Below are 121,896 nucleotides of genomic sequence, written 5' to 3'. Positions count from 1 at the left end.
AAGACCAATTCATTACATATTTTCAATATGCATTATTTGCCAAGTTGGTTACATTGATATTGTTAAACTGATTTTATCCAAAAGTTATGAAATTAATCATCAAAATATTTACATGCCCTTGACCTGATGATTTAATAATTATGCATATACCAGTGGTGAGATGTCTGCCAATACAACCCTATCCTTTTGTTCATGAAATAGGTAAATGAAAATAAATACACCTTAATGGGTGTTATCTGAAATTGTTAAGTTGCCACACATGTATTTTCACTTTATCGTGTTTATAAGCATGTTCATCATGTGATAAGAATGAATGTTTGTTAGTATCGATTAACATCACTTACAACAATATTCAACTAATCAGTTGATCAGATGATCAAACCTAATGTGGGAGGAAGCCTGAAGTGATGCATGTGGCAATCATCTACCATTTTTGTGACACCAATGAGCACAGGTATGGCTCCAAGTCCCCCAGTGTAGTTTGATATGGTTACCTCACCTACCCTTTCTTAAGGTGCTGTCTCTCTTCATGACAAAACAAAGAGCACACATGAAAGTATATACCAAACACTGCTGGCTAACAGTAGTTCCCAACATGCATGTGAGTGGACAAAATGCCTACCTACCCAAACCATATTTTGAAGTTAAGCGTAAACAATACCACAACATTATTCTTATCATGCCTGTTAGACCTAGAACATTATTTGTGATCCAGGAAATATTTTTGTTCAACTTGAAACATGCATATGCATAAGTATCATGACATGCTGTGCTTTCCAACTTTAGTCTTGCCTCCTGCAAAACATCTGACATGACTTACCATTTTTATGATCTAATTCAATATAGCCATATCTTGCTACCATGGTTACCAGAAATAAAAAGCAACCACACAAGGCACTAATCACAATGAACATGACAGGAAACGACAGAGACCATGGAGTAGTCTCCCTTTAACTGGATGTTGTCGGCAGTTGTAGTACATAGGGAACACACACAAATAGAGATAGAGGTTCCTGTCGTCAGGTGAGGAATGTAGAAGTCCCTGATACACAATGTTTTCCACCATCCCCCTTTACATATCTTGTAATGTCATAAAATAAATGTGTATGGGTGCCACAACAGGTTTGGTTAAAAATGTTGATGAGATTTAAAACCTGGAAAATGCAATGGCTAACCATGGCATATGTTTTTACTAAATGCCAACTCTTTTTCACAATCACAAAGGTGGTATTTTGACAGGCTGGCTTGAATATTGAATTCATTTTGTTAACTATTCTGTTCATTTGCAAATGATGTTGTATATTTGATGATGATACATTTGGAAGTAACACAATAAATTCATTTATTTTCAGTTATAATCTTAAAACAATCATAATCAAGTTTATTCTGTAATTTCTATCCTTGTAATCAATTTTCATTTACTCAAGTCGTTCTTCAAACTACCTATCTTCATATTTTCATGACTCCTAGTCAACTCTAGCAATGTCTGGAAACAACACACAGTGCCTTTTATCTGAAATCTGTGATTTACTTACATCCAAAGAGGACTGCATTTCCTCACGTGACAGGGATTTAGGTCAAACCATGAAGACAAGGTGTAATGTTGCTCTACTGGGGTTTAAGATTTGTTTTGTTTGTTGTTTAACTCAGCAATATTCCAGCTATATGACGGCGGCCTGTATAAAATCGAGTCTGGACCACACAATCCAGTGACTGACATCATGAGCATTGATCCATGCCATTGGGATACAATGACATGCATCAACCAAGTCAGCGAGCCTGACCACCTGGTAACATAATTACCCTTTGTTATTCTTAGTCTTATAGAATATATAGATTGTGCAGAATATGGCTCACATTTCATAGGAATACATCAAGCTATGATACATGGAGGAGTGTCATCTACAAACAACAGGGTCCTGTTTTATCATGCAATCGAACGACTCTGTCATGGTCTATACTAAAGTATGGTGGTGATGACAGTCATAGCACTGAGGTATCCGTGTGACAGAGGGCTTGGGATACAAGAAGCAGGAATGGGAAACAAACTACTGGTTCTTTTGCCCACGGACAAATGTATGCAGGGATGATGGCCTGTGGCCTTCAGTGGTGAAAGAACAAGCCTTCAAGCTACCAACATGCACTCGACACTGAACAGAGGTCCCTCCCAAGTCAACCTGCAGGTTGTGCAGGTATATTAGTCGGTTCAATTCCTGTAACTATGGTAACTTGCATGATAAACACTGCAACATAATACAGGGGAACCTAATGGCTGCAGGACCCTGAATGTGGGACACTCATAGCTGAGAAGATACCATTACATTGTCTACACGGATAAACTCTAAAATTGCACTTTCCCAGCTTCTCTTTATATCTTCCAACTACGTAGAAGTCATTAATAAAATATTTAAGCTTTAGCCCCTGTTAACAATTTGTAGTTAAAAATAAAAAAAGACTGTTTGTCCATAGTGTTTCTGTACACATGTATAGTCCATGTGCAACAAGTCTATCAGCATGTTAAACCATATGATTTTGATGCAAACCTTTGTGTATTATGTTTGCAGAATCCTGTACATAATATGTGTCAGCAACAAACACAGGGCCTTACACAATTTGGAAAGCTATTCACCGACTATGCCTAAATATCATATTCATAAATGTATGGTAGCCAAAAAATATATATTCATGCTAGATATAACCAGCGTTAACTCAACTCACAGTCTTCGGACATGTATGATATATACAAACACTACTCTTTATTGGGATACTTTCATTTTGAAAAACAGACATTTGATTAGAATAAAATACACATGAAAACATGTTGAGATGCTGATTCTTAAAATGCCCCCGAAAACAACCCAAGTTCATTATCCCCACTGAACATGACTTATCCCTTACTTCATTGTTTTACATCACATGTAAGTGGGAGCTGGTGGGAATTTGTTTCAGATTTTGCTTGTGACAGTGTCACAAATACAATGTAACTGCATAGAACCAGCCACAAACTCCTTTACTGGGATGAAACATTTTTTTTCTCAAAGATTAAACTAGTAACAGGGCTTGTTCTTTCTACATTCCAATAAACCTCTTAACTATTATTTTCTAATCCTGCACAAATCGAGGATTGTGTGGTTCCACTGTAAACACAATCACCATGGTAATCATGGTCATGTTTGTTCTCGCCATTACAAGAACTCAACACTTACATATGTCCTTGTCGGTTTGTAATTCTCAGATGATTACAGCCATTTCATCAGGCAACTATTCCATGGTATAAGGTAAACTACTACCTAACCAAATCCTACATGACCGATAGTCGGTAATAGTTAAAATATTTGAGGGATAAGTTGCATTGATATTTGATATTTCAGTCTGGATCCATATGTAACTTCATGATACATAGTTGCTGATAATGGAAAATGTATGAGACGATACCAAGAAGTACCACACCCACCAGTCACTTCTACTCCTGGTGAGGGTGCATCACTCTTTGAGCGGGGGCTTGTACTTGTGCCTGTTGAGGTGGAACAACATGGTTCTGAAGGGGGAAGGGCTGAATTTGTGGCTGTTGGGGCACCGCAAGGCGGACTTGGTTAGGGTGTGGCTGGAAGCGATGTACCACCTGTGCACGTGCCCTGTTCACATGGTTCTCCCAAACCTCTGGCACATTTGGAGAAGTTGTTGTCTCCCCTTCTGGCTTGTATATTAACTCATGACAGAGAGGGCAGTTATCTTGCACATAAAGCCATTTTCTTAAACACACACCATGGAAAAAATGTTGACAGCGCGTAACACGAGCGCTGGTCAAATCTTGATAACATATAGCGCACACATCATTGACACTTTCTAACTGTTCCTGTGTCGCCACCGGCAAAGAGTTGATTTTATTTACAGCAGTCCTCCTCTTTATAAACACCTTCCATCCCTCCTTTGCCTGCACCCAGATGTTGAAGTAAGCATGGATACACATCATCACGGCTCTTATTGCACCACCGGATTCAAACACCATAATCCATGCACCATTGCAAAATAAGAAAATTCCAAACAGGAACTCTATCGTATTTCCTGTCGACTGAACATAATACACATAGTCGTCCAACTTCTCCCAGAAGGAATCACGATATGCATCAATCATAAATAATAAATAAACAAGCAATGATATAAAAACTTTGATTATCACTTCTATACTAAATGCAGTAACAGCTAGTAGCCATGTGCTTGCATTATGATGGGTCCACAGGAATGTCAACAGCCACACAGGAAATACTATAAGAAACACACACATTCCTAATGCACGTAGATGACGTGCCACATTTGTACTCCGGGATGCACTCAGAGACATTAGTAAAGGATTCACCATATTGTGAACAAAATGTAAAATTGCTGTTGATAAAAGGCAGAAATTTCTATACAGTCGGAGTAATCTTTTCTCAGGATCTAAACTCGTCAGTCCTGTCTGAAGGGCTAATATAAAAAACAAAATGGCTGCCACTGTGCCCATGTTGCGATCCTCTTCAGTTTCCGATCCTACACATGCAGCCATAATCATCCCTATGTAATGAGTCATCAGAGACACAACACTAGTCAGTCCCAGAAGCGCTACGCTTGTCTCACAACTCCGCACAAGCAATTGCTGCCACAGACTTGATGAGAGATCCCATTGGAAATATGACAGTACCCCAGTTTCTATGTAACTGTCATAGATACTACTGACTACATGAATCATTATTTGATGAACAAGTCTGACAATGAAAAACACTCGAAGCACATCAGGAACATGAATCCTTTGCCAATGATGTTCTAAAAATGCCTGAATACCTGCAGCCTGAACTGCCACTGTTGCTATATAGTATGCACGTTTCAATGTGACAACTATAAAATACAGTGAGTTATAAAGATCGGACACCAGCTGCAATACTGGTATGGAGAGCGCAAGGAATGGTGTCCATAAAAATAGATGGGAATCACAATAGAAGGCTCTTAGACACAGTGGAGCAACGAGTGATAGGTATATACTCAGCCGTAACAGAAACTGCATACTGTTGTTATTTTCGATCTGCCTGTAAGAGTAGCGGCTTGTTCGTAACACAATGAAGAGATGTGACAAGCTGATCTGAAACATGAAGTTGGCGATCAAGCTGTAGGGGTCGTCAGTCAGGAGATGGATCATACTGCGAGGGCCGGTGTAAGCGTACTTCTCTATCTCAGTAGTGTAGACGTCCAGGACATATGCCATGTTAAGCCAGTGGGACAGGAGGAGTGCCCCGAAGGAGATGAGGTAGCTGTACACCTCCAGCAGCTGCTTCAAGTCCAGGCAGAACATCAGGCATGAAGAGAAGAAACCTTTAGAAAGAGGAATAAACATCAATAAAGCCTTGCATCTAGTCATGACAAATGGCATTTGTATGATGTCATCTACATCTCGTTGGACTTTCTTCTATATCTTTACCAAATTTGAAAAATATCTTCAATATTTTTTGGATAACAATCAATCAATATCCTAGAAAGCAATATGATCTGAAACCCTGACAAGGATATAGTCTTTCAAGTAAGGGGCAAAGTCTATTGCTTATAGTTATAATTACATGCAGTGATTTTGCAATAGACAAGCGTCATTAAGATATTTTCATGATTTCAACAACTCTTGATTGGACATTCTTCTATATTTAATAACAAAATTTGAGAAAAATGTTCAGGACATTTTGGATGAAAATTAGTCCATGGCCAGGAAAATGAACCAATGCTTAGACCCTGAATTGTTGATGGCAAAAACAACATTGCACACCATCAAGGTATGTTGTCACACAGTCAGACACACGTCCTAACCATCATCTGTCATGTCTTAGTTCGATATTATGCCAAGCATGATGTACTACTAGAGATTAATTTGGTCTTGGAATTTAACTATGGATGCCATGAACATATCTAGTATCACGCTTGCATGTACTGTAGCAGCTAAAGTCTACTTTTTGTGTTTTATAGTTAGTCAATTTGTTGTCATGGTTATTCTCAAGTGTTTGTAAACAATAGTTGAGAAGGTTGAAGTTGCCATGGTTTTGAGTTTTAACATTGAATAAATGGATTGGTACTAAGCAGTCTCATTAAAATCAGATATGTTAGTGTGACTCTGCTACGATATCCCTCTGCTTGGAGATCTGACAACCCCTCTGTAATGTTCATGTCAGGTTGACCCTGAGCTAACTTTGACTGACCAATCCAGGGTTTTAAGTGATCAATGGTGATGCAGAAAAGTGTGTCCTGTACAAACAAATGTATAGAATAGACGCGGACAAATTTATATTTCGTCCTGAGGGATGCACAATAATATTCATTGTACATAACTTTTGACAAGAAATATAAAGTTCCTGAAATTATGGTAATCAAAGTAATTATTAAATTTTACAGTACAGTACACTACATCATTTCATTACTTTACAGGACCCTTGAAATTTGTCTTGGGGGTCCTCTGGACCTCTAGTCTTTTAGTTCAAGGTAAAACCCTGCCAATCTAAGGATTCTGTCTACCAGCTATTCAGCTTTTTAATTCATTTCTAATTCATTCAGATTCATTTCTTTACCAACTCAATTCGAAATTTTAAGAAAAGAAAACACAAGTAATCTTTCAATGGTTCCCCTTGTTGAAGTCTAAAACTGTTGCTATCTCCATGATTTCTGTTAATCCTACAAAAATGAAATTGCATACACTGAGTGTTTGAAATGACCTTTGATATTGACATTGTGAATAATTAATGTTTGTAACCAGGATTTTTATGACCGACATTCTGTTTTGGTACAATAAACCAACTGCTGCCCTTGGTCCTACTCCTCACAATAAAAGCCTGTGTGGGATTAATCCCGTGAGGAGACAACTGAAGGCATCTTTTATGTTGTTACTAGTTCTTGGCATAAGTAATGGACACAATAACCAGTTGCATGAGCAGACAGAAAAAAGCCCAGTAATGTGCTTTGAAAATCTGAGGTGGAAGCAGGAAGACTGGGGACTGGCTGGCCTGTTTGTTTAAACTGTGCAGCCTGTCAAACACCCGTAGTGAATTCCTTTTAGGGGGACCATTTCGCCTGTCATTTTCTAATCATCTGTTCACCCTCTGGATGCCGAGTTTTTTTTCTGACGCACCTTTTCCGAAGATTGGAAAAGTGAAGGTTGTGCGAGAATTGCACTCATGCGGCACTGGATCTACCTCTGGCTATAAAATTACGCAGAGGTGGAGAATATTAAATTTCCTATTTGATGGTGTAAACGTAACTGCAAATATTAAACCAGATTTAAAACAAGTATTTGTCACAGAAGTGACGAAATGTCCCCCGCCTGTATATACACCAAAATACCAAATATGAAGACAATCCAGCGATTAGTTCTTGAGATATCGCGGCAACACCGTTTTCCAACTCCAAAAGCAGATTTGCCTGCTGTGACCTTGAAAATAGGGTCAAGGTCACCAAAACCGACTGGTGTCTGCGGTGTCTGTATATACACCATAGTTCCAAATATTAAGACAATCCTGCGATTAGTTCTTGAGATATCGCGGCAACACCGTTTTCCAACTCCAAAAGCAGATTTACCTGCTGTGACCTTGAAAATGGGGTCAAGGTCACCAAAACCGACTGGTGTCTGCGGAGTCTGTATATACACCATAGTTCCAAATATGAAAACAATCCAGTGATTAGTTCTTGAGATATCGCGGCAACACCGTTTTCCAACTCCAAAAGCAGATTTGCCTGCTGTGACCTTGAAAATGGTGTCAAGGTCACCAAAACCGACTGGTGTCTGCAGTGTCTGTATATACACCATAGTTCCAAACATGAAGACAATCCTGCGATTAGTTCTTGAGATATCGCGGCAACACCGTTTTCCAACTCCAAAAGCAGATTTACCTGCTGTGACCTTGAAAATGAGCTCAAGGTCACCAAAACCGACTGGTGTCTGCGGAGTCCGTATATACACCCTAGTACCAAATAGGAAGACAATCCAGAGATTAGTTCTTTAGATATCGCGGCAACACCGTTTTCCAACTCCAAAAGCAGATATGCCTGCTGTGACCTTGAAAATGGGGTCAAGGTCACCAAAACCGACTGGTGTCTGCGGAGTCTGTATATGCACCATAGTTCCAAATATGAAGACAATCCAGTGTTTAGTTCTTGAGATATCGTGGCAACAAACAGGTGGGACGTACGGACGGACGGACGTACGGACGGTCGTGAATACTATATCCCCCGCTTCGCGCTTTCGCGCGGCGGGGGATAAAAAGACACTTCTAAGTGTTGTCCGAGAATATATTTTGCGTTGAAAAACAGTAAATTTCTCCGCTTTTTATCGTACACCAATAAAAGTACTGCGCGACTATTTTTTTATTTAGATGCTTTACGGAAACTGTGAGCAAACAAAATACTGCCTCATATCTTAACGACATAACTACATATCAAATGGAGGTATATGCGTATGTATAACGACATACATTCAATGCCAATAATAGCATGCCGTAAATGACAAAAACTGATTTTTCTCTATGACATCAAAAGGCGACAGAGAGGTTACACACGTACAAAGAAAAGGGGGCATAACTCGGCTATGCTTAGCACTAGTTTATTGTAACTCAGGTCACCTGGTGTGAATTAGCTGTGGGTAAGGACAATATATTTTCGTGGTGTTTTCTTCATGAGAAACCAAACTATTCCAACACAAATATCCATATAGAAACTGTATAAGTTTAGTTATAAAAACAACAACATAAGAAACGATGAAATCATACTTCATAAAAAAAGGTAAGAGAGGAGTGGATGGCCCTATCTAACCTATAACTTAGTCCTTAGATTCCAACATTCTCCTGATTGTGTAAGTGTAATTTGACTAACAATCTCATTTAAATCAGATCTTAGTTCTCGCTACCGCAAAACAAAGATCTGAGGACATCCCATTACGGGTCACGTCAGACAGACCTTGCGCAAACTTTGACCGACCAATGGAATGACCAATCAGAAGGCAGCTTTCTCGTGATTTACGGCACTAATTTCAAATTGGCGACTACGCTTCGAAACATATCTTGACAAATTCTTGATTACAAATTTGAAACCTAAAGAAAAGAACATTCTGGAATGGCTAATATATGGTCTAGATTGTATGGATTCAGTCGTTAAAACTGTAACTATGCCCCGAATGAATACCCCGTGTTATTAAAGTTTTCGAGGTTGTATGATTAGAAATCACATTCCGACTGTCACTTTCATGATCTGGTAAGCGATGCTCTGATTGGTCAGATGAAAGGTCGTTCTGACATGACCCCTAATGGGATGTCTTCAGATCTTTGTTTATCGGTAGCGAGGATTAAGGTCTGATTTTAATGAGATTGTTTGACTAATGTTGCACCATTATTAATGGAGCACCAGACTTTTCATCAAATGTAATGAAATACCCCAAAAATAACACCATTCCTTTTGACGTCATGGCTGGTTTTATGTCTTTGATAACGTTGGAGAAAGACGACACTGGTATTTTGATTATTATATATCTCCCCTAATTTTCGTTCATGGTATGGAAAATCTTGATGTGTAAAACGGAATTTTACGCTTTTTCGACACAACATAAAATTCACTAAATAATGTCTTCAATATGTAAACAATTAGATAGTTTATTGTGTATCTTAATTGGACAAGACACGCACCTGTTTGGCATCAGTTTACGTAATGACATACCCAAATGAATATTTCAAACAACACTATTTCGACACTATAAACCTATCAATTGTTTTGTTAACAATGTTCAAACAAACAGGAGATTATCAAAGGTTCGTTCATACATTTTGTTGCCTATATTTACGTATGATACCATTTTGAACATTGACAAATATCCAAAGTGAAAATAATTGTGTGAAAAAATGTATAAAAGATATGTAAAATCTACATCATGACTGAAACTGTAAACAGCATGATACAATGATCATGTGCACTCTCATTCAAGGACCTTCACCTCAAAGAAATTACCAAATATGTACAACAATGTTGACGTATGACATCACTACTGGTGACCGACTTTTACAAAATGGTGTGTTCACTGTCATCAGTACGCCGGATTTTAAGAGGGGACTTTCGTTGATTCAGGGATCGTATATACAAAAATGTGACATGTAGTAAACAGAAACATTCTGACAATCTATGTACTGTTATTTGTTATAATTTTCATTGAAACCAACGGAAATAGTCAGAATCCGATAAATATTGTTGTGCGTGATTTTGCGTCAGTCATGGCGTCACACAGGACACTAACTTTGACAATTTCTGTTGAAAATATCAAATCATGGCAATGCAACTATTTTAAATTCCCTAATTCTTCCTTCAATTCTCTTCCCATGCATATTCTGAAAATGTTGAGCCAATATCTTGAACGAATAGACAAATGGAAAGCTCAAAATAGGTGAAAATGCTACACTGTAAAATCTGAATTTTGCTTTGTTTACATTTCAAATAAGTGCAGTTTTTTTAGCACAGTATTCGTTTTCACACCTAACTTATTTTTCTTGATTTCATCTAGCCACTTTGTATTGGTGACAAAGACCATTGGTCATTTGATTCTAAAATGTATGAGGAATTCAAGGATGTATCTAGATCTGTGGCAGCTAAGTTTGAAATATACGTGATGTTACAGGCGTCTAATAACCGGTGTACCTGAAACATGATTTAGTAAACACTATCCAATATGGCAGAAAGTTCACTTCGGCATTCGTGTATTTTCCAAAACATTCGAAACTATTCTAGGGTCACCGAAGACGTTTTGGAATGATCATTGGTGATTTGATAAAAGACAGATACCCGTGATCACTAATATGCTATTTTTTTAAATTCATTTCTCCATGGGAATATACGACGTTCAGGTTTCAAAACATGATGTAAATAACGCTGTGAGTGGTGATTTAGTAATGTGTAAAAAATGGCGACATTTACGATGTACCTAATTTTCAGAGGTCATTTTCAGTACTTTTGCGTGGCCTAAAATGCCAGTGGATAATATCACATAACAGGGAATTTCCCACCTTATTCAAAACTGTGAAGTGTATTTGTGTGGGTGATGTATTTTGAATTTGATTCGACTTCAAAGTGAGGGTTGTAGAGGAAGGATATATATATGTCCCTGTGGCATCCAGGTGGTTAATGCTATTTTTCAGGGGTTTTTTTTTCAAATTTAATTTTAGTCAAGCCTTTGCAATTAAGTATACCCTAACGTATTAATTTCGGCAAAGTTGCAATGTTTGAGTTTACTTGCGCTTCAGAAATGGGCTTTTCACATTATCATTTGTGAAACATTGCTACAGTAGACCTATAAGAATATTGTAACATACTTTCTCAATAACATTCAAACAAAATCATAAATATTGAAGACTTCATATTGCATCATAAATTCCATATAGCATTGGTTCCAAGTAGATTGCTTAGGCTAGGCCTACTTTCCTTTCTAATATTACTTTTAACATGAATATTTAAAAACAAGGCTTACATAAAGTGTTGAATGACTACTGACATACTGAAATCAGAAAGTGATGATTTACGCATTTGAGGCAAAATACATACATGTGACCATTCCGAATAACCACATCATATAGCTTCTCCATGCCATTTCTGGATCGTAAGTGATGAACAGGTTCAGGAAGTTCCCCAGAAAAATACTGTCCATGACGAACAGGGAAGGGACGCGTAGAGCCACATCTAGTACCCTTTCTACTCGGGATCGCCATGTCATTTTTCATCTAAGGGGAGGTATTTGCCCCTCTCTTTTCTCTTTTCAAGACTTAAATATCTCTAGTTGCTCAGAAACTGGGGAAAAGTTTCCTCGCAACTTGGAAAGTACGCAGCCACAGCTCGCAGCGGTTATTTCACTTCCGGTACACAGATAAGTTTATCCTTACAACTATTTCTATCATGACATACCACTGCCGGCACCTGTTGGATAACTATTTTAAAAGACGAGGTAGCCTAATACTCTTTTCTGATAAACCGAATAGAAAATACAGTAGACGGATCACTTATTTTTTATAAAGTTGTTTTTAAAGGTTTCTTGGACGTTTTTACATGGCACTATGAGCAATGGCTTACGTAATGCCAGGTACGAAAATTCCTGAAAACAAATAAATCTGAAAAAGATACAGACGTTTCGAAACAAATAGACAAACATCCTTGCCTCTTTTTATAATGGATTATATACGAATGCAGATAAATTAAAGGTACATTTTTTTAAGAGGTCCAATTATGCTATACATTTTCAATCTGGGCCAAGCGGGTTTACTGCCCGTCCTGAGCGGTATTCCCAACATCTTTTACACACTAAACCAACAAAGTGCATGGTCCAGTACGTGCACCATTAATCAAGTATCATCAGTGTAGACGTTTTGCCAAGTATACGTTTTGTCAAACAAACAAGTTGTTTCATGCCTGAGTGACTTCAACGCTGTCAAATGGTCCGACACCGCTTCTCTCTTTAAGAATGTATGTTGTTTTCTGACAAGCGCTTATATCTAGACCGTGAACCAGCAAGAACTGAGTACAACGAAATGTTTTCTTGAATTGACACCAAGCGATAAAAACAGCCCGTAAAAGCATTTTAAAATATTTTTCATTCGAATATTCTTTATTAACTTAAATTATCAAACGAAACAGAGAAAATATTTGACTGTCGGTATATAACTTTGAACGTTGCAATACAAATATACTTTATTTGTTATTCCCGCCAAACGCGAACATGGCCGACTCCGACCATTTCCCCGGGGCAAGGGAGTTAACTGACTATAAAAGTCCAGTTTCCACCCTTGCCGAACTAGGCTGGTATTATGGAGTTGCATTTTGGCTGGACTAACGAGTCTATGCATAGTCAAATCAAAATCGCGCAATGAAATCGAAATCCGGTTCGTAAACTGTCATGCAGATTGTGGTCGATTGCAGGATTTGCAAAGCATGTGCACCGCCAACTCGTTGTCAACAGATATTTTCAAAATCTCTTCATGTTTTTATTCAAGATGCTCCTGTAATTTGATGCACTTCGCGATATAAGACCTGTTTTATCACAATGTAGATCTTGATTATCGACCAGATCTTCTTGACTGGGCGCCGCCATTTTGTTTGAAGCAAATGCATGTGAATACGAGAGGTGGAATCTGATTGGTCCATAGGAGAGGCTTAGAAGGGACATAACTCGTAATAGCCATGGTGGAGCTACGATCGAGCCCAGTAATTCCAGCATAGTTCGGCAATGGTGGAAACTGGACTTTTAAAGTCAGTTAACTCTCTTGCCTCGGGAAGATGACTCCGACTGACTAAACGTCCATTTTACGTGGTTGACAGAAGCATTTTAAGATATGACTTGGCGCAAATAATAACCAGATACTGTAATTGTTCCATGTGAGATTTAGAAACTTAATTTGTCATTTTGTTGTTTATGTTGACAAGAGTAAGACCATCCAATACTGACAGAGGGGTTCGTTTGTGAAGCACCATGACACTATGGTTTATTGGGTTCCTTTTAGATTTTAAACATTTTACAATTGTCTGATTTTGTTTTAAGCTCACCAAGGCAAGACTACTAATATAGCACATAGACAGGGGTTGCGTCATACCTGGAGTCCAGCTAGAGTCATGTGTCTACACGACATATACCCTTGTCAAGCAGGGCTGGCAACGGTATAAGGATCTATACCGAAACGTCACCTTTACAGCAAATAAAGAAGTTATTATCCATAAATTGTGTGTACTTTGTCATCCGTCAACGGGTGCAGGATAAAACGGCACCTCAGCAAAACGTCACCGATTTCTCTAGCGAAAACGGCAACGCATTTTGCAAAAACGGCTACTATGTGTCGGGCGAAAACGGCACCTCTATTTTTAATAATGGAGGAACGATTTTTGTAGTAATATATATGGTTTATTTACATGGTATTTGATGTATTTACATGTTATTGGATGTATGTGATGTATTTACACGGACAGGTAAGAAGTCCTCGGCAATCTGAAAATATGAATAAAAGTTAAAATACAATATTCGTTCTGTTACAAAATTGCGGTTATTCTGAGAATTTATACAATAGCATTATGTAGTTTATTTTATTATAAGTAGTACCTCGAAGGCTCTTTGGGGCGCAACAGTTCCCGGGTTCAGTTCGCCATGCGAATGAGGGTTGATACTGGTGATACTGGCGCCCGATTTGTAGATGTTTTCAACTGCTTGTTCCTTGCCCGGTGACGTTTTGCTGAGGTGACGTTTTCGCTATAACCCTCGTCAACTTCTAAGTAAAGCCTATCAAACAATTCAAGGCCAAGTTCCACCAAAATCGTCTGCATGGATTCTGGTTTCAACAGCCAGTTGTATCGAGTCTATTAAACCTGTCTAAGGATGTCCTAGATGTAGTTTAATGTTTGTAAAATACGATCATAATGTATTTTACTAACATCAAACTGAGTAGGTTTATAGGCAGTTATAACTGATACTAAAATATAATTATTAAATTAGCATAAACGGACAAATTACGTCCTCCATGACGGTCATATATATTTATTAAAAATATTAACAGAATCTACACATTGAAACAAACTATGGCCTGGCCTTTCAATATCTCCTATTAAGTTTTCATACTTGGATACTCAATATTGTCTTGTTATTGCATTCGATTCAACAGAAGACTTGTCATAAATAATGTATTTGAGGATAGTTGTCCTTGACAGTATGTGATGGTACACGGACTTCCGGTCATTCTGACAGTGGAAGCGACTCTTCCGAGGAAACATCATACACATAAGATGGTGACGTCAGAAAGCAAGTGCACCTGTGACAACTGTTGTGAGAAAGTGGATTGATAACAGAAGAACTTGCTTTATCCAATGTAAGTTCAACGGAACACCTTTGTGTAGTAGTTTGTCCATATGTCTACCGTCACTCAGAGCCGAACTTTTCCACTAGATCTAGTCACATGCCCCTGAAGCAGGATATTGATGTTGGTGATATTAATGAAAACAGGACACCCATATGTATTGATATATAATTATATAGGTCCCGTATTTCCGTATTATCATTATCCTGCTTCAGGGGCGTGTGATCAAAGTCTAGTTTTCACAAGGCTAGTGGACACTTGTATGCCAACAAACCGATTAGTAAGTGGTCACCTATAAAATGAAATGATCTTGCTACATTTACAGGTCTTGACTTAATCTACTTCTTCAAATGCACTGAAGCAGACTCCATACTATTTTAAGCTCCTCAAATACTGATTAAGAGTAAAGATTGGTGAAGAAAGCAGGAGACTAAAACTTGATACAGATTTGATAGTTGTTGGAATGGTCAGCATCTTTTTGTGGCCTACCTTTAGAATACAGTACCACAAACTTTTCAAACACGTGACAATACCCTATGACGTAATTTGTAGTATTTTGTTGCCAGTCACACCGGCGTAATAATGCCCTGTGACGTCAGGGGTCATCGAGTGTGCATAAGCTCCTCTCAGTGATCTATCATCTCTACACGAAATGTCATTGAATACGCCAAGTGCTGTGGAGAGTTTTGAATATTTGTTTACTGAATATAGCCTGCGGCGGCGCATTTTATAGCAAGCACTAGTTTACGAAAGCACTTTTATTTTTTATATATTTTTTAGTTCGTTTTTCTCGTAACTCAAGTGGCTAAAAGGGTTATAAATGGGAACTTATATACATGTATTATTTTTTCGGTGCATTTATTTTCATTATTATGCACAAGAATGTAGTTTATTAGGGATATTATATTGGTGCTGAACACATCCAAATATCGCCAGTGTTAGGGTAGGCTATCCCGAACTCTCTATCCTTAGCCCTTGGATCCCCTTTACGATCAATCATCCCTTCACGATCATTGGGGTTTGGTAAATCTACCGCTTTAGTTTCTCCTAATATTCTTCACACAAAAACATCGAGTAAAAAGAATGAAATGGTTTTGTGTCGAATACTTTGGCTACTGGAAACTGTCCTGGAACATTCACACAAGCCACTTTCACCGGCTACATTTTTTCAGTACTGATTCAAAAGCGAACTCACTTTTGTGTCGTCACTAGCCATGCACATGCCTCCCTCGTTCCTTACTATTATCCACATCATCCTTACAGTGTTCCCTACCAAACTTTTCTGTCACAAAATCCACCCGAAGAATGATCAAATAACACGTCATTCATGCGTACTTGCGAGTTCGACGTCTGACGCCTGACGCCTTGAGCCGTTTCAGTTCGCGCCATATCGGATCATTCCTCGCCACTCGGTATCTTGTAGAATACGGAATGGGACGAGTGTGCCAAATGGCATCGGGATCATTCGTAAGTGTCGATAGACTAAAGTCACGAGACACCATGCCTACCCGTAACCTTCGTAAGGGTCTGTCACCTATTCGACCCTTTTCGTTCAGTTCCTTAATGTCGTAGGCATGACTAGGTAAATTTGCACTTTGTTTCACAGTGTGTAAGTAGCTCATTCGGTTGGCTGTCGGGCTAACAATCCGAAGGTCGCGAGTTCGCGTCCGATGGATTCTCACAAAAACTGGTTGCTTGTCTTTGAGACATGTGACCTACGGCAGAGACCGTCCTCACGAGAAGTTGTGGTACTGTATTCTAAAGGTGCAAAGGGCAAGTGGTGTCACAATGACTATGTTGAACCTGTGTGTAAAGTGCGTAAGATAGATCACACATTTGATTATTATTCTATCCCTTACATGGTTTCCATATGCATATCTGTGCTAATGGTGAAATATTTCTTCAATACACTTTTTACTTTGAAGTAAACCCTAATTTGCTGTTGGCTCTATTTTTAAAAGCCCAAACACAACCTCATTAAATTATTTTTGTAAGAACCTCACAGTTTTCTGTGTGCAAACATTACTCAAAGATCTTCAGAACAATACCTCATTCTCTACTAAGAGCAAGGAAAAATAGTCAGAATATAAGCAAAAAACTGGACCATCGTTGGTACTTTCATTGATTCTCTTGTATTCATTGATTCATTTTGTGATAGAACCTAGCAGACTGCCATGTTGGTACTTACCTACTTAATAACTGATGTATTTAGGCATTTCGAAAGGACAGCGTGATATTTGTGATGTGTTTCCTCATATTAAATACTTGCATAAAAATCAAAAGAATGATTGCGCAGAACTGAGTCACCTAGATTTACCCTAGCCTATCTGTGATTGTGTGAGCTGGTCAGAACCAGTCACAAGGTTATGGTCCATGATAAGGACGATTACAAGTAGCTTGCCAGGATAAACATGTCATGTCTACGTAATTACTGAGTTAGTAAATGTTTAATTGCTAAGATTGGAGATGAAACTATATAGTTCTAAGTTAAGGTAGAAATGTTTACTTATTATATACCGGGTTAAAGCTACATCATGATTACTTTAGGTTCAGTACCATCATTCATATGTTTCACTAGGCTACTCTCATGGTAAGTATGTGTGACATGGGTTAGTGACAAACTCACCTGTGGGTGACCACTGACCCAGTATTTCCAATTTTAGGGGGTAAACAGGTAATGGTAAAGGTAATGGGCCTCCCCCACCCCATATGATCATCCATTACTGAAATGTTTTCCTGAACTGAATGTCTCAGAATGATGTTTCTTAAAATTGCTCACAGAATTCTGATCCACAGACATATTGAACATGTTGTTATTGCTGTATATTCAGCCATTTAAAATAATAAATTATGCCAATCAATAATGAATTATTGTTTACTCTCGCTAGTCCTTTCTTATATCTAATATTATATTCCAGAAAAAGCTTGGGTAAGCTACTGTGTCTCGTGGTTTTTAGTTTAGTTATATTCCAGTTGTTATATCATTTACCGGTATGTAAATAGAAGATTTCTAAAACATGTACCGGTAATTGAAGTATGGTATACTGAACATGTACTGTTAATGTAAGAGAGATATATCTATATAAATAGTTATAATGTCTTTGCTATGAAAAGCACTGATTGGATTAGCCTGGACACAAGTTTCAGAGATTAACATTGTCATTTTCTTTCCAATAATATTATGTCTTGTTTCATTTTCAGAATAAAGAAAATGGCCTCATACACGTGACAGTAGTGGTATAGCGCTGGTACAGACCGGTGACAATGGTGCAGTTGTTCAACATGTTCAAGATATCCCGTGAGGCACTGGAGTCTGGTGTGGGGGTCATACTTCGGGTCCCCGCCCTCTTTGTTATGGAGGTGTGGTACCGCACTGACCCTCTCAAGACGGTCCAGGTGCAGACCAAGGATGTCGAGATCATCATCAAAGTTGTCTATTACATGGGTAGGGGAAAATGGCGTTGCTTCTTATTTTGCTACACCACCACCACATTCCTTGTAGACCAGTGAATTCTGAATGGGCTGTCCTTCTGAGACAAAGACCATATATTCCAGACTGACGTTTCTGTGTTTTTGATTGTTCTATCTTGTTTACAGTAGGGGATATAACCATATTTGTGGAAAGTATTTGGATAACTTTGTTTATTATATTTTTGACAAAACCAGAGTGGACAGTCAACTTGAAAACAAGATGACATAAACATGATTTTATGTGATTTCATAAAGCTTTGAGGACAAAAAATAATAAAAGATACAAGCTCAGATCATGTTGAGTGTGACTTTAATTTTGAGTTTAACTTGAAGAAAAAATGGTACTAAATTATTTTTTATTTTTTTCACATTTGTGAATGTTAGGACCTCCTAAAATATGAAATATAACTTAAGGATATCACTATCATAATTAATATCATAGAAATGTACTTGGGAGCACCTCCATGCCTTGGTCAAGTGGATGGAGCATGTGTAGAGAGAGCGGAAGATTGGTGGTTTGATCAAAGATGTTAAAAGATGGTACTTGTTAATATGATTTCATTATTGTCTTAAATGACATCATTTTTAAAAACATCAGAATGTGTTAGAAATAAAAATCTTTTGCAAAAAAATAACTTTCAAAGAGACATTTTGATATTTGTCATGTCTGTGCAAAAGCAAGAGATGCCGAAGTAATTTTCAGTGAAATGATTCTTTTACTTGTTATTATAATATTTTATATAAGTTATTAAAGCACTGCATTAGAAATTGGTAGTTGTCCTGTAGTCCTTGCCAAACTGCCCAATAGTTAAGGCATCATAAGGACTAGTAGAAATTTGCCATTTTTAAGGGTTTTGCTATGTGTTATCGTTATCGGGACTGGTGGACTAAAACAGTTAGTTTCTATTGATGAAATTAGCTTATGTTCTGTAAATAGTTTTGAATATTTCAACCAAATATTGATGGATGGGAAGTAAATTAGTCGGTAGACGTGTCAGAGGTTTCCTCAGAACACCATGATGGGAACACACTACTGGATGCAGTGGAAGTCTGTTCACACAAAAAACCATAGTGATTACTGTTGGATAGTTTTAGCTCGCCTGACTGAAAGTCAAGTGACCATGTCGTGGCCTTCTGGTCCATCACCCATCGTACATTGTAAACATGTTCTTCCCAGAAAACACTGAACTAATAAGCTGAAACTTCACGTACTTGTTCCCTCCACATCACCCATCGTACATTGTAAACATGTTCTTCTCAGAAAACACTGAACTAATAAGCTGAAACTTCACATACTTGTTCCCTCCACATCAGCCATTTTGAAAAAAACCTATTATGGCCATTACTTAGCCTTTCGTCTTCCAAATATACTGAAATGTGGTACATGTGTTGTTAGTAGTGGGCCGTAACTTACATGTTCTGTTGTTTTGCAATGTTTTAGATTTTGACCTTGATTTGACCTTTGCACTTCGACCTTACTGAAAGCTGAAACTTCTTATGACCGTTACCCGGCCCAGAAAAGTAGTGAAATTTGGTATATGTGTTGATAGTATTGGGACTCAACACATTTGTTCCGTTCTTTTTGTGATATTTTAATCTTTGTTGCTGTGTTAGTCAGGAATGGTTTTATTCAGATTAGCAGGGTTTGTTGGTGTAGATGTATAGATATGGTTTGATATTTGTCAATGAGTAATACCTGGTATTTCCATGGCTATTTGTTAATAAATGGTTCCAGTTTTTGTATGTGTTATTGTCTGTTTCAGCTCTCCTGTTTGCTGTTGCTATCGGCACCCTCCCACTGAAGAAGCTGGTGACCTTCTATGTGTACCTGGTGAGCGGACTGATGCTACTTGGGTCGTTCTTCCTGTCACAGAGCTTCGTCCAGGTAGAGGTGCTGGAGAACAAGGAGCAGACGTGGGCGGACCTGTTTGATGACAAGGAGCACACGGAGAGGTTGATCCTGCACCTCATTGCCCAGGCCTTCATGGCTGCTCTCATCGCATACCTAGTGGAGCTGAAGGATTGGACACGTTTCCTCATGCTCGTCTTCACGCTGCCTGTCCTGGCTCGCTCCCTAGGCTTCCCACTCAACGATTTACACATTGTTCATAACTTTGCATCCATTTTCTCCACCCTCATTGTGCTGTTCTATGTGTTTAACAACCTTGGGAATATCATTGATAACTGTAAGGAAGGAATCAACAATGTTGTTCTTGCCTTCCGTGCGTTTGGTGTCTTCCCGGTTTTCATCACATTTTGGCATTCTGTACTGCTTCCCATACAACTGTTGATATTCTGGCTGATCATGTTCATCACACAACTATATGTTTATTTATATTCAGAAAACCATCCTATAATGCAGGAAGGTTGGATTGTGATTATCTTGGCAAGTATTGGTGAGTGTTGTGCAACACCGATTAGCCTGTTTGCATTATGTGTAACAATAACCTACGCATCATACAGTATTCTGACTTTGACTAAGCTTTACCTCCAAGGATTTGAGGCATGGTCACAAGATGTGGACGCAATGCGAGGATGGACAGAGGGCTTCACAATGTTATTAATAGCCATTCAGACTGACCTACTTGACCTGCGACCTCTTCAAAGAGCATTTCTGATGAGCATCCTTTTGTTCATTGTAGCATCTTCCCTAATCCAGTCCATGTATGAAATCGCTGATCCAGTTTTGTTGGCACTGAGTGCGTCCCACAACAAGAGTGTGTTCAAACATGCCCGAGCTGTGGCTCTCTGTACGTTCCTGTGGATGTTCCCACTGTACATGACCTACTCCATCTGTCAGTACTTCGACCTGGACTTCTGGCTCATGGTCATCGTGTCCAGCTGCATGCTGACCTCCGTGCAAGTCATCGGCTCGCTTGCAGTGTACTCACTATTCATGTATGACTCTTTCAGAAATGAACCTTGGGAAATGCTGGACGATGTCATATACTGTGCGCGGGCCATCACACGTGTGCTGGAATTCTTTGTAGCTGTGTTTGTTGTGTGTTATGGACTGAAGGAGTCGTTGTTTGGAGAATGGAGCTGGATAAACTCCTCCATCTTGATTGTCCACTGTTACTTCAATGTGTGGCAGAGACTACAGAGTGGCTGGAAGAGCTTCCTGCTGCGGAGAGAGGCTAGTAAGAAGGTCGAGAGCCTCCCATCAGCCTCTGAGGACCAGCTGTCCTGCTTGGATGATGTGTGTGCTATCTGCTATAATGAGATGAAGAGTGCACGGGTGACCCCCTGTGGCCACTTCTTCCATGGTGTGTGTTTACGCAAGTGGTTGTATGTCAAGGACAGCTGCCCGATGTGTCACCGGGATATTCACCAGGAGGTGGCGGCAGGTTCCGACTCCGCCAGGGAGGACTTTGTGATGAATCCAACTCTTGCATCCCAGGATGATGACGACAGTTCTGAGACAGCATCTTCGCAGACAACAGAGTCCAGTGATAGTGCAGCCATTGCTGACGAGAGAAATGTGGATCTTGACAACGACCCACATGACCTTCTGGAAGATGCGGGACATGTGTCCAAGTTTGACCTGATTGAGGGAGTGGCAGAGGCTGCGAGTCCCACAAACAATGACAATGATGATGTGGAGATTGATGCGTGGGTAAGGGAACAGGGCTTGGCTGACAGCGGGGGAGGGGCCGATGTCAGGAGAAGGTATGGGCTCATTCATCACCAGATCTGACTCACACCTGGATGTCTGTGGGTGTATAGGGGGTACATGGAAGCTTTATCTTGCCAATGAAATGGTGTAACTTTGAGATCCTGGCAGATCCTTATAGGAGCCATAGTATCATATCAGTATGTTGATATGTTTGTGTTGGTCCTCAGGACCTCTGGTTAACAAGATTTCATAGTGCTGTGTACATGGTCTGTGATTGAAGTCAGTTATTTTCCTTCATGATAAAAGCAATAGTTTTCTCTTCTAGATACTATTTTGTTATTACACCATAGGTGTGGCTGGTCATTAGCTGGCTAACTAACAGTAAATTACATTTAAATACATTAGTATTCCCTTATTTTCTAGTGATTGTTGGCAATGGTTAGTGCCTTTTACTATGAATACAGACATAACAAAATGCATTTGATGCATGGCATCGTTGTCCACAATCCATAAACTGTCCAATGTCGTGTATTTTGTGTGGTGTAGTTGTAAATGTATAACATTTGGAGAAAAGGTGAATTATGTAGCAATATTGCAGTGGTGAAAATGCCCTCAGTAGTCACCCCAGGTCCTGAACTATTACCATTGAAGCAAGAGGACATTTGTGTCAATATTCACTGTTGTCTTGTTTTTGTAAGAATGACCAGTTGGCTCCTTGATTGCATTACTGGCCATCTGAATATAGTGGAGTCATAAGAATGACCAGTGTTTTCTCCTTTGTCAACAGGAGCCAAGAAAAAGATTTGGTGTGCCCAACTAATTGTATTCCAGAGGATATATGCCTCACTCATGTCTATGCCTGAGAGTGGCAGAGCTAAGGTGTAAATATTGAAATGTGTTATTTATTTGTTAAATATTGTGTTGGAGGTGAACCAAGGTCGGTCGATATTAGTGTTGCTGTACACCAATCATTTTATACTTAGGAACTTTACATCCTTGAACTAGTCCAAGAGTTGAAACAGGTGTTCTTATTTATTTCTTCTGTTAATTGTGTATTTTGGCCCTAGGTCCTGTCTCATGTTAGACATGGTCACTCTTGGCTGGCTCACAATAATTATAACATTAACATAATACATGACAATGGTGTCAATAGATTGACTGTATTTGCAACTCATTTTGTTTAAAATCAGTTGATATTTTGTAGATGTTGTCTCTGCTTGTACATGTATTAGCATGGTTAATGATAATTACTTGTGCTAATGTTGGCATGTGTGATGCTACTTCGCATGGCCACCGAGTACTTCATGGTAGGGTAGTCAGGTTCAGTCCAGCAAGACGTACTTCATGGTAGGGTAGTCAGGTTCAGTCCAGCAAGACGTACTTCATGGTAGGGTAGTCAGGTTCAGTCCAGCAAGAAGTACTTCATGGTAGGGTAGTCAGGTTCAGTCGTGCAAGAAGTACTTCATGGTAGGGTAGTCAGGTTCAGTCCAGCAAGACGTACTTCATGGTAGGGTAGTCAGGTTCAGTCCAGCAAGACGTACTTCATGGTAGGGTAGTCAGGTTCAGTCCAGCAAGACATACTTCATGTTCATGGTAGGGTAGTCAGGTTCAGTCCAGCAAGACGTACTTCATGGTAGGGTAGTCAGGTTCAGTCCAGCAAGAAGTACTTCATGGTAGGGAAGTCAGGTTCAGTCCAGCAAGACGTACTTCATGGTAGGGTAGGCAGGTTCAGTCCAGCAAGACGTACTTCATGTTCATGGTAGGGTAGTCAGGTTCAGTCCAGCAAGACGTAATTCATGGTAGGGTAGTCAGGTTCAGTCCAGCAAGACGTACTTCATGGTAGGGTAGGCAGGTTCAGTCCAGCAAGACGTACTTCATGTTCATGGTAGGGTAGTCAGGTTCAGTCCAGCAAGACGTACTTCATGGTAGGGTAGTCAGGTTCAGTCCAGCAAGACGTACTTCATGGTAGGGTAGTCAGGTTCAGTCCAGCAAGACGTACTTCATGGTAGGGTAGTCAGGTTCAGTCCAGCAAGACGTACTTCATGGTAGGGTAGGCAGGTTCAGTCCAGCAAGAAGTACTTCATGTTCATGGTAGGGTAGTCAGGTTCAGTCCAGCAAGACGTACTTCATGTTCATGGTAGGGTAGTCAGGTTCAGTCCAGCAAGACGTACTTCATGGTAGGGTAGGCAGGTTCAGTCCAGCAAGAAGTACTTCATGTTCATGGTAGGGTAGTCAGGTTCAGTCCAGCAAGACGTACTTCATGTTCATGGTAGGGTAGTCAGGTTCAGTCCAGCAAGACGTACTTCATGGTAGGGTAGTCAGGTTCAGTCCAGCAAGACGTACTTCATGGTAGGGTAGTCAGGTTCAGTCCAGCAAGACATACTTCATGGTAGGGTAGTCAGGTTCAGTCCAGCAAGACATACTTCATGGTAGGGTAGTCAGGTTCAGTCCAGCAAGAAGTACTTCATGGTAGGGTAGTCAGGTTCAGTCCAGCAAGACGTACTTCATGGTAGGGTAGTCAGGTTCAGTCCAGCAAGACGTACTTCATGGTAGGGTAGGCAGGTTCAGTCCAGCAAGACGTACTTCATGTTCATGGTAGGGTAGTCAGGTTCAGTCCAGCAAGACGTACTTCATGGTAGGGTAGTCAGGTTCAGTCCAGCAAGACGTACTTCATGGTAGGGTAGGCAGGTTCAGTCCAGCAAGATGTACTTCATGGTAGGGTAGTCAGGTTCAGTCCAGCAATACATTTTGGGGAGCACCAGGTGTCCACCACAGAAGACAGACTTGCAACTCACTCACACTCTTGTGAAGGTCATCTATCCTTTTCAAGTGGTATTTATTCACAGCTCTGATCATAGTCCCCCTCGCTGTTGGGGTAAGATGACACATAATTAGCCAAGTCACAGAGCCTGGATGGGGTTCTGGGGATTGAATACAGGGTCGGTTGATGGGGTGACCTTCATTTTGTTGAGTGACCTTCATGTTGCTTTTGCATTGGTGAGAGTTGAAGATGAAGCAATTGTTTCTGATACATCATTAACTTCGCCATGGTAACCTTGTGTTGCCGGGTGTATCATGTGGAGATGATAATATCTGATAAATCTTGTTAATATTAATGTCTTGCATATCTTACCCGATATTGAACAAAAACAGTTACTGGAGGTACACTGGGAATGTCTTAATATCTGTCATGCTAATAATGACGTACTGTGTACAATAAACCTGTTTCACAGCATTGTTGAGTTGTGTATTTAACATATATAGGCCGCATTCAAACATTTTGATTTTCTAAAGATCATTTGAAATGCATCCATTATTTCTGCCAAAGTCCATGATTGTTGGTTTTACTGAAGTGGTAAACATTATGGGCTTGCCTGACTTTGGGCCTTCCTTCCACACTACATGTTGACTAACCATGAAATATATATAAGATATCACAGACCGCCTCCCTGGTCTAGTGGTAGAGTGTCCGGGGAGAGCGAAAGGTCCAGGGTTTGATCTCCCGTCATACCAAAAGACGATAAAAGATGGTACTTGACGCTCGGCATTAAGGGTCTAAAACAAGGACTGGTTGGCTTGGAGTCAGTATACTGTGTCTGAGTGGGGTATTCATGTAAAACTGCAGCATGGTATCTCAGTAAGCTAGCACTACAAATCGGCATCAGTCCTGAGTACAATCAGCCACGCATGCACGCACACATGCATGCATGTCGCAATAATCTTGGACGCGACGTTAAACCCAATTTCACCTCACCTCACCTATTATATATCATAAGAATACAGTAAATATTGGTTTTAAACACAACTCACTCAAAGTTTCGTCATTCATCTTAAAAACAATTGGACATGCAGTGATATCTCAATCAAGCCAATGATACACATGTACTGATAGCAAGGCCCTCGCAGTAGCTGGCTAAGACAACAGATGGGGTAACCGGATCACTTTAATAGGTTATTAAATATTAAGTTGGCCCAAAATTCAATAATGGAAGGAAAGATAAATGCCTTCCTGTCAAGTCTGGTAACACATTTCATGGCTAAATGTTGTGCAACAACACTGTAGCTCACCTGAGATAAGGACCTGGACCTGGAAGTGTAGCAGGTTTCATTTGTTACATATATTGTTCGAAGAAAGTATGTAAGCCACTTACTAATTAAGCTTTAGTTACAGTGGAGTTGAAGTGCTTCCACTGATGAGGTTAGTTGAGGTTAAGCTACTAAGTGTAAAGTTTAAACAATTAAGCTCAGAAGTTCGTAAAATTGTAATATGATAATCAAAGATGTTGTGAACCATTCAGTCACACCTTTTCCACTGCAGCACAGAAACGTTAGTGTCAAACTGTCGGTGATCCACAACACACATTTCATCAAGTCTTTGATGTGCATGTATAAGGTGTAGGAACATGAGTTGTTACCCTTGTCAGCTGTTGGTCATCACACACAGCCCTAACTCAACTTTCTCTGCACTTAGTTGGCTTCTCTCCTGTTACTCATATTGGCTTTCTCATTACATTTTTATCTTTGTAAATTAATACTGCTTTGTGTCAATCAACATGTATATGTACTCTGCAAAAACAGAAACGCAAAAGTAGTAAAATCGTTCATTTCTGACGAGTGTTGCCCACATTCAAAATTAATATTGAAAATGAATTTGTCATTCTTGCATGCATGGATTGGGAATAATTTGTGTAGAAAGAATGAGGTACTGCAGAAATTTGATGAAAGATGGAGAAATCTTTGGTTTAGTGACAGTCGCGGTTCATGCTTCCCCGTGCGGATGGTAGACATGTAATAGGCGTCGCAGGGGAATGTTATACACGAAACTGCATACAGGAAGTGGACAGATTTGGTGTTGTAGTGTGATATGGGCAGCCACATCCTACACGTCCTTCCCATAATGCAGCAAGCCAACATCACTTTCTAACAAGACAATGCCCGACCTCACAAGGCAAGACTTACAACAGCCTTTTTCAGGAATCACAACATCCAGATCCTGCCATGTCCCTCGAGGTCTCCAGATTTAAACCCAATAAAACATTTATGGGATGCTCTGGATCAACAACTGCGAGCACGTCAGCACCAACCACAGAACCTTCGACAGTTGGCACAACCACTGCAGGCAGAGTGGGTGAACATTCCCCAGGTCACGATTCGGGATCTTATGCTTCCATGGGATGACGACGCAAGTCAGTTTTGGACTCTAATGGTGGCCATACAAGATATTGAGAACAGATGACCTTCGACTTAATCTATAGTTCCATGTGTGCAATATGGAACCTGGGTCAATGATAATGATGTGTGACATTTTTGAACAATCACTTTTGCGTTTCCTATTTAGCAGAGTATTATATTAACTCATTACACTTACTCACACCTGGTGAAGGGGCAAGACGATGCCATGAAACATCGTTACAAACAGTAGTGAAGTTATCCACAAAAGTTTCCTATCTCCACACACTTAAACTTTCATCATGAAAACCTAAAAGACTCGTTCAATTTTCGGATGGATCTATCAGTATTTATCAATAAAAAAATAACCGTTCTCATAGCAGTCGGCTCCTATGAAAGCATTGGCAAAATGGGAACCTATTCTGGATTCCAAGATTTATCACAAAACCCTTGGGTTTACTTTAAGATTTTGGCTTGCCTTGGTAAAATCAGTGAGGTATCCGTAAATATTTTTACAGTCAACGCCAGAGAATAATCAGTCGCGATTATGCGATTCCATTTGGTGTAAAGGGCACATAGCGGTGAGAGTAACACAATGGATCACTGAACATCAGTCATGACACCAGGTGTTAAGCTCAACCCGGTTTTGAATCAAGTGTGGCTTGTACGTAATTCAACGATCACATATTACTGGAAAAGAAACGCATAGCAGATATGTTTTTCAATCATAACATCATGGATGGGGAAAGGTAATATGAATGTATTGATATTTAGCAATTGTTTCCTTTTGCTCATTGTGGGTTCGGGGCGGTCGGGTAGCCTTCTGGTTAAAGTGTTCGCTCGCCACGCCGAAGACCCGTGTTCGATTCCCCACATTCGCACAATGTGTGAAGCCAATTTCTGGTGTCCCCCCGCCATGATATTGCTGGAATATTGCCAAAAGCGGCGTAAAAGCATACTCACTCTCTCATTGTGGGTTCAATGTGTTTGCATCTCCAAAACGCAACCAAATCAAGGTTTATGTCACATGACACAGTACGGTTTTATTGCGTCTAAAAATGTCTCACAGAAACAGGGAGAATTGCAACGTTTTCAACAACATGGAACAACTATTGTCAGATCAGCCACATTCTTATTGACCACGTGTCACCTCGCCCCCTCAGGACGGGTCCACCCGTTTAAGCCACTTAAATTATGTAACAGGTTTACAAACGCATCATCTATCACATCACAGTATCTGGGATCCGTCGAATCTCCGATGAAACCGCCAGGAGCCTATTACGTGGGGTTGGTATTCATCCCCGGAGACCATTGATAGGCGCCCATATTTATCCGTCATTATCAACAATTAATTCCGTCGAAGGGTGGTGCGTCAACCATCGTCAATGGCCTACAGAGATTCGAACTGTCAGTTTGGCTATTGGACATTTGCGGGACGACGTGTTCGGCAACGTCATCCCAAACCTCAGACCTGTCAGCTTTGTCTGGTCCTGCGAGAGGAGTATCAGAGTATCCCAAGATCTTCCATCCGCAATCTGATTCATTCTAAGGGAAGGCGATGCCAAGCAACAATTAGCTCTAACGGTAGTCATTATCATTACTGACTTCGTGTGACCTTGATATTGTTATTCAAGTTTATGTTGGTGTCTCCCCATTATCATTAAGTGCTTTCGAATCTCATGCTCATATTTACATTCATAAACACTAGATGGAACTCACCTATGCGCTTTAGCGGTATATATATTTTGACAATATGCGTATGAATACTACACCTTGGATTCAATGTTTCAACTATTCTCATTCACGCAACTATTGTTCATCGTCGGTAACACGTCCGTTTAAAACGAAACCACAGGTCAAGTGTTTTCCCGTTAAAGGCGCACTTGTAGCCGCTTTTCCATGATTTGTCCCATTCCTTCTTAACAATCTTAAAGGCGACGTCTTCGTATGGCGGCCCTGCGCTGAATCGGATTACAACCAAGTCTTTGCTCTCTGCACATGGGATAATACTATATTTAGGCGTCGCCGACCGATCAATCAGATCCGGGTAGAAGATGGTAAACTTGTATCCCATGACAGTTTTCGGCGGAGGATTGTCCAGGTCGTAATGGGTACGGTTATACCTGTTCCAAACAAACCCTGTGTGAACGCGGTTAAAATATCTTGGCTTCCTTGGCTTGTATTTAGATCCCCAAGGATACGCTTCTTTAAGAAGTGCATATTCGTTCTCAAAACCGATGTCATCCTCGTGCTCCACGTGCTCCACATGCTCCACGTGCAGGGGTTGGTTGTACATTTCCCGCACGTGCTGACGGTCTTTTCGTAGTTTTTCCAGATCGTCTACTGGTTCGGTAACTGTAATGTCCTTATCAATTTCAAATTCTTTTAAATATTTTGGTGAGTATTGCTCTTCGAAAAGGTCAATACTCCGTCGTATGTAATGACGAGTTATTGATTTTAAATCTTCTTTCTCTTGACCGACAGCAGCCGCGCATGTTTCATCACTTGACACATCGGACACCCCCTGCCTGTCTTCATCACGTGATTGCGTAACAGCTTTTTTGTTGTGGCCATTAACACATGTCAGTTCGGAAGACATTTGCTCAAACGTTTCTTTCGCCGACTGTTTTTGGAGTTCTTGAAGTCTGGCATGCGAAAAATAAAATCGTAGTTTGTGGAGCAAACATTCCCAGTAGCTGACATCCACGTCTCTCTTCAGAGCTAGCTTCTGTTCAATTTGTTTTCTGAGAATGGCAAGCTGGCAGCTTGTTTTCCCTCTCAATACGACGTCCACATCTGGTGACACAGCTTGGTTTATGCCCCTTCTTCTCTGCCCATCGCCATCCATGTTGTTCTCCTCCAGATACTGATCGACAACGTTCATGATATCGTCCCAGTAGGCACAGTGCGCACCCTCCATTTGTTTATACACTTTAATGTCCTCAGCTATGACGCCAAGGTCACGGATACCGAGTCGCGCGATGACGTTTAAGGGATAATTACTTGGATGGTCGGCGTGCCCCTTCTCTTTGTACTGGACCAGCAAATCTATTGGCTGTGGCCTTCCTTGACTCAGACGTATCTTAGTTCGTTCTCGTGCTTGACGTAACATAAATGCATTTTCTTCTTTCTCCCAGTTTTCAAATTCTCCAGCGAGTGTAACGCTTCGTGTAGTTTCGTTTTCTCTCATGCGCACTTCATGAAGTCGCTCACGTTCTAAACGCCTTTTCTTTAACTTTTCAAGCTCAATCCTGTGTTCTTCCAATAAATTCATTTTCTTTTCCCGACCGTCTCGTCCATGTCTTCGTTTCCTATCTCGCTGCTCCTTTTTAGTCCACACAAATTCCTTAACAGCGTTCACGTCGGGAACCAGGCTGTACAGGTGTTGGTGCGCCGTACTGCGGTTTTCCTTATTGACTGGAGTAGAAGGTACATTCTTCAGTGGTACCTGTTGACGGACTGGCGATGGTGTCTGAAACGGACTGCAGCAAATTTTCTTGCTTGGAGTTAACATTTTGCTTGTAAGAAGACTAACCAACCATTGTACGTATATCTTCCAATTCCAATTAAGTCACAACCTGCACATCACAATTAACCGCATTGGAAACAATCAGCGGTCCTTTCCCCTTGCTATCGACAACTGTGCTCCACGAGAACACCGCTCCTCATTTATATCACCGATCTGAAATGTTCGCCTGACTATGTCGATGTACTGTGAACGACATTAAACGTTTACCCAACGTGTGAATGTTTATTATCTATGGAAATCCCCTTATTCTATAAATAGCACTGGGGGCGAAGGGAGGTAACTCATGCCAAGTTACGAGGTCATTGTCAAATGTTGTCTTCTGATCCCAGTAACATGTTAAACCACGATGTAAACAATCAATTACTATGATGTTTGTACAGAAAAGATCCAGAAATAACAGTTATATTGATTGGCAAGGGACATTTACTTTATTTTCGGAGAGCGTCCTTGACGATGTTTGTTGTCACTGTCATCATGTTCATTGTTTCCAAGGTAAACAACGGGATGCATTGAGTTGAGAGGCGGCGACCGAGTGTATACAGAGCAAAATGGCGACAAGGAAAGTGTTTGATGGTGTGCTCCAAAGCCTGCCGGCCCAGGAGTCGAAAACAATACGAATTTTTTTCAGCTCGACGTTTACAGGTGAGGAAGCGAGCATAGTTGGATTAAACTGTTTGACAGACCTGCTGATATTGTCTAGTCTGTAGTCATCGACATCGTATTGGTTAGCTGTTGCATCCTTGGATACGGATCATTTGTTTATCATCGTTAGCGTGATGTATACAAAGTGATATATTTGTAATTACACTTGCATATACCAGACCTAAGATGTTAATCATCTAGATCTAGATATTTTTAAAATATAATTGCATACTTTGAAATTAGTTATCATGGATTTTTTATGTCATTTATGATAGACATTAAACAAAACAAAGATGCAGACTTAATGGGCCCCCTTGAAGACACAAACTGAATAATGTTTGATAAATACATTTACTATGTACTTGTCAGAAGGCTTGTTTTACAAGGACAGATCCTTGAATTTCACTGGGGCAGGGAAGATTTATTATTTTGGGCGGAGAATGTGTATGCAGATTTGTCATAATAACAAGGAAGAACTGTTTTATGGTACTATAAACAAAACTGTCCTTTTTTATGGAAAAATCATAAATACTAATGACAGATTAAGTTCATTAATCCACAATGGACATTTTAGATGAATAACTATCATTTTGAAACCAAATAAGCTTGTTAAATACCTGTAACATTGTTCTGTGTTATTTTTACACATCCACTGACCTCAACATAATATTTCTACTTGGAAACTAACAATGACATATTAACATTTATAAACATATATCAATACTTGTGCTTATATGGGGCAGTCAGGTAGCCTTGTGGTTAAAGTGTTTGATTGTCACGCTGAAGACCCGGGTTCGATTCCTGACATGGGTACAATGTGTGAAGCCCATTTCTGGTATCCCCTGCCGTGATATTGTTGGAATATTGCTAAAAGCGGCGTAAAACCATACTCACTCACTCTCTTGTGCTTATAAAAAATATGAAACAAACAGACTGTTATTAATTTGAAAACAGAACAAACATTAAATGTTCTGATAAACAATAAAAATATAGCATAAAATTCAACTCCGACGCTCACTTGAAAGTCAGTACAACAGTGTCGAGCAATTTTCAAAAGAAATTCATGGCAATATTTTAATTTTATGCCAAAATAGCTTTTCATCCCCAACTTATTGAGAAAACAGCACAAAAGAAATAGCTATATGTAAAAAATGAAATTCATCACTTCGAAGACCCAGTAATTCATACCAGCCTCCCCTAACTGATTTTACATTTTACAATTGTAGCAGGGCAGTGCATAGATAACACACATGTCGTAGTGTAACACTAGGATTTATTTCAACTGAAGTCAGAACAAATGCCCCCAAACATATACTTCAAAATAAATATACATGTTTATAGGTATTTAAGAATACATCATATGCAATCATCTATATATTCATTCACAACCTCACATGGGCGACATCTCAGTAATAAACAGAACTCATGTATTTTACAATTTATACGTTCAAGGGGTGAGTGAGTTGGGTTTAATGCCGCTTATGGCAGTATTTCAGTTATATCATGGCGTGTCAGCTCACTGTGAGAGGAAAGCCTGAAGTGATGCAGGTCTCCGACATTTACCACTTTGGTGAAACCCACGAGAATGGGTATGGTGCTGAGAAACCTAGAACCGGGATTCGAACCCACGATCATAGCATTCTGGCGTGCCCAAGAGATCCAACGCTCCACAGTGAATTGCAGCGCCTTAGACTTAGACTGGGCCACCCGTGCCTCCTTTACATTCAAGGATGTTGCAAGTTAAGATAACTAATATAGGTATCCATACACATGCATAATGGTATGAGGGGCAGTGGGGTAGCCTAGTGGTTAAAGCATTCGCCTGTCACGCTGAAGACCCGGATTAGATTCCCAACATGGGTAAAATGTGTGAAGCCCATTTCTAGTGTCCCCCGTGGTTATATTGCTGGAATATTGCTAAAAGCGGCGTAAAATCATACTCACTCACTCACTCTTAATGGAATGATATACATAATTACATTCATACACTTGGTAGTGTAGTGAACAAGCATTATGTATAATATATACCTATGGGTGCTTCACGTTACACTGAAACAAACATTCTCAGGCTATAGATGGAGTGAAGATATATAGTGCTGGAATTACTACATGCCTTAAACTATTTCCAAAATTACTGACCTAGTTAAAGCATTTGTAGTGACTTCATATGAATATTGATATAACTGAAGTACACAAAGAGATGCAAATAAATAATAAGGCATATGAAATACAATATCAACCTGCATGGATGATCACAGTGATCAAACTTACACACCACACACTTGAAGGTTGTTGTCAGTGTAGGTGTCATGGCTGGTGTGCTGGTGTAATGAGTGCTTGGTCAGTATTTTGAACACGGCCAATCAGGCGTAAGCTGACTTGAACAAACAAACAACACACTGCAGTGAGCCACACTGCCGACCTTACCCCTCAGTTTATAACCGTTGAAACTAAGCAGCTGTACAAGTTAATTACATTTAAAGCAACTTGGTAAAAGGTCACCACATCATTGAAACACTATATATATATGTGCAAAACTGCATGAAGAACACTTACATACAACACTGCCACATAACTTGGAACTGGATACCTGGGTTCTTAGTTATACCTGTAATCCATATCAATCCTATTAAAGATAACTCATTACTGAATAGAAATATGTAAACTACAACAACTGTTGAGTCAAGTATGGCCTGGCTGGAATTGTGTCATTGATTCCTGATATTTATGATTGGTCCCCCATATTTCTGATCCAGGTATTAAAACAGTACAGACTTCACTTTACAATCAAATATGGAACTGACACTGTCGGGGGAAATAGGTGGTTCAGTGGTCTGCAGCTGGTCCTACAGCTCTGCCAGGATCCACTTGTCATGGGTTTGAATCCCAGATATGCTACTTGATGCCAATATGTTGCATATGGTTGGGAGTTTGACTAAACTTGGAAACTGTGGACTTTCCCCTTCAGCCGATACACTGTGACTGCTATACTGGGGCATCAAACCGCACCAACTCGCAGTGATGATGATGACATTGTGTGTTGTAGATATGACGGTGGAGAGGAACATGTTGATGAAGGAGTCGGTGCCCCGTCTCAGGGACTACTGTCTGGCCAGAGGCTTGGACTTCCAGGTAGCACACAATGCGTGAGGGGTGAGGGGTGAGAGAGTGAGGGGTAAGGGAGTGAGGGGTGAGACAGTGAGGGGTGAGGGGTGAGGGGTGAGGGGTAAAAGAGTGAGGAGTGAGAGAGTGATGGACTGAGGGGTGAGGGGTGAGAGAGTGATGGATTGAGGGGTGAGGGAGAGATGGACTGAGGGGTGAGGGTTGAGAGAGTGATGGACTGAGGGGTGAGGGGTGAGAGAGTGATGGACTGAGGGGTGAGGGGTGAGAGAGTGATGGATTGAGGGGTGAGGAAGAGATGGACTGAGGGGTGAGGGTTGAGAGAGTGGTGGACTGAGGGGTGAGGGGTGAGAGAGTGATGGACTGAGGGGTGAGGGTTGAGAGAGTGATGGACTGAGGGGTGAGGGAGTGATTGACTGAGGGGTGAGGGGTGAGAGAGTGATCGGGTGAGGGAGTGATGGACTGAGGGGTGAGGGAGTGATGGACTGAGGGGTGAGGGTTGAGAGAGTGATGGACTGAGGGGTGAGGGGTGAGAGAGTGATGGACTGAGGTGTGAGGTGTGAGGGAGTGATGGACTGAGGGGTGAGGGGTGAGAGAGTGATGGACTGAGGTGTGAGGTGTGAGGGAGTGATGGACTGAGGGGTGAGGGGTGAGAGAGTGATGGCCTGAGGGGTGAAGGAGTGATGGACTGAGGGGTGAGGGAGTGATGGACTGAGGGGTGAGGGGTGAGAGAATGATGGACTGAGGGGTGAGAGAGTGATGGACTGAGGGGTGAGGGTTGAGAGAGTGATGGATTGAGGGGTGATGGAGTGAGGGGTGAGAGAGTGATGGACTGAGAGGTGAGGGGTGAGAGAGTGATGGATTGAGGGGTGATGGAGTGAGGGGTGAGAGAGTGATGGACTGAGGGGTGAGGGGTGAGAGAGTGATGCACTGAGGGGTGAGGGGTGAGAGAGTGATGGACTGAGGGGTGAGGGAGTTATGGACTGAGGGGTGAGAGAGTGATGGCCTGAGGGGTGATGGGTGAGAGAGTGATCGGGTGAGGGAGTGATGGACTGAGGGGTGAGGGGTGAGAGAGTGGAGGGGTGAGGGGTGAGAGAGTGATGGACTGAGGGGTGAGAGAGTGATGGCCTGAGGGGTGAGGGGTGAGAGAGTGATGGACTGAGGGGTGAGGGGTGAGAGAGTGATGGATTGAGGGGTGAGAGAGTGAGGGATTGATGGACTGAGGGGTGAGAGAGTGATGGCCTGAGGGGTGAGGGGTGAGAGAGTGATGGACTGAGGGGTGAGGGTTGAGAGAGTGATGGACTGAGGGGTGATGGAGTGAGAGAGTGATGGACTGAGGGGTGATGGGTGAGAGAGTGATGGACTGAGGGGTGAGGGAGTTATGGACTGAGGGGTGAGAGAGTGATGGCCTGAGGGGTGATGGGTGAGAGAGTGATCGGGTGAGGGAGTGATGGACTGAGGGGTGAGGGGTGAGAGAGTGATGGATTGAGGGGTGAGAGAGTGAGTGATTGATGGACTGAGGGGTGAGAGAGTGATGGCCTGAGGGGTGAGGGGTGAGAGAGTGATGGACTGAGGGGTGAGGGGTGAGAGAGTGATGGATTGAGGGGTGAGAGAGTGAGGGATTGATGGACTGAGGGGTGAGAGAGTGATGGCCTGAGGGGTGAGAGAGTGATGGACTGAGGGGTGAGAGAGTGATGGACTGAGGGGTGAGGGGTGAGAGAGTGATGGATTGAGGGGTGAGAGAGTGAGTGATTGATGGACTGAGGGGTGAGACAGTGAGGGATTGATGGACTGAGGGGTGAGAGAGTAAGGGATGTGAAGGAGGGATGATGTGATCTTTAACCCAGGAATATGTCAGTGGGATCACAGGGCCCTGTAGACTGGTGAAACTGGAAGGATCAATCGCATTAAAATCGCATTAAAATCACATTTCATCAAAATTATCCTCTTTCTCTGGTTTCTGTGGGATAAAATTTAAATGGTGGAGGCGTTGCACAGTATGTGGGAAGCACTGCCATAAAATCGCAACCTTATTTTAGACATGTTTGTTTATTCAGTTATCAAAATTTTAATCGAGAACTGTGTCAACAAATTTTTCAAGCATAGTCTGAAGTGGAAGTCAACCGGTTGAAACGAGTGCTGTAAAGCTCGAGAAAGCTGCTTTCTAATTGGCTGATGTCGACTTCTGGTTAGTCGTTTCAGTAGTCGGTCAAAGTTTGTGAAAGGTCGTTCTGACGTGACCCACAATGGGATAACCTCAGATCTTTGCAGTGAGAACTTAGATCTGATTTTAATGAGATTGGGACTGAATGATTGCCATGGAGATTTGGAGAACACACTCTGGTGTAAAGTGGAGACACAGAGGACATGGACTGAGTGTAAAGTGGAGACACAGAGGACATGGACTGAGTGTAAAGTGGAGACACAGAGGACATAGACTGAGTGTAAAGTGGAGACACAGAGGACATGGACTGAGTGTAAAGTGGAGACACAGAGGACATGGACTGAGTGTAAAGTGGAGACACAGAGGACATAGACTGAGTGTAAAGTGGAGACACAGAGGACATGGACTGAGTGTAAAGTGGAGACACAGAGGACATAGACTGAGTGTAAAGTGGAGACACAGAGGACATAGACTGAGTGTAAAGTGGAGACACAGAGGACATAGACTGAGTGTAAAGTGGAGACACAGAGGACATGGACTGAGTGTAAAGTGGAGACACAGAGGACATGGACTGAGTGTAAAGTGGAGACACAGAGGACATAGACTGAGTGTAAAGTGGAGACACAGAGGATATGGACTGAGTGTAAAGTGGAGACACAGAGGACATGGACTGAGTGTAAAGTGGAGACACAGAGGACATAGACTGAGTGTAAAGTGGAGACACAGAGGACATGGACTGTGAAAAGTGGAGATGGTGTGATGGACACAGGAGAGTCGTCTGACCTGGAGAACTCTGTTGCAGGTGGTGGACATGCGCTGGGGAGTACGAGAGGAAACATCGGTGGACCAGATGTCAACAGAGCTGTGCCTGAGGGAGATCAAGAACTGCCAGCAGATCTCCATGGGCCCAAATTTTGTGGTAATTAATAGCCTGCATTCAAACTGTATATTTACTTGTTGTAAATAAATATTGTATGATGTTGTGTTGCAGGTGTTCCTTGAGGTATGATGTTGTGTTACAGGTGTTCCTTAATGTATGATGTTGTGTTGCAGGTGTTCCTTGAGGTATGTTGTTGTGTTACAGGTGTTCCTTAATGTATGATGTTGTGTTGCAGGTGTTCCTTGCGGTATGTTGTTGTGTTACAGGTGTTCCTTAATGTATGTTGTTGTGTTGCCGGTGTTCCTTAAAGGGGAAGTGTACACGCAAAAATCACTTTCTTTCTTATGTTAAAGAAAACAGAATTTTAGAATTAGTTAGTATCTGTGTTTGAAAATATACACTAATTTTTTTCACAGTGAAAGTAGGAAGCTCACAATAGTGTGAAAATGATATGCCGTTATGAGGCCTTCGTTTTTCGAGCTAAACAGGCCTTAGTTATCCCCCTTAGATTATGACGTAATTGGTGCCAATTCAACTGGGTCCCTGTCTATTCTCAACGCAAAAGATATCAAGTACCAGTTTGCGGTTAAACAACATGGCCTACGACACACTCCGGCGCAGTGGTGACTCAGCATAACACTATGCTGGCTGGCATCTGAGACACTAGAATCACACACCTAGACCTACACCACGTGAAGCGGCTCTAACAAAGCATGATGACGTCATAATGTTTATCAATTGGCACCAATGACGTCATATTGCAAGGGGCATAAGCCATGGTGTTTATGTTGTGGAAATAGAACACTTGGTAAATGTGAAAAATATAAATCGTTTTAATGCGAAAAATATGTTAATTAATTGTGATATTTTTATATTTTTGTCTATGACACTTCTAGGTTAACACTTTTAATGTGGAAAAAGTACAAGAAAAATAGGTTCATTTCCGTGTGAACTTGCCCTTTAATGTATGATGTTGTGTTGCAGGTGTTCCTTAATGTATGTTGTTGTGTTACAGGCGTTCCTTAATGTATGATGTTGTGTTACAGGTGTTCCTTAATGTATGTTGTTGTGTTGCCGGTGTTCCTTAATGTATGATGTTGTGTTGCAGGTGTTCCTTAATGTATGATGTTGTGTTACAGGTGTTCCTTAATGTATGATGTTGTGTTACAGGTGTTCCTTAATGTATGATGTTGTGTTGCAGGTGTTCCTTGAGGTATGTTGTTGTGTTGCCGGTGTTCCTTAATGTATGATATTGTGTTGCAGGTGTTCCTTAATGTATGATATTGTGTTACAGGTCTTCCTGTATGTATGATGTTGTGTTGCCGGTGTTCCTTAATGTATGATATTGTGTTGCAGGTGTTCCTTAATGTATGATATTGTGTTACAGGTCTTCCTGTATGTATGATGTTGTGTTGCCGGTGTTCCTTAATGTATGATATTGTGTTGCAGGTGTTCCTTAATGTATGATATTGTGTTACAGGTCTTCCTGTATGTATGATGTTGTGTTACAGGTGTTCCTTGAGGTTTGATGTTGTGTTGCAGGTGTTCCTCGGTGATCGATATGGCAGTTGCCCTTTACCAGCCACTGTGCCTGTCACCGATTTCAAAGTTTTTCATCGTGTTGCCATGGCAATGGGTAAGGACATTTACCTCCTCGATAAATGGTATCTCCTTGACAACAATGCTGAACCGCCAGTCTACCAGATACAGCCAATCACAAACCTTCTACCTCATTACAATGACCCAGATCCAGCCAATCAGCATCTTCAAGAACAAGTAAGTCTTGACAAGATTTCCTTCCAAAATAAGTAGCTGTGATAAGCCACACTGATTTACTTTTTTATGTACTTTTGGTAATAAAAGCATGATCATTTAACCTCCACTGATTATGTTCTGACTTATAGGTCCTTATAATCTTGTGTGATGTTTGACATTCCATATCTACTTATTGTCTTTTAAGCCAGTGTCTGAAATGTGCTAGTATCTTGGAATTTGGTGCAGACACATTTTGGAAAATAGAGAGCTCCAGGCTTGTTAACATAGCCTTCTCATGTTGTACATTTGATAACAGGTGCATAAAAACTTGGCTCCTTTCAGGACCAGAAGAGATGGAGAGAAGTTGAAAGGACACTTCAGTCACTTTATCATGAACTGGCACAGGAAGCTCACCTGACCGGACACCTTGACCAGCCAGCATATGACAGATACTTTATGTCAGGTACTGTAGAGATATATACTTATGTCAGGTACTGTATGGATAGATACTTATGTCAGGTACTGTATGGATAGATACTTCTGTCAGGTACTGTATGGATAGATACTTATGTCAGGGAATGTATAGATAGATATTATGTCAGGTACTGTATAGACAGATACTTATGTCAGGTTCTGTATGGATAGATACTTATGTCAGGTACTGTATGGATAGAAAATTCTGTCAGGTACTGTATAGATATATACTTATGTCAGGTACTCTATGGATAGATACTTATGTCAGGTACTGTATGGACAGATACTTATGTCAGGTACTGTAGAGATATATACTTTTGTCAGATACTGTATGGACTGATACTTATGTCAGGTACTGTATGGATAGATACTTATGTCAGGTACTCTATGGGTAGATACTTATGTCAGGTACTGTATGGACAGATACTTATGTCAGGTACTGTATGGATAGATACTTATGTCAGGTACTGTATGGACAGATACTTATGTCAGGTACTGTATGGATAGATACTTATGTCAGGTACTGTATGGATAGATACTTTATGTCAGGTACTGTATGGATAGATACTTATGTCAGGTACTGTATGGATAGATACTTATGTCAGGTACTGTATAGATATATACTTATGTCAGGTACTGTATAGATAGATACTTATGTCAGGTACTGTATGGATAGATACTTATGTCAGGTACTGTATGGATAGATACTTATGTCAGGTACTGTATGGATAGATACTTATATCAGGTACTGTATAGATAGATACTTATGTCAGGTACTGTATAGAAATATACTTCTGTCAGGTACTGTAAAGATATATACTTTTGTCAGGTACTGTATGGATATATACTTATGTCAGGTACTGTATGGATCGATACTTATGTCAGGTATTACAGTGACTGAGAAATGGATCTTTGTTGTGTTATTACAGTGACTGAGATATGTGACCATGGTTGTGTTATTACAGTGACTGAGATATGTGACCATGTTGTGTTATTACAGTGACTGAGATATGTGACCATGTTGTGTTATTACAGTGACTGAGATATGTGACCATGTTGTGTTATTACAGTGACTGAGATATGTGACCATGGTTGTGTTATTACAGTGACTGAGATATGTGACCATGTTGTGTTATTACAGTGACTGAGATATGTGACCATGGTTGTGTTATTACAGTGACTGAGATATGTGACCATGTTGTGTTATTACAGTGACTGAGATATGTGACCATGTTGTGTTATTACAGTGACTGAGATATGTGACCATGGTTGTGTTATTACAGTGACTGAGATATGTGACCATGTTGTGTTATTACAGTGACTGAGATATGTGACCATGTTGTGTTATTACAGTGACTGAGATATGTGACCATGTTGTGTTATTACAGTGACTGAGATATGTGACCATGTTGTGTTATTACAGTGACTGAGATATGTGACCATGGTTGTGTTATTACAGTGACTGAGATATGTGACCATGTTGTGTTATTACAGTGACTGAGATATGTGACCATGTTGTGTTATTACAGTGACTGAGATATGTGACCATGGTTGTGTTATTACAGTGACTGAGAATGAGATATGTGACCTATGTTGTGTTATTACAGTGACTGAGAGTGAGATATGTGACCTATGTTGTGTTATTACAGTGACTGAGAGTGAGATATGTGACCTATGTTGTGTTATTACAGTGACTGAGATATGTGACCTATGTTGTGTTATTACAGTGACTGAGAGTGAGATATGTGACCTATGTTGTGTTATTACAGTGACTGAGAGTGAGATATGTGACCTATGTTGTGTTATTACAGTGACAGAGTGAGATATGTGACCTGTTGTGTTATTACAGTGACTGAGAATGAGATATGTGACCTATGTTGTGTTATTACAGTGACTGAGAGTGAGATATGTGACCTGTTGTGTGTTTTTACAGTGACTGAGATATGTGACCTATGTTGTGTTATTACAGTGACTGAGAATGAGATATGTGACCTATGTTGTGTTATTACAGTGACTGAGAGTGAGATATGTGACCTATGTTGTGTTATTACAGTGACTGAGAGTGAGATATGTGACCTGTGTTATTACAGTGACTGAGAGTGAGATATGTGACCTGTTGTGTTATTACAGTGACTGAGATCTGTGACCTATGTTGTGTTATTACAGTGACTGAGATATGTGACCTGTTGTGTTATTACAGTGACTGAGATATGTGCCCTATGTTGTGTTATTACAGTGACTGAGAGTGAGATATGTGACGGAGTTCTGGATGCAGCCAAGACGGACAACAAAGTTGTTGTGTTCCACCGTGTCCTCCACAACATCAACGTGCAGCACCCTCTAGCCTGTAGGTCTTCATGCCTCAAGTAGTTGCATTTAGGGCTGGGACAGGTAACTCGGGTACTCGAATCACATGGGTACTGAGTAGGTACCCACAGGAATACCCGAACCCCGTGGTTAGTCACGTGATATATTGTTTAATGGCAAAAAATTGCTATAACTCCATGGTTACACTACAAGTGACTAATGTTTGTATTTCTTTCTGACTGTGCATGGGTTACTTCAGTCTCTCATGTGTTTGCATACAGATAAAACTTCAGTCAACTTCAGTGTGTACATGACCAGATCATTTTTTAGTGAACCTAAATACATTTTTCCAGGGCTATGGTCAAACTATTCCCAATCAGACATATTGTACCCATCTCTTGAGACCTACAGCGGGTAGGGTCGGGTAATAGGGTTGTGGGTACCTGTGTAGTAAATTTGGACTTGTCCCTTGTTACATTGTAGATTGTTGTAGTATTTGGTAATTTCCCGTCTTCCGAGGCAGGGGAGTTAACTGACTATAAAAGTCTAGTTTCCACCCTTTCCGAACAACCTGGAAATTTGTGGCTCGATCATATTGCCACCAGTGGTTATTACGGGTTATGTCACTTCTATGTCATTCCCATTAACCAATCAGATTCCACTCTTGTTGTTGGCTTCAAACAAAAATGCAGTGCTCAGTCAAGACGATCTGATCGATAATTAAAATCTATATGGTGATAAAACTGGTCTTACTTCACAAAGTGCCTCAAATCCTGTGAGCACCTTTATAAAAAGCCGGAAATCTGTTGATACCGAATGGGCAGGACACATGCTTTGCAAATCATAAAATTGACCGAAATCTGCATGTTAGTTTAAAAACTGGATGTTGATTTCGTTACATGATTTTGATTGGACTTTGCATAGATACAGCCATATATTACAGCCATTTGTACAGCCATGATATAAGCCCATAGGTACTGTGTGGACTTTTACAGTCAGTTACCTCCCTTGCCTTAGGAAGATGGTAATGTCCATACAAAGTGTTATTACCTTGTTTATGGAAACAGTATATCCCTATATCAAGTTGTGGCAGTTTTATTTCTTCTTTATGTAATGGCCAGTGTGTCTTGTAGATAGGAATAGTATGACAGCAGGGACACAGAAATTCATCACACCATGATCATGGCAGTGACAAAATATTCAGCATGTTTCTTTCACAGGGAGGTTCACTGACGTAGATAATGAGGGCAAAGTTGACATGAAGGTGAAGGATCGGCGTGAGAAGTTGACCCTAAAGAAGATACCTGATGCCTTGGCCTCAAGTCAGATCCACCAGTATAATATCGAGTGGACTGACAAGTGTGTCGACCCCCAGGACCCCAGACATCTGGCCTACCTACAGACTCTCTGTGCCACCTTCCAGAGCAGTATGGAGGAGATGATTGATGCCAGCCTTGACCTACAGCCATCACATGCCGATGACGGCCTCTACTCTGAGGTTCTCCATCATCTTCATTTCAGTGTCAAGAAGAGTGAAATATTCTTTGGTAGAGAAGAGGAGCTAAAAGACATTCAGGACAAACTGGACAAGGTTGTAAACATATTCAAGGACACGGATGAAGATGAGCCTTCATCTGTTGATGGGTATGAGGAGGAGGAGGAGGCTGAGGAGGAGGAGGAGGCTGAGGAGGCTGAGGAGGAGGAGGCTGAGGAGGAGGAGGTGGAAGATGGTAATATTAAACAGTCACAGGAAATGAAGGATTTTCTTGGTTCCATGGGAGTTAAATACCACTTGGGTGATACCTTTGATGACTATGATTCTGACCCTTCAAAGAACCCTCAGCTTGAACAAATTCAGCTTCCTGTTATGAGGTCATTCAAGAGACCAGTGATAATCCATGGGAAATCAGGAAGTGGAAAGACGGCGCTCATGGCACAAATTGCTAAAAGTTCTAGTTCCTGGATTCCTAAATCAGTTTTGATTGTACGGTACCTTGGAACATCTCCTATGTCAAGCTCAATACGAGAGGTTCTTGTCAGCATCTGTAGGCAAATCTGGAACATCTACAATGTCCCCAAAGGCTCTGGTATAGATCTAAACACAGACTTCCAGTATCTCCTCTCCTACTTCAATGCTCTTCTGTGGAAGATCAACTCTTCCAACAAACCACTTGTCATCATCTTTGACTCTGTGGATCAGCTACTGCCCTCGGATCATGCTCACACCTTCAACTGGCTGCCCACAAAGACCCCACCAGATGTCCACATCTTGGTGTCCATGATGCCATGTGTCAACAACTGCCTTGAGAACATCCAGCAGCACCTTCCATTTACAGAACAGTATGTTCAGCTCTCAGTCTTCTCAGAAGAAGCTGGGGGAAAGATGGTGTCGGGCCTGTGTAGCAGAAAAGGCCGTTGCTTGACAAGACTTCAGAAAAACTTCCTAATGGAACACTTTGCCAAATGTCCCCAGCCCCTGTTCCTGAAGTTGATTGTTGATGAAGCTCTCACCTGGAAATCCTTCACTCCCTTATCGGACATTCAGGTTGGAAACACAGTGAGGGCAGCCATCAATAAACTGTTTGACAAGATGGAGCGATCACATGGCTTTGTAATTGCCAGCAAAGCGTTCGGTGAGTTGTAAACTATTAGACATTTTCAAGTATCCTGCATGTATATAGTGCATTTACAACAAGATCATATATACTGATGTATAAGTTTATGTTATGGGTTTATATTTTCTTCTCTTTTGAATGATGGTACTTCATCAATGATGATAAGATCCAACAATGATAAAATTTTGAATTTGATCGATAATAACATATTTTATTGTACCCTAATTTCGGCAATGTCAAAATTGTATGTGCTGAAGTGTGACCCTGCATTCTCCCAAGGGTACCTGTGTGCTGCCCGTCAAGGGCTGGGAGACACGGAGATGGAGGACTTGCTGTCTCTGGATGATGATGTTCTGCAGGATACATATCTCTATCACCTCCCTCCCGACCCAAACATAATACGTCTGCCACCGTTGCTATGGAAACGGATTCGCAGTGACATTTCTGAGTACTTGACAGAGCGTCAGTCTGGCAACAAGGTGGTAGTGAACTGGTACCATCGCCAGTTCTCAGAAGTTGCAGCTCAGAGATATTTACCTGCATCTTTACAGCAGACGTTCCATGCTGCACTGGCAGAGTATTTCTTAGGGAAATGGAGTGATTTGGAGAAGCCTTTAGAACTTTATAAAAACAAGAAAGGCTGGTACCCTCATTCCATGCGACAAGTTCCAGCCCAGCCCCTAGAGTATGAAAACATCTACAATGTGAGGAAACTGCAGGAGCTGCCCTACCACCTGGTCAAGTGTGGCGACCTTGCCACATTCCACAGCACTGTTGCCTGTAACTTCAGCTGGCTTTATGGCATGTGTCAGGCCATGTCACTCACTGATGTCCTCAATGACATGAAGCAGGCCATGGCAAGTCTGGACTCCACGGGAGACATTGACAATGTTGCCCTTTACGATGACATCAAGTTTGTCAATGATGTCCTCATCCTTGGCAGTGACTTTATCCGGAGAAGTGCATCTAACTTGGCAACACAGGTCTGTGTATATATGCATAGCTGATCATTGCATTGGCTTTTAAATCTGTATCACCTTCTTGTACTTCTTTTGATCTTGTCAGACTGTATGATAAACTAACGACCACAAGTTGTTTATTTCTTATATGAGATATCAGCATTATGTACTGCCTCTTTAAGGATGTTGATAAAATGTACAATGTAACCAAATTTTACCCAAAAGGAGTGTAGTGTGTGTAGTGAGTGTAGTTCATGTATTGAGTGTAGTGCATGTATTGAGTGTAGTGTATGTATTGAGTGTAGTGTAAGTATTGAGGGTGGTGTATGTATTGAGTGTAGTGTATTGAGGACCAGTACATGTATTGAGTGTAGTGTATGTATTGAGTATAGTGTATGTATTGAGTGTAGTGTATTGAGGACCAGTACATGTATTGAGTGTAGTGTATGTATTGAGTATAGTGTATGTATTGAGTGTAGTGTATTGAGGACCAGTACATGTATTGAGTGTAGTGTATGTATTGAGGGTGGTGTATGTATTGAGTGTAGTGTATTGAGGACCAGTACATGTATTGAGTGTAGTGTATGTATTGAGGGTGGTGTATGTATTGAGTGTAGTGTATTGAGGACCAGTACATGTATTGAGTGTAGTGTATGTATTGAGTATAGTGTATGTATTGAGTGTAGTGTATGTATTGAGGACCAGTACATGTATTGAGTGTAGTGTATGTATTGAGTGTAGTGTATTGAGGACCAGTACATGTATTGAGTGTAGTGTATGTATTGAGGGTGGTGTATGTATTGAGTGTAGTGTATTGAGGACCAGTAAATGTATTGAGTGTAGTGTATGTATTGAGTATAGTGTATGTATTGAGTGTAGTGTATGTATTGAGGACCAGTACATGTATTGAGTGTAGTGTATGTATTGAGGGTGGTGTATGTATTGAGTGTAGTGTATGTATTGAGGACCAGTACTATATTGAGTGTAGTGTATGTATTGAGGGTGGTGTATGTATTGAGTGTAGTGTATTGAGGACCAGTACATGTATTGAGTGTAGTGTATGTATTGAGTATAGTGTATGTATTGAGTGTAGTGTATGTATTGAGGACCAGTACATGTATTGAGTGTAGTGTATGTATTGAGGGTGGTGTATGTATTGAGTGTAGTGTATTGAGGACCAGTACATGTATTGAGTGTAGTGTATGTATTGAGTATAGTGTATGTATTGAGTATAGTGTATGTATTGAGGACCAGTACATGTATTGAGTGTAGTGTATGTATTGAGTGTAGTGTATTGAGGACCAGTACATGTATTGAGTGTAGTGTATGTATTGAGGGTGGTGTATGTATTGAGTGTAGTGTATTGAGGACCAGTACATGTATTGAGTGTAGTGTATGTATTGAGTATAGTGTATGTATTGAGTGTAGTGTATGTATTGAGGACCAGTACATGTATTGAGTGTAGTGTATGTATTTAGGACCAGTACATGTATTGAGTGTATTGTATGTATTGAGGGTGGTGTATGTATTGAGTGTAGTGTATTGAGGACCAGTACATGTATTGAGAGTAGTGTATGAGGTCATGCTGTATTCTTCATGTTGCCTTCTCAGATTGTGTCCCAGCTGGGCCCCCAGTACCGCGGGTCCCCACACATCACAGGCTTAGTCCAGGCAGCCCACTCCTGGCTGAGCACAGGGAACCACCCTCACCTCCTACCCCAGGGGAAGACCATGCCGAGCCCCGGGGGCTGCCTCCTCAGCTCCATCAATGTGGACATCAACATCCTTGGTAAGACAACATCTCGGGGAACCTGTAGAATGTTTTGTTCATTTTTGACACACTTGCATACCTGTGTATTAATCATCTGAGTTGTGAATGTTTTTTTTATGCCCCCGACATAAAGGGAGGGGGTATATAGTTATACCAAGCAATTCCATCCATCCTTCTGGTGGTCCTTCTTTCCATCCTTCTGTCCTTTCAAGGAAAACTTTCTGTGTGACCTATAACATGAACACGACTGCATGAATTCTTTTCAGATTTAGGGACAGTTTCTATATCAATAGGAGAGATGCCATGAAAAGTTTGATTTCGATATGTGGATTTTCTTGGAAAATGTTGCTTTTTTCATGTCGAGTGTACTGTATCCAGCAAAGCTTGCTGATCATGCATGTGCATCTTTTAATCATGCCTATGTTATATTGTTGTGCTTTTTAAGAGAAACCGGCTCAAAAGTTAAGGCATCACTCTATCTCCAATATTAAAATTTTTCTTCAGCTGTCAAATCTTATTATAATAAGATCTTTGTTGTACCACTAAACAAAGATCTGAGGACATCCCATAACGGGTCATGTCAGAACAACCTTTCATTCGACCAATTAGATCGTCGCTTACCAGATCAGGAAAGTGACTGTCGGATTGTGTTTCCTAATCATGCAAAATTGAAAAATTTAACATAGGTTATTCCGAACGACAGTTACATGGTTTATGACTGAATCCATACAATATTTGCCATCTGTTAGCCATTCCAGAATGTTCTTTGGTTCAGTTTTAATTTTTTAATCAAGAATGCTGACTTTCTTGTCAGTCACTCCATTTGTTGGTCACAGTTTGTGAAAGGTCGGTCTGATGTGATCCATACTGGGTATCCTCAGATCCTCAGATCTTTGTTTAGCAGAAGTGCTAACTTAGACCTGATTTAATTGAGACTGTAGTGAGCCCTGCTCACCTTTTGTCTTCTTTATACATTGTTATTGATTTACATTGATCTTTGACACACGATTATGAATATTGTGACTTCTGTTGCATATCAAAAGTAATATGTCATATTGAACCAAAGGTGTGTCAAATACTAGCATTTAACTCCACATATAATTCCCCACAAACGTGTTCCAGGAGAGTTATGTCCCCAGTACCATGCTTAAATTAGTGATAAAGTCTCCTACAGAGAGAGTTGTGTGGTTACAATGATTGACCTGGCTGACTGTGTGTCATTGTACCTTCATGGCATGGAGTGTTGCTCATGCTGTCAACCATTGATTACTGGTCCACACTCAAATCCATACAGTGTCCATGCTGTACCTGCCTGGCTGTGAAACGGCTTCCTGCAACAGAAAACATTTAGTCATGCCCCAAGTCAAGTCATCAAAAAGACCCCACAAGTTGCCAGTATTGTATTCCTGGGTTTCAAAGTTTGTTTGGGGCCATATATGTGATGTTGCAATCTGCTGTGCAGAGTTCCCTAACTTAACAGTATCAGAATCCAGTAGTAATTGGTTCACTGGTTTGGTGTCTGTCGGATTGCAGCTGTCTGAACTAGGGCTTCAACGAGTACTCGAGTACTCGGGGCCGGGTCGGTTTTAGTGGGACTCGAGTCCGTTATGAAGGACTCGAGTACTCGATAAGGGGAGATAACTCTGTTTTAATATTGTTTGAATAATGTATTCTTTGTAGAAAGTAGATGTACATTAGAACAACTGAGAATGTCGCATAAAATAGACGTAATTATTGTTTTTCCTTCCCGACTTTAAGAAATTGAATGTATCAAGGTGATTATTGCTTCTTTGCTCCGACTCAAATGTCAAGTGTATTCCCTTACACAGATTAACAACTGATTAGCTGGTATATATGTGCTATTTCAGTGCTTACAAATCAATCGACAGGTCGACAGTTTGGTACAGTTTGAAAACGTGACCAACTCATGAATGAATTTTTTACTACATTTCCATATTTCCTTAGTCTTGCAGCCTAGCAGCTGTGTATACGTGTATGTCACGTGATGCACGTTATCGATTTTCTTCCTGCGAATTATTGTTCGTGCTTGTTGGCAGGTGTCGAATGAAACGCTGATCGTCAGAAAAAAACTTGGTCTGTGTTCAATATGTATTGTAGTATTTGTCAGAGACCATATACCGATACGGTCTCTGTATTTGTAGACATGACGTAATGTTTTTGAAGGTCGTGATTAAGATTAGTGCAGTTACAAGCAAACATTAACACTGATCACTTCCATACACTTTGACAGATAAACAAGTTCCGTGGACGCTTTCCATTTACATTTCAGTGCAGTTCAATTATACTTATAACATGTTTTAATACTTTTAGATGGCAATTTTGATCTAATGAACCAATATTCTTAAAGGACGTCCTATTTTCGGGTACTCTGAACTCAGGAAACAATCAGTGTAGTGTGGCCGTGTTCATGTTACATTACAAACGAATAATGATGACTTGGTTACTGAATTACCACCTGTCAGTTAAACTACGTGACTGCCCAATCAACATGTCTAAACTTATGCAGAATCTAGAACAGAAAAAAATAGTAACTAGTAATTAGTAAGGAAAAGAATATATGGATGTGAACTTCTTTGTTATGAGGAACAAAACGTTTCGGAGTATATGCTTACTCCTTCATCAGGTGAATGAATGCCATGAGGCAGAGACCATATATATATGTATATGCAAGGACAACAAAATTAATAAGATAACAAAAAGCGGAAAACACAAAAGGTTGAAACTACCAAGGGAAGTCTACAGATGATTGGCACTGATAGGTGATAAACAATAGCCAACACTTTACAGTAATTTTTTACAGCGCTGAAGGTATGGAAGCCAGTACTTAAGTTATCATAGATAAGAAATAGGTAATGGAACGTTGTGTTCCTCATAATAAAGAATTTGACATCCATATATTCTCTTCCTTATGTGTATCACTTCTAAATGCCATTCAAAGACCTGGTAATTAGTAATTTTTATCCAGAAATGTAACATGTCATGTAATTAGAAGTATTCAGACAAAAAGAAATATGAAGATGACCTTTTCTCCCGTGATTGTTGGGGCTTGGTTAAGTCAACTCTTGTGAGGGTTGTTTGTTCTGCAAATGGTCTCCAACTGCTCGCTTACGGTTTCTTGATGGGTGTTTGGCAGGCAACGACCGTATGTTTGGGAGCTGCATGGTCCTGCAGGAATCCAAGCATAAACTGTATGTGACAGACCAGCAACCAAGTGATGGCAACGACTGTCTGAGAGTGTATGACCTGGATGACAATATGTCCTGCATGGTTGTGGAAGACCTCAACAGGAAGGTCAGATCTGTTCAGTTCAAGGCTGCAGAAAAGTGAGTTTTTTAGGGGAGAAATGAACCGGGTCAACATTCTTGTATTCATTATTTGCTTCTTACAACTTGGCAAACTGACCATCAAAATAAGAAAACAGAAAATATCATCCTGTCTTCAAACGTTCTTTCACAAATGGATGTCAGTTCTACAGAACCAGACAATTTTACTGTTGAAGTTAAACAAAGACTTTCATGTATGAATGAAGACACCATCCAATATAGTGGTTTGAACAAAATACGGGAACCATATTGAATCCTTTTACTGTTTATCTGCAGGTTGCTTCTGGTTGAATCCTTCCACAACAGCAGCAAATATAGTTACACCAGCTACTTTGACGTGTGTGATGGTTCCCTTGCTGCCCCCTACCACCTGGGAGGCAAACCTGGCAATGCTTGTGTGTCCAGCTCGGGAAGATTAGTTGCCTGGTCTGACGGTATGTCACCAAGTGGATGGTCACATTATTATTAGTTAACTTGTCCCATGGTATGTCACCAAGTAGATGGTCACAATATAATAATTTGCCTGGTCCCATGGTACGTCACCAAGTAGATGGTCACAATATAATAAGTTGCCTGATCCCATGGTATGTCACCAAGTAGATGGTCACAATATAATAATTTGCCTGGTCCCATGGTATGTCACCAAGTAGATGGTCACAATATAATAATTTGCCTGATCCCATGGTATGTCTCCAAGTAGATGGTCACATTATAATTAGTTAACTTGTCCCATGGTACGTCACCAAGTAGATGGTCACAATATAATTAGTTGCCTGGTCCCATGGTATGTCACCAAGTAGATGGTCACAATATAATTAGTTGCTTGGTTTAATACTTGTATTTTTATCAAGCTATAAACACTGGATTACCTTAACATTACTGTTCTAAATTTCAGATGAAAAAAAACTAATCAAGATTGGAATGTTCAAAAAAAAAGGACGAGGCATTGATATCAAACATGAGCTTGAAAGCACACCGAGCTACGTTCAGTTTTCTCATGATGAAAAACACCTAGTTACCCTATCTGCAAAAACTGCCCATATCTATGACTGTCAGTCTGGGGAGATGACTGCAGATGTTGGGCCAACTGAAGATCCATTTAGTTTCCAAACTGGAGATGTTGATTATGGTCGTATGACCTTTGTCACCAAAGACGACCAATTTATTCACCGAGGCTTCGGGTACAAGGAAGGTCATCATCTGTTTGTGAACAAAATCCCTTCCGGGGAACTCCTGTTCAAGTTGGAAGGATATAAGGAATATAGCTTGGAACTGTGTGTCCTTGATTCAAGGGAAGAGTTCCTCCTAGGGGGGTCCTCATCCACAGGAATCACCAACGGAGATACCGATAAACAAGCCAAATTGTTTAACCTCAGGACTGGAGAGTTGACATCCCAACTCAATTGTACAAATGGACCATATATTGATTTGAAAATGTTTGGAGACGAAGAGTTATGGGCCCTAATAGCTAGCTATGGCAGTGCAGTAATCAAGTTGGTCTTGTTAGGAAAGCGAAAAGCACCCCTATCCGAGCCAGTTCTTATGCGGTCAATCACGGACCACAGTCAGGCTATTCTGCAATACCTTGTTTCATCGGATGAGACACTGATGTTTTCAGCATCTGCTGATAACACTATCAAGCTTTGGGACCTACCTCGTCTTTTGAAAGTGTCAAGAGAGCAACTTTCTCATAAAGAGGCCACAAAAACAGATGAGGAAAAGAAAATGTCTTTAGATATTCAAGATGTTGGACAGAGCTCAACATTGAAATTCTCAAAGTGAGGTTTGACAGATCACTGTGAGGGAGATGGGTGTATTCCTGCTGAAGTTCGCAGACAGATAATGTTGAACAACCTTTCTCTATGTAGACACTGTTATCAATGTAATTATCATGCAGGAGATTTAACCATCATCAGATACAATGTCACATGGGGGAGATGGGTGGCCCAGGCGTCTAAGGCGCCGCAATTCGCTGTGCAGAATTGCATCCCTTGGGTATGCCAGAAAACTATGATTATGGGATCATGGAATCTGCTGTAGCATGATCTGTAAACTCACAGAAGCAGGCAGAGCTCACTTTTTCCCTGTAGTTGTGATGTTACTGTGCTAAGGCCACACTTTTGTCTACTAGAGATTTTATAGAAAAATACCTGTCAGCAGGTGTGAAAGTAAAAGGGGAAAACAAGGAAATTCAATTTGATTTTGTTTTGTTTTCTGCTCCACTACAGGTTGGCGGGTATACAAATAGACTGTGGGAGGAGAGACTGCTACACCGCTGTTGCTTTAAGGAATGCAAACCTGACAAATCAAACGAGAACAGTTTTGTGCATCTAGGAATCCTATAAATGTTTAGTAACAACCAGTAACCTTAGTTTGACTCCCATGTTTAAAATGTCCACTTCCGTGGGTCCTTGTTTAGTGGGTGCAATATGCTCTCAGCTTATCGGCAGGATAGAAAAAAGGGAACAAATTGTGAAGAAAACATTCCATTTCAAGAAAGTGTACAGTCGATCGATCCGTAAAGTCAGTTAAAAACATGTGTGTCCTAACATCAGAGGTTCCAGAGAAGGTCACTGAAATCAGAACAGTATGTGGGAATAGTCAGAGATATGCACAAACAAAACAAGATCAATTTCTTTCTTCACAAGTTCCAGCTCTATGTATATTGCCTGCTCTCTGAATCCCGTCTCACTGTGTTACCAGGGATGACAAGCAACTGTTCATGTGTACAAAGCACGGATGTCTCCTGAAGCGAGACATGGAGACAGGCAGTACCGACGTGGTGCTGGAGGCGGAGTCGATGAGGACACCTCGGAGACTGATGTGCCTGACCAGTAGTGGACGACACCTCGCTGTTCCCAGGAAGAAGAAAGTCCTAGTCCTGGATGTCCAGACATGTAAGACAAACTGCAACAAAACATATATTCAGCAAAGTGTATATAAGTAAGTCAGGGTTGGATGCAGCTTTCAGCAGTTGTATCAGTAGGTGGCAGTGTGATGTAGGTGGCAGTGTGATGTAGGTGGCAGGGTGATGTAGGTGGCAGTGTGATGTAGGTGGCAGTGTGATGTAGGTGGCAGATGGGGAACCCACAAGCAGAGAAGGAAAGTAGTCCCAGTAGAACTCGGATCTAAACCCATGGCTGTATTTGTTCAATTCATGTACATTTCATGTATTTGGTAGCTAATAAGAATGTCAATGTGTACGCGGACCAAGTTCTGAAAATATTGAAATACACACATAACCTTAATGCATGAACAAAGACAAAGAGGTTCAGTAAGTCACGTAATGCATCATTTTTCCAGTGGAGTTGGTGTATGACCTGCAGCATGTGAGTCACGAGGTGGACTGTCTGGCAGAGGGGGGCAACATCCTCATTGCTGGAACATCAGGCATGGAGGCCACAGGCAGGATCTGGAATCTGGACAATGGTAACTTTCTCATATGAATAGTCAGTGAGTAGATTGTACATCAAGTCCCCTGCATCATATGAATAGTCAGTGAGTAGATTGTACATCAAGTACCCTGCATCATATGAATAGTGAGTGAGTAGATTGTACATCAAGTCCCCTGCATCATATGAATAGTGAGTGAGTAGATTGTACATCAAGTCCCCTGCATCAATGAATAGTGAGTGGATAGATTGTACATCAAGTACCCTGCATCAATGAATAGTGAGTGAGTAGATTGTACATCAAGTCCCCTGCATCAATGAATAGTGAGTGGATAGATTGTACATCAAGTACCCTGCATCATATGAATAGTGAGTGAGTAGATTGTACATCAAGTCCCCTGCATCAATGAATAGTGAGTGGATAGATTGTACATCAAGTACCCTGCATCATATGAATAGTGAGTGAGTAGATTGTACATCAAGTCCCCTGCATCATATGAATAGTGAGTGAGTAGATTGTACATCAAGTCCCCTGCATCATATGAATAGTGAGTGAGTAGATTGTACATCAAGTCCCCTGCATCAATGAATAGTGAGTGGATAGATTGTACATCAAGTCCCCTGCATCAATGAATAGTGAGTGGATAGATTGTACATCAAGTACCCTGCATCATATGAATAGTGAGTGAGTAGATTGTACATCAAGTCCCCTGCATCAATGAATAGTGAGTGAGTAGATTGTACATCAAGTACCCTGCATCATATGAATAGTGAGTGAGTAGATTGTACATCAAGTCCCCTGCATCAATGAATAGTGAATGGATAGATTGTACATCAAGTACCCTGCATCATATGAATAGTGAGTGAGTAGATTGTACATCAAGTACCCTGCATCATATGAATAGTGAGTGAGTAGATTGTACATCAAGTCCCCTGCATCATATGAATAGTGAGTGAGTAGATTGTACATCATGTCCCCTGCATCAATGAATAGTGAGTGGATAGATTGTACATCAAGTCCCCTGCATCATATGAATAGTGAGTGAGTAGATTGTACATCAAGTCCCCTGCATCAATGAATAGTGAGTGGATAGATTGTACATCAAGTCCCCTGCATCTTATGAATAGTGAGTGAGTAGATTGTACATCAAGTCCCCTGCATCATTTGAATAGTCAGTGAGTATAGCCTGTTAATATAACATTAACAATCTGTAACCTGCTTTTATGACTGACATTCTGTTTGGTTACCACACACCACCTGCTGACCTTGGTCCTATTCCCCACAATGGATGCCTGTTTGAGAAGACAACTGAAGGCATCATCAAGGTTGTTACTGAAAAGGCAGAAGTTGACATAAGTTGTGGACATGGTAGTCAAACGGATAAACAACAGAAAAAGGCAGTAATACGATTAAAAAATCTGAGGCGGAAGCAGGCACACTGGGCGCCAAATTGCACAGCACATCAAGAACCAGGAACCCATTTTAACCTGAGCTAAGGGAATCCACCAGTGGCAGATTTTTGCCATATATTATTGTCTGTTTTACACTATTTCTGATTGCTAAATGCATTTTGGGTCAAGCATTCGTGATTGGGTTGCTATGTTCAGTTTACTTGCCCTTGAAGGTTAATGTTAAAGGCAATCAAAGAGACAGTTCTTCCATGATATTTGATATGATGTAATATTTGACTGTTGTGTGTTCAGGTGAAGTCATACGGGATGTGACCTATCTGTACTCCTTCTATGAGACCGCCATGAATAGCACAGGAACAAGGGTAAGTCACTTGGTAGTCAAACCATCTTCTGGCAGCACTGTTGCAGACACTGTGTTGGAGATGGTGAGGCCTAGGGCAGTGATGACCTGAAATACTTGGTAGTCTCACCATCTTCTGGCAGCACTGTTGCAGACACTGTGTTGGGGATGGTGAGGCCTAGGGCAGTGATGACCTGAAATACTTGGTAGTCAAACAACTTCTGGCAGCACTGTTGCAGACACTGTGGTGTTGGTGTGGAGATGGTGAGGCCTAGGGCAGTGATGACCTGAAATACTTGGTAGTCACACCATCTTCTGGCAGCACTGTTGCAGACACTGTGTTGGTGTGGAGATGGTGAGGCCTAGGGCAGTGATGACCTGAAATACTTGGTAGTCACACCATCTTCTGGCAGCACTGTTGCAGACACTGTGTTGGTGTGGAGATGGTGAGGCCTAGGGCAGTGATGACCTGAAATACTTGGTAGTCACGCCATCTTCTTGCAGCACTGTTGCAGACACTGTGTTGGTGTGGAGATGGTGAGGCCTAGGGCAGTGATGACCTGAAATACTTGGTAGTCACGCCATCTTCTGGCAGCACTGTTGCAGACACTGTGTTGGGGATGGTGAGGCCTAGGGCAGTGATGACCTGAAATACTTGGTAGTCTCACCATCTTCTGGCAGCACTGTTGCAGACACTGTGTTGGGGATGGTGAGGCCTAGGGCAGTGATGACCTGAAATACTTGGTAGTCATGCCATCTTCTGGCAGCACTGTTGCAGACACTGTGGTGTTGGTGTTGAGATGGTGAGGCCTAGGGCAGTGATGACCTGAAATACTTGGTAGTCACGCCATCTTCTGGCAGCACTGTTGCAGACACTGTGGTGTTGGTGTGGAGATGGTGAGGCCTAGCGCAGTGATGACCTGAAATACTTGGTAGTCACCCCATCTTCTTGCAGCACTGTTGCAGACACTGTGTTGGTGTGGAGATGGTGAGGCCTAGGGCAGTGATGACCTGAAATACTTGGTAGTCTCACCATCTTCTGGCAGCACTGTTGCAGACACTGTGTTGGGGATGGTGAGGCCTAGGGCAGTGATGACCTGAAATACTTGGTAGTCACGCTATCTTCTGGCAGCACTTTTGCAGACACTGTGTTGGTGTGGAGATGGTGAGGCCTAGGGCAGTGATGACCTGAAATACTTGGTTGTCACACCATCTTCTGGCAGCACTTTTGCAGACACTGTGTTGGTGTGGAGATGGTGAGGCCTAGGGCAGTGATGACCTGAAATACTTGGTTGTCACGCCATCTTCTGGCAGCACTGTTGCAGACACTGTGGTGTTGGTGTGGAGATGGTGAGGCCTAGGGCAGTGATGACCTGAAATACTTGGTAGTCACGCCATCTTCTGGCAGCACTGTTGCGGACACTGTGGTGTTGGTGTGGAGATGGTGAGGCCTAGGGCAGTGATGACCTGAAATACTTGGTAGTCTCACCATCTTCTGGCAGCACTGTTGCAGACACTGTGGTGTTGGTGTGGAGATGGTGAGGCCTAGGGCAGTGATGACCTGAAATACTTGGTAGTCTCACCATCTTCTGGTAGCACTGTTGCAGACATTGTGTTGGAGATGGTGAGGCCTAGGGCAGTGATGACATGAAATACTTGGTAGTCACACCATCTTCTGGCAGCACTGTTGCAGACACTGTGTGGGAGATGGTGAGGCCTAGGGCAGTATCCTGATATTATACGTATCACAAGACTGGGTCATGATACGATATGTATTGCAATTCCCATAATTACGTCAAATCACATGGAAGCATGGAAACAACACTGGATGGTCATTGAACAAGTAGTAAGTAATGTATTTCAGCAAGTGTATCGTCTTGTATCGATACAGAATAAAACATTTCTTGTATCCTATCGTCACATGAAAACTCACAATGCACCTGTTCACCGATGTATCGTTTCACCTTTACTTGGTAGCCACCTCACCTTATATCAGTGTGAATGAGCCATGAAGACCGAGTTGAAAGGTACTTCAGCTATGTCATGGCGTGTCAGCTTAATGTGTGAGGAAAACCTGAAGTGATGCAGGTCGTAAACGTTTACAGCTTGAAACCCTAAGTACAGCCTTGGTGCCGACACTTCGATCAGCACACATCTGACATTCAAACCCATCATTAGCAAATCTTGGCAAAAGGACACAAATCTGCACAGAAAATGACATCCTTTAAAACACTGGGCTACCTCTGTGTGTTTTTAGATGATATGTGTGTTGGTGGGGAGTGTTCAGGTTGCATAGATAGTGGTGTACCAAAACACTTGGGTATAAGTTTTGTACAAACAAACATTCTTCTCCTGTTCTATAGAATCGCTACTATCACAGACACTTTCAGTTACCTATAAATGTCTTTGCCTTCTTTTCCAGTTCATCATGACCATGTTCGACTACCCAATCATCTTTAATGTCAATCTAGAGGAAAATGAAACTGACTCTATGGTAGGGCAGCCGGACACCATGATGAGCGCGTGCTGCGGAGCGGGCTTCACGCCAGATGACTGCCTTGCTGTAGCGTGTTCTGGTGATGGCTCTATACGGGTCATGGATGCTGAAACGAATCGCTACATGTACAGGATGAGTCAGAGATCGTCCATCACCAATATGACCTTCTCCCCAGACAGCAAGAATCTTCTCACGTCTGGCTACCGCTCCATCTATGTCTGGATGTTGTCTGATGGCAGTTTGGGATGCAAGCTGACCAGACATCAGTCCTTCATCGTGTGTATGGAGTTTTCACATGGTGGTCAGTTTCTGGTTACCACCAGTCAAGACAAGACCATTGTGGTGTGGGACTTTGAGAAGAAAGTATCAATCAGCTCCTACCATGCCCATTGCCAGGTCAATGCTATGGCAGTTTTTTCAGACTTGTCAGCCATTGCCTATGCTCCTGAGAATGTGGCAAGTGTGGCAGTGTTGAAGCCCAATAAGAGGCTGACTCAGATGCTGGAGGGAACCTATGTCCACACTGTCCCAGAGTCTGTGAAGAAAGCACAAGCCCTGGCGCTTGCTTTCTCAAGTCAAGGAGTCATGAAGGAAACTTCAGCAGCATGTGCCATACTCTAACATACACAGACCAAAGAGTCCACCTCACAACCGTGTACCATACTCTAACATACACAGACCAGGGAGTCCACCTCACAACCCTGTACAATACTCTAACATACACAGACCAGGGAGTCCACCTCACAACCATGTACCATACTCTAACATACACAGACCAGGGAGTCCACCTCACAACCATGTACCATACTCTAACATACACAGACCAGGGAGTCCACCTCACAACCGTGTACCATACTCTTACATACACAGACCAGGGAGTCCACCTCACAACCGTGTACCATGTTCTAACATACACAGACCAGGAAGTCAACCTCACAACCCTGTACCATACTCTAACATACACAGACCAGGGAGTCCACCTCACAACCATGTACCATACTCTAACATACACAGACCAGGGAGTCCACCTCACAACCGTGTACCATACTCTAACATACACAGACCAGGGAGTCCACCTCACAACCATGTACCATGTTGTAACATACACAGACCAGGGAGTCCACCTCACAACCCTGTACCATACTCTAACATACACAGACCAAAGAGTCCACCTCACAACCGTGTACAATACTCTAACATACACAGACCAGGGAGTCCACCTCACAACCCTGTACCATACTCTAACATACACAGACCAGGTAGTCCACCTTACAACCATGTACCATACTCTAACATACACAGACCAAAGAATCCACCTCACAACCATGTACCATACTCTAACATACACAGACCAAAGAGTCCACCTCACAACCCTGTACCATACTCTAACATACACAGACCAAAGAATCCACCTCACAACCGTGTACCATACTCTAACATACACAGACCAGGTAGTCCACCTCACAACCCTGTACCATACTCTAACATACACAGACCAGGTAGTCCACCTCACAACTGTGTACCATACTCTAACATACACAGACCAAAGAGTCCACCTCACAACCATGTACCATACTCTAACATACACAGACCAAAGAGTCCACCTCACAACCGTGTACCATACTCTAACATACACAGACCAGGTAGTCCACCTCACAACCATGTACCATACTCTAACATACACAGACCAAAGAGTCGACCTCACAACCGTGTACCATACTCTAACATACACGACCAAAGAATCCACCTCACAACCGTGTACCATACTCTAACAAACACAGACCAGGGAGTCCACCTCACAACCATGTACCATACTCTAACATACACAGACCAGGGAGTCCACCTTACAACCCTGTGCCATGTTCTAACATACACACACCAGGAAGTCAACCTCACAACCCTATACAATACTCTAACATACACAGACCAGGGAGTCCACCTCACAACCATGTACCATACTCTAACATACACAGACCAAAGAATCCACCTCACAACCGTGTACCATGTTCTAACATACACAGACCAGGGAGTCCACCTCACAACCCTGTACCATACTCTAACATACACAGACCAAAGAATCCACCTCACAACCGTGTACCATGTTCTAACATACACAGACCAGGGAGTCCACCTCACAACCCTGTACCATACTCTAACATACACAGACCAAAGAATCCACCTCACAACCATGTACCATGTTCTAACATACACAGACCAGGGAGTCCACCTCACAACCCTGTACCATACTCTAACATACACAGACCAGGGAGTCCACCTCACAACCGTGTACCATACTCTAACATACACAGACCAAAGAGTCAACCTCACAACCATGTACCATGTTCTAACATACACAGACCAGGGAGTCCACCTCACAACCATGTACCATACTCTAACATACACAGACCAAAGAGTCAACCTCACAACCATGTACCATGTTCTAACATACACAGACCAGGGAGTCCACCTCACAACCATGTACCATACTCTAACATACACAGACCAGGGAGTCCACCTCACAACCATGTACCATACTCTAACATACACAGACCAGGAAGTCCACCTCACAACCCTGTACCATACTCTAACATACACAGACCAGGGAGTCCACCTCACAACTGTGTACCATACTCTAACATACACAGACCAGGGAGTCCACCTCACAACCATGTACCATACTCTAACATACACAGATCAAGGAGTCCACCTCACAACCGTGTACCATACTCTAACATACACAGACCAGGTAGTCCACCTCACAACCGTGTACCATACTCTAACAAAAACAGACCAGGTAGTCCACCTCACAACCCTGTACCATACTCTAACATACACAGACCAGGAAGTCCACCTCACAACCCTGTACCATACTCTAACATACACAGACCAGGAAGTCCACCTCACAACCCTGTACCATACGCTAACATACACAGACCAGGGAGTCCACCTTACAACCCTGTACCATACTCTAACATACACAGACCAGGAAGTCCACCTCACAACCCTGTACCATACTCTAACATACACAGACCAGGGAGTCCTTCTCACAACCGTGTACCATACTCTAACATACACAGACCAGCCCAGCTCCACACATCCATGTACAGGGCCTCACAGCCCAGTTCCACACAGCCATGTACAGGGCCTCACTCACAGCTTCACACAGCCATGTACAGGGCCTCACTCACAGCTCCACACAGCCATGTACAGGGCCTCACAGCCAAGCTCCACACAGCCATGTACAGGGCCTCACTCACAGCTCCACACAGCCATGTACAGCTAGGGCCTCACAGCCCAGTTCCACACAGCCATGCACAGGGCCTCACAGCCCAGCACCACACAGCCATGTACAGGGCCTCACAGCCCAGCTCCACACAGCCATGTACAGGGCCTCAAAGCCCAATTCCACACAGCTGTGTACAGGGCCTCACAGCCCAGCTCCACACAGCCATGTACAGGGCTTCACAGCCCAGTTCCACACAGCCATGTACAGGGCTTCACAGCCCAGTTCCACACAGCCATGTACAGGGCCTCACTCCCAGTTCCACACAGCCATGTACAGGGCCTCACAGCCCAGCTCCACACAGCCATGTCCAGGGCCTCACAGCCCAGTTCCAAACAGCCATGTACAGGGCTTCACAGCCCAGTTCCACACAGCCATGTATAGGGCCTCACTCCCAGTTCCACACAGCCATGTATAGGGCCTCACTCCCAGTTCCACACAGCCATGTACAAGGCTTCACAGCCCAGTTCCACACAGCCATGTACAGGGCTTCACAGCCCAGCTCCACACAGCCATGTACAGGGCCTCACTCCCAGCTCCACACAGCCATGTACAGGGCCTCACTCCCAGTTCCACACGGCCATGTACAGGGCCTCACAGCCCAGTTCCACACAGCCATGAACAGGGCCTCACAGCCAAGCTCCACACAGCCATGTACAGGGCTTCACAGCCCAGTTCCACACAGCCATGTACAGGGCCTCACAGCCCAGCTCCACACAGCCATGTACAGGGCCTCACAGCCAAGCTCCACACAGCCATGTACAGGGCTTCACAGCCCAATTCCACACAGCCATGTACAGGGCTTCACAGCCCAATTCCACACAGCCATGTACAAGGCTTCACAGCCCAGCTCCACACATCCATGTACAGGGCTTCACAGCCCAGCTCCACACAGCCATGTACAGGGCCTCACTCCCAGCTCCACACAGCCATGTACAGGGCCTCACAGCCCAGCTCCACACAGCCATGTACAGGGCCTCACTCACAGCTCCACACAGCCATGTACAGGGCCTCACAGCCCAGCACCACACAGCCATGTACAGGGCTTCACAGCCCAGCTCCACACAGCCATGTACAGGGCCTCACTCCCAGCTCCACACAGCCATGTACAGGGCCTCACAGCCCAGCTCCACACAGCCATACATCACTAGAAGTGCCATCCTGTCACTACCTAATAGTCTGGCCTCCTCAGTTAGTAGGTTGTCCTCTGCATAGTTATGATTGTAGTCCTAACAGTTATTGGTTTCATTTTCATGTCTTTTGAACAGCAGAGAAATACAATTGTGATGTTTTACACTGAAATATTTTTACCTATACATACCATCATTGCAGCCAAATATATGCAATTAAGTTATGCTCATGTTTGTTATGACATTGTTATTTATGCAATATGACACGGGTAAAAAATTATAAGAATAACTATATACATGAACTGATAGTATATATATTTTATATTGTTATTCCCACATTTAGGCTTCTGTCGTGGCTCATTGTGAATGTTCCACTATGGCTCACATGGTACACATTTTCATGATGATATTGTTGTCCATTACATGGCCTGTGGATGTTTTCCTCTATCCTTTGGTAATATGTATCAAAAATGGACGACACCTTTCTTTTTCTCATTTATTAGTTTTATTTACACCATTTGTACATAATTCAGTAATGTATTTATAGTCAGTATACTTTCCATGTCCTTTATTACACCCACCAGTACAGGTGAGCCACACAGTATATGGAAAGTGTTGACTGAAACATAATGAATGTTTTCTTATTATTCTATTTCCTCAAAAGCCAAAGTAGGTCTCAATTTCTCTTTCATAACATTCCAATGTTTTAGAAACACGTAACTCATGAAAGTATTTAAATGAACCAAAGTGACGGACCATAGGCTCTCAAATGATTTTTATTTTTTTAAATAGAAATTGAAATGAATTTAATATATTTGAAATTGCAACACTGATGTGATGTAAAATGTATGATAAATGTTGGTCCCCCCGTATAAATGTACACACATTTCAAAGGGAAAGATATTTTTAGGTGTGTCTTTCCTTTTAAACTAAATACCCATGAAAATGGCATCAACCCACCCAGGTCTGTCTTGAGCAGAGCTCGTGTTTTGTACACTGATTTCTTTCTGCAAAGTCATACATTCCATATCATCATTAAAATTATCAATATATCAATGTGATCACAGTTATTTTTGTCTTTGAATACATTTTTGTATCTGTTATGTTCAGATTTGCAACAGACAAATAGTCCCCTTACTCAGCAGGAATAAAATAGCATTTCTTGGGAATATGTGTTTTGTTGTCCAGTATGGTTTGTTTCAGTACTTGGTTTAATATTCCCCTTACTGGTCACCCACACTTGGTGATGTGTTGGTAAATATTGCTGTCTGTCTCCATTCTCTCTCACATAATGCATGGTTAGAATCAACTCATGCTGATATCTGCTGAATGTTATGTTGACTATATAATGTTAGGTTGAATAACTATAGTGATCGGAACACCATGGCTTACTTGCAATCCTGCCACTGTCCTGGAGAATACTGTACTGGGTAGTACTGGAGAATCACTCAAACTTTGTGTGTCCAGTAGGAATACATTATGTCACTGAAATGAACATGATTGTGGTGTGGCCGGGTCTTTCCATGTATGTGCAGTGCCAATAGTAGACACTTGGCTGTTGTTACATGATAATGTTATTGTGGGATTTACTGAATGTTTTTTTTCACATGTATTTTCTTCACTAAACAGACTTTCTGTCTGTCTCTGCCATTGTACAACATTTCTGCATTCTATAGCCATTTAATGAACAACACATGTATGTGTATATAGCGTCCACAGTTGGGTCCGTATTTAAACTTAATTATTGCTTGTCAGATATCTGCCTGGTGTTATAAACATATCTAAATAAAATGCTAAAAAAGGCCGTAGCCACCACAAAAACACATTTATAGGAGATCTTCACCTGACTGGTCTGCTGCTTCAGCCTAACCAGTACTTACCAAACAACTACAAAATGTTTATCACTTAGTATTGTCCACTACGAAATGTGTATCACTTAGTATTGGCCACTACAAAATGTTTATCACTTAGTATTGGCCACTACAAAATGTTTATCACTTAGTATTGGCCAAACCTACCTGGATTCAAGTGAAAACTGCATGTCATGCTCTCCGAAGTTTGGGACAAGATAAGTAAACATGTTCATGAGAATTTATGCTTCATCATGGTAAGGGATCGGCCATGAGTGTGTTTTACAGTCAGTTCAGGCCGAGGAAAACCAACTCTTAAAGACCTCAAATATCTCTTGTTGACTGAGGAAATCTGCAGATCTAGGCTAATCACATCTATCTCAACTTTGTGGTGGAGATCGATTAACATAAGTGAAGATTCAAATCCGTGAACCTCCGTAATCCTCCCATTTACTGAAAAAGACACAACAGCTGATAATATACATATGACAAGGATTTGGCAGACAGTGTTTTAAGTTTAAAACACAACCATTTGGCCACTGGATGAATTTTACCACATCTGATAGGGCTCGTGTCAACTAATTTGAAGTTTTACGCAGAAAACATAATCTTGTGCAAATATTTGATTATTTTGTTTGTGTAACGTGGCACTGAGCAGTATTGTAGGTATATTAATTAGCTTGTCACAACTCCTCTCGTTGCTGAGGAAATAACTCTACTGAACTGTAGCGCAAGAGTGAACAACATACTTGTAAGAGATAACAGATGGACATTACATAAAATTACATATTGATAATTGTATTTAAGATTCCTTTATCAAATAAGGATCTGAGAATGTAGTTTACTCTGTGGCCTACATGTACTGAGAGACAGTGATGAGGATGACGAACTGCATCTCAACTGGTGATACAGCGAGTAGCCTGACATGAGGGCAAAGTCAATTTAGCAGATAATCATTCTACTCTTCAAAATGATGACCCCCCGGAAAGCGGAAGGTTCGGATTTTGATCCCTGGCTGCATCATGCCAAAAGACTTTAAAGGATGGTACTTGTTGTTACCCTTCCTGTCACTCGGCATTAAGGGGCTAAAACAAGGACTGGTTGGCTCAGAGTCATTATACTGTGTCTGAGTGGGGTCTTCATGTTGAACTGCAACATGGTATTTCAGTGGGCTAGCACTATAAACTCGACATCAGTCCGGACAAGCAGCCACGCACACGACCATACGTACATGGACATGCTATATAAGTACAACCATCTTGGACATGACGTTAAACCCCATTTCACTTCACCTCACCTGAGTCTTACTTAGAGTTGTGCAGACTGTATTGGACAATAGACTATACCAGCCAAGTGGTATAACAGTCAGGAGAGATGTATAGACGGGGGAAATAATTAATCACAAGAGTGGTATGGACAGTGGAGTTGTATAGTCACGATAGTGGTATCCTCAGGGGAGTGATATACATGAGCTTCATATTTTTCAAGGTAGTCCCTTACAGTCTATTACATTTGTTCAACCTCTATCCCGGGTCATATTTCCGTTTTGTTCCATGTTGAATCATCGTCTGTCAATCAGCCCTCCAAAAGCAGCCACCAATTCTTGGTCCTCGTTATATTTATTACCACCTAAGTGTTTATATTTTCAAATTTGAACACAGGTGGACGTTTACTAGGGGCCATATCTTGGGAGTAAGATGGAGTGGGCAGTAACTCGTATCCATACACATTCCCGTCCAGGCTCCAGTATTTACAGATTGTCGTCATATAGCTGGAATATTGCTGAGTGCGGCGTTAAACAACAAACAAACAACATTGCAACATATGTGAGATGGAGCACTGTTCTGATGGAGGAGACCCCCCAAATCGACGTTTGCCGCGACTGTTCTCTTGGATGGACTCGCGCAATCGTTTCAATAAGCTGGCATTATCTTCATCAGTCATAGTTGTTGCCCGTGCTGCATAATCGAAGTTGAAAGAAGGTGGACCTAACTTACGGAGTGGATCTGGAGGTTTCAAACTTCTTGACTGTGGGGGAGCCGAAGTGTTTTCAAGCCAATGATGTTTGTTCTGTCTCGGCATCCCAGTGATGGATCCAGCTCCCATCATCCGTCACCAACCAAAAATGATTTTTTTAAAGCTGGGTTGCGATTATATATCTTGTTAACAGGGCATTAGAGGTGGTTGCCCGCATAACTTTCATTTCATCCGATAACATTCGAGGAACCCATCGGGCACAAACCTTTGACATATGTACATGTAGGATTGTTTACGTTTCCCCAGCGTCTTTGTGTTCTTCTCTAACCCATGAAGTGTAATTCGCCTGCTGTTTAATTGTGGCATATGATGGTGCAGGCTCTCCATAGGTTGCATACAGCGGTCCTATATGGTATAAGAATGTTCATTACTGCTTTATACTCAGTTATGTCTGACCCGCGAAGATCCGGGTTAGAATAGCTCTTTAGCAACCCATGCTTGTATATTAGAGGCGATTATGATCGCCGTAAGAGGCTATTAACGGGATCGGGTGGTCAGGTCGCTGACTTGGTTGAGGCATGTCATTGTATCCCAATCGTGGATCGATACTCATGATATCAATTACTGGATTGTGCGACGTCAACAACAAACAAACTTTAACTTGTTAATTGATTGTGTATGATGCTCAGCAGTCCGCGTTGTACAGTTATGTCTATTTCAATTCTATTAATAGGTGCACCTTAGTGTCGCAGGCAATGGACTGAAGCCCCCCAAATCATGATGGCTCACCCACCACAGATCTATACCATATATATGTCACTAATGTTTCACGAAACCAAAACAACAACCAAGATATGCCAGGGTCAAAACCTGCTGATTTCCCCTCGTGAGGGGACAGAAATTTTCAAGGGAGCGATATAGTCATGTGATTCTTGTTTATGTTCATGACTAGCATCACATTCATTACAGCACAGGCCCGCCAATATCATAAGATAATACAATAACAGGACCAGATATTATTGCTGGATTCGTGCGATACAACATTAAGCTCTATTAACCCGGTGGCTTCGGAGATGTCAATATCACGGTTCATTTCTAATGGTATGTAAAGTTTGAAGGTCACACTAGGGTCGTACAATAAAAATGCGCACGATAAAGTATTTGTGATAATGATAAATGCAGAAACGATTGAAAAATCGGTTGAAATTACATTTAACTCCGTCATTTTTTGCAGTTTAAAATTAAATAATTAATTGACGCCTTAACACCTATTTAATTTCAGCTTTGTTCAGCAAGTGGCTTCGTTAGCAATTTTACAACTTTGGCGACACATAAAGGTCAGGGTCAGAAACAATATGCAAATAAATTTAACAAACTGCCTTTTTGCATGTTCAACCTGTAAATCGAACACCGCACATCAAATTACACGCTGATACACCCACAGCCGACTGATTCAAGGAAGACCGCAACACTTGCCATCAATTTGGGTGCCATGCTTGCAATGTTCAAACTCAGAATATCGTGCTGCAAACCATGGCTTGGATCATCCATCGATATTTGGGTCAAAAGTTGAGCGACGGGAATTTAACGCGTCACGTGAGTATCACGTGAACCGTCTGTGCACGCATCTCAGTTCGACAAAGAGTGGTATTTCACAACTTATATTAAACGACTTACAGTATAAACAATTAACAAATTGTAAATCACACTTTTGGAACCTTTATTCATAATTGTGACATTAAGTATACCATGAGGAAAGGATGGCGATGAAGTAGGGGACACATACAGTTCGGATTAAGGCCGCTTCGGGCATTACTTCCGTCCAGTCACAGCTGGCCCGAATGTCCCGAATAACGCGGGTTTCGTTTCCCACCTAATAAGTCTCACATCTCACATTAACACCGAATCCACAGCCTCTTGCGTGTGTGGTCACTGAGCCGCAACGACTGACAGGAGCAGGCTAAGCAGAAGACACACAATCGTACTCCTGTACGTTTTACTGATTTTTTCCCCCACATCGTCCTCACATTGTAGCAGAGAAAATAATGTGCCTTTTCTTCGGTACAAGTATCAAAAGAATACAGCTCGATATTTTTATTTATTTAAAAATAATATGATTGTGCACCAGTTTATTTTATTTATTATATTTCAGCCCCTAAACATTAAAAAAGCAGATCATATACCGATATGGTCTCTGAAAAAACAAATCGCAGGTCTGAAACCCAAATACCCTTCTATGTTTTATAATTACTACGTTTATAATTAAAAGGGTTAATTAACCGCAATTAACAAGAAAGTAGGTCCACAACAACTTGCATTGCTCGATATCTGGGATGTTTGAACAATGTAAATTGAGACTATGACATTGCTAAACGGACGGACGAACACCAATGCCCACTAACCACGCACATGAGCAATCGCCTGTATATACTACTCCTTCCATACATTAGTTACGTCCCCTGGTAAGGTTTGCTGAAGATACCCCCGCTTGGCTTATACAGGTCAGCTGTGTTGAGTTTGATCACGTGGGGTTGGCATGCATACATTACCTCAGTTTTTTTTCGGGGAGCAGTCATTTTGGGAAAGCGCTACACCCACACGCTAGAATATTCGCGAAGGATTTTGTGTATGTTTCAATATCATTTCATCAAATGGAAGCTTTCAGAAAGAATTACAAATAACGATTCAACTGCTATGTCTATATCAAGTGTTTAGTTTGGGGGTTTATGGGGAAGACAGGAATAGATGGGTAGATCAATATGGTGAAGAGTCGATACCAGGAACTCGAGTACTGTCGCGTTGTTTCCATAGAAATAGTGTTACATCTACATTGCCCCAGTCTGTAGTAATACCCAGTTTCATTGGGTCCGTAGTAGACTAACATCTAGTCTCTGAAATGAACATATTGTACAGGAAAAAAAATAGTTGTTAAATTATCTCAATAAACATTTAATAAAAAGGAGCCCAGAGACTCTCTTCATTTTCCTGATACTGCAGAAATCGAGACTTGCCAAACATTATATTAAAGACTTGCATGGGCTGTATTTGATATATTTGTATCAGGGTCTGTAAGACAGACTGGAGCCGTAGCTGCAGCGTTAGAAATTGCCAAATTGTTAAGGCATCATAAGGAATAGTAGATATTTACCATTTTAAAGGGTTGGTTTTGCTATATGTTATCATTATAAGGACTAGTGGACTAAAACTGTTAATTTCTATCTCTGCTTAGAGGTAGATACCTCTGTGAAGACTAACATCTCTGAAATTGACATATTTTACAGAAATAAAGTTGCATGATTGTGAGAAATAAAGTAAAAGGTAGCCCAGAGACTCTCTTCACGAAACTGCAGTAATCCAGACTTGCCCACTATTATAGACTTGCATGAGTTGTATTGGACATATATGTTTCACGGTCTGAATAACAGACAATACCTCGGCGGGGATAAGGGCACACATAATAGACATCAGATACTACATCTATGTGATATCGAACTCGAGTCTTCGGCGTGACGAGCGATTGCTTTAACCGCTGATCGACCTACCACTCTGTATACTCCTTGAGAATGACGACCATTGTTCTATATTTTTCTGTGCCATCATATGGTCATCATTATTATCATAGTTATAAGGCAAAGTTATGTAGAGTTTTAAAACTGACCAAACGTTAACATATACATATCGATATATAACACCCACCATTTATGTCTGTCGAGACGACATGTCGTGAACTCCAGGACAGAATTCTACCTCTGTCTGAATGTGCGCCGCAACAGGGGCTTACGTAACATGTGTAAGGCAGACCGGCCTCGTTCCCTGGATATGTCAAGTCTTGTCAACATTGTACTCGGGCGCTATTGTACAACACTTATTCGTGTCACGTGCTCGGCTTCGTTGCGTTTCTCCATGTCATGGTATTACATTAATAAAAACTATAGCATCGTCCATCACAACAGATACAACCCAACCTCGTCCATCACAATAGATACAACCCAACCTCGTCCATTACAACAGATACAACCCAACCTCGTCCATCACTACAGATACAACACAATATCGTCCATCACTACAGATACAACCCAACCTCGTCCATCACTACAGATACAACCCAACCTCGTCCATCACTACAGATACAACCCAATATCGTCCATCACTACAGATACAACCCAACCTCGTCCATCACTACAGATACAACCCAACCTCGTCCATCACAACAGATACAACACAACCTCGACCATTCTATAGATACAACGCAAACTCGTCCATCACTACAGATACAACACAACATCGTCCATCACAACAGATACAACACAACATCGTCCATCACAACAGATACAACACAACATCGTCCATCACAACAGATACAACACAACATCGTCCATCACAAAAGATACAACACAACATCGTCCATCACTACAGATACAACACAACATCGTCCATCACAACAGATACAACACAACATCGTCCATCACTTCAGATACAACACAACATCGTCCATCACAACAGATACAACACAACATCGTCCATCACTTCAGATACAACACAACCTCGTCCATCTCATTATACGTATGCAATACGGAAACAACACATCAAAATGACATTGCAAAATCCACCCCCCCCCCCCCCCCCCACACATACACACATAAATACATCATTATACCTACCATAATCGTACAAATTCGCATAAAAGGAACGAGACGAATGAAACGAAACAGTTACCGCGATGAGAGCGAATAATAACGCTATTGTAAGGTGCTCTGATGCGAATGCATGTTTACTTGTAGCACGTGCATGCAATTTCCCCCACCCCTCGACTGACTTCTGTCACGACGCCTCGCCAGGGACGAGTACTACAACTTCGACGTGTTAAAGTTCGTTCAAACAGTCACGTAAGTTGAAACTTGAAACGCGATGTTATGTCATTGTCAAGTTGTGTACAATTTGAGATATTTCCTGTCCCAAAGGTCCTGGTTTAGAAAAAGGCGCGGCTGTCCCTCGGGATCCGCTTGTAAGATATAATGGCTACACTCGAACACCGAGACAGCACCAGGCAGCACCGGGCACCACCCGAGATCGGTATTCTGCACATGTCTACAATGTCTTCATTAAACCGTAGTATTACTTCAGCATGTCTTAAATTACTTACAAATTTCACTTTGTGAGTATAATATGTATAATCTAAACAAGGTGTCACTGACAATTAAGCTTGTGAACTACATGCATATGTACCTATGTATTACTATTACTACGTGATAGAATGATGTAAAGGGTGCAAGTGTACCCTTATAAGCTGCGATGAATCTTGCATATCTCCCTTTTTTATCAAAAAAAACCAAAAAACAAACTGGATATATGAATATATAGCGGTGGTTTCTTAACAGGATATATACATATATATATTGACACAACATACACATTTATCCTATTTTTGTGTCTCTCCTGTTTTTACTTTATCCATTTCCTATAAATACGCTTCAATGACATCTTTGACCTTTCAATCACTGTCTTGTCGCCGATATATATATAATACATAAAAAATACTGATACAAAGGACGTCATATACGTGGACACAAAATACCATGTCTGTTCTTATCAATAGGAAAGTAGAAATGCACTCACTCCACAATATTACCATAAACCATTCTTCTCGTCTGATAATAAAAATTGAACTGAGTTCCTCCACAACACATTCAATAATTGAAGGTATATCTGAAGAGAAATTTATGTAAATCAGATTAAAAATATATTTATATGCATTATGTATTCATCTCATTTCATTGAGTATCATTGTACATCAGTAGTGTAAGATCCCTCGATAGGTTATGTATAAATATATTGTACTCTGGGCCACGAGGCCTCCAATACTGCATTATTTTCTTGAATCTTGACAAAAAGCAATGCGCACAGACTTCACCGTTCAGCTACAATGATACCTCCCCGTGTGATATGACCTCTAACCTTGTGACGTCACTCGTGACATTCACATCGGGGTCACGACTTCGCCTGTCCACGTGATGGCTCCAAGTTCCTTGAATGATCTCGTAGTAAGGTGACAGTCGGCAGTGAATGGCATGTGTTGTAATAAACACAACGGACTGGAGGCTGCCGAGATCTCTCTGACTTAGTCAGCCGACAGCAGAATACAGATCGTGCATATCATCAGTGTGCTGACGAAATGCCTTCTGCCCAATAGTGAATGGTATTTTGTTTGTACTACAAACGCCAAGCCGAGGAACCCCGACAACATAGATTTTTCGGTTTACACACAGAAAACTTTAACCCAGAGGAGTTACACTGGGGCAAATCCCTTACCATGATTTATCAGGTTTTACTAAAAGAAGAAGTGATTGCTCTAAAAGATGAACTAGAGAAAGGGCTGCCCGGAACAGCGAAGGTAAGTTTCAAATGTTATCGTTTCGAGCTAGTCGTAAGTGAATGAGGCTCTCAACCAAAGGGCATCAACGCACAGTCTACTGTTTATCAACACTATGTTACTGAGATGTCGATGTAAAATGTGATCTCTCCTCATTCTCCCCACTCCTCACCAATTACAAATCAAAACAAAACACAACCCCCCAAACACACCCTCCTCCCGATGATCTTTTTCAAAAACTATCAAACTTAATTGACTCAAACCAACAAGGTGCATGATCACTGTTACCAGCCCCTGTGGTAACTTGAAAACCAGTGTAAATAACCAGTGACTGGTCTCATGCATGTGTTGCAATGCTGCTATCACAATATGATAATAAAGCCGGTGTTTGGTCAATAGCAGGTATAATGTTTGATTGATTTCGCGACAGGCAGTTTCAGTAAATTACATCATGTACACATGGCACAGTTTCAACACTGAATAAATGACTACTGCCCAAGGTCACGCCAACGATGTGGTAATCGACGTTTGAAAAAAATATCAATTTGGACCTGTATTCATTTGCCAATGATAGACCGATGTTCAAGAAATGACTTTATCTTCCATCCTACATCCATGTAATTAAAATTATGATAAAACTGATTATGAATTTCAGAATTTTAAAATAATGTTCATATACATCACAAACACAATACAAAGTAGGGCGGTAGGGTAGCCAGGTGGTTAAAGCGTTGGCTCGTCACGCCGAAGACCCGGGTTCGATTCCGCACATGGGTACAATGTGTACAACCCATTTCTGTTGTCCCCCGTCGTGATATTGCTGGAATATTGCTAAAAGCGGCGTAAAACCATACTCATTCACTCACTCTCAAGGCAAAGTTAGTCAGGATGAGCAGGTTTTTACTAAGTGTCTATGTTACTTTTGAGCTGGTGTTTTTGCATGCTACTTCATCATGTTACAGACCAGACTGAGGCAATGTGAAAAATAAAATGTCGAGGTTTGCCAAAGAATAAGGCAAAGCCACACAGAGGAAAAAATCGAAATGGGTTTACAAGATCCGGTCCATAGAAATGTATTGTGTACGTATTTATGACGGACCAAGAACGTACTCCAGACCATATATTACCTGTGTGGGAATCGAACCCGGTCGTTTTTGGATTTTACCACCATCCATCGCCTTTATACATATTGATAGATTTTCCGGTATGATTGAGAGCAGTTTCCATATAAGGAAAATATCAACCAGAGTGCATGTTCCGTCTACTCAGAAATTGCTTTAGATAAATGTCCTCTACCGTATTCTTAGAACTACCAGGAGACACGTGATAATGATGTGATGTCGGAAGTACAGAGGAGGAAATAACGCATCCCGTACCGCGGAGATCGTGATGTTTGTATTTACTGTTTACCTACAGAGTGAAAACTGTTTAAACAAACATGCCCTCGTCATTGATAAACCAGGAAAACAAACATGTTAGGTATAACGATGTTGACTCTATTTGTTATTAGTTTGTTCGAAAACACAAAACAAAATGATAAGTTTTCGGCTTTCACATTTGTCATCCTGGATCTGCATATGTCCGCCCGACTTGGTTGATGCATGTCATCGACCCCACTTTCCTGGATCGATGCTCATGATACTAATCACTGGATTGTCTAGTCCAGACTCGATTATTTACAGACCGCCTTCGTAAAGCTGGAATATTGCTGAGTGCGGCGTTAAACAACAAACCAAAACCAAATCTAATCGGGACGTACACATACATACATGGTAGTGAAGTGGTGCCTTTTACAATTTAAGTAAACTGTCAAAATATAGCGTTTTAACTGTTCACGGAAACAAACAATCGTATTATGAATATGCTACCTCAAAATACATAGATCTCATCATAAAACATTGCATATGTCGGAGAATGCCATCCCCCGACGACTCATGTGGCCTTGAAAACCGAATGTAGTATGTTGTAAGCAGAGACGATTTTGATATCTTGGACCCCTCACTTTTACAAAGGCTGGAACCGCCCTTGAGTTGTAAACGTCTGCGATCTGCATCACTTCGGGCTTTCCTCCCACATTAAGCTGAAACGCCGTGATATAACTGGAATACTGTTAAAAGCGGTGGTAAACCCAACTCACTCACTCCTCAAGTTTGTCCATTTTCCCAAGGTCAAAGACTCCTGCCTATTTTACTGACCTGTCAACTGTTTTGTGGAGATACCTCCTATGTAATGTCCACAACAAAATAGTTCAGTATTACGCAATTCTTTCTGTTCAACCAACTTTCAACCCACGTACAATTCATACAAAGCATGATACACTATACAAAGTCCAGAAGTCCATCCCAGTGAAACGCGTTAAACGGCAATCGAAGAGTTTACAAGTTCACTCAAAATATTAGGGATATGTCTAACAATCACTGTTATAATTTCAGCGAAAGATCCGTCACGCCAAAAATGGCGGTTGGTGAAAAATAACCAGAAATAAGAACCAGATGTCGCCACCTGGAAGTTGTTTTATCTGTTAGTGTATTGATTGAATTGATGAAATTGACAATTATATTTTCAAGCATTGACCGGAGTTAAAATGTAGGCACATTAATAGGTAAACCTAATCTGAGTTTATGTATTGCACTGTGCCCCCACACGATGCCGAGTGTACCTGTACTTTATGTGAAGAAGTTATACAAACTTAAACACAACTTTATTGTCATAAATTGTTGGTATATATTGGATAGCTGTTTTATGTATTGAATATATCTACAAACGACCTTGAATTTCTTCATGCCGAGTAGTATTATTTGGCATTTATCAATATCCCGTGAAATATATATATATCTGTGACAAACTGAACACATGTACGCGAGTTTACCCCGCGTGGGGCCACTCATGCGCACTCCACACTCCAGTAATACTTGATGTGAGATAGAGGCTAAGGTGTGTCATCTTGATGCTTGGCTGTTTTTGTGGCCAGTTTGGTCTTTCAGAAATTGACCCTGCCTGTCCATGCGGTCGCCAGCTGATCAACGCGTGCATGTTTATTAGCTTACAAGCCATGAAGCGACCCCTCGGTATAACGAGTAACCCGTTGCGAACCAATCAGCAATCTTCACTATAGTGCGGACATCCATACGAATTGACCTGGCTTGTTTGGGAGTTCATATATGTTATTACAATAGTTACTTGTAATCCATTAGATAAATATCGTCATAGTGTTATACATCGTTAGTGATTTTATTATTTACTTCGTTTTAATTGAGTGAAGAATTAGTCGGAAAGAAATGAAGGAGTGAAATTAGTTATGGCACTGATGAATAAGTAAAATTGGTTGAGGAACAATTGATCATGAGTAAAATGAGTTGAGAAACCCAATACATGAATGAAAAAGGCAACCATTGAACCTACTAATGTTTCTTGCCTAGATCTGAAAATGTGACCGAATTTTCGATTTGCGGAGTCAACCATGTTTCAGCTACACAGGGGAAATTCAGGGATAGAAAATTTGTTTCACTGATGACGAAATGAAGGTAACCACGTCCCTTGTTTACACGCCGGCCAGAAACGGAACGGGCGCACTATTTAAACGCGTGATAATATTGCTTTGGTGCATGTGCTAATATTTTTATCAGTTTCCGTTTAAGTAAGACATATCCACATATTACCGCGCCTGGATTTCACGAAATTGATGCCCTGCATCTTTATACAGGATTTCCTTTCACATGCATCAGGATAACACGTCGTCATATATAATATGTAAAGCGGCATAAAACACAACTGATTCACCCACAACATATAAATTAGTACAGTACTCCTTGTTGGCATTAACATGTGCATATTGAGTTAAACATGCCATGATCATGCATACTTTATTCTATTGGCATAGCAGTATATTCACTCACAGTAAATAGCAAGGCTGAAAAGGTTTTCAAACATACATGCTACCCGTGAAGATCCGGGGTGGAATAGGTCTTCAGCAACCCATGCTTGCCGTAGAAGGCGACTATGCTTGTCGTAAGATGCTACCAAGATCGGGTGGTCAGGATCGCTGACATGGTTAATGCATGTCATCGATCCCAATTGCGTGGATCGATGCTCATGTTATTAATCTCTGGATTGTCTGGTCCAGCCTCGATTATTTACAGACCGCCGTCATATGGTTGGACTATTGCTGAGTGTGGCGTTAAACAACAAACCAACCAATCAACCAAACAAACACGCAGGCGCCTACTGTAGCCATTTCTTCAAAGCGCCAACTGAACTCCATGGGAATCGGGTGGCTTCAAGGGAAGACCTGCACGGTGATTACAGGCCATCGCATCTCGATGAGGCGAATCGTTACTCGTGCTTTCAGTCACTGGTTTGCTGTGCACTCTTGATTATCTACCGGTTGTCATGATATAGCTGCAGTATTGCTGACTGCTACCGGTTGTCATGATATAGCTGCAGTATTGCTGACTGCTGCGTTTATCAACATTCACGCACTCGCACTGACCAGAGGTCATGGATATTTGTTCTCGCAATCAGCCACTGGTTGTGCTATTACAGATAACTGTGATGTACTATGTCTTGATGCGCTCCCAGGTATAACATTCTGTAGCCAGCAGGACGTCGACATCTGGAACATTTTGATGGGCAGGTTTATATACGGCTAATGTCAGATACCCAGACCAGGAAGTGGCAACCCGTCACATTCGTTATAGCGCGGATGGTCAAAGGCGTCTTGCAGAATTCATGAGATATGCAGCATTCGTTTAATTGTTGATCGATCTGTTGACCTGGCGCCAGTGTGTAGCATTAGATATGAAAGGCTGCGTGCTGGAGTCCGATGTACACTACGTCAACAAACGCTTCATTTGATTTGGATTACTGTGGCTGTAAGACCTGTCAAACTGATCTGATTTGAGACGACAAAAAGACCGCCTCTCCATATCTCCACTAATATTTCACTAGCGACCCAGTCTGTATTGAGCGACCTGCCGCACAGAGCTTTTTAGGCGGCTGCTTATTCTTTCTGTAACTGTGTCGTCCAGGCTCGATTATTTACATGTCGCCGTGAAGTGGCCGGTTTATTTCTGATGGTGCCTTCAACCTCATTGACTCAGTCACTCGCCTTCAGGATGCCCCGACGGGGACAAGATGGTGCTGCCTTTCCATTTATCAAAACGTTAATACTTCACGTTTCACTTTGCTACACAACATTCTTATTCGTGAAATAAAGAGATTTAAAAACAGGATCGGGTGGACAGGCTCGCTGACTTTGTTGACGCATGTCATCGTATCCAGTTGCGTAGATCGTTGCTCGTGATGTCAACCAGACTCGATTATTTATAAATATGAATATAAATTATATATTGCGTTAAACCACAAAAGTTAGATGAAAAAAATCGAAATTAATCATATATGATTGGTTTCAACAGATCGGGCTTGTTTTTGCGATCGATTTTTACTAAAGGCTGGTCACTTCATACAGATGTATGTCGTTGATTCGCGCACCCGAGCAAATACGCCCTGTTTAAGCGCAATACCGGCACGATCGACCGTCTTACGATGAGGACATCAGTAGCTTTCTACACATACTTATGAGTAAGTGAGTTGGGTTTAACGCCGCTTTTAACAATATTCTAGTTATATCTCGGCGTGTCAGCTTAATGTGGGAGGAAAGCCCGAAGTGATGCAGGTCTCAGACGTTTACCACTTCGGTGAAACCCACGAGCACGGGTATGGTGCTGACAAACCTAGAAACATAATCGGGGCGAACCGGGATTCGAACCCACAATCATAGGTTTCTGGCGTGCCCAAGGGACGCAACTCTGCACAGCGAATCGCGACGACTGGGCCATCCGTGACCCCACACATACTTATAATCATAATCAAATTGTGCACAACGCCATATGATAATACAAAACACGGAACTGGCACTCTCGTCAACTCGTATCTATATGACACTGGTACATATATTTATTTTCCGGGATGTTTACTGAACCCACATGCCACGGCTGAACACAGAGAGAGAGAGAGAAGTACCCTCACAAACATTATCTATACTTTACTGTAACTTGGAAGTAACGAGATTTCAGGCTAGTTGAATATATATTTCACACTGTACAGTTGACATCAGTGCATGGGCCTTATCTACGTGTAACGCATACATGAATAACTCTGTGATATTCTAGTTATTGTACTGTCCTTTGCTGACAGGTTTTTTATAAATTATATATACTTATTTGTTATTAATGTATTAATTCTCGTCACGATATGGCTGAAATATTGCCGATGTGACGTTAAATATTAACTCACTCACTCACTCACATACATGAATAACCGTGTGACTATGAAAACGAGGTTATAGGAAGTAAAATTGTCAGACATCGATCCTATGCTCTAACATGAGGTTTAAATATGTAACACAGATGTTAGTATTGGACCGATCATGTGGCATGTCGTTCTTCTGATACACTCGTAACTCCCGGTGACATGTTAAGTATGTTGTTATTATTGATAAAAACTGATACGTACATGTAACTAAATATGATCCTTTTTATCAACTCCTAATTTGTGTCATCCACAACTGTTACTGGCGCGTCATTTGGTTGAGATTGTTTACCCCGACCGAGTGGGACGTTGCTCCTTGTATCAACCACTACTAACGTTTGTTTGGCTCAGAATCTATTATTTATAGACTGCCGTGATAAAAGTTGAATAACGCGGGCTGCTGAGTATCATACACAAATAAGATAAAGTTTGTTTGTTGTTTAATGCCATGCTCAGCAATGTTCCAGCTTTGTGACGGCGGTCTGTAAATAATCGAGTCCGGACCAGACATTCCAGTGATTGATGTCAGGAACGCCAATCTACGCACTTTGGTTACGATGCAGTGCATCAACCAAGTCAGCGAGCCAGACCTCCCGATCCGGTTAGTCGTCTCTTACGACAAGAATAGTCGCCTCTAGCAACTTGCATGGGTTGCTGAAGACCATTTTTTATTCTAACCCGGATCTTCACGTGTCAACAAGATAAGGCGAACAGTTGTAGACATATATGCAAGCATGCGATTTCGAGGGAAAGGGTCCTCGCATGTATGGGATAATTTTTAGGTTTTAGCCACAATAAATTGCTGTTTCATCTTCGAAATCCCATCTTTTTTAATAGCTTGCCATATTTAGGGACTTCATAACTCATACTCTCCCCATACTTAGACGGCTCAGGAAAAAGAAACGTATCCTAGGGTTGTTTTTTTTTTAAATTAAAATTTGTCAACTGAAAATATAAATAGCTTCAGGTCTTAAAAACTTTTAATCGTCGTTTGAATTAAAAAAACCCATCACCATCCGAGTCATCAATTCAGGAAAACATCCCATTACCAATACTCGATAGGTTATTGTCATATTATTAATACTTTCTTCAAAATGTAAGCCTTGTTGGAAAGAAACTGTAATGTTATACAAATGGTCTCATGATATCAATGGATTCCACCGTGCATTGGTAAGAAGTCCCGATGTTGACAGTGCCCTTTATTTTGAAATTAAGATATTCTTTTACTGAACTAGCTCTGATGCGACGCTTCCCTATAACAAGAGAGATCTGTGAGTATTCTTTATTCTTATAAGACAGTGCACAAACGTACATTCGGATATTTATCATAGTTTATAATAGTTTCTAATTGTCTAAGTGTTGGTAAACATGTGTTCCTACTTACATAATTCTTTTCTGTTTCTTTCATAAATCTCACATCGAGCAAAACACAAATGGAATTATTTATTTTCATCTATAGTATGTCGAACATTTATCGTGATAGGTTATTCGTGTCATTTTGACGTAATCTGAGAAAAAATGGATACGGTATACTACTTGTTTGATAAGAATTTGTGGATAAACTGTAGACTGCAGCGTTAAAGGCAGACATTGCGCGGTTATTCATTGGGTTTGCATCATGTTCGTGTGCACCTTCTTCAATTTATGTTTAATTTGCAATTTACACGGCGCGCCGCAAAACAGAATGTCAGGCGTACCATTTTTTTAATAACTCTGAAACGTTCGTCTCCTTCATATATGAAATTGCAAAACATTTAACAACTCTTTGAGTTAATTAATTTCGTCATTTTCACGACGTTTTGTCGTCTATGTCCTTGTAGACAACTGTTGCTAGGGAGTTGAGAGAGGACGAGTGTGGACCTTATGTACTCATAAGTGCACATATTTTGGTGTTTCCACGTGGTAGATGTGAAACATGAGAAGGTCAGAGGTCAGTAAAATGTGACAGAGGTATCAGACACCCGTGGTGACGGCTTGACTAGTCCGTATAAGGGATGGACTCACCTGATGTGAGTCGTCAGTCAGGAATGTCAATGGTGTACGTGTGGAGATGTCCTCCACCCTGTAGTGCATGTCGTGGTGCATGTTGGTGACGTGCAGTCATGTCGGTCTGATCCCAATACTGCAGTAGGCTTGTTGAACGATGTTGCCGAGATTCGCTTGAAACGTGCTCGGATACACGTCCTGGGGAAGTTCGACAGACACTCCTTGCGCCGTAATATGTGTACATAGACCCAGTGTTCGTAAGGTGGGGGTACTCAATACGAGTGATTGGAAACACCGAACTTGTTCAAATTGTGCGGCACAAATGGTCCGATTCCGCAAGTACATTTCCACGTTTCTGCACTATCGTCTACAAGACACACGTCCACGTGCTGTCTAAATCAGGAAAAGATGCATATGACAACGAGATTTACAAATTACAGGATGTCTGTAGGCATTACTGAACACATCAGCACCACCCTTAACGTGATCTGGTAGCCCACAAGCTTTGCAAGGTACGACATCATCTCCAGCCATTGGACTGGGGAGAGTTTTTAGCATTGCCCACCTCTCCTCATATTTCACTGTGATTGGGTCTTCTGTTTCGAGTAGTCTGCGTATATGCAACTACTAATATTGTGAGAGATTTCTTGTAAGATATATGCTTTCTGGACAAACAAACTACCAGCTAACGTACAGAAGTGTATTTCAGAACTATCGCAACGTGGATCAATTGCCCCCCCCCCCCCCCCCCCCCCCCCAACACACACACGCATACACACAGACACCCACACCACACACCACCCTCAGGGATTCTTTGACCGAAGTAATTACGCGCATTCCGATTGGTTTGTCGTAATTTCTCACACAACATTCATCGATAGGGAGACGAGTCTTCTTGCAGTTACGGAAAGGGGCGAGTGGTGACGAGTGGGCATCCCGACTGGTAACTGTATCATGATCACCTCTGCTGAGACACTTGCTCTGCACGAGACAGCATGGCCGGTACATGTCATCAGTCTGCAGGTGTGATGCACGCGGGACGCACGATCAGCTGGATGCCTATCTTCCATACACTCATGATCAATCATGATCATGCCTGCAAGCCATGTTTAACACAGATCTTAGGCTTATTATCGCAACAGAACTTTTGTAACCTATTCCGTCACAATTTGCGACCCAAAGTTGACATAGTTTTGACGAAGACCGCTTTTTTTTTTATCTCGATTAGTGGCCTCACGGTGCATCAGAACATGTAGTAGCCGTCTTCTGTACTAGAGACAAGTTCATACATTTTGCACACGAGTGGATGTCAGAAAAGGGTTTGTGTTTTGTGTGTGTGTTTAATGAGGCTGAGATCGTGCAGGATCCGGGTCATAAAGCCTGTCCTTGGTTGACGCTTACCACAATAGGGTATTGTCAGAGGGTATATCTGTTGACTGCGATATGTTCTGTCTACAATCGTGTATTGAAGTTAATCAGTGCATGATATGCAAGAAGACTTTTAGTAATGTATAATAGGTGTGTTTTTGTTGGGAGGTAGAATGCAGCGTTTGAACCTCTTCACTTGCTGGTTGGTCTGCGCTAACCTTAGCGTGAAAATCCTTCAACCTGTAGAGGATTCCGGTCTGAAGAGGTCCCCCAGCTACCTGTGGAGGATTACGAACGTAAGGGGTTCCCTAGCAACATGGGGTGGATTCCGGACGTAATAGGTCCCCCAGCAACATGTGGAGGTTTCCGGACGTAAGAGGTCCCCCAGCAACATGTGGAGGTTTCCGGACGTAAGAGGTCCCCCAGCAACATGTGGAGGATTCCGGACGTAAGAGGTCCCCCAGCAACATGTGGAGGATCACGAACGTAAGAGGTCCCAAAGCAACATGTGGAGGATTCCGGACGTAAGAGGTCCCCCAGCAACATGTGGAGGATTCCGGACGTAAGAGGTCCCTAAGCAACATGTGGAGGATCACGAACGTAAGAGGCCCCCAAGCAACATGTGGAGGATTCCGGACGTAAGAGGTCCCCCAGCAACATGTGGAGGATTCAGGACGTAAGAGGCCCCCAAGCAACATGTGGAGGATTCCGGACGTAAGAGGTCCCCCATCAACATGTGGAGGATTCAGGACGTAAGAGGTCCCCAAGCAACATGTGGAGGATTCAGGACGTAAGAGGCCCCCAAGCAACATGTGGAGGATTCCGGACGTAAGAGGTCCCCCAGCAACATGTGGAGGATTCCGGACGTAAGAGGTCCCCCAGCAACATGTGGAGGATTCAGGACGTAAGAGGTCCACAAGCAACATGTGGAGGATTCCGGACGTAAGAAGTCCCCCAGCAACATGTGGAGGATTCAGGACGTAAGAGGTCCCCCAGCAACATGTGGAGGATTCCGGACGTAAGAGGTCCCCCAGCAACATGTGGAGGATTCCGGACGTAAGAGGTCCCCAAGCAACATGTGGAGGATTCAGGACGTAAGAGGTCCCCCAGCAACATGTGGTGGATTCCGGACGTAAGAGGTCCCCCAGCAACATGTGGAGGATTCCGGACGTAAGAGGTCCCCAAGCAACATGTGGAGGATTCGGGACGTAAGAGGTCCCCCAGCAACATGTGGAGGATTCAGGACGTAAGAGGTCCACAAGCAACATGTGGAGGATTCCGGACGTAAGAGGTCCCCCAGCAACATGTGGAGGATTCCGGACGTAAGAGGTCCCCCAGCAACCCGTGGAGGATTCCAGTCAAAAGAGGTCCCCCAGCAACCTGTGCTTGTCGTAAGACCCAACTAAAATGGGAATCCTTGGTTGCGACTGACCTTGCGGATTGTCACCTGCTCGCCGCCGACTTGAAACTTTGCTTACCAACCAGATTTTTCTGGCCCAGAATATGTAGATACATACCGTGATATGGTTGGAATACTGCCGACTGACATAAAACAACAATTCTAAATGATTATAAATGACTGATAGTAAAAACTGTCTTGTCAGGGAGTATCCGCCTACACGGCATCTTAGCTTGCGACGCACACGGGCACGTCTGATTGCAGTATGACCATGTGACGGAAATAAGTGTGAGCATTGTGTCGGGAACACCCAGAAATAGTATCGATCCCCTATCGTCTAGCACACATGGAACACCAGTACTGGGGAATATTCCACAGCGTAGTGGACCGCGAGCGGCAGCTAGTTGCCTTCCTTTGTCAGATGAAAACTAATTTGACTTCCATAAGTTCCCGCACTTCCTGGAACAGTTGGGTGTGTTGGCCGAATGTTGCACTGAGCTGTCACGGCTGCAGTTCTTCATATTGCTCCGGCTGAACGTTGTCTCATCCGAAAAATAAAAAAATTCCAAAATGTTAGGAGTTCGTCTGGTTAGTTAATGCAGTTGGCCGACTACTGGTGCATTCTAAACCGGATCCCGCAGGTGTCTTCGGACTAGAGGTTTACGTACTCCATAATCTACTGACAAACTATCCAAACGTACAAGTTTATTGATTCATTGCATATAGCGACGTTTCGATGTAGATTCGTACACCGTTATGGTACACTGCTAGCATGTATCAGTCTGCCCATGTGTTCACGGTATGTGAAAGCATGTAACTTACGGTATATGTAATAGCAAACATACGCGTCGGTATAACTGTTCGCAATAATACTATATGAAACCCCTACACAAGCCGGATAACGTATGCCACTCAGAAACATACTTCGTATGTACTTCAGTGTGTGCCAATCTAGGGTTGGTTACATGGATGTTCATGGAAACTGTGGACCTAGTCGTGGCTGTGTAGAGATGCGACCTGCGACTGGAAGAACCCGCTGCTCCAGGGTTCGAATCCATTTTGATCGATGACAAGCACATGTGCAGCTAGCCTACTTGTTGGTACGTGCCTACACCAAGCCTCCTTATCCCACGAATGTTATCTGTTAGATTAGCTTCTGTATTCGGCCATTAGGACCTCATTCATACTGAGGTTAAAAAGTATGCCGCTTTTTCAACGAATGTCAACTGTAACGGAAAAAAATGAATGAATACACTCGTCCACTGTTTGGAAATAATTGTCGTGGCATATATCAGCGGATGATCGGGTCACGGTCACCACTACCGAGTGTACTCCCTGATGCGGGCGTAATGATCACCTACCCATGCTCGTCGACATTCAACCATTTCGTTCCCTGTTGTAATTCCGGGTCACAATAGGTCACTCCTAATCTATGCTTGTGAGATTTGTGTGTTTGTCAGGTCTCGACTCGATAACTGACTGCCATGTAATTGACTGGAATATACACGACGGAGTGGGGCGTTAAACAACAACAAAACAACGAAGCAAGCCCCCGGTGTATGTTCTGCTGTAGCCATTGTTGTGGAAACTGGAACACGGGATGCTGTAAGCCAGAAACGTAACGATGACGCAGTGGCAAGGGTGGCACAGTCGTCTAAGACTCCGCAATTCGCTGTGCAGATTTGCGTCCCTTTGGAACGCCTGCACCTGTGGTTGTGGATTCGAATCCCGGTTTGGGTTTCACCAAAGCAGTAAACGCTTGAGACCTGCATCACTTGGGGCTTTCCTCTCACATTAAGCTGACACGCTGTGATGTGACTGGAATACTGTTCAAGGAGTTGGTAAGCCGAACTCACTCACTGATAAATTTGATTCACTAATGCCGTGCAGAACAAACAGGAAACAATAGTTAATTTTGTTATGTGATCTTTTGTCCTGTAAGGTAATATAATTTTAATATTTTTTTCAAAATGTACTTGCGTTAGTCAGAAATAATTAAGTTGCATCAAAATATCGACACGGAATTGTTTTCCCTCTACCAGTTAACAAGGGCTGTGTCCCCACGTCAACATCGTAGGGTTATTAGGGCGGTCGGGTAGCCTAGTGGTTAAAGCGTTCGCTCGTCAGCCGAAGACGTGGGTACAATGTGTGAAGTCAATTTCCGGTGTCCCCCGCCGTGATATTGCAGGAATATTGCTAAAAGCGGCGTAAAACCATACTCACTCACTCACTCACTCGTAAGGTTATGAGTTGGTTCAGTTATTCACACTGGTGACATTCACAAACATTTGACACATATTTTCACTTTGCACATGTCTGGCAAAATGGTCATTATGAAAACTGATACATAATGTTAAGGAGACGCAATGTTCTGGCGAGTTGGATTCAGTTTATTGTGAAGTTCGTAGTGTATAATTACTCCGAGCATACAGACACAGCTGCACACGTGACGCTAATATAAGCGACGTCTAGACTGGAAATGACATTGGATCCCACTTTTAAGATTGATTTATTTAAGTGTAATTAGGTACAGTGGTTTAACATGTATATGGTGTTTCTAATAATGTACCGCATAGTTTGGAATCAACTCATTTCATTTGATTCCAACATCTGGTGCAGACCCAACAACCGAGTAGATTGGCACTATAGACAGCATGTATATAGATTAAGTATGCATCGCGTGTGTACATATGCGTGGACACGCACTGTGTTGATCGTTGTTCAGTAGGGCCGAGAGTAACATTTACCTGTGAGTGCATATTTAGTGCAGATATAAATAATAAAACCCCTAACGTACCTGAGCAATATTGATATATTATGTTTAGATAAATTATAGATGATATTAAACGTACACTAGTATAACGTGTCTACCTATCCCTGACCAGCTGGTCTATCAAGTTTGACTGGTCCCAAATCTTTAAGTTTAAATCAAGAGTAGACAGGAGTCATGATAAAGGCCTGGCAGGTTTTTGATAAGGCTTCGTATAGACTAGTAGATGTTATGTCAATTTAGTGAAATCCAGAGTGAAATCTTTGATTGCGGCTGTACACTCCCCGATGATGTCAATACCACCCTAGTGTCGCTGCCAGCAAGTGACCATCAGAAAATGACAAATACTCTTCATAAATTTATAGTTTGGTTGTCGGTTATGTAATTTATTTTGACGTCACACCATTGTACGATTCTATAGCACCATTGATCCGAATGACATTCCCGCACGACGGTAGCTTAGGCGTGCTCCTGCATGTATCGAACACCGGGTGTCATCACGAACTTCACAGTATTACTCGAACATCTACTTTTAATGACTACCTTTTCAGTAATCTTCAACCATCTACTTTTAATGACTACCTTTTCAGTAATCTTCAACCATCTACTTTTAATGACTACCTTTTCAGTAATCTTCAACCATCTACTTTTAATGACTACCTTTCAGTAATCTTCAACCGTCTACTTTTAATGACTACCTTTTCAGTAATCTTCAACCATCTACTTTTAATGACTCCCTTTTCAGTAATCTTCAGACATCTACTTTTAATGACTCCCTTTTCAGTATTACTCGAACATCTACTTTTAATGACTACCTTTTCAGTATTACTCGAACATTTACTATTAATGACTAACATTACAGTATTTAAAGAAACTCTACTTTTAATGACTACCTTTTCAGTATACCTCAAACATCTACTTTTAATGACTTAATTTTACAGTATTTCTCGAACATCTACTTTTAATGACTAACATTACAGTATTTCAAGAACCTCTACTTTTAATGACTAACATTACAGTATTGCAATAACCTCTACTTTTAATGACACAACTTTACAGTATTTCTTAAACCTCTACTTTAAATGAGACCGCCTCCGTGGTCTAGTGGTAGAGCGTCCGCCCGGAGAGCGGAAGGTCCGGGGTTTGATCCCAGACCGCGTCATATCAAAAGAATTTAAAAGATGGTACTTGCTGTTACCCTGTCTTGCGCTCGGCATTAAGGGGCTAAAACAAGGACTGGTCGGCTCGGAATCAGTATACTGTGTCTGAGTGGGGTATTCATGTTAAACTGCGGCATGGTATCTCAGTGAGCTAGCACTATAAATCGGCATCAGTCCGGACTAGTACAAGCAGCCACACACACGTACATGCACGTCGCTATATAAGTGCAATAATCTTGGACGCACCTACTTTTAATGACTCACTTTACAGTATTTAAAGAACTCTACTTTTAATGACTGACTTTACAGTATGTCTCGAACAGCTACTATTAATGACTGACTTTACAGTATTTTCAAAAACCTCTAGTTTCATGTCAACTCTACAGCGCTTCATTTTCTCCTCGTGTCATCACTGACTTTCCACTGACTTGGAAACACCCGGTGCAATCACTGATTCGGGATCGTTTGTTTTTTCGTCTGCCAGCATCTAACTCTATTCCATGTCGTGTGCCCGACATATACAAAAGAATACGTCTTTAGACACCGACGTTCAATTCGTCCACATAGAGAACTATCCCACCAAATATGTTAAAGCTCTACAATTCGGTTAATCCAGAGAACATGACATGTTGCCTTGCTCGATCTCCCCAGCCTACTGCACCATAACCATGAAGGATGATTACGTCACATTAACAGAGCTTCCCAGCATGCCTACAGTTTAAAATATATGGTCTGATGATCAGGATGTAGCATAAAACTTTGAACCTTATTTACCCCTAATAAATGACCCTGTCCATTGACCAAAGGGTAATGGATGGGAAATGGATGAAAATAGAGAACAATGTCATATTCATTTTTAGTCATCTATCATTTGATTCTGATGTTTCACATCTGAGATGCTATTCCCCAACAGTAATAACATCATATTCATCTCCTCGGGATTATGCTCATGTCCAGTAAAAACCTACATAAATGTAGTGATGTATCTACTCAGGGTAAGGTTCTTATTCATTATAATACCCCTCTATCGTTTAAGAATGTATAAATATATTTGGATATAAGTCTTCTACTCGAGTTAATTTCATGATTCTTATCAGGGATGTTCCATAATTCTGAGATATAGTCTTCCACTCCATGTAATTAATGATATTTACAGCTATCAGGGACGTTCCATTATTCGAAGAGGGGAGGCAATCATAACCAATGTGCCTACAATACTTTCTGAAGGCACAATGGGGTGCAACCAATTAAACTGCTATAATTCTCAAATTTCGCACCCGATCACATGATTCTCTTTCATAATACAAAAATCGCAACGCCATTGTGGCAGTTTTAATAAGCTTGATGTCGACTCAAGGTCATAGCTACAGGTTTATGTTTGCGTCATCGGCTCATAACTTCCTTTCAAATTCGATGATCCGGACAGTCATCGGTTGACAATGAAGTCATGCGCAGAAGGGGAGCGCCGCCTACAGGAGGTTACTTTGTCTGTATTCCGGACGTACCCAGTATATAACAGTATACGTATTGTGTACAATTGAGTAATCGACCCAAATATCACGGGTTGTTTATCACGGGTGTTGTGGATTTGGCAAGAAACCAGGTTTTGGGTGAAGGTCAGCCCGAAGCAGTCCAGACGCATTCGGAGCTTTGTTTTTCAAAAATTGGATGGTGCATCAGCGGAAGGGCCGAGGGGGAAGCTAGGCGTCGCTAGGACATCCTCATTTCCACCTGTCTGCATTGGGGAATCCTTTGCCTGTCAATACTACAGTGGGCAGTGGGTATGATGCAAACACGAGCCCAGAACTGTCTGACATTGCGTTGTGTATTTACTCTGGAGCAGGAGACAATAATAGTATTTTATACACGATTGTAGTTTAGATTCTGCTGCGTTGTCAGCATGGCTATTGGCAAGAGATTGCCCAGTGGTTATACGCGGGCGCGTCATATCAAGGAACGGGTTTAACTATTCTCGACGTTCTACAGAACGTGGGTCCCGCGTGCAATGTTTTTGTATACTACACACGTATGGTACTTGAAGCGTCATTGAGCCTTGCTTAATCGACTGGCTTGCGAATTTCATAACTTTTCTCCTGGCTTTACCGCGCGGTTTACAGCGATTATGCCAAAGTACAAAGATAAGAATGGACATGATTGTCAACAATACAATCTGACAATATCTCCCCGAAATCAGATGGAAATGAGCTCGCTAACTAAATAACCAATATGTCGTTTGTTTCAAACAGATGATGAGGCACGGGTGTCTCAGTCGTATAATACGCAGCAGTTCGCTGGACAGAGTTGCGTCCCTTGGGTGTTCACTGAAGCTGCGATCGTTGGCTTAAATCCAGGATTTAAACTGATTATGTTTCTTGACTTTCTATACACCATATCAGTGGTCGTGGGTTTCACCAACGTGATAAGCGTTTAAGATCTGCATCAATTCTGGCTTTCCTTCAACATCAAACTAACACGCTGTGATTTAAAGATGTCCGTATTTTTTTCTGAGCTTCCTATCTCTCGCTAGCCCTGAAGTTTCATTGCGAATTGAATTAATAAAAAAATCCCGTATCTAAATTTATCCCGCCGCTATAGAAAATTATGCTACGATGTGATAAAAAAAATACTACTAACAATGCACACTGGTGCCAAGTATTTTCACCCATTGTGTAACTTATTTTATGATATTTTAAAGTTTGAAACACTTGGCACCAGTCTTTAAATTGATTTATGACGTAGATCGGGTCTCTTTGCTTCGGAAACTATTTTTTTGATAAACATAGCTGAAGTAAGACGAAGCTGTCCTGGGTAGGTTTTGAGTGTGCAATGGCAGTAGAGAGCGGACGGGCGAAATAATAGTATAAAAAACTGTTTTCACCAGTTGTATAACTTATATCATGATATTTTAAAGTTTAAAACATTTTTTTTTCTCTTTTATTTCGCCCGTCCGCTCTCTTTCTGGTTGGGGTTAGAGGTAAGAAACACATAAAGATCATGGATGGCTTAAATAACTTTAATAGTCGGGTCTTTGAAAGGCAGTCAGAAGTGATACACATAAGGAAGAGAATATATGGCTGTCAACTTCTGTATTATGAGGATCACACCGTTTCGGAGTATATGCTTACTCCTTCATCACCCCCCACCCCCCCCCTTTTTATTTCTAAAAAAATCTTTATTTCTGTATAAATTCCCACCAAAGACAATAAATAGATCTTAATTGTGCACCCCCCACCCCTTTTCAAAAAAGCTGTATCCTCCCATGCATATACCCCGAAATGTTGTGTTCATCATAATAAAGAAGTTGACATCCATATATTCTCTTCCTTAACTTTAATAGTGTTCAAAGCGGCGTTAAACCCAACTCGCTCACGCATTCAAGTAGAGGACAATGAAAGACGTTACCTAATACTAAGCAAACACTCAGGGAATGTATAGATAAGTGGCAATTTGGGTTAACTTACCTGACGCCAGATAATCAGGATTTTATTTTAGACTCGTGTTTTTATTTAGTGTTTTGTTTTTGTGTAAGCGAAGTTAAACCTCGAGTTCTACAGACTGACGCGCTTCTATAAAGCACCTTGGACATCGGCCAAGGTATTGGCGGGCATTTCTTGACAGATTGTGTATTACCTGCTGGAAGCGATCCGTCAGTTGGGTTAGGAACCACCTGTCGTGTTCTGCAGGGTTACGCTGTATAACGGGGTATATACATTTCAGGAAAGACGCGAGTGTAGTTTTTCCAATGGACCCTGTTAGGGGTTTCATATAACGCTAATATCGATCATCGTGGTATGGTTTAAACCCTTGTTTCTTGTCAAGATTAGGGATTTTGCGTTTGAACACCTGGGGAATGCCAGGTGCTCAGTACGGAGTAAACCCGTGAAGATCCCGGTTATAGGTCTTCAGGAACCCATGCTTGTCGCAAGAGGCGATGGACGCAATAGGGTGGACAGGCTCGCTGAACTTGGTGGATGCATGTCATCGTATCCGGATTGCGTGGATCGATGCTTATTTAAATCACTGGATTGTCTGGTCCAGATTCGATTATTTACAGACCGCCATCGTTTAGCTTGAGTATTGCTGAGTGCGGCATTAAAAAACAAACAAGCATCACGGAGCATCATTTTCCGTTTGTTTGTAAATTGTATGAACACCTTGCCAATATATACCTATCACATTTTTTTCCATCCATCAATCGCAACATTTATGATGCCTATGTCTTTTGCAACTGTTCCAGTAATGAGAACTTTAGCTACTTAATCTACCATGGAATGAATGTAAGAAAGTCAAATACATCATATTATGCAATATTAGACTTAGCGGTCTATGTCTTGTACAACACGTTCTTGGTCCCTGAGATGGAATACAGAAAGTACAGACAGGAATGTCAAATCTTCTGACGCGTCTCATTCCTCATGCATTGAAGCAGTACTGACTGCCGTGTATGCATGCCTGCTTGCACAGGGTTGGCGAACAGTGTTTCACTGTTGTCGGTAGTCACGGTGTTTCATATGCGATGCAGTGCTGATGCATGCTTATCCGTGATCACGAACACGAGCTGCACAACTGTTTTTAGACAAGGTGGTACAACGTACATGTAGGCTGGTGTCAGGTTTTTGTTAACAGCGTTTTGGTCGTTTCAAACATGCCGCTTGAACGAATTATTTTTTGGGTCCATAACATTTTGATTTTGTCCGGCCTAACATCCGGTTTTAGTGTTAGTATTGTGTTGCTTTTGAGGGAACACTGATCACAACCTGCCTGATCTATGCAGCGATGTTCGATTACGAGTTAGTTGTAGATTTCACACAATTAAATAGAATAACAATTAAGATGTCATTTACATATTTTCTTGTCTTAAGCGGTACATTCGATCCCACAATCATATATTATATGTGATGGCTGTGACTCCCCGTCACACGCAAGGACTGTCTCCCTATACGTGAAGCACTCAGGTGTGACGTCACAGCAGGTGAGCCAAGGCTTATCTCCCTTGCGTGCCCGTAACCGCAGTGAAGTGGAGTGCACTGCACTTAAACCCGTGACCCAGAAGCACAAAAACTTATCTGATATCTACCTACTTTATCCCAGTCAGGTTAATGTAGATACCACCTTTGTTTTGACTACATGGCCCGTAACGTACTGAGGACATTGTCTCTCATGGTATTCAACAAAGAGAAATCAGAGCATAGAGGAGGCACAGGTACGGGTGTCCCAGTCATCTTATGCGCCGCAACGCCAGGAACCTCACAAGCCCAAAACATAGAACGGCCTTGGGGTACGGGTGGCCCAGTCGTCTCAAGCGCCGCAATTCGCTGTGCGTCCCTTGGACTCGCCTGAAATCTATGATTGTGGGATCGAATCCCGGTTCGCCCCGATTAAGTCTCTAGGTTTGTCAGCACCATACCCGTGCTCGTGAGTTTCACCAAGATGGTAAACGTCTGCGACCTGAATCACTGCGGGCTTTCCACCAACATTAAGCTGACGCGCCGTGATATAACTGGAATACTTTTAAATGCGGCTTTAAACCCAACTCACTCATTCACAGAACGGCCATGGTAAAGTTTTATTGACAGTGGTTATATTTCTCGCGTATGCAGAGGTATATATAGTAACTGCTGAAAACAACAACGATGTAACAGGGGAGTAAATAGCTGTCAGGTCCTTTTGACCCAGGGCTTTACATTGCAAACATGTAGTTTTACATAATCGAAGGCTTTCTATAAGTTTACAAATGCAACATTTAGCTGTTTCCGCTTTTAAATCCAACACTTTAAATAATAGAGTGTAAAGCAACCATATGCCCTGTAGTAGAAAATCCAGATCAGACACCTGCTTGCCTGATATTTTGTCCTTCAGCTGCATCGGAGTATCTTTTAGGCAGTTACGTTTTGGTGTATCAAAGTCAGCTAACTTTCGCTTAGGACCATCATACATAAGTATGAAGTTTTACTGTAGGCCCGCCTTGATTTAGCGGGCAGTGGTAGGCATCAACAATACACTCTCAAATCCCCGTACTAATGTGTGTTAAGACTGATCTCAAACAAAACGCCTTGCCGTTGTTTCTTCCTGATGAATACCAAGTATGCAATGGAGCAGATACTTAAGAATGTCGTTTTAATCTGGCCATTGGCCTGCCAGTTGAAGTTTTCATACGGCAGATATCAGAAGACCCTGGTTCTAAAATGCTCGTCATCTGTTGCAGATATTCTACATCTTGCGCAATTTCCTATGTGGCCTTTTGGATGGATTTGAGGTGATCGTGGACAAGTGGCCCGAGTGGACATGCATAATCCTGAGAGCTACAGACACTGACCGTGCACCTGCATACTTCAAGCACTACTACATCTGTCATGCGCGGTCAGTCAGTGCGCTCAAGTTCTTTATGCAGAGGCCAGGGGTGATCGACTGGACGCGTGAGGCAACGTTCACAGGTAGCTTCACTTCCTTACAGTTGTGGTTTGGTGTGTTATTTTAGGTATATACTGTAACATTACAGTTCAGACAGACATGTATTCAGTGAAAAGGACTCAGCCCATCACACGTTCACAAACCTGTGTACTTCTTCCAGCGCATGGTGTTAAAGTGTGAATAGATTGATTTGGGTGACACTATATCAAAAATCGGTTTAGTAATCTTAACCTATTTACGTAATAGAGGAAAAAACCTTTATTTAATAATTACGCGCCATGTCGTGAATTTAACATATTAACAAATGTTGTGAGTGACAACACTACGTTTTGTTTTTTAACCAATGCACTTCTCTCCAATACATTGTCACCATAATGACATGATATTTATCGTCCACATTAAACATATTTTATTTCCCACAAACGTAACAAAATATTAATTCTCATTGCACTTTTTCATATCTACCTGTTTCAAAATTATGACATCTAAATCTGGATAAACAGAATCACACCTGTGGTGAGTGCACAGATACCTCTCAACCTTTAACAGAGATTTATATTGTTTGTAGTGAATATATTTTGTTGCATATTAATGCCATTCTTGTTGAACGTTGTCAAGTAGTCTTTGCCTAAAACGGGATACACTTTAAATGTATCTATGTCCCAATATCTTGACTGATCCCATCTCCCCGAGGTAAAATTGTCCCCAAGCCTATATCAAAGCCTACTGGTAAGCAATGACAAGCTGAGTTGTGACCTGGCAATTAACCCCGTATGACTATGTATGAGGTCCTCCCACTGGCGCGTACAATTGTGAAGGAAGGGGTAGCGGGTGGTCGGCTACAAGATGGATAAGTGCGTGTCTCGGCTAAGAATTCTGGTACCGACTTGTCACTGACATCTTAATAGTCTTATGAGCAACACCTGCGTCCACGGGAGCGTGGTCCGTTTCATGGTACATCATGCGTACACCCTCTCTACATATAACACATCAATGTTTGCCCAACTTCTGTGCACCGCCAACTTGTCTAAAACGCGTTTTGTGAGTTGGTTCAACTTATTCTGGATTACCAGTCGTTTCCTTCCTTTCAAACCTACTTTTCTTGGCTCGATCGTGGCACCACAAGTTTAGAAAACGAGTTGTGTCCCTTGTGATGAAAACGCGATATCCAATCAGATCACTGTTCTTATTTCGAATGGCTACACAAAGATGGCGGCTACCATAGCAGACCTGATCAATCAGCTATCAATCAACCAAAAGATTCGAGATTTTATCCCTGACGAACAAAATGATTACCACGGTAAAGATGCTTATTACTGCGGTATTTCTCTCTTATAATAGCATACAGACCAAACAGTTTCAAGTAACACTGCACATCGCAATAACATGAAAATCTCAGCACAGGCCGTCTAAAAATAGCACTGCGTCTCAGTCACTGCGATAAGCGATCAGTTGTTCGAGTTAATAAACAATAAAGTTTGTACTCAAATATATAAAAGTTCTTGGAGGAGGTGGTTGAAAACTTTGCACCACTTGAAAATATTTTCCTTTGCGTAATTTTCGGAATAATTTCAGCGCAAATTGAACAGGCGATGGCTGTTGCGACAGCAGAGACTACGTTTTCGGAACCGGATGAAGATTTTGTAAAGCTTTTCTGATTGGACTATTATGTGCGATAGTCCCCCTATTATAGAAAAGTACTCTTGAAATGGCATGTGTGAAAACTAGACTTTGATATAGGCAAGTGGACACTCTTGCCTCGGGAAGATAGACTAATCCATACATTTCAGTTCAAGCGGCTTTTATCATTTTGTTGGACGTTTTGTTCTGTAGTCATGAAAGTTGATAATGTTTTAACTGCTGTAGGCGTCCCTACTGATCTGGTCCCCTTCCTGAAGGACTACTGCCGGAAACAAAATGGTCAGCTGAAAAATGTCCAGTCGCGGTTCATGTATGCTTGGACCAAGGCCGAGCCGCCACAAGAACCTGAGTAAGTCCCTTCATTCACGTCATGTCTTTCCCCTTTAAAAGTGTGTCCTTATTACCCGATACATATGGATATGTTTGAAATAACTAGGAAGTACCAACAGTACACACATGAGACCTAATGGATTTGGGGTACTTGGCTTGCCCGATACTTACCCGAGTACCATTTAGTATATTGGCAATGCCACTGATGAATGAACGTCTGTTATTGCAGCGTTCCCGAGGGACTGCAGCTGACCACTCTACAAGACAACCATGTCCATATACTACGTCAAGACTGGAAGGACCTGAAGAGCGATTCTGGTCTAGACACATACTTCAAAAGCGTTGTCCACAATTTTGACAACAGCGCCCTGACTGATAAGAACGGGAAACTTCTAGCCTATATATGCATGCAGTTCAACGGGTCGATGGCCATGTTGAGTGGAAATACGGAGAACCAGGGGAAGGGCTATGGGCAGATTGTACTCAGTGACCTTACCAGGAAGCTTCTAGAAAAGAAGGAGATAGCCTATGGGTTCATCCCCACCAAAGATTCCAACATCATCAATATCACCCAGATCATGGGCTACACCTGGGTCCCACAGGGAAACATGGCGTGGTTTAGGTTTGAGAAGCTACCCTCTGTCAAATCAGCAACCACAAACGGATCTCGAGTCCTAGAGCATTCCCATTCTCAGGAAGATGGTGTGGGGAACTGCATGTTTATCAATGCTATACCTCTGGTGGTGCAGGAGATGACGGACCATCAGCCTCCCAGTAAAGTTAGTATATCGTAATCAGTGATAGGACATTTTAAACTGATGCACTCTTGGAGGAGGTCTTTCTCATCTTTCCGTTTATTGAAGTTCGTGATGTCAGAATTCAGAGGTCAATGACCCCATTGGTGCCAGAAGTCTTTCAACGCGTTTCTGTTATACCATGCCCACTGTTCCTTATATTGACGTGATCACATTGGGGGAAATATGCGTATGCATATTTTTTGTAATGGAACCACCGAGGGTTATATACTGTGCAGGTAATGACATTCGACTCTAGAGATGTGGTGAAAACGATGGGTCCTCACACGGACGGCCCCATGGGAAGCGGATCCAGCATTTTTAAAAGGGAGGGGCCGAAAATATCAAAATTCGCTCTCTGATAATTTTACTGCCAACAACATACTACATTTGGTTTTCAAAAGGGGGAGGGCTCACACCATCCTCCCTCTGGGTCCGCCTATGGGAAAAGCCCATTCTGGTGACCCTTTCCTAGATGTCGCCGGAATAATGCTCTACTCGGAGTAATCCCCGCCACAATCACCCACTGACTACACGCAGGCAGTGCTCGTAGTTCGGAATTTGGTATTGACGAGATCAAGCAACGTGAACAGAATATTCTGCTACCTCCTGTTCCACATATGTATATGTTTGCCTAGGCCACAATAAGGTGATCATTTGTTTCATGAAAATCATCTAACAATAATAGCTTTACCGCTTCTAGTTTCATATTTTCTTCCCGGGGGACACTGGATTCCCTGTGAAAGTTCTGAGACTTTAGGGACATCGATTTACCTTGCAGGTTCTGCCTGCTAGAGCTAGAAGTAAAATATACACACATCAACCTGCATAGTTTTTACTTTCATCATACACACAATATTCTCCCATAAGCCCCTCACTTCCGAATTCCAAATAAAACATCACTTTATTGTGGCCTTATCAAGAAGTTGTACATTTGAATAGATTTGTACTTCTTAGCATACTTGGTTTGTCTTTTTCAGTGTAGTTAATGTTGGTGCCTTGCGGGCGAACCATCGATATTTAGCAAATTAACTGGAAATGTATTGGCAAACTATGATTACCTTGGTGCCACTAACGACATATTTGTAGAAACGTAGTGTTTAGTTTATTAGCTTGCATTACATTGTGTCAGATGAACTACATCTGTGCTGGATCTGCCGCGGATCACTGAGAGAGAACAAATACTGTTTTTAATATTTTTTTAGCCTTCGACTTACGTTTAATCCGTGTATAGATTCATTCCCTACAGTATTAAACAGGAACAGGAAGTAAGACTTGGACTTTATTATCAGATACACATTCCGACTCGTCACCATCCAGTAACTGGATTCCGCACCTTAAGCCCAGCCTGGCTATAAGGCAATGACATTCAAGTATTTTTTCCGTGTTGCGGGTTTGAGCAAAACTGATGCGAAGACAGTCGGGTTTTTTCTCAAGTAGCGCTTTATCTTTGTAAGGGAGCGCAGAGAGCACATTCTAGTTAACTTTTCCTGGAAAATATACTCGTGAAAATATTTTTAGAAACTGGCGCCGTATTACTCGAGAAAGCTGCTTTCTGATTGGCTTATGTCGACTTCTTTTTTAGTCATTTCATTTGTCGGTGAAAGTTCGCGAAACGTCGTTCTGACGTGATTTATGGAATGTTCTCTATTGTTTAGCAGTAGCGAGACCTAAGATAGGATTTTAAGGAGAGTGATGCGAATCCCGAACATCATATGGGTGTCAATATCATGTTGACACGATGGATGAACGACGAGGAAGTCTTACTGCCTACTGACTGTTGAATACTTAGGGCGATGTATATTTTATGCACGTAGCTCACCTCGTATACCTGGGGACGTGGTTGCCAGTCTGTTGTCTCCAATGCTGGGCATGGTGCTGGTCTACGCAGCGATAGTATTCTTTGGAAACCACAATTGTTTTTGACAGGAATAAAGTAAAGTCGTTGTTATATTATCATGGCGTACACATTCGACACGGCTCTGAAGTGTTGACTGCCTCGAAAATCCATCTAAACGAAAAACACTTGTGATGGTGTCAATCTGGATTTTTGTCGTTTTGTTTGTTCTAGTGAACGGCACCTCGCATATATGTTGGAAAACAACATCAGTTTCTTTAAATTCGCCTTCGTTTGAAGGTCTGTTTATAAATAAGGTCTGATAACATGGTATGTATAAGAAAAGTGGGCAACCTGCCCTGTCATAGAAACCCATTCAGCAAGGAGTACCATCGCTGCGACTATGTGCTATACGCTCCCGTATTATGTGAGAGCGAGTGAGTGAGTTGTGTTTAACGTCGTTTTTAACAGTATTCCAGTTATATCACGGTGCGTCAGCTTCATGTGTGAGGAAATCCCGACGTGTACCACTTCGGTGAAACCAACGAGCACGGGTATGGTGCTGACAAACCTAGAAACATAATCGGGACGAACCGGGATTCGAACCCACAATCATAGGTTTCTAGCGTGCCCAAGGGACGCAACTCTGCTCAGCGAATCGCGGCGCCTTAGACGACAGAACCAGCCGTGCCCCGTATTAGGTTGAACAGCTGAGAAACGTCCTCCTGGGAACGGGCTTGTAGTGGGAACATCAACTCGTCATTCCTTAGGGTGTGAAATCATGTGGTTGTTAGGAACAAAACCGTGTCGAGATCTTGTGATTGTGTGCTGTGAATAATCAAATGAATTTATTAGTTATCCGTCTACACTTGTTTAATTTGTCTCAATCAAAATATGCAACAGATGTCTACTCGACTAGTGTTCCTTGCAGCTGTTGATGTGTATTTCAGTTAATTCGTTCATTCTCACTAATATCATAATATCCCAGCTAACTCCATCGGGCTGTAATTTTGGTTGCACGCAAAGCAAGCGTTATAACGAGGGATATGTAACAGTTACCGACTGGGATGGGTGCCGGCACGGATTTGAACACCTGTGCACGTGCCATCAGTGGCAGCGAGTCCTGCACACGAGTTCAAATTGATGGACACGATAGACAAGATTGGAAACGCTTTCAATTCATCCTATCGTCAGACAAGCTTAATGTAGCAAGGTATTCAAGTTGGGCATGGTCACAACGAATTGCTTATTTGTCGAATCGCCGTTACCTATTTTCTAATATGAAAATGTTTTGAGGCGGCTATTTTGAATTGAGGGACAGATTGTTCAATACACCAGACCTGTTAAAAAGAAGAAGAATTATTGACCTTTTATATAGTATTTTAATGCGGAATTTGTCATTTGAAAAGAAATAATAAACTAATTTGTTGTGGCCAATCCAAGCATCTGAATTGAGTTGAATGATGAAGGAACAATGACCAACGTTGAAGCCATTAAGTGTATTGTTTTTATTATGATGTCGAGTTTTATTTATGATGTCGAGTTTTGTAGACTTGTTATGATTTAACTGTTTGTTCTGTCGAGATGTTGAATGTTTGCAGTGTAGGAACTAAGATCTTTCTCTTTGTGAATGTCCTTGGCCCGAACGCTTCCATGCACCGCTGGCTCCATCACAATGATGGCTTGCTTAATGGTCGTGATTCATGTGTTTTGTTAAGTGTTCATTGCTTGTGATCGTATGAGATAAAAGGACGTACACCCCGAAAAACATACACCCGGTTAACATCTGTTAACACATTTCAACTGTAATCATATGCTCACATCTTTAACCGACTTGCATGAGTTGTTCCGAAGAATCTGATATTCATGTGTTAATTCGTGCAAATTCCAATGGTTGAGCTGTTTTCAAGTATACTATGATCGCTCCACAATGAAATACAACCTTGAACACACACGCAAACACTGGAGTTTCATAAAGCAAAGGGTCCGTTGCATGCACTATTTCTCTGAAGCTAGAATTCGCTTCCCTTCCCTTATTTGAAGCAGCCTTAACCGTAAACAAGTTGCCCTCTCATCTAAATGGCTATGGTTCTTGCCTTCTTGGTCTCCTTTGACCGTTTAACCATGACTGGATGTGAAAAGTCGCTATAGATAAACGAGTTGAGAGAGGGCCTACCTGGATGGTTGTATGGCCAACCTGGGGGTGGTATGGCCTACCTAGGGTGGTGGTATGGCCTACCTGGGTGGTGGTATGGCCTACCTAGGGTGGTGGTATGGCCTACCTTGGGGTGGTATGGCCTACCTGGGGGTGGTATGGCCTACCTAGGGTGGTGGTATGGCCAACCTTGGTGGTGGTATGGCCAACCTAGGGTGGTCGTATGGCCTACCTGGGGGTGGTATGGCCTACCTGGGGGTGGTATGGCCTACCTAGGGTGGTGATATGGCCTACCTTAGGGTGGTATGGCCAACCTAGGGTGGTGGTATGGCCTACCTTGGGGTGGTATGGCTTGCCTTGGGGTGGTGGTATGGCCTACCTTGGGGTGGTATGGCTTGCCTTGGGGTGGTGGTATGGCCTACCTTGGGGTGAAACTCGCTATAGATGATAAACGAGTTGAGAGAGGGCCTACCTGGATAGTTGTATAGCCAACCTGGGGGTGGTATGGCCTACCTAGGGTGGTGGTATGGCCTACCTGGGTGGTTGGTTCTATGCCCTACCTGGGAAGGTGGTATGGCCCTACCTAGGTTGGTGGTAGTATGACCTAACTGAGGTGGTAGTATGGCCTACCTGGGAAGGTGGTATGGATCTACCTAGGTGGGTGGTAGCATGACCTACCTGGGAAGGTGGTATGGCCCTACCTAGTTGGGTGGTAGTCTGACCTAACTGAGGTGGTAGTATGACCTACCTGGGATGGTGGTTTTGACCTACCTAGATGGGTGGTAGTATGACCTAACTGAGCTGGTAGTATGACCTACCTGGGATGGTGGTTTGGCAAGTCAAAATGGCATTCCAGCATACTAGATTGTTCCTTATTACACAGTCGTCTACGTATATCAAACTGTTGCACAGTTTTAATAAACATTATTTTAACTACCCGTGTTTTGTTGACCTATATGACAGTAAACTTACAGTGTGGCGATACTGCAGGAATTCATTCGGAACGGTTGTTGTCAAAGTTACTCACTTTTATGTCAAATTGAATTTGACAGAATGAATAATATTTAAGTATAAACATTATTTATCAGCAGCTGGCTGCAAATTGATGGCAACCAAGTAACTCAAGCACAAGTTATTTCCTAAGTATAATAATATTTATAATACTGACATGGCTACTGTACAAACTATACTATTAAAAAAGTAACTAAAAAAGTAACTATGCTTTATATAAGGTGGTGTAAATGGTATGTTATTGAAATAGCAACAAAATATTTAGCCATTCGCCTGATCAATGTGTTATAACAAATTCATTGATAGTTCCATGGTAACAGCAGACACTGCAGCACGACCTAAAAGAGGGGTGGTGTAACAACTCAATTGCCAATGTTAATATCTGGCGTGACCACCATTTGCGTCGAAACAGGCGGAGCATTGAAGACACCTGATGATTGGAAACAGCCTGGGAGATGATGTTCCATATGTCAACCAAAGATTGGTCCACCCGAGCCAGCGTTACCAGCTGGGTCCGGTCCTGTCGTAGGCGTCATCCCAAACATGTCCAATTGGGGAGAGTTCTGGAGAAAAAGCCGGCCTTGGCAGTACGGCAAGGTTATGCTGGCTCAAAATGTTTGTTACAACACTTGCAACCTATGGCGACTATTATCCCACTGCAACGTCCCTGCATGTGCACAAAGGGTATAGCACGATCTCCTACAATCTCCCGTTAGCGTACGCGCTGTGTAAGTACAATTGGGCATATCGCTGGACGTCGGGGTCAGATGTGCTCTCTCAACCGGTTGCGTACAGTTCTGCCATTGCTTGGTCACAACCCGTGAATTGTCCGAGCTGTTAATGTGGTAGTTTGATATCGATTCCGAAGATGAACTAACCGCATATGGACGGCCTGCCCGTGGCAAGTCATGAGTGTTGCCTTTCTGTAGATGACGTCTCTCATGAGATGGTATTGTGTTTCGATGAACATTAAAATGTCTTGCAAATTCGTTTTGCGTCATTCATGATTGCAAACCGCGGCATTAGGTAAGCGATATTTACGGTTAAACTTACGTGGTTTTGATAGCTAAACAATCACTGTGTGCTGTTCACATACTAAAAACCACTTACATGAGTATCGTGTTCCCAACAAACACACAAACATCTAAATTGTGCTCCTACCATGCACGTTCAATCTCTGAATCAAGACCATAAGTCAAGGAAATATCTTCATGATTTTGCATTAAAAGATGCATCGTTAAATTTCAGAATAAATTTAATTTATTGTACTTTATATCAAGCACAGGTACTTGTTTCCTTAGTATATATACCAGAAAAGTACAATTAAGTACATCTATGTGGAACAAATCCTATATGATATGACAACTGCTGCAGTATTGTCTGAGGCGTGATGGAAACGAAGTATTGAGTGGTACTTATGCAAGGCAATTCTGCTACATGACATTGTCTTCTCCGCATTCGTATGTCTAAACCCGATCTATAAAGTGTTAAAACGCATGTGCATATCATATTTCACAAAACAGAGGAACTGAGTCGTATGGCGTAATGATTGAAAGCCCTGACAAGACGACACAGCAGGGTAGACTCTTGAATCGCCAATCAGCAAATCCACTTGACCAATCACACGATCAGGGTAAAGTCTTATCTGTAAGGAAACCTTGGGGATTCTGGGTGAGAATTAGACTTGTGGTGGTCGCAAAAGGCGACCGAATGGATCGGGTGGTCAGACGCGGCGACCTGGTTGGTAGTGTGTCAACGTACCCCGCCGACGTGGATCGTTGCTCATAATACGAATCACTGGTTTGTGTAATCCAGACGGGATTATTTGTTTACAGGCCACCGGGATACGACTTGACTTCTGATTGCTGCGGCGTTAAACAACATGACCTCTCACGGTATGCTCTGTGCATGTATGATTAATTACAAGCCGTCATCGTATGGCGGAAATATTGACTGTGGCGTAAAACAACACACGCACGCACGCACGCACGCACGCACACACACACTTCATAACCACAAATAATCCAAAATATAATATGACACAGTTGCCAAGCTTGCTTAGAATCACTGACGGTAAGACTATACAACAGAGATACGCATTATTAGTATTTATGCATACTAGTATAGTGCATTTAATGAGATATATATGTGGAAGTTGTCACAATGCTACTTGTCTGAGGCATCCTGGTGATGTGTATGTGTGATGAAACATCGACTGTAAGGACGGATCTCGCATAGTGTACCATATGACAGGTGCTGTGCTGTGCCGTGTTGTGCCGTGCTGTGCTGTTCCGTGCTGTGCCGTGCTGGGCTGGGTTGGTGTACTCCTTGTGTAATGCCGGGCGTTCAGTGAACGAGTCGGCCTGGAAAAAGTCCGTGGGACAAGCTCCTTTACATCGCTGAACAGATATGGGCTTAAAAAGTTGTTTTTGGAAAACGTGTGTACACAGAAATCGTGATGATGATCGTTCATTCAAACATAATCTAACTTTATCACGGATAAGTTGGGGCTCCAAGATATGTAGTTATTTCTGTTTGAAGGGGGGGGCCCCGAGCAACACAACACACAGGACAAGAGGGTCGTGTTCCCACACAATGATATCTGTATCATGACGTCGTTAATCTTGAAGTTGCAATCTGGAGCTCACATCCTGTCAAGAGTTCCATATTTCAGGAGTGGTTTGGTGATGTTTTATTTTCTTTCTTTGTCATAAAGTATTTTTTTTAATCCTATTCTGGAAATAGGTATTCTAATCCGAACTGAAACTTTATGTGGATGATTCTATGGATAGTGTAAACAAAGTATGTTCCCAAGTAGATGGTAATTTGTTCTGTCCATTCTGCGAAATACAATTACAGGTGAGCTACAGAGCCCTTTGTCTTACTGAAAACTGATGACACACCTGCATTCCTACAATGGTTTTTTAGAAAACACCGAGCACTATTTGAACACGTTTGAAGGCATGTTGAAGTTCGTTGATTGTGCTGAAATATTGTGTGTTCACTCACACAATCCTCGATTATTTAGTGTTATGTTCTTTGGTGACAAATTCCAACATCAGAGTTTCGTTTCGCCAGTGACGTGACACCAATCACATCGCCAATTGCATCACTCGTCACCTCTCGCAAAGTGACCAAATCAAGCCATTCAGGGACAAGCCGAACCCGTGCCCCTCTCGAACGGAAAGATTCCATATTGTGAGAACAGGAGAACTTCAGACCACAACGGTAGCTCTTATTGCACCCAAGTCCTGTAGTATGACGTAGGCGTCACAGCAGCAGTCGCCTATTGCTGTTGAAAGTAGTGAACCCTAACTTATATAAACATATTGTGTTGTGTATTTAACATGCAGTTCACTTAATCTATTCTCAGCCGTTCATCTTGTCTTTGCAAATTTTTATTCATAATAGGTATTTCGAAATGGCAATGGCAGTAGGAAGGTAGTCTTCAGTTTATAATGATTCCTACAATGAATTTATTCGATTTTTTCAGTTAAAATCGCAGTTTTGATTTTGTCTTTCCCTTGCTTGAAACGCAATTTAAAACTAATTTATTTCTTGACTGAGTTTGTCGTTTCATCGACAGCTTCAACACATATTATATAAATTAATATCTCCATAGCCACCATGTCTAGACATGTAAAGAGGGACTTCTAATTATATACCAACACCATCGTATGGCCATTTTAATATTCAAAACAGAACTGCTCCCAAATAACCTCTATAAATGGCGAAAGAGGCGACTAAATGCTCACAATATCAGTCACAGGTTTGTCTGGTCGAGTCTCGACTATTTAGACGCCCGCGACATGTACCTGGCATACTCATGTCAAACAACAATCTTCAATATTTAAACCTCGTTGAAATATAAGTTGTTGGGATTTAAAAAAGAAGAAGAAAGAATAATTACAATCATATTAACTCATGTGGAATTAAACTAAAAAACTGAAAACTACCTTAATATTTATTGTCATTTTCAGTAAATTTAAAATCTCGGGTGGCATAAGTGTTATCGTTCCTGTTTGAACTAGTCCTGTTCATAAGTCAATATAAAATCCTTAGAGGTGAGATGGGGTGAAATGGGGCTTGACGTCGCGTTGAAGACTATTCCACTTATATTACTGTGTTTGGTTAGCTGCTTGTACTTCAGGAGAAGGTTACCAAGGCGTGAGTCGTTGCAGTGTGCCAGTGACCAGGCGCAGGACATAGCGGTGAGGGCAGTGGGGTAGCCTAGTGGTTAAAACGCCGAAGACCCGGGTTCGATTCCCGACATGGGTGCAATGTGTGAAGCCCATTTCTGGTGTCCCCTGTCGTGATATTGCTGGAATATTGCTAAAAGCGGCGTAAAATGATACTCACTCACTCACTCACACAGCGGTGATGTTTCAGCTACAAGTGGTAAAAATTAATTCAGCGAACAGGACTGGTTTATATGTAGATGAAAATCTAGGACTATAGCGGGCTGCAGCTGAGAAACATGCTTACAATTAAATCGGTTACAACGCACTTAATGCCTTAGATGCGGTATTTGGAGCGGATGCGTTTCAGCTAATTGTTCACGTTATACTCTCTTCACCGCATGACCATTCGCATTTTACGCTCTGACAACTGCGGCCATGCATAATATGGATTATTTTCTACGACTGTAATTGGTGCTGTTCTACGTGTTGAGGCGTCTTTGATGTAGCGGAGCTTTTTTGTAGAGAGGAAGCCATCTTTAATTCATGTATCACTTCACATGTGGACCCGTGAAGATCCGGCTTAGAACAGGTCTTCAGCAACCAATGTTTGCTGTATAAGGCGTCTATGCTTGTCGTAAGAGGCGACTAACGGTATCGGGTTGCCACTCTCGCTGACTTGGTTGATGCGTATCATCGTATCCCAATTGCGTAGATCGATGCTCATGATATCAATCACTGAATTGTCAGTTCTAGACTAGACTATATACAGACCGCCGTCGTATAGCTGGAATATTGCTGAGTCTGGCGCAAAATAACAAACAAACAAATTTCACATGTGGTATACTAGTATTGCTGTAGTATATCAGATACAGGAAGAAAATTATATTCGAGCTTTTAAAATTTTGACATTAGTGTATTATGTCAGCTTGATTGTGACACAATGTGATAAATGTTTGTCGTAATATTTACAGAAAAGGCTAGAAGACCAGATTCCTGTAATTTCACTGTACCACTCCATTGATACCGCAATAGTAACAGCATCAAAACACTGACCCTGTAGTCTGACTCAAGTCTGAATCCAGCTCAAGTCTAGACTGATTTGGCAAGTCTAGACTGATTCAGCTCTTGTTTAAGGATTGTTCTGGGCTCCATTTGAAAGTTTATATTTTTGTAGATCTATATGATTAAATAAAATTTATGTAAGTTTATTGCTGGGACTAAATGTCCGTCTGGTGGCCCAGCTGCAAGGCACCATACTATAGTCAAGCCCTTAATGTGATCTACCTATGATGCAGTACACCTGAACTCCCTGGGCAAAGCACAAATCTTAATAATGTCAAGACTGAGTGGAATGAACATGACCTCATTATTGGAACAGCGTGTGTCTACACGTTATAACGGAGCACTTACATCTGAGGAACTAGGAATTAAAACAGTATGTACGTATTCATACATGGCCGGTTTAGTCGATTTGTAACGTAATGTGTCCGTAAGGTGTGCGCTACATGATATACATGGTACAATGAAACGCCTCATGCCGGACACATTCGCTGATACGTCCAATTTCAAGCCTGCTGGCTATTTCATCTGGCCAGGAGACGAAGCACCCCGTCGTCAAACCTTTACTCACACATGTTTCGAAAAAAACCGCCATTTTACTGTGTGTCAACGGACCAGTTCCCCATGCAGAAAGTAGTTATTGGACCTCACGTAAGCTACTAGACACATGTGACCAAATGCTATACAGTAGTTCGGGAACAGAGAAGCGACACCCAAATGCAACATGGCGCGAGCATCGCACCAGGAAGGTTGTGTGGATACACGACTCCAACTGGTTCATGTAACACGTCATGTCGCGTTATAGGCAGGCATTGCAGCAGTAGATAAGCGGCACTGTTAGCAGACAGGGTCACACACTCGGTTAGATGGGTATGAACTGGTTCTCGTAGTGCTGTGTATATATATGATATCGGGGCTTATCAACGTTTTGAATTAGTAATTATATGAGTACACTATGAGGAAGTTTTAACATCTTTGAAAATATCAAAAAATGAAAAGAGTCCGGGTCCTGACGGATTTACTGTAGAATTCTACATTTTTTTCTGGCTAGATCTGCTTAAATATCTGATACGATCACTGAACCGAAGTTTCAAAAGAGGAGAATTATCAGTCAAAAGCAGGGTCTTATAACATGCATTCCAAAAAAGACAAACCAAAGCAGCACTTAAACAATTGGATACCATTTTCCCTATTAAATGTCATTCGACTCTCCTATAAGATAGCATCAGTAACAATAGCAAATAGAATAAAAACGTTCTGCCAACAATAATTGACGAGGATCAAAGAGGTTTTATGTCAAAACGATACATTGGAGAATGCACTAGATTAATTTATGATATTATGGAAATCTCAGGATTGTTATTACTTACAGACTTTGAAAAGGCGTTCGATTCAGTAGGTTGGGTTTTCATCCAAGAAGCTTTGACGTTTTTTAATTTTTGACCTTCCGTTAAGCACTGGATAACAACTTTCTATCACGCTATATAATCAAGTGTTTTAGTTAACGGTTTTGCTTCAGATTTGTTAAAAAAGTAGCAAGTGGAAATAGACAAGGTGACACTTTATCTCCTTATATATTCTTGTTATGCCCCGAAATTCTGCCAATAATGCTACACACTAACAAAAAAAATAAACGGAATTAGGATCGATGAGATAGAATATCTAATTTCCCAATTCGCAGACGACACATCTCTCATATTAGATGGAACTGAAAAATGTCTCCAAAACACTATGACAACTCTTCAAACATATGCGTCTTTTTCGGGAATGTTTTCATTTTATATGGAAAAAATAAACCAGACAAAATCAGTAGAAATATTATAATAAAACCTTATGAAGAGGGAGGTATAAGAGTGCCTAATATCACAAATACAATCAATGCTCAAAAGATATCTTGGATTAAACGGTTGTTCCTCTCACATCCACACTCTAAACTTACCGCTCTTTTGATAAATAATATAGCTCCAACACAAAAACCCTAATTCTATATTTCGGAAAAGGTTATTAATGATAGGAACTATGCATTCTGGAAAGATGTTCTGTGTGCATGGGAAAGCTTAATAGAAAAAGGAAATTCTATCAAAGAGGAAAAAGATATATTATAACAACCTTTATGGCAAAATACGAGTATAAGAATCGGGAACACTCCGGTATATTATAAACATTACTCGGGAAAAGGTATTAATCTTGTTAATGATTTGATAGACGAGAGTGGAAATTTTCTAGATCTTTAAGACCTAAAACATATAAACGACGGTAAACCACATTTTCTCGAATATTCTAGTCTTATCCAAGCAATAAAATAATATCTCAAGCGTAAGAATATACCACCTGTTCGTGTAAACCCACGAACTTACACAATCCAATAAAGATGTCTAAGCATCCTGGCACTGGAATAGTTTTTTGTGAACTATATTCTTTAAACTTATTGTTTGTATACTCCAAAAATAATGAAATCATAATTTTTTTTTTGAATCAGTAACAAACTTCACATTTAATGCACTTGTGCACATTTGGCACACCAGAAGCTACTTGTTCTGACCTTATATCCTATAATGAATGCATTATTATTATTGTATTCAGATTCACGACAAAAAATGAAAAAATGCATAAAAAAATAAAAAATATATAAATTGTTTCAAAAAATAATAATAATGGTCTTTTATTAATGCGCTGACTCCACCGATGCATGCGTACAGCGCTATATTATTGTTACCCAGTTCAATGGATCAGTGTGCACTTGACTTTCATTCTAAGCTCCTTAGGGTGTTTTCAACCAAATCTGCCCAATGATGCGAGTAGTGGTACATTACCATCCCTTCCTACCGGGTACCCATTCACTGCTGGGTGAACATAGGCATATTTCGAACAAATTCACTTGCCAAAGGAGTTACACACGTAACATGTGTTTCAGTGTAAGGCAGGACGGAAGCCTAAGAAACCCTTTTAGTCTACACGATCGCTAACGTTGCTTCACTTCACCCGATTTGTGAACATGGGCACGTGTGCTCCCTTCCCGTGTAGACCGCCTCCGTGGTCTAGTGGTAGAGCGTCCGCCCGGAGAGCGGAAGTTCCGGGGTTCGATCCCCGGCCGCGTCATACCAAAAGACGTTAAAAGATGGCACTTGTTGTTACCCTGTCTGGCGCTCGGCATTAAAGGGCTAAAACAAGGACTGGTCGGCTCGGATTCAGTATACTGTGTCTGAGTGGGGTATCCATGTTAAACTGCGGCATGGTATCTCAGTGAGCTAGCACTATAAATCGGCATCAGTCCGGACTAGTACAAGCAGCCACACACACACATACACGTGCATGCACGTCGCTATATAAGTGCAATAATCTTGGACGCGACGTTAAACCCAATTTCACCTCACCTCACCCTTACCGTGTATTTTTTAAATATTTTGATGAAAGTCCAATAATACATGAATTGTGGCCATCAATGTGTATAGGTAAGTACACATGTTCTCACCCAGCTGACCCAACACTCGCGGCCTAGATAATGACCTCACCTGGCTACACCTGTCCTTGCGCAACCCTGTGATAACGGAAACTGTGACGTCGACTTGGTATGATGATATAGATAATACCGTCTTGGTCCTCTTTGTATGAAGATGTATAAGACTCTGTCTCCTTCCACCTGGTTTAATAACATAGACAATACTCCTCCCGTCCTTGTGGTGTGATGATATACACAATACTCTCCCCGTCCTCCTGGTGTGATGATATACACAATACTCTCCCCGTCCTCCTGGTGTGATGATATACACAATACTCTCCCCGTCCCCCTGGTGTGATGATATACACAATACTCTCCCCGTCCTTCTTGTGTGATGATATACACAATACTCTCCCCGTCCACCTGGTGTGATGATATACACAATACTCTCCCCGTCCTCCTTGTGTGATGATATACACAATACTCTCTCCGTCCTTGTGGTGTGATGTGGACACAATACTCTCTCCGTCCTTGTGGTGTGATGATATACACAATACTCTCCCCGTCCTTCTGGTGTGATGATATACACAATACTCTCCCCGTCCTTGTGGTGTGATGATATACACAATACTCTCCCCGTCCTCCTGGTGTGATGATATGCACAATACTCTCCCCGTCCACCTGGTGTGATGATATCACAATACTCTCTCCGTCCTTGTGTGATGATATACACAATACTCTCCCCGTCCTCCTTGTGTGATGATATACACAATACTCTCCCCGTCCTCCTTGTGTGATGATATACACAATACTGTCCCAGTCCTTCTGGTGTGATGATATACACAATACTCTCCCCGTCCACCTGGTGTGATGATATACACAATACTCTCTCCGTCCTTGTAGTGTGATGATATACACAATACTCTCCCCGTCCACCTGGTGTGATGATATACACAATACTCTCTCCGTCCTTGTGGTGTGATGATATACACAATACTCTCCCCGTCCTCCCGGTGTGATGATATACACAATACTCTCCCCGTCCTTCTGGTGTGATGATATACACAATACTCTCCCCGTCCACCTGGTGTGATGATATACACAATACTCTCTCCGTCCTTGTAGTGTGATGATATACACAATACTCTCCCCGTCCACCTGGTGTGATGATATACACAATACTCTCTCCGTCCTTGTGGTGTGATGATATACACAATACTCTCCCCGTCCTCCCGGTGTGATGATATACACAATACTCTCCCCGTCCTTCTGGTGTGATGATATACACAATACTCTCCCCGTCCACCTGGTGTGATGATACACACAATAATCTCTCCGTCCTCCTTGTATGGTGATATACACAATACTCTCTCCGTCCTTGTGGTGTGATGATATACACAATACTCTCCCCGTCCACCTGGTGTGATGATATACACAATAATCTCTCCGTCCTCCTTGTATGGTGATATACACAATACTCTCTCCGTCCTTGTGGTGTGATGATATACACAATACTCTCCCCGCCCTCCTTGTGTGATGATATACATAATACTCTTCCCGCCCTCCTGGTGTGATGATATGCACAATACTCTCCCGTCCTCCTGGTGTGATGATATACACAATACTCTCCCCGTCCTTGTGTGATGATATACACAATACTCTCCCCGTCCTCCTTGTGTGATGATATACACAATACTCTCCCCGTCCTCCTTGTGTGATGATATACACAATACTGTCCCAGTCCTTCTGGTGTGATGATATACACAATACTCTCTCCGTCCTCCTTGTATGGTGATATACACAATACTCTCTCCGTCCTTGTGGTGTGATGATATACACAATACTCTCCCCGTCCACCTGGTGTGATGATATACACAATAATCTCTCCGTCCTCCTTGTATGGTGATATACACAATACTCTCTCCGTCCTTGTGGTGTGATGATATACACAATACTCTCCCCGCCCTCCTTGTGTGATGATATACATAATACTCTTCCCGCCCTCCTGGTGTGATGATATACATAATAATCTCCCCGTCCTCGTGGTGTGATGATATACACAATACTTTCCCCGCCCTCCTGGTGTGATGATATACACAATACTCTCCCCGTCCTCGTGGTTTGATGATATACACAATACTCTCCCCGTCGGGCAGTACTTTATACTCCTGTGTGAGTCGAACAGTACTTAATGCTTCTTTGTGAGTCCAACAGTACTTAATAAACACATGTGGGTCGGGCAATACTTAATACTCCTGTGTGAGTCGAACGGCACTAAATGCTCCTTTGTGAGTCCAACAGTACTTAATAAACATATGTGGGTCGGGCAGTACTTAATACTCCTGTGTGAGTCGAAAAGTACTTAATACTACTGTGTGGGTCGAACAGCACTTAATACACATGGGGATTGAACATTACTTAATACTACTGTGTGGGTCGAACAGCACTTAATATGTTTGTGTTGGTCGAACAGTACTTTATATACATGTGGATCGAACAGTACTTAAAACTACTGTATGGGTCGAACAGCACCTAATATGTTTGTGTTGGTCGAACAGTGCTTTATATACATGTGGGTCGGGCAATACGTAATACTCCTGTATAGGTCAAACGGCACTAAATGCTCCTTTGTGAGTCCAACAGTACTTAATAAACACATGTGGGTCGGGCAGTACTTAATACTTCTGTGTGAGTCGAAAAGTACTTAATACTTCTGTGTGGGTCGAACAGCACTTAATATGTTTGTGTTTGTCGAACAGTACTTTATACACATGTGGATCGAACAGTACTTAATACTACTGTGTGAGTCGAACATGACTTAATGCTCCTTTGTAAGTCCAACAGTACTTCATAAACACATGTGGGTCGGTCAGTACTTAATACTTCTGTGTGAGTCGAAAAGTACTAAATGCTCCTTTGTGAGTCCAACAGTACTTAATAAACACATGTGGGTCGGGCAGTACTTAATACTTCTGTGTGAGTCGAAAAGTACTAAATGCTCCTTTGTGAGTCCAACATTACTTAATAAACACATGTGGGTCGGGCAGTACTTAATACTCCTGTGTGAGTCGAAAAGTACTTAATACTACTGTGTGGGTCGAACAGCACTTAATACACATGGGGATCGAAAAGTACTAATTACTTCTGTGTTGGTCAAACAGTACTTTAAATACATGTGGATCGAACAGTACTTAATACTTCTGTGTTGGTCAAACAGTACTTAAAACTCATGTGTGGATCGAACAGTACTTAATACTTCTGTGTTGGTCAAACAGTTCTTTATATACATGTCGATCGAACAGTACTTAAACCTACTATGTGGGTCGAACAACACTTAATGCACATGTGGATCGAACAACACTTATTACTCCTGTGTTGTTCAAACAGTACTTTATATACGTGTGGATCGAACAGTACTTAATACTACTGTGTGGGTCGAACAGCACTTAATACACATGTGGATCGAACAGTACTTAATACTTCTGTGTTGGTCAAACATTACTTTATATACATGTGGATCGAACAGTACTTAATACTACTGTGTGGGTCGAACAGCACTTAATACACATGTGGATCGAAAAGTACCAAAAACTTCTCTGTTGGTCGAACAGTACTTTATATACGTGTGGATCGAACAGTACTTAATACTACTGTGTGAGTCGAACATAACTTAATTCTCCTTTGTAAGTCCAACAGTACTTAATAAACATATGTGGGTCGGGCAATACTTAATATTCCTGTGTAAGTCAAACGGCACTAAATGCTCCTTTGTGAGTCCAACAGTACTTATTAAACACATGTGGGTCGGGCAGTACTTAATACTCCTGTGTGAGTCGAACAGTACTTAATACTACTGTGTGGGTCGAACAGCACTTTATACACATGGGGATCGAACAGTACTAAATACTTCTGTGTTGGTCGAACAGTACTTTAAATACATGTGGATCGAACAGTACTTAATACTTCTTTGTGGGTCGAACAGCACTTAATTTGTTTGTGTTGGTCGAACAGTACTTTATATACATGTGGATCGAACAGTACTTAATAATACTGTGTGGGTCGAACAGCACTTAATACACTTGTGGATCGAACAGTACTAAATACTTCTGTGTTGGTCAAACAGTACTTTATATACATGTGGATCGAACAGTACTTAATACTACTGTGTGAGTCGAACATAACTTAATGCTACTTTGTAAGTCCAACAGTACTCAATAAACATATGTGGGTCGGGCAGTACGTAATACTCCTGTGTGAGTCGAACATGACTTAATACTACTGTGTGGGTCGGGCAGCACTTAATACACATGGCGATCGAACAGTACTAAATACTTGTGTGTTGGTCAAACAGTACTTTAAACTCATGTGGATCGAACAGTACTAAATACTTCTGTGTTGGTCAAACAGTACTTTAAATACATGTGGATCGAACAGTACTAAATACTTCTGTGTTGGTCAAACAGTACTTTTAACTCATGTGTGGATCGAACAGTACTTAATACTTCTGTGTTGGTCAAACAGTACTTTAAATACATGTGGATCGAACAGTACTAAATACTTCTGTGTTGGTCAAACAGTACTTTTAACTCATGTGTGGATCGAACAGTACTTAATACTTCTGTGTTGGTCAAACAGTACTTTATATACATGTGGATCGAACAGTACTTAATACTACTATGTGGGTCGAACAACACTTAATACACATGTGGATCGAACAGCACTTATTACTCCTGTGTTGTTCAAACAGTACTTTATATACGTGTGGATCGATCAGTACTTAATACTACTGTGTGAGTCGAACATAACTTAATGCTCCTTTGTAAGTCAAACAGTACTTAATAAATACATGTGGGTCGGGCAGTACTTAATACTCCTGTGTGTATCGAACTGTTGCACACGTGTGAGTGGAACAGTAATAAATATTTCTGTGTTTTGCTCGAACAGTGCTTAATGCACTTGTGTGGGTCGAGCAGTACCTCGTATGCCTGTATGGGTCAAGCAGTACTTACGCGCTTGTGTGGGTCGAGCAGTACATCGTATGCCTGTATGGGTCAAGCAGTACTTACGCGCTTGTGTGGGTCGAGCAGTACCTCGTATGCCTGTATGGGTCAAGCAGTACTTACGCGCTTGTGTGGGTCGAGCAGTACCTCGTATGCCTGTATGGGTCGAGCAGTACTTACGCGCTTGTGTGAGTCGAGCAGTACCTCGTATGCCTGTGTGGGTCGAGCAGTCCCTTTGTATGCCTATGTGGGTCGAGCAGTACTTAGTATGCCTGTGTGGGTCGAGCAGTACTTGGTATGCCTGTGTGGGTCGAGCAGTACTTCCTATGCCTGTGTGGGTCGAGCAGTACTGCGTATGCCCGTGTGGGTCGAGCAGTATCTGGTATGCCTTTCTGGGTCAACCATTACTTCCTATGCCTTTCTGGGTTGAGCAGTACTTAGTATGCCTGTGTGGGTTGAGCAGCACTTCGTATGCCTGTGTGGGTCGAGCAGTACCTTGTATGCCTGTGTGGGTCGAGCAGTACTTCGTATGCCTGTGTGGGTCGAGCAGTACTGCGTATGCCCGTGTGGGTCGAGCAGTATCTGGTATGCCTTTCTGGGTCGACCATTACTTCCTATGCCTTTCTGGGTTTAGCAGTACTTTGAATGCCTGTGTGGGTTGAGCAGCACTTTGTATGCCTGTGTGGGTTAAGCAGTACCTGGTATGTCTGTGTGGGTCAAGCAGTACTAAGTATGCCTGTGTGAGTCGAGCAGTACTTCCTATGCCTTTCTGGGTCGACCATTACTTCCTATGCCTTTCTGAGTCGAGCAGTATCTGGTAGGCCTGTGTAGGTCGAAAAGAACTTCGAATGCCTGTGTGGGTTGAGCAGTACCTGGTATGTCTGTGTGGGTCGAGCAGTACTAAGTATGCCTGTGTGAGTCGAGCAGTACTTCCTATGCCTTTCTGGGTCGACCATTACTTCCTATGCCTTTCTGAGTCGAGCAGTATCTGGTAGGCCTGTGTAGGTCGAAAAGAACTTCGAATGCCTGTGTGGGTCGAGCAGTACCTGGTATCCCTGTGTGGGTCGAGCAGTACCTCGTATGCCTGTGTGGGTCGAGCAATATCTGGTGTCCCTGTTTTGGTCGAGCAGTACTCCCTATGGCTTTATGGGCCGAGCAGTACTTCGTATGCCTGTGTGGGTCGAGCAGTACCTCGTATGCCTGTGTGGGTCGAGCAGTATCTGGTATCCCTGTTTTGGTCGAGCAGTACTTCCTATGCCTTTATTGGCTGAGCAGTACTTCGTATGCCTGTGTGGGTCGAGCAGTATCTGGTAGTACTTCGTATGCCTTTATGGGTCGAGCACTACTTCGAATGCATGTATGGGTCGAGCAGTACTTTTTCGTGGGTCGAGCAGTACTTCGTATTCCTGTGTAAGTCGAGGAGTATCTGGTATGCCTGTATGGATCGAGCAGTATCTGGTATGCCTGTGTGGGTTGAGCAGTACCTGGTATGCCTGTGTGGGTTGAGCAGTACCTGGTATGTTTGTGTGGGTTGAGCAGTTCTTCGAATGCCTGTGTGGGTCGAGCAGTATCTGGTATACCTGTATCGGTCGACCAGTACTTCGTATGCCTGTGTGGGTTGAGCAGTACCTGTATGTCCGTGTGGGTCGAGCAGTACTTAGTATGCCTGTGTGGGTCGAGCAGTATCTGGTATCCCTGTGTGGGTCGAGCAGTACTTCGTATGCCTGTGTGGGTCGAGCGGTACTTTGTATGCCTGTGTGGGTCGAGCAGTATCTGGCATGCCTGTATGGGTCGAGCAGTACTTAGTATGCCTGAGTGGGTCGACCAGTACTTCGTATGCCTTTATGGGTCGAACATTATCTGGTATGCCTGTGTGGGCCGATCAGTACTTTTATGCCTGTATGGGTCGAGCAGTACTTCGAATGCCTGTGTGGGTCGAGCAGTTCTAAGTACGCCTGTGTGGCTTGAGCAGTAACTCGAATGCCTGGTTGCGTTAAGCAGCACTTTGTATGCCCGTATTGGTCGAGCAGTTCTTCGTATGCCTGTGCGGGTCGAAGAGTACTTAGTATTACTGCATAAAAAATGCCTGCAGACAAAATTGGATGATTTTTTTCTTCAAATATTTCCTTGACTGAATTGTCAATTTATTAACAAAATTGCAACTGTACCTGCATTTTACCTGAATGGACTTGATACCCACATGCAGAATATTAGAAATGATTGTAAATACTCTTTTACTGTACTGTTAGAATGATTTATTGTTGATTTTTTTTTCAGTTATTTCATAGCATAGTTACTAATAACTTTCAAAGAGAACATGATATCAGATCAATACTACAGGATTCAGTCACATACAGCAGTACAATTAACCCACATAAATAACAAACGCATGATGTATAAATTTAAATTTATTTTCAATTTGTGGTGTATTAACATCAGTGTAATAATAATTGGCAGTAGGAATGCACTATATTACTGATAAATAACAATACAATTTTCAGAGGATACGAATTGCAAATATTTCTCAGAGTGTATTTTGGGTACATATTTCAGAAAATTTAAAATTTAAAATTACAAATGTTTTACCCAGGGGAGATAACTTTCATCAGCATATAACTTCTCACATTTTTCCTATCATCCATGATGAAGAAATGGTAAGCAACAAAAGCAAATGTATGGACCCAACTTACCAATGCATTGCAAAACAGAGCAGGACAAACATTCCTGCATCAACATAATCAATGTTTTGCAATACAAAATATTTGAGGGTCTCTCAGTATACAGGGTCTCTCAGTATACATATCAATGATGACTACAGTCCTAGGGTACAACAGTAGCAAGTCTTCAGGCATATTTTCTAGAACAACATCAGCAGGCGACCATATGTTGATACTACCCAAAACAAAATAGAGATAATTGCACTCTACTTGTGGTAGAGACACAATTGATCCTGACAGATAAATCTACCTCACTTGAACCCAGCTTAATTCTGACAAGACACATGGATAACTCATCCAGTAAAATATAATAGAGTGACAACTGTTTGGTTGTGGAAGACAGGATTCACCTTGGTAAGACATACCTTTCATGTTAGATGCTGCAGGTTTGATGAAATCAAAACTTGCTTGCAATAATTGAAAGGATGGAAATCCTGTATAATGTTCCAGCAGTTTATCATCATACATGAATTTGCAAACTCCGAGCTTTTCAAGTTCACGTCGTCTGTTTAGTTGTCCAATCTTGTCATCGTTTTCCTTCAGTTGCCTCTCCTGTTCACTAGTTATCCATAGAGTTGGTCTAAGTAGGACTGGGGGTCAGTGACTGTGGCATCGCATTCACTATAACAAAACAATTATGCATCAATATTACTTCTTAGCACAGAAATAACACTAATTATGTGTCTGGCATTACAACTAAGGTGCATGGCATATAGGCTCAAAATCATGTGGTATTTTAGATAATATCCAACAAATCTAAATATCTAAATGTACTATAGGATATAAAAACCTGTTGTATATTTTGTATTCATTAACATCTACTTAAGAACCATTTCAAATGGCAAAATTAATTTAATATGATAGTCATTCTTTCTGTATCCGAGCTGGTGACTGTGGTGGGTTTCTTTTGGGAGATTCCTCAGTTTGTGAAATTTAAGTTGATATATGTCCTTCCAGTCATTAAAATCTTTTTTTTATGATAACATGCTAGTTTTAACGATTTATCTGTGATATTCTAGTTATTTTACTGTCCATTGATGACAGTTCTTTATTAATTGATAATATATAATAACTTCTCGTCACGATATGGCTGAAATATTGCCGATGTGACATTAAATTTAACTCACTCACTCACTTATATTTACCAAAGGCCTAAATGTCTATTAGCTACTAGACCTACCTAGTACTTACACGTACTCTTGGCCTAGCACAGATAGGATGTTTCCACCTACACAGACAGGCCTACACATTACACAGGCCAGACTACCTTCATATAATCGACAAAACCGGCATTTCTCCACATTAACTTGTTTGACATGTTGACAAACTACTGGCAAGCGAATTTTACTTTTTTATGTCAGCTTAGAGACTATAAAATATAACATATCTTTTGGTGGATTTGTTGTCAATTTGATCTTGTATAGGACATTCGACAGTTTAAATATGTTTCGCGATGTGTATGTGACATGACATATCATAATTAGCATGTACTCACTGTGAATGACTTATCAAGATCTCTACGTATTTTCGTCAACCACTGTCTTATTTCTTACGGTCTTATCCTTGGGAATGCGGTGGAAAGACACTGTAAAATCCCCACGCGCATCGCATCTATACAGGCACACAGCAGTAATCTTTCCTTTTCGAGGTCGCCAGGTGATTGCCTACGTTAGCCTCGCTTTCGATTTTACCTCGAGGTCATGCATATTGGCTTAGAAATAGAGGATATTATATGAGTGTTCATGTATGTTTACGACACGGGTGTCTAAATTCCGTAGTATGACATGTACACGAATATGATATTCTATTTATTACCGAAGAAGATGCCTACATACAGAGACGAACTTTAGTGTTTACGTTATAGGACACTAAGTCGCAACAGCAGCGGAACTACTTTTTGTCGAGTGACTTCAGCTATGACGTCGTTTCTAGTGTGACGTCATTCCGACCTTACGTCACAATAAGTTACGAAAGACATCAACAATGCCGTCCGGATGACGGAAACAATACACTGCTGTCTCGTGACATCATATGACATTTGGGCACATATTGAGAATCTCACCCTAGTGTCTTTTGATATCAAATATATCAACACGAGTGGATAAAAGTTTTTTTTCCACTTTTATCAACGAGTGTTGATATATTTGATACCAAAAGACGCTAGGGTGAAATTATATTTATCAGCCACCATCATTCTTCAACGTCATGGTTACCAATAACGCCACAATGGTCTGCAAACCACTGTGATGCAATTTCATTGCAGCAATATTTTACAATGTAGATATGTTTGCCTTCGTAGGTAATAATGGTCTATATCTTACCAAGCGTCAAGAGTTTATTCATGATGTTTCACGAGCAGAAATGCACGTGTATCAACCTCGTGATTACTCGTGTTATTACTGTACTGCAATGTCATGTTTGGGTTATGCATTGGTCCATTGCTGCGTGTTGAGGATTCCAACATTAATTAATTTAGTATCAAATAACATCATTATCATGCTTTACATATGGTTTATGTGATATTGCCTTTCATATGTATATAGATCTCAGCTATGCGTTTCCTTGTCCTGCAGTAAATGCACCCCTTGATAAGAAATAGCTTGAAGGGTCGATGCCAAACTTATATATCTCATTTCACTTCACGTCGGGGGATAATAACGTATAAATAATGAGTACAGCTTCATGTTTGGGTGCAGGTGGTAGTCATATTGACTCAGACATATTACGAACGTTTCTTTTACTATTCATATGGGAGATAACTCTTACATGACTGTGATCGTTGCGTCGATTGTGTGGATGTGAACATATCCCATCCTTTGTGCCACGTGTGAGGATTTCGGGTGGGACCAACAGCCCCCTGGTCCTCTCCACAGCCCACTAATGAGGCTCAGGTGGTTACTATGGATGGCTGATGACGTGACATCGTACTCCGATGGCGTTTTGTGATGTCCACGACTGTTTTGCTTGGCAAAAAGCACAATTATTAACCACTGTTATATAGCTAGAATAGTGCAATGTGGGGTGTGAAACACCATTTAATCACTCTTTTTTTCTTACATAGTCTCATTTTACATCTTGAAAACAAATACCAAAACGAATAATTAGAACAAGTTAGCTCCAATGGCACTGGTATATCTACATATATACTCCATAATTACGTTTATTTATTCGGAATAGGAAACAAAGGGAAGCGGTTATGATGGTACAAAGCGATTACACGTTTAGAAGCGTCCCGTGAAGGTTCCGGATAAGAACAGGTCTTCCCCAACCCATGCATCGTAAGAGGCGACTATCGGGATCGGGGGATCAGGCTCAATTGGTTGATGCATCGTGCAGTCACCTAGATCGATGCCCATGACGTCAATCACAGGATTGGGTGGTCCAAATTCAATTATTTACA

General features: G+C 41.7%; 5 protein-coding genes and 1 long non-coding RNA gene across 8 annotated transcripts; 3 read left to right on the top strand and 3 right to left on the bottom strand.

The window, feature by feature from the left end:
• Positions 1-447: 447 nt before the first annotated feature.
• LOC124116407 (protein TRC8 homolog) lies at positions 448-11,882 on the bottom strand. Its single transcript, XM_046477730.2, has 2 exons — positions 11,578-11,882; positions 448-5,343 (listed from the first exon to the last, which is right to left on the bottom strand). The coding sequence occupies exons 1-2, from the start codon at positions 11,744-11,746 to the stop codon at positions 3,464-3,466; spliced, it is 2,049 nt and encodes a 682-aa protein (XP_046333686.1). The 5' UTR covers positions 11,747-11,882; the 3' UTR covers positions 448-3,463.
• Positions 11,883-14,733: 2,851 nt separating this feature from the next.
• LOC124116339 (RING finger protein 145-like) lies at positions 14,734-25,183 on the top strand. 2 transcript variants are annotated; one of them, XR_007220129.1, is made up of 4 exons: positions 14,734-14,873; positions 18,063-18,306; positions 20,096-23,674; positions 24,053-25,183. XR_007220129.1 is itself a non-coding variant. In XM_048393474.1 (3 exons), exons 2-3 carry the CDS (start codon positions 18,126-18,128, stop codon positions 22,027-22,029), a joined length of 2,115 nt encoding a protein of 704 aa, XP_048249431.1. In that variant the 5' UTR covers positions 14,734-14,873; positions 18,063-18,125; the 3' UTR covers positions 22,030-25,183. The 2 variants fall into 2 exon arrangements, 1 of the variants encoding a protein (XP_048249431.1); XM_048393474.1 differs by having other exon boundaries at positions 20,096-25,183.
• Positions 25,184-28,933: 3,750 nt separating this feature from the next.
• On the bottom strand, positions 28,934-30,631 carry LOC124117768 (cactin-like). The gene has a single exon (XM_046479777.2). The coding sequence runs from the start codon at positions 30,629-30,631 to the stop codon at positions 28,934-28,936; it is 1,698 nt and encodes a 565-aa protein (XP_046335733.2).
• Positions 30,632-30,937: 306 nt separating this feature from the next.
• On the top strand, positions 30,938-63,901 carry LOC124117763 (NACHT domain- and WD repeat-containing protein 1-like). The gene is made up of 16 exons (XM_048393473.1): positions 30,938-31,288; positions 34,335-34,420; positions 37,375-37,491; positions 38,995-39,228; positions 39,550-39,670; positions 41,918-42,028; positions 43,209-44,621; positions 44,883-45,586; positions 47,174-47,351; positions 50,488-50,677; positions 50,954-51,111; positions 51,573-52,455; positions 53,381-53,574; positions 53,981-54,106; positions 55,774-55,844; positions 58,245-63,901. Exons 1-16 carry the CDS (start codon positions 31,195-31,197, stop codon positions 58,938-58,940), a joined length of 5,376 nt encoding a protein of 1,791 aa, XP_048249430.1. The 5' UTR covers positions 30,938-31,194; the 3' UTR covers positions 58,941-63,901.
• On the bottom strand, positions 52,868-70,375 carry LOC125378238. 2 transcript variants are annotated; one of them, XR_007220128.1, is made up of 2 exons: positions 70,256-70,375; positions 52,868-53,584 (listed from the first exon to the last, which is right to left on the bottom strand). It is a non-coding gene; the product is annotated as an uncharacterized LOC125378238 (long non-coding RNA). The 2 variants fall into 2 exon arrangements; XR_007220127.1 differs by having other exon boundaries at positions 52,868-55,402; positions 70,256-70,369.
• Positions 70,376-72,527: 2,152 nt separating this feature from the next.
• LOC124116474 lies at positions 72,528-102,025 on the top strand. Its single transcript, XM_046477824.2, has 4 exons — positions 72,528-72,950; positions 94,127-94,355; positions 96,199-96,322; positions 96,533-102,025. The coding sequence occupies exons 1-4, from the start codon at positions 72,753-72,755 to the stop codon at positions 97,095-97,097; spliced, it is 1,116 nt and encodes a 371-aa protein (XP_046333780.1). The 5' UTR covers positions 72,528-72,752; the 3' UTR covers positions 97,098-102,025.
• The last annotated feature ends 19,871 nt before the right edge of the window (positions 102,026-121,896 follow it).

Source organism: Haliotis rufescens, unplaced genomic scaffold, assembly GCF_023055435.1.
Source record: "Haliotis rufescens isolate VD_foot unplaced genomic scaffold, xgHalRufe1.0.p SCAF_12, whole genome shotgun sequence".
Lineage (NCBI taxonomy): Eukaryota > Metazoa > Mollusca > Gastropoda > Lepetellida > Haliotidae > Haliotis > Haliotis rufescens.
Note: the sequence above shows the minus strand (reverse complement) of the source record. Positions and strands in the feature narration are given on the sequence as shown.

What these genes read in the sequence shown, in the direction of transcription:
- LOC124116407 (XM_046477730.2), bottom strand. Translation starts at nt 11,746, where the DNA reads ATGACATGGCGATCCCGAGTAGAAAGGGTACTAGATGTGGCTCTACGC. An exon ending in GTTATTCGGAATGGTCACAT is followed by an intron (nt 5,344 to 11,577) that starts GTATGTATTTTG and finishes CTCTTTCTAAAG; the next exon opens with GTTTCTTCTCTTCATGCCTG.
- LOC124116339 (XM_048393474.1), top strand. Translation starts at nt 18,126, where the DNA reads ATGGTGCAGTTGTTCAACATGTTCAAGATATCCCGTGAGGCACTGGAG. An exon ending in CAAAGTTGTCTATTACATGG is followed by an intron (nt 18,307 to 20,095) that starts GTAGGGGAAAAT and finishes TGTCTGTTTCAG; the next exon opens with CTCTCCTGTTTGCTGTTGCT.
- LOC124117768 (XM_046479777.2), bottom strand. Translation starts at nt 30,631, where the DNA reads ATGTTAACTCCAAGCAAGAAAATTTGCTGCAGTCCGTTTCAGACACCA.
- LOC124117763 (XM_048393473.1), top strand. Translation starts at nt 31,195, where the DNA reads ATGGCGACAAGGAAAGTGTTTGATGGTGTGCTCCAAAGCCTGCCGGCC. An exon ending in TCAACATTGAAATTCTCAAA is followed by an intron (nt 52,456 to 53,380) that starts GTGAGGTTTGAC and finishes CTGTGTTACCAG; the next exon opens with GGATGACAAGCAACTGTTCA. An exon ending in TGAATAGCACAGGAACAAGG is followed by an intron (nt 55,845 to 58,244) that starts GTAAGTCACTTG and finishes CTTCTTTTCCAG; the next exon opens with TTCATCATGACCATGTTCGA.
- LOC124116474 (XM_046477824.2), top strand. Translation starts at nt 72,753, where the DNA reads ATGGTATTTTGTTTGTACTACAAACGCCAAGCCGAGGAACCCCGACAA. An exon ending in GGCTGCCCGGAACAGCGAAG is followed by an intron (nt 72,951 to 94,126) that starts GTAAGTTTCAAA and finishes CATCTGTTGCAG; the next exon opens with ATATTCTACATCTTGCGCAA. An exon ending in GCGTGAGGCAACGTTCACAG is followed by an intron (nt 94,356 to 96,198) that starts GTAGCTTCACTT and finishes TAACTGCTGTAG; the next exon opens with GCGTCCCTACTGATCTGGTC.